The sequence below is a fragment of the Mesoplodon bidens genome (genome assembly GCF_964165515.1).
Source record: "Mesoplodon bidens genome assembly, chromosome: 6".
Lineage (NCBI taxonomy): Eukaryota > Metazoa > Chordata > Mammalia > Artiodactyla > Ziphiidae > Mesoplodon > Mesoplodon bidens.
This window is the reverse complement of record NC_138162.1, coordinates 117,816,810-117,948,140: the sequence shown is the minus strand read 5'-3', so window position 1 is coordinate 117,948,140 and position 131,331 is coordinate 117,816,810. Positions and strand designations below refer to the sequence as shown.

Sequence of the window (131,331 nt, the reverse complement as noted above, 5' to 3'; positions counted from 1 at the left end):
TCTACAACAGACCCACTTCAGACCCAGGGACACATACAGACTGAAAGTGAGGGGATGGAAAAAGATATTCCATGCAATTGGAAATCAAAAGAAAGCTGGAGTAGCAATACTCATATCAGATAAAATAGACTTTAAAATAAAGAATGTTACAAGAGACAAGGAAGGATACTATATAATGATCAAGAGATCAATCCAAGAAGAAGATATAACAATTATAAATATATATGCACCCAACATAGGAGCACAGCAATACATAAGGCAACTGCTAACAGCTATAAAAGGAAATCAGGGCTTCCCTGGTGGCGCAGTGGTTGAGATTCTGCCTGCTGATGCAGGGGACACAGGTTTGTGCCCCAGTCTGGGAAGATCCCACATGCCACGGAGCGGCTGGGCCCGTGAGCCATGGCCACTGAGCCTGCGCGTCCGGAGCCTGTGGTCCGCAACGGGAGGGTCCACGGCAGTGAGAGGCCCGTGTACTGCAAAAAAAAAAAAAAAAAAGAGGAAATCAACAGTAACACAATAATAGTGGCGGACTTTAACACCTCACTTACACCAATGGACAGATCACCCAAACTGAAAATAAATAAGGAAACACAAGCTTTAAATGACACAATAGACCAGATAGATTTCATTGACATTTATAGGACATTCTATGCAAAAACAGCAGATTAAACTTTCTTCTCAAGTGCGCACAGAACATTCTCCAGGATAGATCACATATTGGGTCACAAATCAAGCCACAGTAAATTTAAGAAAATTGAAATCATATCAAGCATCTTTTCTGACCACAGCGCTATGAGATTAGAAATGAATTACAGGGAAAAAAACGTAAAAAACACAAACATATGGAGGCTAAAATAGTAGTTGAAGACTTCAATACCCCGCTTTCAATAATGGATAGAACATCTAGACACAAAATCAGTAAGGAAAGAAATGACTTAACACCCTAAACCAACTAAACATAATAGATGTATTTCAAAGACCACACCTAGCAACAGCAGAAGATTACACTCCTCATAAGCGTATCAAACATTCTCCAGAAGAGACCATAAGTTAGGCTACAAAACAAGTTTCAATACATTTAAAATTACAGAAGTCACACAAAGTCTTTTCAGACACATTTCAGAGCACAGTGGAATGAAGCTAGAAATCATTAACAGAAGGAAAATAGGAAAATTGACAACTCTATGGAAAGTAAACAGCACACAGACAATGAGTCAAAGAAGAAATCACAGGTAAATTAGAAAACAAAGACAAATGACAGCCAAAGCAAAGCATACCAAAACTTATGGGATACATGAAGCTGCTCAGAAGGAAATTTATACCAGTTAATGCCCAAATTAAAAAAGATGGAAGATCTCACATCAGCAACCTAATTTTACACTTAAGGAACTAGAGAAAGAAGTGTGATCTAAAACCTAAGCTAGCAGAAGGAAGGAAATAATAAAGATTGGTGTGGTGGAAAATGAAATAAATAATAGAAAAATAGAATCAGTGAAACAAAAGTTGGATATCAGAAAGGATCAACAAAATTGACAGAATCTTTAGCTAGATTGACAAAGAAGAAAGAAGATGCAAATAAAATCAGAAATAAACATAGGGAAAGATGCTACAGAAATAAAAAGGATTATATGAGGTTATTATCAACAGATAACATTACAACAAAAAATTAGATAATCTAGGTTAAATGGATAAATTTCTAGAAATATACATATTACCAATACTGATTCAAAAAAATAGAAAATCTAATAAAGCCTATAGTAATTAAATAAACTGAGTCAGTTATCAAAACCCTCCTAACAAACGAAAATCCAGATCAGCTGGTAGTGAATTCTACCAAACACTTAAAGAAGAATTAACACCAATGTTTTTCAAACTGTTGCAGAAAAACAGAAGAGGAAGAAATGCTTCCTAACTCATTCTATGAGGCCCATTTTACCCTACTACCAAAACCAGACTAAGACATCACAGGAAAAGACCAACTTCTCTTATGAACACAGATGCAAAAATCCTCAGCAAAGTACCAACAAACTGAGTCCAAAAGTATATTTAAAAGATTACACACTATGACTCAGTAAGATTTACCCCAGGAATGCATGGATGATTCAACATGAGAAAACTAATCAGTGTAACACACCACATTAATAGAATAAAAGAAAAAAGCCACCAGATCACCTCAGTTAGTGCAGAATAAGCATTTGAAAAAAAGTCCTTTCATAAAAATACTCAGCAAACTAAGAATATAAGGGAACTCTCTCATCATGATAAAGAACATTTATGAAAAGCTCACAGCTAAGGTCAGATTCAATGATAGAAGACTGAAATATCCTCCCTAAGATCAGGAACAAAACAAGGATGTCTGCTTTCACCATTGCTAATCAACATTTTACTGGAAGTACTAGACAGAACCCTTACGTAAGAGGAAGAAAAGAAGGCATTCAAATTGGAAAGGAACAAGTAAAACTCCTTTTTTCACAGATGGCATGATCCCATATGTAGAAAATGCCGAAGAATCCACAAAATAACTATCAGAGCTAATAAACAAATTTGGCAAAGTCATAGAGTACAATATCAATACTCAAAAACCATTTGTGTTTCTACATGAAAGCGAGGTACTTTCTGAAAATAATATTAAGGAAAAAGTTCCAACTGCAATAGCATGCATAAGAATAAAATACCTAGGAATAAATTTAACAAAGGAGGTCAAAGACTTGTACACTGAAAGCTACAACATTGCAGAAAGAAATTAAGGACGACCTAAAAACGGAAAGATATCCTGTGTTTACGGATTGAAAGACTTAATATTGTTAAGATGTCAATAGTACTCAAAGTAATCTACAGATCATTGCAATCCTTATCCAAATTCCTACAGCCTTTTTTGCCTTTTTGGCAGAAGTGGAAAAGACATTCCTCAAATTCATATGGAATTACAAAGGACCTTGAATAGCCAAAACAGTACTGAACACAAAGAGAGTTGGAAGACCCACACATTTCACGGCTATAGTTATCAAAACAGGGTGGTACTGGCATGAACACAGACAGATAGACTAACAAAATAGAACTGAGAATTCAAAAATAAACCCACATATCTGTCAGCTGAGGTTTGACGAGTTACCAACCCATTCAGTGGAGAAAGAATTCAACAAATGGTTCTGGGGCAACTGTAAATCCATATGCAGATGAATGAAGTTGTAAACTTATCTCATACCATACACAAAAATCTATTCAGAATGGATCAACAATCTAAATATAAGAGCTCTTAGAAGAAAACATAGGGAGAAATCTTCATGACCTTGGATTTGGGAATGAATTCTTGGATATGACACCAAAAGGATGAGTAACAAAAGAAGAATTAGGTAGGTTGCATTTCCTCAAAATTAAAAATTTTGTGCATCAAAGGATATTATCAAGAAAATAAAAGATAACTTACAGAGTAGGAGAAAATATTTGCAAATCATATATCTGACAAGAGTCTAGTATTGGAATATCTAAAGAATTTCGACAACTCAACAACAAAAGATAAACAACGTAATTGTAGAGTTATGGAGGGCAAGGACTTGTAGAGTTATGGGCAAAGGACTTGAATAGAGATTTTCCCAAAGACTATATACATCTCTTTCATAACATAAAATTAAGCTCAAAATGCTTAGCATTGGGCTTCCCTGGTGGCGCCGTGGTTGAGAGTCCGCCTGCCGATCCAGGGGACGCAGGTTCATGCCCCGCTCCGGGAAGATCCCACATGCCGCGGAGCACCTAGGCCTGTGAGCCATGGTCCCTGAGCCTGCACGTCCGGAGCCTGTGCTCCACGACGGGAGAGGCCACAACAGTGAGAGGCCCGCGTACCACACAAAAAAAAAAAAAAAAAAAAAGAAAGTGATAGAAAGAAATTATCAAGATTAACATTTTAGTGACATGTAAAAAAGAAGAAAGGGTTGATAAAGCCAAAGCTAATTATTTGAAAATAATAAAATCAACAAAGTTTGTCATCATTTCTCAGGAGAAAAAAAAGAGATAACAAAAATAAATAATTTTAGGAATAAAAGGGGGATCGGAACTACAAAAATGGCAGCAATTTTACAAATTAGAAAAAGTACTATCAACAGGTATATCATAAGAAATTTGAATATTTAGATAAAATGGAAATTTTCATATGATATGCCAAGCTAAATAAGAAATAGGAAACTTTAGGGCTTCCCTGATGGTGCAGTGGTTAAGAATCCATCCACCTGCCAATGCAGGGGACAAGGGTTTGAGCCCTGGTCCAGTAAGATCCCACATGCCACGGAGCAACAAAGCCCGTGAGCCACAACTACTGAGCCTGCGCTCTAGAGCCTGTGCACCACAACTACTGAGCCCATGTGCCACAACTACTGAAGCCCACGCAACTACAGCTCATGCTCCACAACAAGAGAAGCCACTGCAATGAGAAGCCCATGTACCACAATGAAGAGTAGCCCCGACTCACCACAACTAGAGAAAGCCCATGCAGAGCAACAAAGACCCAATGCAGCCAAAATTAAATAGAATAAATAAATTTATTTAAAAAAAGAAAACTTTAATAGACCGATAAACAAACATTTAAAACTTACCGCAATCCTCTTCTCCAATTAAAAAAATAAAAAGCATCATTCAAGGAACATATTATTCCAACCCCATCAAACAGTTCATAAGTAGAAGATAAATAAAAAAGAAAGAATGCTCCCCAATTTATTTTGAGTCTAAAATAAACTTTTCAATCAAAAAAAATCAAACATAGGAAAGGAAATTTTCAGGTCTGTGTCATTAATTTATATAGAAATAAAAATCCTAAACAAAATATCTGAAAGAAAAATCCTAAACAAAATCCTAAATAAAATAATAGCAAACCTTATCCACCAAGGTATAAAGAAATAAAACATAGTTTATAAAACCCTTCCAAAATAAGTTCACATCTTTTATTGGCAATTTCCTAACTCTGTGAAGACCTCAAACGTCTCTAACCTGCTTCTTCAGCCCCAAAATTGGAATAATGTCTTTCTCTTTGCAAGAATTAAATAACAAAATAATACCCTGTATGTGAGTCAGTGTTTTATAATCAAAGGAAAAAGAGATTTGGAGCCAGACAGATCTAGGTTCACACCACAGCTTGTGAGTTCTTCTGAGCCTCAGTTTTCTCATCTTTAAAACAAAGCTGATAAGCATAACTACTTTTCAGGGCTTCCCTGGTGGCGCAGTGGTTGAGAATCTGCCTGCCAATACAGGGGTCACAGGTTCCATCCCTGCTCCAGGAAGATCCCACATGCCGCGGAGCAACTAAGCCTGTGCATCACAACTACTGAGCCTGTGCTCTAGAGCCCTCAAGCCACAACTACTGAGCCTGCGCGCCTAGAGCCCGTGCTCCACAACAAGAGAAGCCACCACAATGAGAAGCTCACACACCACAACAAAGAGTAGCCCCCGCTCGCTGCAACTAGAGAAAGCCCGTGCACAGCAGCAAAGACCCAATGCAGCCAAAAATAACTAAATAAAATAAATTTAAAAAAAAATAACTACTTTTCAAAGTTGTTTATAGAATTAAAAAATAACTTATTAGAGACTAGAGTCCAGATCAGGATAGCAGAGTTGGAAGACCCTGAGCCCCACTCCCCCAACGGACACACCAAAACCACAAGTACCCATAGAACAACTCTCTGAGGACAACCTGAAAACAAGCAGGATGGGTTTTCTATGACTAAGGATATGAAGAAGGGCCACACGGAGACGGGTTGGAGGGGCAGAGATGCAGTCCAGTCAGAGCCCACAGCCCCACGTAAGTGACCCACAAGCAGGAAGGTATCACAACCGCAATGTTCCCCTGAGGAGCGATGGGTCTGACCAGCTCCAGGAGGACAAGCCCCCATAGCGTCTGGCTTGGAAAATCAGTAGGGCTTCTATCCGGGAAGGCTGGGGGGCTGTGGGGAACTGAGACTCCACTCTTGAAGGAGATTCATTGACTAATATTAGGGTGGATGCCAGGCAGGCAAGGACCTGGGGAAACTTTCTCCAAGGACAGAAGTACTGGTTGGAGACCTTTTTTCTTTTTTTTTTTACTCTCCTTCCAACTAGCAGGCCCGGTGCTGGTGGGGTCGTTTCTATCACTCTCAATCAACCTACCTAACACCATGCGCCCTGCCCTGGTGTTCCCCTAGGACCTGCCCCACCCAACCCACCTCTCCAAAGCAGATCCTACCCCACTCAACTGACAGGCAGCCCTGGCCAGCACCAATGCCCCCCCAAAGCAGATCCTACTAGAGAGGCCTGGCCCCACACACCCACAGCAGTCATGGTCGGGACAATCAGCCAGATGAGCTAGGGGCCAGCCCTGCCCACTGGTGCATCCACAACCACAATGGGAGAGCACACACAGCCCACAAAGAAGGTACCTCAGGAGCACCTGGCTCTGGGGACCAGGGGGCATTGAGCCAAAGGACCCCATAGGACACCTTCTATACAAGGCAACTCTCTCAGGAGTGAGAGATGTAGCTGATATGCCTAATCACTGAAACTAACACAGAGAGTTACGCAAAATGAGGAGACAAGGAATACCTTCCAAATGAGAGAACAAGACAAAACCCCAGGAAAATTACTAAATGAAATGGATATAAGCAATTTACCAGATGAAGAGTTCAAACTAATAGTCACAAAAATTGCTCACTGAACTTGGGAGAAAAATAAATAAAATCAGTAAGAAATTAAAGAGATAGAAAATATAAAAGAGAAAACAAGGAACTGAAGAATACAGTTACTGAAATGAATCAACAGTAGATTAGAGGATGCAGAAGAATATATCAGCAATCTGGAAGATACGGTAGTGAAATCACCTAATCAGAACGAAAAAAGAATCTTAAAAAATAAGGATAGTTTAAGGGACTTCTGGGACAACATCAAGCTTACTAACATTCACCTTATAGGGCTTTCAGAAGGAGAAGAGAGAAAGGGACAGAAAACCTATTTGAAGAAGTAACAACTGAAAATTTCGCCAGCCTAATGAAAGAAACAGACATCCAAGTCCAGGAAGCACAGAGTCCCAAACAAAAAGAACCCAAAGAGATCTACATCAAGACATATTGTAATTAAAATATCAAAAGTTAAAGCAAAGGAGAGAATATTAAAAGCAGCAAGAGAAAGACAACTTGTTACAAGGGAACCCCCATAAGGCTATCAACAGATTTTTCAGCTGATAAAAATCAGAAGCAAAAGAGAAGTTAGCAATACCACAGAAATACAAAGGATCACAAGTGATTACTGTGAACAATTATATGCCAATAAAATGGACAACCTAGAAGAAAAGAATAAATTCCTAGAAACATACAATCTCCCAAGACTGAATCAGGAAGAAGTAGAAAACATGAACAGACAGATTATCAGTTATGAAATTGAATTGGTAATAAAAATACTCCCAACAAACAAAAGTTCAGAACCAGATGGCTTCACAGGTGAATGCTACAAAACATCCAAAAATGTATTAACACCTATCATTCTCAAACTTTTCCAAAACAACTGAAGAGGAAGGAACACCTGAACACATTCCACAAAGCCACCACCATCCAGTTACCAAAACCAGACAAAGAAACCACAAGAAAAGAAAATTTCAGACCAATATCCTTGATGAACAGAGATAAAAAATCCTCAACAAAATGCTAGCAAACCAAATACATTCAATAAACGGACTGCACACCACGATCAAGTGGAATTTATCCCATGGATGCAAGGATGGTTCAATATCCACACAGCAATCAATGTGATAAACCAAATAACAAAACAAGGATAGAAATCATATGATCATCTCAAACAAAAGGAACTACATAATGCTCTGACTGAACAAATCAAACTGCCTATTTTCAAAGGGCATTTTACTTTCAAATTAAAGGTAAAGAGTTCCAGGCTAACTCAGTCTGCAGAATAGCACCAATATGATGAAAGATGCCCATTTTTAGCCAAGCTGTCAGCAGTGGTCAATGCTTTATATTAGTGAATTTTAACGGCAGTTGTGAGAGCTTGAAGAATGCAAAGGATTAAATATCACTCTAGATTGGGTTGCAGGAGGTGGAGAAATCATACAAATGTTAAAAAATGTTTGAAGCTGCAATGATTAAATAAAGGAACACATCAATTTGGAGCCACTGGGGGAAAAAATCATATGATCAGCTCAATAGATGCAGAAAAAGCATCTGGCAAAATTCAAAATCCATTGTGACATAAACTCCCACAAAGTGGGTATAAAGGGGATATACCACAAAATAATAAAGGCCATATATGACAAACCTACAGCTAACATCATAAGAGTGACAAGCTAAAAGCTTCTCCTCTAAGATCAGGAACAAGACAAAGAGGCTCACGCTTGTCACTTTTATTTAACACAGTCTAGGAGATAAAAGTCATCCAAATTGGAAGGTAACAAGTACAACTCACTAATTGCAGATGACATAATACTATATAGAAAACCCTAAAGACCCCACCAAAAACCATTACAACTAGTAAATGAATTCAGTAAAGTTGCAGGATACAAAATTAATATACAGAACCAAACCAAAGTCATTAGAACTAGTAAATGAATTCACTGAAGTTGCACGGTACAAAGTTAATATACAGAAATCTGTTGATTTTTATATACCAATAATGAATTTTCAGAAAACTAAACGAAGAAAACAATCCCATTTATAATTGCAAAAAGAATAAAATACATAGGAGTAAACTGAACCAAGGGTGTGAATGACTTGTATCCTGAAAACCATGACACTAATGAAAGAAACTGAAGACTACACAAATAAATAGAAAGATATAACATGCTCAAAGATTGGAAGAATTAATATTGTTAAAATGTCCATGCTATTGAAAGTAATCTAGAGATTAAATCTACAAAACAAAACAAAAAAATGTCAAAGGCATTTTTTTTTTTTTTTTTTTTTTTTTTTTTTTTTTTTTGCTGTACGCGGGCCTCTCACTGCTGTGGCCTCCCCCGTTGCGGAGCACAGGCTCCGGACACACAGGCTCCGCGGCCATGGGTCGCGGGCCCAGCCGCTCCGCGGCATGTGGGATCCTCCGGGACAGGGGCACGAACCCGTGTCCCCTGCATCGGCAGGCGGACTCTAAACCACTGCGCCACCAGGGAAGCCCCAAAGGCATTTTTAACAGAACTACAAGACAATTCTAAAATTTGTATGGAACCACAGAAGACCCCAAATAGCAAAAACAATCTAAATAAAGGAAAATTAAGCTTCAATTGGTCATGCTCACTGATTTCAAACTATACTACAAAGTTATAGTAACCAAAACTGTATGCTACAGGTGCAAAAGTATACACATAGATCAATGGCACAGAATGGAGAGCCCAGAAATAAACCCGTACTCATATGGTCAGTCTTAGACAAACAAACCAAGAATATGCAATGGGGAAAAGTCAATCTCTTCAATAAATGGTGTTGGGAAAACTGGACAGCTACATGCAAAAGAATGAAACTGGACTACTTTCTCACACTAAATACAAAAATACATTCAAAATGGATTAAAGATTTAAATGTAAGACTTGAAACCAGAAAACTCCTAGAAGAAAATATAGGTAGTACACTCTCTGACATCAGTGTTTGCAATATTTTCTTTGGGTCTCTCTCCTCAGGCAAGGGAAACAAAAGCAAAAGTAAACAAATGGGACTTCATCAAACTACAAGCTTTTGCACTGTGAAGGAAATCATCAACAAGACAGAAAACCCAGGCTACTGAATAGGAGAAGATACAAGTAGACCCTGTTTTATTGCACTTTGCTTTGTTGCACTTTGAAGACCTTGCATTTTTTACACATTTGTGGCAACCAGCAAGTCTATAGCCATTTTTCCTACATTTGCTCATTTTATGACTCTGTGTCACATTTTCCTAATTCTCAAAATATTTTAACTCTTCTACCAGCAGAAGGAGTATGACTCACTGAAGGCTCAGATCATGGCTAGAATTTTTTTAGCAATAAAGTATTTTTAACTGAGGTAATTACATTGTTATTTTAGACATAATGTTATTTCAAACTTAAGAGACTACAGCATAGTGTTAACATAACTTTTTACTCATTATGAAATCAAAAAATATGTGACTTGCTTTACTTTGATATTCACTTTATTGCATTGGTCTGGAACTGAACCTTCAATAGCTCAGAGGTATGCCTGTATTTGCAAATGATATATCCCATAAGGGATATGTAAAATACGTACATCCCAAAATACGTAAAAAAAAAAAAAACTCACACAACACAAAATTAAAAGAACAAACAATCTGATTTAAAAAGGGGACAGGGGATCTGAATAGACATTTTTCCAAAGAAGACATACAGATGGCCAACAGACACATGAAAAGATGCTCAACATCACTAATCATCAGGGAAATGCAAATCAAAACCACAATGAGATATCACCTCACACCTGTCAGAATGGCTACCATAAAAAGGCAAGAAATAACTTGGCAAAGATGTGGAGAAAAGGGAGGCGTTACACACTGTCTGTGGGAAAGTAAATCAGTGCAGACACTATGGAAAACAGTATTGCAAGACGTACTTTTGTGTTTTCCCCTTTCTAATAGGTCCAAAAAAGGAGAAGCTCATCTGGTGGGACGCTACACAGAGAAGTGCTATTTGACGTGGGCTTTAAAGCATAGCTAAGATATAGATAAAGAGGAGGGAAACTCAGAGCCAAATAATTGGTCTTAAAAAGAGGAAAATACAAACCTTATACTGGAGGACCTTCTGTGAACTCGTTTAGTTTGGCCAGATCATGAAAGATATGTTGACAAAGCGTAGACAATATGGCTCCAAAGATAGTTTGATGCCAGATTGTAGAGGAAGGAGATAAAAGCAGAGCTCTGATTAGCTCCACCTCAAACTGCCTTGTTCATGCCCACTGATGCCAGGTTGGGGGAGGCTGGATGCCCTGATGACACAGTGGGGAAGCACAGCAGTGATTTATTCTCAGCAACTTTCAAATACAGTTGATCCTTGAACAACATGGGTTTGAACTGCACAGGTCCACTTATACTTGGATTTTTTTTCAATAAATACACAGTCGGCCCTCTGAATTCTCAGGAGCTGTGTCCACAGGTTCAAACAACCATGGATCGTGTGCCATGATTACTATCCACACGTGGCTGAATCTGCAGATGCAGAGTCTGTGGATACAGAGGACCCACTATGGGACTTGAGCATCGAGGAGTTTGGTATCTGCAGAGGGTCCTGGAACCAGTCCTCCACAGATACCATGGGACAACTGTAGACAACACAGTATTATTACCTGTATTCACCATGCCATACATTACACCACATGACTTAATTTATAACTGAAAGTTTGTACTTTGGACCCCCTTCACCTGTTTTGCCCACTCATCACCTCCCACCTCTGGCAACTACCAATCTCTTCTCTACATCTATGAGTTCAGTTTTTTTGTTTTACTAGATTCCACATAAGAGATCATACAGTCTTTGTCTTTGTCTGATTTAGCTCATTCAGCATAATGCCCTCAAGGTCCATCTATGTTGTCATAAACGGCAAGGTTTCACTTTTTTTGGCTGAATTATATATATATATATATATTTATTTATACATATATATAATGTATATATATATAAATTTTTTAATCTATTCGGCCATCAATGTACACTAGTTGTTTTTATGTCTTGGCTATCGTCAATAATGCTTCATTGAAGATGGGGGTGCATACATCTTTGAGTTAGCATTTTCATGTCTTTCAGATAAACACTCATGAGTGGGATTGCTGGATCATATGGTAGTTGTAATTTTAATTTTTTGAGGAATCTCCATACTGTTTTCCATAGTGGCTGCACCAATTTCCAATCCCATTAACAACAGTGCATAAGGGTTCCCTTTTCTCCACATTCTTGCCAATACTTCTTATCTCTTGTCTTTTTGATGATGGCCATTCTGACAGGTGTGAGATGATATCCCATTGAGGTTTTGATTTAGATTTCCCTAATGATTAGGGATGTTAAGCATGCTTTCATGTGTTTTGTGGCTGTTTGTATGTCTTCTTTGCGAAAATGGCTATTCAGACTCTCTGCCCATTTTTCAATCAAGTACTTGGGGGGTTTTGTGAGTTCTTTACATATTTTTGATATTAACCTCTTATCAGATATATGATCTGCAAATATTTACTCCCATTCAGTAAGTTGCCTTTTCATTTTGTTGATGGCTGCCTTTGCTGTGCAGAAGCTTTTTAGTTTGACATAATCCCACTTGTTGATTTTACTTTTGTTGCTTTTGCTTTTAATGTCAGATTCAACATATCATTACCAAAACCTATGTCAAGGAGCTTACCCCAATGTTTCCTTCAAGGAGTTTTATGGTTTCATGATTTATGTTCAAGTCTTTAATCCATTTTAACTTTTACATGTAGTGCAGGATAGTGGTCCAGTTTTCCAAGCACCATTTATTGAAGAGACTGTCCTTTCATATTGCATATTCTTGCCTCCTCTGTTGTAAATTAGTTGACCATACGTGCATAGGTTTATTATTTCTTATAATACCATAAACATCTACAATTTTCTCAAAATAAAAAATTTTGATAAATGGCTCTTCCAGAAAACCCTTTATAGGCCCATTGCAAATATGATTTTCCCTCTCTTGGGAAAAAGATGGGAATAAATTATGGTGGGAATGATGATTTTCCAGCAATCTCATCAAGGTCTTTATACATGTTTCTCAGAAAAATTTCACATCGATACAACAAATGGAACATAAATCATTTTGTTTTCAGAGTTCCTATGTAAATTCATTCTTCATAAGTTGTTCCAAGCTACTCTTTAAAGTTGTTGCTAAAAATCAAAAAGGAAGCTGCCCATTAGACCCACCTGGAAGAGGTTAGGTGTAACTCCTTCTTGCAAGAGAATACCACGTTATAAGAAATAATTTTATTCTCCTCCTAAAAATTAGGAAGTCAGATTGGCTCAGTCATATGGAAAAAATCTTCATGTCTCCATCAGACTTACAAAACTACAAATAAGGGGTGGAAACCCATGTGACAATATAGTAATACTGTGTACCATTGTGTTTTAGTTTTGTTTTGCTTTTTTATTGGAATATAATCGCTTTACAGTGTTGTGTTAGTTTCTGCTGTACAATGAAGTGAATCAGCTATATGTATACCTATATCCCCTCCCTCTTGGACCTCACTCCCATCCTTACCCATCCCACCCATCTATGTCATAAGAGAACCGAGCTGAGCTCCCAGTGCTATACTGCAGGTTCCCACTGGCTACCTATTTTACACATGGTAGTGTATTTATGTCAAACCTAATCTCCCAATTCATCCCATCCTCCCCTTACCTCCGTGTCCACATGTCCATTCTCTACATCTACGTCTCTATTCCTGCCCTACAAATAGGTTCAGCTATACCATTTTTCTAGGTTCCACATATATGCACTAATATACAATATTTGTTTTTCTCTTTCTGGCTTACTTCACTCTGTATGACAGACTGTAGGGTCCATCCACATCTCTACAAATAACCCTATTTCGTTCCTTTTTATGGCTGAGTAATATTCCATTGTATATATATACCACATCTTCTTTACCCATTCATCTATTGTTGGACATTTAGGTTGTTTCCATATGCTGGTTATCGTAAGTAGTGCTGCAATGAACATTTACAATGTGCATATATCTTTTAGAATTATGATTTTCTCATGATATATGCCCAGTAGTGGGATTGCTGGGTCATATGGTAGTTCTATTTTTAGTTTTTTAAGGAACCTCCATACTGTTCTCCATAGTGGCTGCATCAATTTACATTCCCACCAACAGTATAATAGGGTTCCCTTTTCTCCAGACCTTGCGCAGCATCTATTGTTTGTACATTTTTTTGACGATGGCCATTCTGATGAGTGTGAGGTGATACCTCATTGTAGTTTTGATTTGCATTTCTCTAATTAGTGATGTTGAGCATCTTTTCATGTGCCTCTTGGAAAACTGTATGTCTTCTTTGGAGAAATGTCTATTTAGGTCCTTTGCCTATTTTTCAATTGGGTTGTTTTTTTTGATATTGAGCTCCATGAGCTGTTTGTATATTTTGGAGATTAACCCTTTGTCTGATGCTTCATTTGCAAATATTTTCTCCCATTCTGAGGATTGTCTTTTTGTCTTGTTTATGGTTTCCTTTGCTGTGCAAAAGCTTTTAAGTTTAATTTGGTCCCATTTGTTTATTTTTGTTTTTATTTTCATTATTCTAGGAGGTGGGTCAAAAAAGATCTTGCTGTGGTTTATGTCAAAGCGGGTTTTCCTCTAAGAGTTTTAGAGTATCCAGTATTAGGTCTTTAATCCACTTTGAGTCTATTTTTTGTGTATGGTGTTAGGTAGTGTTATAATTTCATTCTTTTACATGTAGCTGTCCAATTTTCCCAGCACCATTTATTGAAGAGGCTGTCTTTTCTCCATTGTATGTTTTTGCCTTCTTTGTCATAAATTAGGTGACCACAGGTGTGTGGGTTTATCTCTGGGCTTTCTACCTCATACCATTGATTTATATTTGTTTTTGTGTCGGTACCATACTGTCTTCATTATTGTAGCTTTGTAGTACAGTTTGAAGGTGGGGAGCCTGATTCCTCCAGCTCCGTTTTTCTTTCTCAAGATTGCTTTGGGTATTCAGGGTCTTTCGTGTTTCCATATAAATTGTAAAATTTTTTGCTCTAATTCTGTGAAGAATGCCATTGGTAGTTTGATAGGGATTGCACTGAATCTGTAGATTGCTTTGGGTAGTACAGTCATTTTTCACAATATTGATTCTTCCAAACCAAGAACATGGTATATTTCTCCATCTGTTTATGTCATCTTTGATTTCTTTCATCAGCATTTTATAGTTTCCTGAGTACAAGTCTTTTGCCTCCTTAGGTAGGTTTATTCCTAGTTATTTTATTCTTTTTGTTGTGGTGGTAGATGGGATTGTTTCCATAATTTCTCGTTCTGAATTTTCATTGTTACTGTATAGGAATGCCAGAGATTTCTGTGCATCAATTTTGTATCCTGCAAGCTTATCAAATTCATTGATTAGTTCTAGTAGTTTTCTGGTGGCATCTTTACGATTTTCTATGTATAGTATCATGTCATCTGCAAACAGTGGCAGTTTTACTTCTTCTTTTCCAATTTGTATTCCTTTTATTTCTTTTTCTTCTCTGATCGCCATGGCTAGAACTTGCAAAACTATATTGAATTAAGAGTGGCATGAGTGGGCAGCCTTGTCTTGTTCCTGATCTTACTGGAAATGCTTTCAGTTTTTCACCATTGAGAATGATGTTTGCTGTGGGTTTGTCACATCTGGCCTTTATTATGTTGAGGTAGGTTCCCTCTATGCCCATTTTCTGGAGAGTTTTCATAATAAATGGGTGTTGTATTTTGTCAAAAGTTCTTTTTGCATCTATTGAGATGATCATATGGTTTTTATTCCTTAATTTGTTAATATGGTGTATCACACTGATTGATTTGCATATATTGAAGAACCCTTGTATTCCTGGGATAAATCCCACTCAATCATGGTGTGTGATCCTTTTAATGTGTTGTTGGATTCTGTTTGGTAGAGATTAAGGGGCAGTAAAAACACTGCTTTGGTTTCTAAATGTCTGGTTGTTCAGAAATTGTTGTAGTGCGTGTTTTAAAATAATGAAAATCAGTTTCACCAAAGAAAGGAGGGACCCCTAACACGGCACATGCAAGGATGGGTCAGTTCCAGGGAAAAGAGTATTCTTCTATCTCCAGACAAAATGAACCACAGGGGTTTTCTAAGCCAATGTAGTCTGTGTATAAATAATGCCATACAAGGGCTCATCTTTCAGTAAGACATCTTGATAGTAGGAGAGAGCAAACCTTGCCCTGAGGAAAAAAATGCTCTGTTCAAGTTTAGGGTCTAAAATAGGTTCTAGAATGATAAACTGAGGTGAGGCTGGGGCAGGAAAGTGACCATATATGAACTATGTTCTATAAAATGCAAATGTGTATGCAAGAGGATGGAAAGACGTGAATTTAACACAAAGAGACCAACGGTAAATAGATTAAACCCATTTTATTTGTTTGTGGTTTTCAGTTTCTTATGTAGAATTAAAATCAAGCCAAATCATCAGGTATGTTTTTTTTTTTTTTGCGGTATGTGGGCCTCTCACTGCTGTGGCCTCTCCCGTTGCGGAGCACAGGCTCCAGACACGCAGGCTCAGCAGCCACGGCTCACAGGCCCAGCCGCTTCGCGGCATGTGGTATCTTCCCAGACCAGGGTACGAACCCACGTCCCCTGCATTGGCAGGCGGACTCTCAACCACTGCGCCACCAGGGAAGCCCCAGGTATGTTTTATTTAAAGCACCATGGAATTTATACCAAACTCCCATCATGTCTTATAAAAAGTAGTTTAAGTTCACTAAAAGGTACTCTTCCAACAGCCATATCTAAGTCATGGAATCACATTTAACTTAAATAGAGAGAATATATTTCAATGTCAGGATACTGTAATCATTTATTCTAGCCTTAATAGACTTTTTACAAATTATAACATTGAGGAGAAAATTGTTGAGAATGTAATATTTGTTTAGGCCTCACAGAGCAAACATTGTTCTTCAATCTCATACAAAATCCTTGCATTTCTCAATCAATCTACAAAGTAGCTGAGACATAACCATTGTTACTAAACGATACAAAGAAGCCAAGGTTTAGAGATACTAAGTGATTCATCCAAGGATGCTCACAGGAGAGCAGGGCAAGTTTGATCAGAACCCTGACTCCAAACTGCTTCCCTTTCTACTTCATCATCTATGTATTCCCAACAAAAAGCATGAGAATCATAAAATATGACTTTAAAAATGCCCAAGGCAATCTTTTAATTAGTTTGGATAGACTTCATTTTCAAATGTTCTTAAATTTTTCAAAAAAGGTTTTACTCAGTTGTTCAAATGCTAAGACCACGTTGTCCTCTTCATTTTCACATAGTTCACGCAAAGAAACACTGTAAATGGAAATAGAGATACACATAAAACTCACCCATTCTAATGAGCGTCAGTATCATAAGGGCTTTCCCCAGGGAGGTAGAGCTAAGTAAATCCCACTAGATGATGAAATGTGAGCAAAATGAGGAAAAGAAATATAAGGAACATATTTATCTCAAAAACAAAAAACAAAAAACACCTTGTCAATGAATCAATCAATCAAGACAATCACCATGCAGCTCCTCTCCCTGTATTTTACCAAGAGGATTTTTTTTTTTTTTTTTTTTTTTTGCAGTACGCGGGCCTCTCACCGCTGTGGCCCCTCCCGTTGCGGAGCACAGGCTCCCGACGCACAGGCTCAGCGGCCATGGCTCACAGGCCCAGCTGCTCTGCGGCATGTGGGATCTTCCCGGACTGGGGCACAAACCCATGTCCCCTGCATCGGCAGGGGGACTCTCAACCACTGCGCCACCAGGGAAGCCCCCAAGAGGATTTTAATGGCCACCAAGTCCCATGTAACCAGATCCCTCCTCCCTTCAATAATAGCAACACAAATCCCCTTCTTTTTCCCCACATTTTTTTTTATGGAGTCATTTTGTGGGGTTTTTTTTTTTCAGTATGTACTTAAACCCACAGGCAACTACCTCTACAAAAAGCAAAGCAATCCTGTTTACCTAGATGTATGAGAAAATTAAGAAAACATGGTATGATAAACAAAATAATGGCCCACAAAGATATCCATGTCCTAATCCCTAGAAATTTATAAATCCTTAGGTTACATGGCAAAGGAGAATTAAGGCTGTAAATGGAATTGAAGTTGCTAATTGGCTGACCTTGAGGTGGGGAAATTAACCTGGATTATCTGGGTGGCCCACTGTTGTCACAAAGGTCATTCTAAGTAGAAGACAGGGGGCAGGAGAGAGTGAATGTCAGAGTGACCTGATATAAGAATCTGCCCCCCAATGCTGGCTTTGAAGACAGAAGGGGCCAAATCAAAGCATCTAGAAGCTGGAAAAGACAATCAAATAGATTGTCCCAGAGGCTCCAGAAAGGAATGCAGCCTGACAACACCTTGATTTCAGCCCAGTGAGACCCATTTTGGACCTCTGACCTCCAGAACTGTAAGACACTAAAGTTGTGTTGGTTTAAACACTATGTTTGTGGTCATTTGTTACAGCAGCAATAAGGAACTGATACCCAGGTGACGAGAATGGAGAGAGGAAATCCAAGGATGGACAGTGCAGCTGGGCTCATCAAGGACTTGGAACAGTCAGGACCTGACCTTTCATCAGCCTTTTGTAACCTGTACCTGCCTTGATTCCACTAGAGGTCCAGTTTTTCCCTGGTGTCTTCATTGACCTACTGCAAAGAATGACCAGCTCTGTACCCACAATACTGAATTTCCTCCTAGTTACAGACTCACAATTGTGACTCCTGGACATTTGCTCCTGAACAATATTCAAGAGATATAATGTGACACATACCATCTAACTCACTGGTTTTTGTTCTCAGTCCTCAGATCTCATCCTCGCGCCTACGTTTTTACGTATCATTAACTAAAATGGAAAACTTGGTTGTGGAAACTGAGAACGTGAGGGTCTAGGGATTCTTGAAGCTTTGGGATACTGCTGCCTGTTGGTCTAAAGTGCCTGGGCTGAGGCTCTGGTCTAGGTGAAAGTTCATGGATTTTGGAATTAGTTCTATTATAGAAACAATGCAACAGAGAGTTGAGGAGAAGGTCTACAAAGTCTCTGGGGAGCTGAAATGCTTGGCACCTAAGAGGCTCAGGGGCACCTTTAAGTATGAGCTCAACAGTTTTCAAATTACCATTAAATTATTAGAAAATCTGAAATCAATATTTAAAATGTATATCATACCTGATAGATTGAATGGTGAGGCAAAAATCTTTCAACAACTGATAAGCAGCTCCTTCATTCATCCTAAACAAAACAACATTTTGAAAATTAATAGTATAAAGACATTAAAGAATTTATTTCATATTGAAATGTTGGATTGGTCATTAATGTATTACTTTTGTCTGTCAAGAAGTATTTACTAAAATCATTTCTGCCACAGACTCCCCAGATGATTTAATCTGTGAGAATGACAATCATGAACTCCAGTCACAAGTTCACAACCAGAGATACGCAATGAACATGGGAGGCTGACCTTCTAGGAGAAACCCAAGTCGGAAAGTCAAGAACAGGAGCGTGGATGGGGCCAGAGAGTCAAAGAGAAGAACCAAGTGAATTACTCACTGGTGTCACAACTACTTTATTCACAATAATGAGTCCTACTGTCAAAAATGATGTGTTTCTCAAGAGGGTCAGAAGTTTTAAATACTTGAATTCACTAAAGATTGTTCAAAAGGTATTTAAAATGCACACTGAATTCCCGATGGTGTGACAGAATTCCCCTCCCCCAACACACCCACACACATGTCCATGTGCTCAGTGACTGGGCCAATTTCTCCATTCCCAGTAAATCCCCGCACACTGTTTTGAAAATGGTTTCCCTGCCAAAGAGTTAAAACAACTGTCATAGTCTCAGTCCTCAGATGTGTGAATTATATTCTTTTCATATACTTCTCTCAGACAATGCAGAGCATGGCATTATTTGTTATTGTTATCCATTTTTTAAATATATAATAATAAATAGTACTAAATAAAAAACATATCTGTGAACATGTGCAAATATTGATAACTGTAGTGTAAATCTTTACACTAAGTCAGCCTAAGTCTCAAGATTTTGCTGGTCAAACACGAATAACAATACCACCAAATGTATTTTCTCTTGCCCTTAGTCTGTAAGAAAAAATTTCAGTACATTTAGCATGATTAACCTATACTTGAAATTATAAGAAGGTGTTTGCCTAATATTCATTACATTCATTTATTAGATGTAAAGATGCAGATGAAGATGGATATAGAAATAGAACTGGAGGTAGAGGCAGAGGTGGAAATGACAGAGAGAGGTAGAGGTGAAAAGGATAGAGAGAGGTAGAGGTAGAGATGGGGATGCTGGGGATGACGGAGATGCTGAGGATGACGGGGATGCTGGGGATGACGGGGATGCTGGGGATGATGGGGATGACAGGGATGCTGGGGATGACGGGGATGACGGAGATGCTGGGGATGACGGGGATGCTGGGGATGACGGGGATGCTGGGGATGATGGGGATGCTGGGGACGACGGGGATGCTGGGGATGACGGGGATGCTGGGGATGACGGGGATGCTGGGGACGGGGATGCTGGGGATGACGGGGATGCTGGGGATGACGGAGATGATGGAGATGCTGGGGATGACAGGGATGACGAGGATGCTGGGGATGACGGGGATGCTGGGGATGACGGGGATGCTGGGGATGATGGGGATGCTGGGGACGACGGGGATGCTGGGGACGACGGGGATGCTGGGGATGACGGGGATGCTGGGGACGGGGATGCTGGGGATGACGGGGATGACAGAGATGCTGGGGATGACGGGGATGCTGGGGATGACGGAGATGATGGAGATGCTGGGGATGACAGGGATGACGAGGATGACAGGGATGCTGGGGATGACGGGGATGCTGAGGATGATGGGGATGACAGGGATGCTGGGGATGACGAGGATGCTGGGGACGACGAGGATGCTGGGGATGACGGAGATGCTGGGGATGACGGAGATGCTGGGGATGATGTGGATGCTGGGGATGACGGGGATGGCTGGGGATGGCTGGGGAGGGAGATGGAGATGGAGACAGATAAAACACACCTGTTGTCCTGGACCAATCCTGTCAAGGAACCGTGTTTATAGAAATCGAGTGCATAAGCATTGAGCTGCATTCTTCTTCCTTGGTGATCAAATTCCTGTGGTCTCAGCACAGGAGCCTGAGTGCTATCAATGCCAATGGTGCGCAGAATGACCTGAAGAAATAGAGCTCTCCTTAATTTATTATTTATGTGTAAAGAAAATTTATGATTTCTTACATTGTGCTTCATAGTTCCTTCCTAGAATCAACATGTTTAAAGCACACTCTTCACAGTGAAGGAAGAGGGTGTCCCTCATACACACTGAGGTAGTGCTGTCCCAAGTAGGACAGTAGGACGGCTTGGCTCCACCGATGAACATCACTACCTCACAATGTACAATAAAAATGTTAGCTACCTGGCCACTAGAATATAGCAAGACTCGCTAGGAAAGAAAAGCTAATTTAAAATTTTATCAGTATGCTAATTGGTGCAGGAAATACCTTTGTACACAGAGTGTCAGGGAGCTGGTGCCTTGCATGTCTGGAAAGAAGGCTTAAACTGAGGAACTCTGACAATCTTTGGATCCCAATTACTGGAACAAAAGGGAAAGGGAGGAAGATGGAGGGGAAAGGAAAAGGAAAATAAGAAAAGGAAGAAAGCACATCAGTAGTTTTCCATGTCTGCTCATTTTCTGAAAACTCTATGGGGTCAACAGGAACTCTAGTGCAGGGCCAGTGAGAGTGCACACTGGTACAGCTACTTTCTAAAATGACTGGGGAGTAGCTCAGAAAGTTATTATTATTAAAAGTCCTTAGAATATTCTTATTCCATTATGATCCAGAAAATTGTTTTGACCCCGAAAATCTGGAAGATTTGCAATCAAGGGGAATTGGTGGATAAGTAAGGTAAAATTATGTGGGGGAATGCAGAATCTAAACACAAGAGGAAAAGAACTATATCAAAATTTAAATCATTAAAAATTTTATTCTTGACTGTTTTTGACAGTTATGGGTGTTAAAACACTTTAGTATTTATATTCCATTTTATACATTTAAAAGGATGATGCAATGGTTCTATTTTAACATATCAACATTTATCTGAAAATGTAATCTGTATCATTAGAAACTATTTAAATATATGATAAAAATATATGTGTCTATTTAAAATGCACAAGGGTCTATACAGTTTTTTCAAAATTCTCTGAAAACTGTGGAGGTTTCTCAAAAAACTAAAAATATAGGTACCATATGATCCACTGATCCCACTCCTGGGCATATATCCAGAAAAGACAAAAACCATGATTGGAAAAGATACATGTACCCCAGTGTTCACAGCAGCACTATTTACAATAGCGAAGGCATGGAAGCAACTTCAATGTCCATCAACAGATGACTGGATAAAGCAAATGTAGTACATATATACAATGGAATATTACTCAGCCATAAAAAAAGAATAAAATAATGTAATTTGCAGCTACACAGATGGACCTAGAGATTATCATATTAAGCAAAGTCAGAAAGAGAAAGACAAATACCAGATGATATCACTTACATGTGGAATCTAAAATATGACACAAATGAACCTCTCTATGAAACAGAAACACACAGTCATAGAGAACAGACTTGTTGCCAAAGGGGAGGACGGGGTAGAGGAGGGATGGTTTGGGAGTTTGGGATTAGCAGATGCAAACTAGTATATATAGAATGGATAAACAACAAGGTCCTACTGTATGGCACAGGGAACTATATTCAGTATTCTGTGAGAAACCATAATGGAAAAGAATATGAAAAAGCATATATATATATGTGTGTGTGTGTGTGCATATATATATACCTGAATCACTTTGTTGTACACAAGAAATTAACACATTGTAAATCAACTACACTTAAATTTCCACAGGTTTATTCCAACATTCAAATGGGTTATCCAGCATATTTGAAATGTATCTAGTTCTTTATACTTCATTTTTGACGTCACTGATCCAGAATATATGGGATTTACAGCGTCTACAGCAATACTGGGAAAGCCTGAAGATAGTCTTATGTGCTCTTTTCACAGGAAACCTCTGTCAATCTCCAGAAAAGTGGTGGGGATTTCTGTATAATGGAACAGGGTTCCTCAGGCCAGGGTGAGAAGCTGGCCTCAAGAGCACCTTTTCCTGGATATTTCTGTTGATACGTGTGAAATGCTTTTCAATTTGGGGAAGTCGAAGTCCTTGCTAAGCTGCCTAGAAGTATAAATCCAATTCTTTCTTAAAGACGTTTTATTTATAAGCCTCATTTTCCACTTACATGGTCTGAAGTTTCTAGATGAAGCAAATTGCCATCAGAGTTCCCAGACAGACAGGCAAACGGAGAAATGGCTATTCTTCCTTCCTTGCAGCTCATCAAGTGAGACACAAGTTGCGAGTCTTCACACTCTTTACCTGAGAAATCTGGCCATAAGAGGTTGGCACAAATCAGCTTTGAAGATGAAGCCAGATTGCCAAGCTTTACACACCTGCTCTAGACCAGGCGGCAAAGGGGAGCCATTCAACTTTCAAGGACCAACACTGTAATGAAGACTGAATGAGACAGATCACCTGCAGTAGCAGCACATCCTGGCGTAGAACGCATTCAATAAATGTTAGTTATTAACACTATTACCAACAGTGTAAGATTCTGTATTATATTTTAGTTGCTCAGATCAACAGGTCATAAAAGACTAAATTTAAATTGTATCCTCTTTTAGCCCAGAATTGTTGTTATTACCTTGGTCCTTTTTCCCACCGAACTCAGACTTGGCTGCAGAATCCTTCTAGACAGGCTGATTGATTCAAGCAGCCACCATCCGCAGGTTTGGAAATGGCGTATGAGAAGCAGTGTGTTTTCCATTCCTCCCTTTGTAAAGCGCCAGAGGGCGCGTTCAGAGTGGGCTCTCATCTGTGACTGAGGCCGAACCTTCCCGCTCCTTTTCTTCCTCCTCTGGATGCTCGCCACACCCACTGCCACTGTCTGCTTCCTGCTTTTACGCTGTCCAGGAAGCTACACGGTCCTCCTCCCTGACTTCTTCCAGCTGAGGATGTTAGGAAACCAGGAAATGGCTACCCAGAGCTCACCCCTTTCCCTGTATCCCTGTCACCGTTTCCAGTTTAGTTTCTCCCGGAAGATTTCCAACCAATAGCTCATGAAAAGTAAGAGCAAAGATTAGGAGTGTAGACTACGTGCTACGTGCTGTTTGGAGATAGTTACAGACATTGGCTTAACTATTTAAAGCTCACCCTAGGTGGACAGTGTTATCCTCCTCACTTATCTGTTGAGAAAATCGAGGCAGGAATATGGAGTACCCTGCTCGAAGTCCCACTATTAACAAGTAGCAGAGCCAGAGCTTGGACTCAGGTCATATGCAGAGAGTTTATGCTCATGACCACCATGCACAGCTCCTCTCAAGGAAAAAGTGACAGAATCACTTCTTGTTTCTCCTCATCTCATAGGTGTCCTTACTCCATTTTCCAGGCGTGTCCCAAATCCAACCTTTAATCAAGATGGTTTATAAATGACTCTATTCAATGTCATTCTCCACTGTCCTTTACTTCTTCTTTTTTTTTTTTTTTTTTTTTTTTTGCGGTACGCGGGCCTCTCACTGTCGTGGCCTCTCCCGTTGCGGAGCACAGGCTCCGGACATGCAGGCCCAGCGGCCATGGCTCACGGGCCCAGCCGCTCCACGGCATGTGGGATCCTCCCGGACCGGGGCACGAACCCGTGTCCCCTGCATCGGCAGGCGGACTCACAACAACTGCGCCACCAGGGAAGCCCTGTCCTTTACTTAATTCTAATAATCATACCTTCTTCCTTGAGAGAGCAGAAAGGACCCCCTTATTCTAAGGCAGACTGATCTTTCCAGGGCTCTATTCTTTTTATGGGATAAAATATTCTTAGGCAAGATTATTTATTTTTTAAACTGTTCCACAATGGAGCTAAGATACACTTACCTATTTTTGACAATGGGAGCTGATGTTCTTGTCTCATATCAGCCAGTTTGGAAACAATCAGTAGGAAAGAGGCAAAGTCCTTTGTCACGTTTGTGTTATACTCATCTAGAGCAGCCTTGAAGTCCTCAGGGAGATCCTCCAGAAACACCTAAATCATCAAGGAGGTCATCCAAAAAAAAAAAGCAAAAAGAAAAAACTGGAGGCCAAATATTTTTCAGAGAGATCTATGTACCATCCTTGAAAACTGAAAGTTTAGAAGAACTGCAAAGAACAATGTAATATAATTCTATAGTTATCTATCTATTCAGTAATGTAACTGTTCCATTCTTTCATCTATGAAACTCAGGTGAAATTCATTTTTTATTCCTGTTTGTATTATAAAAACCAATACCTTTACTCTTAAAAATTTGTTTTCATGCTATTTAATCAAAACTCTTTTAAATAGAAGTATGCCCTCAAATGACATTAGACTTGTGAATATTTCAAAGAATCTAGTGGCATGTTTGGAAAGCAAGCAACAATATAAAGTCCCCTTTGTGCCTGGAATAAACCTCACTTAATTGTGAGGGTCTTTAAAACACCACTGGATTAGTTCTTCTAATATTTTGTTAATTATTCTTCCATCTATATTTTCATAAAAGAGATGCATCTCTAATTTTTTATAATGTCCCTGTCAAGTTTTGATATTAAGTTTAAGTTTTGTTCCCTCTTTTTATATTCTCTAGAAGAGTCTGTGAAAATTTGCTGTTATTCTTTAAATGTTTAAAAAAGTTCACCACTGAAGCCATCTGAACCTGGGTTTTTTTAAATGGGAAATTAAAAAAATATGGTTACATTTCTTTAATAGTTATCAGATATGAAATTATTCATATAGTCCTTGGTTAGTTTTAGAAAGTTGCATTTTCTAGGAATTTGCCCATTTTGTCCAAATAGTCAAATGTTTTTTCCATTTGATGTACTACATAAGATCTGTAATTATGTCTCATTTTCTTTCCTGATAATTGTAATTTGTGCTTTCTCTCCCTTCTTTGTCAATGAGTCTTGCTGTGTATTCATCACTTTTATTATAAATCTTAACAAAGAAGCAACTCAGGCCTTGCTGATTTCCCTTTTTTTACAATTGTTCTCAATTTACTTTATTTCTGCTCTCATTTTATTATTCTTTTTCTTGTATTTCCCTTAGGTTAGATATTCTGTTTTATTTATTTTGCTTTGTTTTGTTTTCTCCTAACTCCTTAAGCTGAAAAGTCAAATCACTTGATTTTTTTTCAGCCTGTCTTCTTTTCTAAGATGTGGTTATAAAGGCTATAAATGTCCCTCTAACCATTGCATAAATCACATCTTATATTTGTATGTATTCTTCATTATCATTTAACTAAAATATTTGATAATTTCCATTTTATTTATTTTTTGTCTTATGTGTATTTAGAAATGAAACGAGTTTGTTCAATTTTAAGGCAATTAAGGTGTTTCTGGTCCAGAAACAAATTTCACATATATATTACCAGCATATATTTGACAAAGGTACCAATAACACACAATAGAGAAAGGATAGTCTTTTCAAAAATGGTATTGGCAAAATGACATATACATGTAAAAGATTGAAATTGGACCCCTACCATATGCGGTACATAAAAATAAACTCAAAACGGATTAAAGACTTAAATGTAAGACCTAAAACTGTAAAATTAATAAAAGAAAATATAGCGACATTGGCTTTGGCCATGATTTTTTAATGTAACATCAAAAGTATAGGCAACACAAGTGAAAATAAACAAGTGAGACTACATCAAACTAAAAACCTTCTGCACAGCAAAAGAAATAATCAACAGAGTGAAAAGGCATTTCTGGAATGGGAGAAAATATTTCTAAACCAACCATCTGATAAGGTGTAATATCCAAAATACGTAAGAATCTAGTACAACTCAATAGCAAAGCAAACAAACAAAAACACAAAAAACAAAAGCAAAAGAAAAACAGGCAAAGGACTTGAAAAGACATTTCTTCAAAGAAGGCATACAAATTGCCATCGTGTATATTAAAAGTTGCTCAGCATCACTAATCATCAGTGAAATGCAGATCAAAACCACAATGAGATAGCCCCTCATACCTGTTAGAATGGCTATCATCAAAAAAAACAAGATTATAAGGGGTGAAGAAAAATTTTAAATGTAGAAAAATTCGAACCCTATACACTGTTGGTGGGGATGTAAATTGGTGCAGCCACTATGAAAAACATACAAAGTTTTCTTTAAAATATTAAAAATAGAACTATCATATGATCCAGCAATTCCACATCTGGGTATATATCCAAAAGGGTTGCAATCAGGATGTTGAAGAGATACCTGTACATCCATGTTCACTGAAACATTATTCACAACAGGCAAGACATACAGACAACCCAAGTGTGTATCAACAAGATGAATCGATAAGAAAGTGTGCTGTATACATACAGTGGAATATTATTCATTCTTTAAAAAGGAGATCAACATGGATGTACCTAGAGGACATTATGTTAAGTAAAATAAGCCTCACAAGAAGGACAAATACTGCATGATTCCACTTACATGGGGGACCTAAAATAGTCATACTCATAAAAGCAGAGACTATTGTCAGGGGCTGGGTGGAGGTGGAAATGGGGAATTGTTTTTCATTGAATATAAATTATTGTTATGCAGGCTAAATAATTTCTGTAGATCTTCTCTACAACATAGTACCTATGTTAACAATACAGTACTGTGTACTTTAAACTACATTAAGAGGATAAATCTCATGGTAAGTATTCCTAAATAAATAAATAAATAAAACCAGAAGGGGCTTCCCTGGTGGCGCAGTGGTTGAGAGTCCGCCTGCCGATGCAGGGGACACGGGTTCGTGCCCCGGTCTGGGAAGATCCCACATGCCGCAGAGCGGCTAGGCCCGTGAGCCATGGCTGCTGAGCCTGCGCATCCGGAGCCTGTGCTCTGCAAGGGGAGAGGCCACAACAGTGAGAGGCCCGCCTACCGCAAAAAAAAAAAAAAAAAAAAAAAAAAAAAAAAAAAAAAAAAAAAAAAAAAAATAAAACCAGAAGAAAAATTTTGGACATGGTGGATATGTTTAGTGCCTTTGTTGTGGCAATGATATCACAGGTGTATGCATATGTCCAAACGCATTAACATGTATACATTAAACGTATGCAATTTTTATATATCAATTATACCTCAAAAAACTTTTTTTTTTAGTATGTATGATGCTCTCATTAAAAAAAAACTTTAAAAATAAGGTATGCATATCCTCTTGATATGTCATGAAACCAATCACAATATATTTACCGTTTTAACTTATGTTTAAAACATACGCTAAGTATCTGTACACATTCATGCACAAAAATAAACAGAGTGGAGTGAAAATTATATTCCCATTTTCTTCTGCCTTCCATTATTTTGGTCAGAAAGTCAGCTATCAATCTTATTATTGCTTTTTTCAAGGAAATGTTTATTTTGGCTCTAGCTGATTTGTGTTTTTCTCTTTGTTTTTGATTTTCAGTAGTTTTAATGTTTCTTTATCCTTCTTGAAGTTGACTAATCTTTTGAAACTATGGAGTGCTGTCTTTCATCAGCTCGGGAAAATTCCCAGCTATTATTTTTGAATACCCTCCTGCCATTCTTCTCCCTCCTCTTCTTCTGGGATTGCCATTATATTACATTAAACTTTTTGAATGTGATCTACATTCTCATATGCTATTGCTTTTATTTTCTTTTTTTTCTCCCTGTGCTACAATTCAGATACCTTTTATTGAGCTATCAGTCAACTCACTGATTTTGACTTCTGGTATGTATATTCTGATCAGACATCACATTTTTCAATTCTGGACTGTCCAATTAATTACCTGGTGAAATTCTCTATTCTTTCATCAATTTTGTAATTATCTAGTGAAATTCTCCATCCTTTCATGAGTTCTATCTCTTCACCCATTTTCTTGAGCAGTCCTTATATTCTAACTTCAATATCTGAATCATCTTCGTGTTGATTATTAGTGCCTCTTTCATTCCTGCTAATTGGTCATATGTTCTTGCTTACTCACTTTTTTAGGTTTTTTCTTTTCTTTCACCAGAAGTGTTTGTAAAAGGACCTGATAGACTTCAAACAATGTTATCTTCCACTGGAGTGAGCTCCCCAATTTTGTGTTTGGCCAAGTGAGTGAAGATGTGATCACCTCAGTCTAAGTAGAGATTGAAGTGGATTGATACTGTTTTCCAGTTTTAGTAAGTCTCAGTCTACATCTGGTGCATCTCTGCTCCTAGGCCCTCTTGGGTTTTGAGTATGAGGCTGGTGGGTCTCAGTCTTCTCAGCCCTAAAAGATTCCCAAAGATCCACTTCATTCCTGTAGAGCTTCATAACCTACATTTACACCTTCCAGCCCTAGATGGCTTTAAAAATGCCTTGAGGGTAATATAAGCCTATGAATAAATTCAAACTCTTCCCTCTAGTGGGTTTTTATTTAATAAATGCTACAAGACTGCAAGAAATTTGGTGTAACACCCCCAACGTTTCATGCAGATATGACCCAGTGAATGTCCTGAGTTAACACTCTCTCAAGTGTCTATTCTGTCACTCCAGCCCCATGGAATCACTAAAAGCTTTATTGTTTTGTTTTGTTTTTTTATCTCATAGGAGAGGCTCTCTGGATATGTTAAGTACAACTTTCAACCTCGTCCAGAATCAACAAGTTCTTTGAGAGAAAAATCATGGTTGGAGAGTCCAATCACACCTTGGATAAGTTCTTGCCATTTTATAATTTTAGCCAATATAATCCTCATCCCTTCCACAGCTCTCTGTTGCAACAGGAGTGATGGCCACCTAGCATGTCCCACCTGGAAGTGCTCAAATTTCTAATAATCTTTAAAGGAAAAAAGAGAGAGAAATAGGAGGCCTCCACTCAAAACCTTTTTTTATTGTACTTTTTTCTATCATAACCATCTGTGTAAGAATAGAGATACTGACTTGTCTTTTATAAGAAAAATAAGTTTACTTAACCAAAACAAATAATAGTCCAAGAATGTACATGTGATGAAAAAGATATGAAGATGAAAAGTCAATGACTAAAATTGTGTTCACTGGTCTAGAGAACATTCTGTGAGGGCTAAGAATGGTAACTTAACATTGTGATGTTAGACAACATAGATGAACTCTTCTCTTTTTGTTCTTCTTTGTCACCTTTTATCAAGGTTATCTGGTATAACCAGCCCTTCCCACTTTCTCAGATTCTAGTGAAATACATTAGTAATAATATTTGATGCTGATTTAATGACAGGGAATTATGATCAAAGAAGTCATTGCAAATAAAATCGGACAACAGTCTGTGTGTCAAGGGATGATTCTTAGATGACTATTCTATTTTTTCAGTGAGAACATTATAGTTTACAGCATACACTTCCTGTCCATAGACGTACTGCAAGGTAAAAAGATGCTAAAAGACCTAGAGATTCAATGATGGGAACTATTAGTTCATTTAATGTATAATTACGCACATTTTTTTTCTTTAGCCACTGATTGCTACACGTTTATACAATCCAATGGAAAACATGAGCAAAACTTTTTATCCCATTTTTCCTCAAGGCATTTAATCTTTTGATAGATATATAGAGGAGACATGTGAATTAAAGATTAAATATAACACTGATTACAGAAGAACAAATTATTTCTATAAAACAAATGAACTCTATATTAATAAAATTCTACTGCTGTGGAATCATTTATGGTAGGATCTATTAAATTATCTTAATTATTTAATGTTATCAGAATCATAAATTTTACCTTGGATTGATAAAACTTGAGTGTAGTATCTTGGAACTTTGCTGGAAGATACTGCCTTCCAAACAGATTTGCCAATACTAACACTAGCTTTTCCATAACATCTTGAGAAAATTGTTTTGAGCCTATACAAAATAAAATATCTTGTCATAAACATAAAAAGTGCATTAATCCCATTTTTAATGTTTAAATTGAACAATATAAATTGAATGTTATATTGCATGTTATTTCATGGAGACTAGAAATTTGTAACAAGTATAGCGACTAGGGAATGACTATCTCTGCTGGCAGTTTTACACCTGTGCCTTCTTTCTCCTTCTTGCTGCTCCCCCTCTACTTCAGACTCTTGTAACTCCAACCAAAGATCCTTGTCCCCTTACCTGGGACCTTCCTCTTTAGTCTATGATTGGTTTTCTTAAGCATTTAATGATCATGATCTCACCTCCTAAAAAGCCTCTGACTGCATCTCAATGCCTCATAAACAAAATCCAATCTCCTCAGCCAAGCACGTAAGGGTTTCCAAAACTAACCCACAAATGACCCCCCATCCCCCTCCCCTCCCCTCCCTGCCACTCATGTTAATATACTATCAACCCCTAACACAACATGGTAAAGGAACTATACTCCAATAATATATATATATATATATATATATATATATATATATATATATATCCCATCAACCTGACTCACTCCCATCCTCCACAGCACGTGACTGTTACATGGTCATGTTAACAAGTGCCACCTTTAATAACTTGCCCATATTTGAATCTTGGCTCAAGACTTACAATATTTAGGTTTTGTGACCATGGCAATTTGTTTAACTTCTCTGTTTCTTCATGTACAAAATAGCAACGTCCATATTATCTGCCTCATAAAGCTTCTGTCTCCATATTTATAACTGCACACACCTCCCTACATACACACACACAGCAATAACACAACTGCACTTCTTGTTGCCTGAAATTATTTCTCCTCTTACAGAGCTTTTGGGAGACAGAACTTCCTGAGTATCCTTGTTTCACAGAACAATGCACATTCAGAGCCTACTGACATTGTGTAAAACAGAGTGTTCCTGCCAGTCAACGACGGAAGATAAAGCAAAGTTATGCTGTGAAAGGCAAGGAAATCAATAGGCATCAGGAACTACAATGAACTTAAGCACAAAGACAGAAACATTTCTTTTAGGGTCATAGTTTAAAGATTTATGGTTTAGTTATAAAAATCAAAGGCTTTTATAAAAACTGCATTAAATGAAATATTAGATGGGCTTTACAAATGGAATTCACAAAAAATGTACACAATTTGACAAAAGCAAATCTGGGGGAAAACAAGTTTCTAGATCATGCAACTAATATGATATCAGCTATTTAAATACACTATAGAATTATATTCAAAGAAAATATGATTGGAGGAAAATATTCACAAATACCAACAGTGAATATTTTTTAACATGATGGTTTCCTATACCCTTTTTCTATGAGTATATATTACATTTAATTAGAAAAATATTTATCAAAAAATCATATATTAATATTTCTGAATCCTGGAATCAAGGAATCTCTCAAGTTAATAAGAAGTTGTTATTTTTAAATAGTTGCCACAAAATATGGCTTTCTCCTAGGTAATCTATATTAGTAGGTATATAAAACTTTATTTTATCTAATTTGGTATCTCCAAATTATCTAAATATTAACTTGTATTTTCTTTGTAGAAAAAAAAAATTTCCTGAAGTGTTAGCTTCACTATAGCATCTTTGCTGTTTTTAGACCATACGTATGAAATGTCAAGCTTACCTTTCCTGGTTGGCTGACAGAGATTATGGAAAAGGCCTCTTACAAGAAAACTGACGAAAACAAGATTAGAAGGCTCGTGATAATGCAAATGTGACACAAGTCCAGCAAAGCCTGTAGGATTACCTTCTTGATCTAAATAGCCCTAAAGAACAGACATAATTTATTAGTTTGACTCAACTCAACCACATACCTTAATTAATAGACAACTTATTAAATGCCAGTTTAAAGTAGTACTTAATACTGAGAACTAAAACATTGCCGGCCATATCAGTAAACAAAGGATGTTGCAGCCATCAAGCCATCACATTACAGCCGCCCCGAAGGTGAGCCCTGAGGGAACTCAGGATGGAGACAGAATGCCGGCCATCAAGCCCTCAGCCACGGCAGCTACTCCCCACCTCCCTCTACCCGCCTTCCCGATGGTGCACCCCGAGGGGACTCAGGATGAGGAAGCACAGGACGCTGGCCCCAGAGAGCTGAGGTGCAGATCAGAGGAACGATTCCAGTGAGTCCAGGCTTTGCATCTTCCCATACACAGAAAAGCCCTAAACTCCTTAACTGGAGGTGTCTGGTTTTCTTTAATGAACAGTCATCTTTTGAAGTTCTGACTACCTGGTCTTTATTGCAAAAACCCCTACAGATCCTAGCTCCTCCCTTGCCTCTTGGGAGAAGCCCCTCAAGTGTTATTTGAGATGCTATGTCCTGGGCTTGAAGTCCTAAGAATGTCCACTGAATAAAACATAATTCTCAACTTTCAGGTTGTGCTTTTATTTTTTCAGTCCATAATACCAACATAAGAGAGATTAGTACTCATTACCTTGCCCACTTTGATCATTAAATCAACTGTAAGTAGTAGGAATCCTTAGCTATCACCTTGGAAAGACTGGAATTAGTTCAAGATGATGAGAAACAGAGATGGTACGGATCCTATCTCACAAAAAGGCAAACACGGTCCTACCTCCTTGACCAGGAGTTGCAGGGAGAACAGAAAGTACAGTTTCAGCATCTCCAGCGCCCGGGGCTGCTTGAAGGACAGCAGTGAGTGCTTGAGCACGGACAGCACCTGAGGAGAGGAGCCTGTTAATTCACACTGCGCTCCTACTGAGAAACACACTCCTGGATGACAAGAGACGTGCATTGGAATTTAACATTTTTTCCTGCATATTATGATGTTTTGACATCTTAAAAACCTTGCTGGCTGGGCAGAGACTGATATTCCCAGGGCTACTTCCTAAAGATAACAATAACTTGACAAAGCTTGCTTTTCCTCTACAAACCAACCAATCCCAACTTTACGCCCCACCTGCTGCCTTACCTGAATCTCACACACCAAGCCAATATTCCCCTGTCCTAAAGCACCCCAGGTGCCAGGCAAATAGACACCACTGCAGCTCCCAAAGCCCACCCAAATTATTCCAACTAGCCGGTCCCAAACTATTTACTCTGAGATGCCTTGCCTTTCCCATGGATCCCCTCCCTCCACTCGTGTCTCTTGCCTCCCGACCATCCTGGGGTCTCATGAAGCCCTGCATGGTGCACCCTGCCTGCATTTCTAGGACCTCTGAGTTTCTACTTTGTTCCCCTGAGCCTCTTGTCTGTCTCCTCTTGTGGCCACATCCAACTGACCAGCTCATAAAAGAATATAAAACAATCAAATATATATTACTAATATCCATTTTACCCCACAGATACCAGACCCACCTAAGATTCAGTGGGATTTCACATGACTTGTTTTACCATATTCTTACATGGCACACCCTTTCCCTAACAAAACGGAACATATAAAACAGAATCATTGGAAATGAAACATGTTGCCAAATAATCTGGTAATATATGTGAATCCAGTTTAAGAGCTTACAATCTTGGGTTGTTCTGGAAGAAAATACGATATTATTGATACATTATCCCATGTCCTGCAGTATCGTTGCAGAAACGATGGAATTAGGTTGATTAAGGTCAAAGTAATAAAAATATTGAGATAGTAAAACAGCATCGAGGTAACAGTTCAGATATCTTTCAACTGCCCACTACAACGTTTATGAGGTTCAAGTAAAAGGAGAATTTCCCAACATCACCGAAATTAAACGTGGCTGCCTTTAGGCCTGGGAGTTCACAGTACCCAGGAAGAATCTCTAGTCAATGTAAGGCCAGTGGACTAGGAGGAAGGAAGGAAGGAAGGAAGGAAGGGAGGGGGTGTACCATCCATCACCTCTCCTTTGGGGTGACACGTTCTCAGGGAGCCATGAATGCCCTTTCCTGCAACTTCTCTCTCTTGCTCTACATTTAGAGCAACAGCCAGGAAACAGCAGAGTAGTAAGAGGGTGAGTGACTTCTGGTGGTTCACTGTAACTCTGGAAATGCAGACCACGTCACTAAAGTCTTATTACGACAGTAAGAGTTCTGACTGCAGTGCCTACTGCAGTTCGTGGTGACGAATGGCCTCCACAGGACCAATCTGTGGACCAATCTGTCAGTGACATTGGCAGAAGATGAACTTTCAGTCCAGAAAGGTACATAACTTGAAAATATGCTAAATGTTGAGGTTTGGGCCAAAAGCTATTCATCTAGCTTCACATTTAAAAGGGTATTTAAACAGCACTGAGGTGAGCAGAGAGTGAAACCAAAAGAAAAATCATGCATGCTTCTTTCTTGGCAAACCACCAGATCTGAAGGGATGTACTTTCCTTCAAAAGTGAGAAAACAGAAAAACCCACAAGAGATCAGTTCTTTTAAGAAAACAGACCAACTTCCTAAAATTATTCAGTCATGCTACAACTATTTATTGGGTGTCTGTACCAAGAATTAAGACAAACAAACACCTTTGGCCTAGGGTGCTTACATTCCAGTGGGAAATATAGAGAAACTAAACAAAAACATGGTAGAGATGGTAGATATAGACAGAGACAGAGATTTGCAGCTGGGTAAGGCATGGTGTGTGCTACGTATAAATGAGCAGGGGTCACAGTCGGCACAGCAGACGGGGGTCTGTCGACAGCACAGGAGGAGTGGTGGCAGCAGGCTAAGAGCAGAGCAAGAAACTGAACAAGATGGAAGAGTGAGACTGTGCACACATCTGGGGGAAGGTTCTGGAAGCAGCAGAAACAGCAAAGCCATGCCCCTCGGACTGTTACATGCCTACTGTCGGTGGAGCAGGTAGTGGGCTCATGTAGGAGAGGAGGACGTGGTGAGTCCAACAAGGGAGCCTGGGACCAGGCTCTGTAGAAACTTACAGACCATCACAAGAACACTTGCTTCTACCCAAAAGTAATCTGACCTATGAAAATGGGTTTTATTAGAAAAACGTATTTTGGAAGAATTCTTTGGCATCCTCAATGGAGGCCAAAAGATATGACCTCTTATGAAACAAGGCACAACTGCATAAGGTAAATGGACAATATAAATTGACATTTTAAAAATATTATTATGATATGAAAGGGTGACACAGGAAGTAGTGCACAATCTCAGGGAAACAAGTCCAGCAGCAGAATGAACATCCAATTGGTATCCCCTAAGGAGTAGATCTGAAACTTTAGAGGGTGCATCAGAGACACAGGAGATAAACTCAAGTGTCCTCTCATAATGAAGAAAAACAACAGTGGAGAACAGGAAAACGACTTTTGATTTAAAAAGTTGTAACTTTTCCTGGAAACTGAACAAATCAAAACGGAAGCAAATATCTAAGATCTAACTTAAGAAATCTTTTCTTAGCTCCAGAATGACCTGAGCCCTGCACAATGCAAAGGTTCTTAACATTACCGAATTGTACACTTCAAACCGGTTAAGATGGCAAATTTAATGTTACATGTATTTTACCACGATAAAACCTTCTGAGCATGAAGACTGAAAGTTTTCATCATGTAATAACCAAAACATCAATAAAACATAAAAGGAAAGACACACAAAATAGAAAATTCTGGGGAAAAGAATTTAAATATACAGACTTTTAAAATACTCATATAATTACATAGGCAGAAAGAAATAAACTATAAGAAAACAGGAATTAGCACAGTTCCTCTAGAGGAGATTTCAAGAGTCTGTTCCTCTATGACTGTAAATGCCAGAGGGCAGTGAAGCGATTCTAGTTTGATGTGATAAGTAAAAAGAATATTCCAAGAAATTTATGCCCACACTTGAGTCTTTTATGTGTGAAGGTTACAGAGAAAGCTCCTCATACAGGCCAAGGCAAAGAAGACCAACGACTCTGAAAACCTTTTTGAAAAAAATTAAAAAGTTTGCAAGAAGACGTTTGCTTCTCTCCTGTAGAGAGGTAAAAAATAAGAACTCAAACATGGGGACATTTTGGTCTAAAATGATATGCACCTGGCCTGTAGGAGCATCAACAACATAACAAGAGGCTACTCATCACAAAAGTCCTGGAAGAATCCTTACCTTGGCAAACAGGATCCAATTTAGAGGGCAGGCTAATCAATATACAAACACAGGGAGGAATGGGTCCCTTCACAATGCATCTTCATAAGGATGAAACCAAATATTAAATTATGAATTTTAAATTTCTCATTGTGGAATTAGACTCAAAATATTTATCTGAGCAGAAAATTTCACGGTAAGTTTATAACCATAGTCTTAAGTCCAACTAAATATAAATATATCTTTGCAAGGAACCAAATACACACGTATACTTAGAAATATGACTGAAAAAAATAGCAAAATGAGAATGTGACTTTTTGGAGAGCGAAACTAGGTGCAGGTGCTTTTTTTCTTCCTTCAACTTTCTGCATTATCCAAATATTCTTTGATGAACCTGGGTTACTTTTTTATGAAAAATAAATTCTTTTATTACAAAATCATAAACACAAATCTTTTTGTAACCCAGATCTTCTTAAATCCATAGCTAGCACCCTTCACTCCTATGGGGCAATGTTTATCATACATGAAAATAGTCATCTGGGGCAAATCCAAATGCCCATTGGCCATAAATTCTATGATTGACAGAGACAACAAAACTAATTGTTACTCTCCCCACCCGCCCCCAGTCCTCTACCAGCCAAGACACCACCAAGCATTAAAGACTGGTGACTCCAAGAAGCTATCACTACAGATGTAAAAAAGAGCCCGGCCAGTAGCAGAGACTCAGCCCCAGAAACCATCCCCACAGTACCTTTGCCTTAGCGTCCTCGGGGTCATCTCCCTTGGAAGCCAGGAGCATGAGTCTCAGGATCAGGGATATGCTGAGAGGAAACTGCCCTCTCAGCTCAGGGACATTGGATTTGATGAGCTTTTCGATTTTAGGGAGTGGAATATCAAAGAAATACACATCTCCCCCCAGGTCTTGACCTCGTCGTCCGGCCCGTCCAGACATCTGAAAAGAGATTAGAATCACAAAGTAAATCTTTCCTGAACAGTTTCTCCATCACAGTAAAAGAACTGAGCCTTTTATACTGCATTAGAGCAAGTAAACTGTGCAGATGTCCAACCATTACAGAACTGAGATGAAAATCCAACTGGGTACCAGGCAGGAAATTCACCGTGGCTGAGACAGAACTGAAAATGAGACATTTGTCATCCTGATGTGCTTATTTCATTCCCAAAACTGTGCTAGATATTCGTATAATGATATACAGAAGACAAAACAGCAAGAAGAAAAAAAGACGAGACCCTGGTTTCCAGTTCACTTACAGCTGATCTTACTAGTCCTCCTCTCTTCCTTCCCACCCCCCTCCTTTGTCCCTTTTCTCTCTCTCCACTACACACGTGTGCTGAGTGACAAATCACCATAAAAATTGTGCACAAACTGAGGAGATGCAGGAGTGAGATAAAATTCAGAAACGCTACTGGTACAAAGAAACTTAAGAACAAACTCTTTACACAAGTTATATTAGTTTTCCTTTAGTAAGTGCTCAGAATGTGCTAGGTCCTTTACCCCTTTTTTATAAAGACCCTACAATCACTACCCTGTGAGGTGAGTGTAATCATTGTCTGCATTTTACAGTAGAGTAACTGGGGCTTGGGAAATAAGAAACTCACTGTAGGCAAACACCAAGAAGTGAAAGACCCAGGACTCCAACCTTGGCATTTCCACTCCCAAGTTCACCATCCATAACGCCGGCCTCAGACCCCTAAATGAGAGATTCCCAAAGATGATATGGGGGGAGGATTCATGCCCAGAACAGCAGCAGAAGGAGAAATCAAAAGGACAGGGGTTGGTAAAATGGAGGAAAAACTAAGGATGTTGTATTGGGTAGGAACAAGGCCCATCAGGGAATAGAAAGGAAGTGTTCCATGAGGAAGTGGTGGGGGGGGCACTTGGATAAAACCTGTAATGTTGGCTGATAGATGTAGCAGAAATAGTCACCAAGTGATCCTGAGCAGGAAAACCATCTGCGTTCAGGACACAGTGGAGTCAGGAAACCTGAAAATTAGGAAAACTGTTTAATTACTACAAGCTAAAAATGTATGATGGAAGATGGCAGAAATGGAAATTGCAAGGCCAAAATCAAAACCACTGGAGGAGAATAACAAAGTCGGCTTGGTAGTACAGTGCACAGCAGGGGCAAAGACAAGAGAAGCATGAAAGAGAACCCCAGGCCGTAAACTCAGGGGCACAGGGACTGGATGAGGAGAGAGTCCTCAAGCACCTTGCACGTGTGTCTTCCCTACAAATCACTTCATTGAATTCTTGCAAATGCCATGGGACCGTCCTTATCATCCCTATTCTGGAGATAGCAAAGAAGGACCAGGCACGTTAGATATCTCACCCAAGGTCACGTAACAGCAAACCCGTGACCTGCCCACTTTACCACAGCTAATCGTGACTGTCAGGTTTGCAGGAAACTCCCTGTGAATTGCAGCACGTTTGCAAACCAAAGGCTCGCCTTTTTTACTCTTTTACTGCCCTATTTTAACAATGCAATAGGGAGTTTCTGCATATCACAATACCTGTCTGTAGTTTAAGGCATCCAGATAGACTGAGTTTTGAGCAAAAACCACAGATTTACAAGGCATGTTGATTCCTAAAGCAAGTGTCCCCGTAGCGGTCACCACCTAGAAAGAGAATAAAACAGTTACTTCATAAAATAGCGTTTCAGTGGAATGCCATGGAGTGACTGAAAGCCTTGAGCTACAGGCTCTAGCACGTTGGCGTTCTTGCTATGTCATATTTCACTGCTCAGGGCCTTGCCCCTCACTCTGCTCTGCCCAGAATATTCTTCTCCCACGTATCCATTTACCTGGTTTGTTCAGTCCTCCGCTCAAATGTCAAATAGAAAGTTCTGGACCACCACATCCAAAATGACGGCCCCGTCCTCATTATCCCTACTCGTGGCATCAATGACCACCTCAAGTGTACCATCTGTGTGTTTACTGTCCTGCCTCAGACTCCAAGCCCCTTTCACTATCGTGTACCCCACCCCCAAAAAGAGTACCAGGCACGTGACAGGTGCTCAGGAAATACTTTGTAATAAATGACTAGAAAGGGAACTTCCCACAACAGGGAATAATACTGTTACAGACCCACGTATGGGCAGTGGCCAGCCTCACCCACTATAACTTATCTGTGAAGATTATTTCTATGGAAATAAATTATCTAAGTAATAGAGCAAATCAAGTTTCACCTTTTTCCCTGAATTGCCATAATAATGGACCAGAAAAGGAGTAGGGCAAATTTTAGTTTCTTAAATAATCTATTTTTACTCATTTTTTCATATAATGCTGGGTATTTCTAATTGTTATTTCTATTTCTGTTGATTATCATGAAGTCATAGTTGAGGTTAATGGTGAAGTATATGGAATAATTTTCTTTAATTATTCTGAACCTGATATCGATACTCTGTCAAAATGAAACACACCATTTATTGTTTTTATAAAGTTCTTCAATAAGAACATGAATGGGAAAAGAAAGAACATTAAATTTAGACTATAACTAGAATAAATACCTTTTGAAACATGTGTTCTCAATAACAAAGCTAACTCTATTTCCATAGTACTTTTCCTAGAGGGATCTAGTTATCCATTTACTAAGCCACTGGTAATTGAGCAACTACTATTTAACAGATACTATTTTAGACCCAGGATATGCTGATCAAAATGGTTGTGCCTCCTTACCTCAATTCATAATTATGTAAAAAATTTTGTTTCTGGTTATTGACTTTTAAAATAAATAAATAACTTGTTATTAGTTAAGAAAAAAGCTAAACAAAGTTGTTAATGATACATTTGGGTTTTTTTTCCAGATTACAGAATTACCCTTAAATTAGGATGTCAGATTTTCCTCAAGATTTATTTATTAAGATTAAAAGACACTCCCTAGAGTAACAGAATCAATCTCTCCCCACCCCACCACACACAAATATAATGTACATAATTCAAAAAATTAATGTGGCAAATTAGAAAAAGTCAGGGTCTATTTTAAAAGATTACTCAAGGTCTAAATTAACTAGGAAATCACATAAACCCTCTTTGTGAATGTATCCAGAGTATCCCCTCACATCTTTATGGGACACACCAAATACAACATAACAAAGGCTGGGTGTCAAGTGATTCAGGGAACCTTCCTCCTGTCCGCCACCACGGACAGGACAGAGTATGAGGATGGTGCCGCTAAAGTCTGCCGAGCCGTGCAGCGGGCCCCAGGGAAGCAGTACATCCTTGTTCTTATTTCACCTATTACACCAGGAAAAGACCTGATTGAAATGCTACCCTGAATGTCCTCCACACCCATGAAAAGACGTCTACAGCCAAAATCACATGAACAGCTGACAAAATGCCGTTGACATTATAAATGAAAAGTGGGCATTTATTCCTAGATCGCCACAGGTATAATTCAAACATAGTTGGAAATAGTTGGAACAGTACTTGTTTAGGGGATACTTGAATCTCATGAAAAAGAGATAAACAATGAGAGATTTCAAACCCCCTCCCTCAACTAAATGAGATGGAAAATGCAGTGGTATCATGAGACGTTAAAAAAAAAAAGACATAATTAGATGGGAAAAAATGGTTATTTTCCACTCGTTATGGGTGCTCAGCTTCATATAGACAGAGTTTCAAGTTTTAAAATGAAGAAATTTACTTACCCTAATAAATCCTTTCCTAAAAAGAATCTCAACTAACTGCTTTTCTTTGGCGCTCAAAGAGCCGTGATGATATCCAATCCCCCGTGCTGCCAAAGCCTTCAGTTCGGCACCTTTCCTTGAGAATTTCACTCGGTCAAACACCCACTGCAAAGTCTGAAAGAAGAAAGGGTTTTAGGGATTTTGATCATCTCTTATCTAATTTTAATTTAAATCAGAATTTAAAACGGTGAAATGAAAATAACAGGCACACTGTATAATAATTTAGCTAAATGAGGCCAATTATTTGAAATTAACTCTACATATAAAAAATATTTTATGGGAACAACAGTAACTATCAGAAATGTTCCAAAGTCTTGGAGCAGAATGTCTCGCACTGTTTCACCCCATTTCAGGGGTGAGAAGTACTAACCAAGCAGTAGACAATCCCCAGAGGAGGTGTGAGTGTGGCTGCTCCAGCCTGAGGGAGGTCAGATCAGCCCTAGGTGGTCTCCCTGGGGAGAGCGATATCTCCAAGCAGAGCAGGTTCCTTACCTTACATGGTCTGGGAGGGCTTCCTTCGCACTGTAAATTGGTCACAGATAGCCTTAAAAATATCCCTGCCCTAAGGAGGAAATCCACTTGCATGCAGAGTTTTATGTGCTAAAATAAACACTGCTTATGAAAGAGAGAAGAAAAGAAAAAACCAAAAACCCTAAGAATCCAAAAGCAAAATACCCTCCACGTACAGTCAACTATACAAGGGGATATCAAGGACTCATGAAAATGATGATGGTTCTCGAAAAGGAGGAAACCATGAAATTTATAAAAGAATGTATACAATAGAATGCACATATACACACACAGGCATATGCCTGTATGTACCTATGTGTGTATGTATGTGTGTGTGCATGTATGTGTGTGTATGCGTGTGCATGTGTGTGCATGTGTGTGGTCACAAAGATATGAAAGGTTCATCCAGAAGGGCAGTGATTACTTCCGACGGTTGGCATATGGCTTTTATTGTTACTAATTTGTATTTTCAAATTCGTCTACCAAACGTATGCATTATTTGCACTATAAAACATTTTGAAGAAGAAACGGCATGCCAGATATTTCAATGTCTTTTTGTTTTGACTATAACACAGAAATCCTGAGCTTTAGAGAAACTGTGTATATATTATTTCAAGTGTATTGGACCACATGTACCGAAATATTCGGTTGAGGCGTGTGAGACCGGAGCGTAGAATTCAGGCTGTGAAAAACAGTATTGCAGGAAGAAATAACGGGAGGGCAGCCACCCCCAGGGGTTAACTATTAACAAGCAAGAGATCTATAAACCTAATCCTGTCTTCTTCAAACATGCTCTGCAGAGCCCTCAGGGTTAGGTACAGACAGAAGGCCACGCACAAGGATTTCTATTCTGGAAGCGACGGCACTGAGGCATCACACCCAGCAGCGTCTGGAGCTGCGCAGTAGTAGCAGGAGTGTGAAATGGTTTCCAGGAGCACTGCTCCATCCTGAGGGCTCACCTCAGCATCTATGGCCTTCTGATCAGCATATGTGCAGTCCTGAGGGATCTCCAAGTTCTTCTCAAGAACCTTGAGCAGATTATCATGCTCAGCCTCATGGATTAGGCTTTGATCCATTTTTCTGGGATTTTTCTGGCTTCTTTTATCTCTGTTTATAAAAACAAATTTTAAGTAATGAATGGCCACATTAGGCCACCATAGGAAGCCCGGGACATCCTTGAGCCCCTCATCACCCAGACATTCACTGCTACATACACCCGGACCACTCTGAACCAACCTTCTCCCTCGGAAGCCTCTGGAACTTGTGGTCCCTCATCAGAAAAGTCCCCTATTGTGTCTGAATATTTCCCTCCCTTCCTCCTACTCTAAGCAACCTTCTTGCCAAATCCAGTTCTCCCAATATGAGCCCCCTGTCCCTTGCTAAAGTGACGAGCATCTTCTCTTTCACAGGCTTGGAGGAGGTAGGTGCCCCCGGCTCCACATGGCCAAGTGCAGGCCAGCTCCTTCTCTCCTCCTCTCCTCCTGCTACAGCAGCTCTGAGTTTGGTTGCCAAGGGCTCTTGGCGACACCATCCCCTGCAGAATTGCCCTCTGCTGACAAGAGCTCCCAAGAAATGCCTGGAAGGTTACAACACCTCCTGGGACTGGGAATGTGGCCCCCAGCCAGTACCTGACTGATAAGAGGTACACGAAACAGCTCCCTCGACCCACGCTGGCACGATCCTGCAGTGCACCCAGGCCTCCCAGTTGGCCGGGGTCAGCAATATTCCAGCAACACCACACCCTTACGCCTCTTCCTCACTTCTCCTCTGTTGCTTCCTCGCTTTCTTGCAGGTCCCGCTCAGGCACACCCCTTCAACAGATCACTTCCACGAGGTCCCATCTCAGATCTCTGCGAGGAATCTGGCCTAAGACACTGCCCCACAAACACTGGCTTGGACTCGGTCACCAAAGCACATTATCCATCCCTCCTCACGGGAACCGCCTTTCACAGACACCCACATCTCTGGCCCTTTCTTGGTTTGTCTCTGGTGAAGGAGAAAAGCTGCTGCCGTATCAGTAAACAAAGGATGCTGCAGCCATCAAGCCACTACCGTCACCCCGACAGTGAGCCCTGAGGGAACTCAGGATGGAGACCCATGGGCTGCCCACCGCCAAGTCCGCAGCCTCTGCAGTCCCCCTCCATGGTGCACCCCGAGGGGACTCAGGATGGGACAGATAGGAAAGCACAGGACGCTGGCCCCAGAGAGCTGAGGTGCAGATCAGAGGAACGATTCCGGTGAGCCCAGGCTTTGCATCTTCCCACACACAGAAAAGCGCTCAACTCCTTAACTGGAGGTGTCTGGTGTTCTTTAATGAACAGTCATCTTTTGATGTTCCGACTACCTGGCCTTTGTTGCAAAAACGCCTCTACATCCTGGCTCCCCGCTTATCTCTTGGGAGCAGCCCCTCGGAGCTGTCTGAGAGGCTGCGTCCAGGGCTGAAGTCCTTAGAACGTCCAGCAAATAAAACCTAATTCTCAACTTTTAGGTTGTGCTTTTTTTTTTCAGGCGACACTCTCGCCTTTGCACATAAGACAGCTCCTAATATGAGAATATGTGCTAACCAGTGTCCCATCTAACTCCATTTCAGGGGTGAGAAATACAGACCAAGCAGTAGACGCACCACCAACTCACTTCCCGTGACATTCCCTTCACCTCCAGGGGCAATGCCGGGACCAGCACAGGCAGAGGGCTAACGGACGCCCCCTTACTGTTGTCTAAGGATTTCTAAGTTTTAAACTGAGGTACGAAACTTCCAGATAAAATACAGCCTCCTCCTACCCTGACAAATAGAGCTCCGTAACCACCTGGAATCTGAAGGGTGAGAGTGAGCTCCAGAGGGACGTCTCCTGAGCTGCACCAACTCCTAATTTTAAGGGAACGGCTGCAAATGGGGAGGCCGGCGTGGGGTTCTCTGAAGCACAGGGCCCAGGGCAAGGGTCCCAACACCCTCAGTGTAATGGTGCTGAACGAGGTAGGAAAATGCTGACTGAAAGAAAATGCACAACCTAAAAGTTGAGAAATATGTTCTGTTCGGTGGACATTCTTAGGACTTCAAGCCCCGGAGACAGCATCTCAGATAACTCCAAGAGACTGCTCCGAGGGGGTGAGGCGGGGCGGGGGGTGCAGGGAGCCAGAAAGCGCAAAAGATTTTGCAACGAAGATCAGGTGATCGGAACATCAAAGGATTACTGTTAATTAAAGAAAACCAGACACCTCCAGTTAAGGAGTTTAGGGCTTTTCTGTGTATGGGAAGATGCAAAGCCTGGGCTCACTGGAATCGTTCCTCTGATCTGCACCTCAGCTCTCTGGGGCCAGCGTCCTGTGCTTCCCCATCCTGAGTCCCCTCGGGGTGCACTGCCGGGGAAAGTGGTGGCTTGACGGCTGCAACAGCCTTTGTTTACCAATATGGCAGCAGCATTCTTAGTTCACGAGAACATTCGTCTTATGTTTAAAGCTTGACTCGCTGGTCACTAATGCAACTTGACGTCCTGACTGCCAGCGTCCTGAAGAAAAGCTGTCTAAGGACTAGTGATTGAGAAGGCTGAGACCTACCATCACTTCCAGGGAAACAGCACAAAAGGCAGAAGGAAGATGCACAGAAGTGTCAGCAGGAAATCCTGACTTGCTCCAGAATGTGAAAAATCTGAGCCCGAGAAGCTCTAAAAGCTGTTTCAACTCTCAGGGAAGTAACTACCAATCACTGCAAGATATTTATGGACCAGCTGTGACCTGCCAAGCAATGTGTTAAGACTGTGTAAGCAGCTCTTTACAGGAAACCGCCCTCAGCAGGAAGCCCCTTTCCTTGTCACTTTAGCAGAGCTGTATTGTGACTTTTCACCAGGCATCCCGTGCCTTACTCATCTCCAGCCCAAGCACAGCTTTCAAGTCTTTTGATCACGCAATACTTTGCCTAACTTATCGGTTCTTTCTGTAGATGGAAGAAGGAGGAGAGAAAAGTCAGTAATTAACAGGTAACCAGATCTCTTCCCAGGCTTCCCCTTCAGTAATCTCCCGAACAAACTGTGTGATCAAGAGAACTCCTAGAGGAAGATCACAAGTCCATGAGCCTGCACACAGTGGGGGACGGCGATGACCCTGACCCCCCATCTCAGTGATTAACTGAGATTACTCTCCTCCTTCCCTTTAAAACTTCCATGGCCGAACAGAATCTCAGAGGTGGTTTTGGGGGGACACTGAGTCCACCATCTCCCCACATTGCCAGCATCCTGATTAAAGGAACCTTTCCTTTCTGCCGACATCTGTGAGTATGTAATTGGGTCCAGCGAGAAGCAGGACCCAAGTCATTCGATAACAACTGGATATATTAATAAAAAGAGGAAAATGCACTGTCCCTGCTATGAGAGAGCTTAACAGTTTAGGAAAAAGACAGCAACACATCATAATCGACCTGCTAAATACTGCAGCGCAGCAAGAGCCCGGGAGAAAGGGCACTAAATCTAAGTGGGGCATGAGGGCAAGCTTCAGAGAGGGACAGCGAACTCACGAGCAGAAGCTCTGGGGGCGAGCGGGAAGGAGGGACCTCAAGGCAGAAGGGCCATGTCACGGGAAAGCTCAGGAGGACGTGTCACACAGGGAGAAGAGTAAATATTGAGTGTTGTCGGATGACAGTAGTAGGACGTGATCTGGAAAAGTGAGGGCAAAACTCCAAACGTGGCGGTCCACCAACAATGGCCCAGGAGAAGGAACAGGGAGTGTGGGTAAGTTCATCGATGAGAATGTCAGCAGAGCGGTGGCAGCTACACTGCAGGGTGGGGAGCCTTGAGCTCCCAAGTCCAAGAAGAAGACCGCTGTGATCGCCCGAGGAAGACGCGGGCCCGTCTAGACCAGGCTGCCACTGAGGATGGGAGGGTGGGAGGAAGGGAAGACGCATCTCAGACCCAGAGTCATCAGAATTAGACACCGAGAACAAGGCAGGAGCCAGGAGCACGCACAGTTCTCCGAAGCACAGAACTGGCCTGCAAATAAGGGACAGCTAGGATGTCTGTGTAGCCCAGTGTACATTCTTGTTGGGACTTGTGACGTATTTCAGCCTTCCAACCACCAGTGTGTTGAGTCACATACTCACATTGTCTTCTGTGCCTCAAGGGATTTTCTAACTTTTCGAAGCTTTTTCTCCATGTCATAGGCCTCCTTATCAGCCTTGAGGGGCCTTCTGCTCTGTTGCTTTATCTCTAGGAACCTTTTCACACTTCCAGCGCTTCCCTCTACAGCCCCTAACTTAAATCTGGAAACAAAGGAAAAGAATGCTTGCCTTGAGAGTAATGTGATAAATACAGTTCAGTCATCCAGCCATCCACTGCTGTCATCCTGACACACAGCTGTTGAGCTTTTAATCCCCACTTCTATGAGCTGCATCCTGAACAGGCACACGAGGTGTTCTGGGTCGGCAGACCCATCATTAACCGCCTTACAGGAAACAAGAAGTCCCCTCCTGGGGCAATGGCAAGCAGAGCCCCGAGAGATTTCTCCTGGAAGAGGGTCAGGCACACCACAGGCAAGGAACAGAAAACAGTGGATTTTCTCTATTTACAGAAGAGAGATGTACCTCCTCCCCCTCTTAAGAGGTGAGAAAAAATTTTTTTACTCCTTTTTATTTATTTTTATTGTTATTGTAGTTGTTCTTGTGTCTAATTCCACTGGTCTTTAGGTCTGTCTTGTAACAGAATCAAAGACGCTTAGTATTACGTAAATATATGTAAGTCCAGATATTTTTTTTTCCAAAGTATAGTTGATTTACAATATCATGTTACTTTCAGTTGTACAACATAGTAATTCAGTATTTTTGAACATTCTATTCCATTTAGGTTATTACAAGCCAGGGCTATCATTCCCGGTGCTGTACAGTAGGTCCTTGCTGCCCATCTAATATATGGTAGTTTGCATCTGTTAATCCCAAACCCCTAACTTGTCCCTCCCCACTTTTCCACTTCCCTTTGGTAACCGTAAGTTTGTTTTCTATGTCTGTGTGACTGTTTCTGTTTTACTTATACATTCATTTGTATTATTTTTTAGAGTCCACATATAAGTGATAGCATACAGTATTTGTCTTTCTCTGTCTGACTTATTTCACTAGAGAATATTATGGTTAGTGAAATAAGTCAGATTTCTTGATGGCCAAATCTTTTGTGAATTTTAGTGCCTCCTTTGCTTTTCTCTGTGTTATTTTGTTTTCAGTTTTATTGAGACATAATTGACATATAACACTGTATACGTTTAAGTTATACAAAACATGACAAGTTGATAAAGGTACACATAGCAAAATGATGACATAGTAAGGTTAGTTCACAAAACCACCACCTCCCAAAGTTACCTTTTTTTCCTTTTGTGGTGAGAACATTTAAAATCTACTCTTAGCCACTTTCAAGTATGCAGTACAGTATTGTTACCTGTCATCACCATGATGGAATTAGATCCTCAGGACTTATTCATTACATAGCTGGAAGTCTGTACCTTTGACCAGCATCTCTCCCTTTCTCTCACCCCCATGTCCCTGGCAACCACTAATCTACTCTCTGTTTCTATGAGTAAGGCTTTTTCAGATTCCACATACAAGTGAGATCGTACAGTAAAATTTTGCTCTTTTAGGCAGGATGGAGAGAATTGGGGGTTTTCATCCTAACTTCTTGGATTGTGACTATTTCCTTCTAGAGACCAGGTAAACCCAGGGGTTACTGACCTCTACAATCCAGAAATGTCTCCCGAGTCTGGGCTTTATACTTTTTGAAATGGAAATACCTAGGGACCAGGTCCAGATTTATACCTAGTTCCAGACTTCCTGGCATCTTGGGACTTAAACTAGCATATTATAAGGCTACTTTAATTTTATGTGGGGTAATTGTGTGCATAAACATTCGATCTCTTTTGTAAAAAACCTAGGTATTGACTGAAAATTAACAAGACCTAATTAAAAATACACTAGTTTATAGTAAAAGGAGAAGAAATGGAGAAGGAAAACCAAATAAAGAAGGTGATATGTAATAGCACAAGTAAAATTATTTTTGTAAGAACTAAACTACAAAGGTGTAGTTTTAAATATGCACTCTAATAACAAAAGGGCAACAAAAATCTTACTGAACACTATTTTACAAGAGTCAAGTTTGTGTAACTTCTCTCTACTTAAAAGAATGCATCTAATACAAATTACAACCAAAAACAAATTAAATGACTTACAAAAAAAACAGTGCAGGTAACTTCTCCATTTGCCATAGCTTTTCAACAAGACGTGGAAACATAACTGCCATGTTTTCTGAACTAACAACCGAAGGAGGACGAAGATTCCTCAGGACCATTCTGGCCTGTGGCAGTGAAAAGAAAATTATTGTAAGTTCTGCATAATTGAGACATGAATTCCTGCTTCTGGCTAAAACATTTTCATAGTTATCTAATCTATATTTCTGTGGTTCTTTAATAGACAATGTAACAAAAACAAAAATAATGAAACTATAAGATAAAAGATTGCAAAAGAACCATCAAAGAAATATATAAATCAATATTTATATATCATATACGAGAGAACAAAAAGATAAACAGTAATACCCACATGCATGCACGTGTGCAATTTAACATGCAATTTTTTAAGGCAACACAAATCAGTCAGGAAGAGGATTATTTGGTAAATGATGCTGGTTCCACTACATGGCAGGAGGTGGGATAAGTCAGTTTCTCTCTACATAATGTAACATATATATACATGATATAAGTTTCTATATCATGTATCACTTACAAATACATTTTATAGGTTTTTCTTGACAAAAGAAGTGGAATAAAATATAATTATATAGGAGCAGGAGGTAAGTTAAAATAGAATGGGAAAAACTCACCTGAGAAAACTCTATAATATATGTCACACCCCAAAAATCAGAAACCTTAATATGTGACAACAGAGCAAACTCCAAAATAAAAAGACCAGCAACTTACTTAAAACAAATATGCATAACTCATAGGACCCTGGACTAAGGTTGTAATACAAAAATCGTTCCTACAAATTAAAATAAAAATCATAAAAGGAAATAAAACTTTCCAGATGAAGAAGAGATAAAGGGACGAAAAGCTCTTCTCAGCTGCTGTCACTGTGATTCCATCCCGAGCACCATGACCAGGCAAGGGCCCCTCTGTCCTCAGCCGTCAGAACGTGGAGCGCACGTCAGGGGAGGGACGGAGGACAGGACACGGACACAGGTCCTTTCTCTCTCTCTAGTCTATCTCAGAATCACTGGACTTCATGCTCAACTGAAAATCCTACAGTGGAAGTTGAAGGTTAAAAAAAGCCAGAAAATAGTAATGACTGCACAGCACATCTCAAGGGAACAAGGACACAGAGGTGCTTCACCCAAAGCACGTGTGATAATTACCTCCTGGACGTGACCGCTCTTCACCCAGCCTGTCAGTTCTGCCTTTAAGCTCTCTCCATACTTTCTAGCGTCCATCTTTCGAATGACTATTTTATTCTTAAAATGAATGAATTCCTCCGGACACAGCTCCTTGAAAAGGGATACCACAAAATTCAATGAAATCATGCAAGAAAATCCAAAAGTGTTTCTCAGCAATATGTCTCATTAACAGAATTACAAGCGTCTTGAGAGTAGAGGTTGAACTATCTCCCCATCATTTCTGGTGTGTAAACATAATAGGATGGTGAACTCTTAAGGCAGAATGTGCAGCAAAACCGAACAGGAGATGAACAAAGATGGACAGAGAGAAGGGAGGGGCATGAGAGGAGAGAAAGGCAGGAACAGAAATTCAGGACCTGGCGCATAGGAGGGGAGATGAAAGGATTGTCCTATCACAGAAAGTGAAAGAGGAAAAGCATGCTCAGGAGTTCAGGGGCATTCCTCCCAGTTACAGGAGAACACAGACCGTCAGGAGGAAGGCTGTCAAGAGAAGGGGCAACCTTATTTTGGAAAGAGTCCACAGGTAACTTTCAAAGATCAGATGCAAGTGATCAGAAAGAGTGAGAGCTTGTCTTTGTGAACAGCAGTTGCCATCCACTTCAATCAATTCAAAATAATGGCAGAATTACTATTTACCTGAGCCCTGGGCCAACTTTCCCAGAATTCAAACATGGTATCATAAAGCTGGATCATTTCTCGAGGTGAAAGGGTAAGATCACAAGGGAATCCGAACTTTTCAATCTATGTATAAAATAAAATTGAAAAATTTAATATTCCTTCTATTCCATCTGACATTCCATCCTCTGCCTCAGCATCACTCATTATCATCAACCCAAAGACACTGAAAACAGCACTGATCTAACATGCTCAATAATGGCTCAGCACAAAGAAAATACTAACCAAGAGTGTCCCTGATTTACTAAGAAAGGAAAAAACTCAAAAGCCCACCAAAAGGTTTGTGTATTTCCTAAGACCTTTCAGCTGAGCCAATTCTCTTATGAGGGCTGGGAGGCTCAAAGATCTGTAGACTCAGTTTAGACAAGAACACACAGCCTCCACCCTGTAACTGGAAGTGGAACTCATTTAATTATGAATATGATTCCTGGCTTTTGAGCACCAAGCCAGGCTAAAATGGGCAAATCTGATTTTCTCAAGTCCTATGATAACTTGAAGGTCACCTTCACGACACTCAAGGAAACTTCTCCCCAGGTTACTGACTTGGTTCTGCTAAGCCTTCTGGATATCCACGTCATTATTTTTCCACAAATATTTTAAAATATAAATTAAAAATTCCTGTTCTCCAAAAGCCTGTACTGCAGTAAATGCTACTGGATTCAACCACTGTTGCTAAGAATCCACTGCCTGTGAAACTATGATCCCTGAGATGCTGGCAGGTTTTCTTCAAAAGAAAAGCTGGGACAGGGGGGATTTATTCTAGGAATAGTCTTCCTCAAGGGTTCTCACTGGAAACATTAAATCTCCAAGAAGGGGCTACAGTATCCAGATTTCTCCAAAATTATTTGACAATAGGGAACTTGTTTTAGTAAACAGCTGCTAAGTTATGAAACTCAGGTTTGGAAGTTCTGGGCTAAAAAAAGCCACCCCAAACAATACAGCTGAAAAAACTTGTTTGGTACGATGGAATGTGCAATCAAGTTTGAATCAGAAGATCTAGTTCTAATTCTACCTCTAAATGCTAGTTCCTCATCTAAAATAAAGGATCAAAATATCTGTCCTGCCACCTTACAGACTGTGCTAAAAGCAAACAAGATAAATACATCAGTACAGGTTTTTTTAAACTTTTTAAACTCGTAGAGAAATAAGTCTTGAAGAGCTAATGCCCAGTATGGTAATTACAGAAAACGAAGCTGTATTATGAACACCAAACAGGCTAAGAGACTAGATCTTAATTGTCCCACCACAAAAAAGGGATGAGGGGCTTCCCTGGTGGCTCAGTGGTTAAGAAGATGCCTGCCACTGCAGGGGCCATGGGTTCTATCCCTGGTCTGAGAAGATGACACATACCACGGAGCAACTAAGCCCATGCGCCACAACTACTGAGTCTGCGCTCTAGAGCCTGCGAGCCACAACTACTGAGCCCGTGCACCACAATTACTGAGCCTACACGCCTAGAGCCCGTGCTCCGGAACAAGAGAAGCCACCGCAATGAAAAGCCTGCACACCGCAACGAACAGTAGCCCACGCTCGCCATGACTAGAGAAAGCCTGCGTGCAGCAACGAAGACTCAACGTAGCCAAAAATAAATAAATAAAATTTAAAAAATAATAAAAAGTAAAAGATGTTAAAGAAAAAAAAAGAAGGGATGAGGACTCAGACTTGACACAGGTGGCAGACACACTGCAAAATAAATGTATCAAATCAACATGCTGCACCCCTTCAACTTATACAAGGTTTTATGTCAAACGTATTTCAATTAAAATAATCAACCAGGCTTTGAATGAGGCTTGTAAAAATCTATAGGATGCAGGTGATTTCCTGGAATCACTGTTTAGCATCTCAGTCTGAGTAGTGAACTAACTGAACAGAAAAAACTACATTTTGCCAAATAGTACATGAATATGTTATTTTGGAATGTTAGCATTTTCTTCTCTTATTATTACTACTTAAAAGTGGCAACTTATTTTGCCTAAATAAAATAAAATAAATCCAAGAACTATCATAATTTTTAAGACACAAATCTTCTGTTTTGGTCACTAAAATTCTTATGATTTCTTAGGCCTTTTAAGCTTTTAAAAAAGTCTGCATGTCCTTATTTCTACCATGGAGGGCAATTCTGCCTTTGCCGCGGATTTGTTGTCAGAATTAAATTACGTAATACATGGCATCGGCCTAGTAAACTGCCTGGCACGTGATCGATGCCTCAACTGTCGCTGTGACTGATGAATGACCAACCTACAGGTCTTAATGTTTTTAATCAATTTCACGACTTCGTGGCTAAAAGCTGGGCATTCCCTTCAGTTGATCTTCACTATATGATAACTTACGAGCTGGTAAAAAAACTGAGCCAGCCCAGGTGTAAAAGGAAGAGACATAAAAGGTCACAGATTCACACCCTCCTTCATTTATGTACACACAGCATTACCCACGATGTTGTTTGGGCAAATCACATCATCCCCAGCCTCGCAGGTGACGGAAGCATTGCTCCATGTGCAGGCGAAAAAGACCAGTGGCTCGGCTCTTCCCACACTTGCCGGGGCTGACACCGTCATCCCACCCCACCCCCGGCAGCCTGCAGCTGTCCCTGGGGGGCCGGATAACTCTCCACTCCGCCAGAAACGAGCGTCAGGTGAAGGTGGGCACTCCCTCAGCTCACTCATCCTGCCCCCCTCCCTTCTGGGGCCACCCATGTGACAAAGCTACAGAGCGGACGCCCAAGGGGGACGGCCCTTCTCTTTACGTTGACGCAGCTTGTTACGCTTGTCCACGCCGCCCACTCTCACACATCAATCTGAGGTCTGCTACACAAGATCAGGAAGCACCTCCTTGTTCAGAAAGGCCGACTTGCTTTTTATCACTGATGCTTTAGGAAACATCCCATACACACAGCTGCCAAGATACATATTTAACACTGTCCAAGCCCCATTCCTATTGCCAACATCTGGGAGCCTGAAGGAGACTCATGCAGCAGCGTGACGTTTGCAGAGGTCACATGGGGTTAGAGGAGCCGGAGCAGCTTCTCAGTTGTTCCAGTAATAGGTACTGAGATAGAGGAAAGGCACGTGGACCAAGATGCCCGCCTCGCCAGGTCCTCCCAACCACCGTGCTCACTGCTGTTTAAAGACTACCTGCCCTGAACCATCCAAACACAACAAATGACTGTGAAAATACTACGCTACTTAAAAACGCCAGGAAATAACATGGAAAGAGAAGAGAAAAGGAGAGAAAGACAGAGAAAGGAGTCTTGTTATCAATTTGTGGGTTATCATCACTATTCTAGTCTGGGGATGTGAGTTAGGTCACAGGAATTTTGCCCACATTTTAGTTTTCTTTAGAGTGTAGATAGAGCCACTGCCACACAAAAGAGAAAGTTCCATAATAAAATCCTGTTGGAAAATTACCATCGCTAGGATTCATTCCGTTGCTTTTAGAAGCTACTGCATCACAGCCCGAAGGCTATAAAGTGATTCTCACTCCCTCCCTCACCCAGGCATTTGTCCACCAGATTGTTCAGAATACAGTGATAAGACTGCAGGCTCTGGAAGCGGTCTATCTGAGACTGCATCCCAGCCCCACCCCTTCCTCAGGGGTACAAGTTCTCTCTGCCCCACCGTCCTCACTTGCCAAATGGGAATATCAGTACAGCATGTATCCTAAAATTGTTGTGATGGTTAAAAGAGACAAAATACATAAAATTCTTAGAACCCAAAGTAAGTGCTCCATTTGGGTTGGCTATATTTGTGTCATATACATCTTAATTTTATATACATAGCAGTTAGTTACAAACTACAAGGACATAAAATCTGTCTTCAAGGACTTAGTCTAGTAAGAAGACAAGCACATAAAGAACTTCAGCAGCAAGCTGACCATAACTGTTGTCATACAAGAAAAATATAGACAAGGTGCTATGGAGAGAAGATTCCATCGAGCTAAGGAAGTCACAGAGGATTCTGAAGAGGTTTCCCATTAGAAGAATCATCAAAGATGAACAGAGTCTGGACAATGGGCACTTTGCATCTGTGCTGAAACACTCTAGCTTATATATAAATCATGAGGGCTTCCAGGTAAAATCCATCAAGTGGATGAACAGAAAGGACTTGGGGCCAGTTCCTAGAAGACCTGGGAAGCCTAGCTAAGGAGCTGCGCCTTTTGCCGGTTCCAAAGAAAAGCCATTAGAGGCTCGGCAGGATCAGAATTATCCTTACTAATTATTTATCTGAATTAGCTTTCTGATCCAGATGATTATGTAGGCAGAACATCAAACTACTCCCTGTGACATCAAATATTTTAAACAAAGAAAACTCTATGTGGCTTAAAAATTGTCCATTTAGAAGGCTCAACTGACAACAGAATTCAGAGTATATTTAACTTATCCAGTCTTGGAAGGAAGGCAAACTATTGCTTAATTATCACTTTGAGAGGCAACCAGAGCTTTAATGGGCCATTCCTGAAAATAGAAGGAAAAAGGAAAAATAATATGCAAGAAAAATTAAGAAATCTTCCCCCACTCAAACCCCAGTGCACCAAGTGAGGTCCCCTTAAGACCTCCACCTCACTGATTCACTACCAAAAAGTCGTGTGATTGCTATGCTAGTGAAAAGCGTCTTTTCCTTGTTTGACCTAATTCACAGCAATCAGATTCTCACACGTACAAGGTACTGTCCACACACAGTTGTAGCTGCATTAAGAGAAGAGTTAGTGTCCTCGAAGGTGGACAGATGGGACACAGGTGCTGAGAAGAAGGAAAATGGGCAAAGAATAAAGAAAATCGACCCCAAAAAACTTCAGGTTAAGATGTCCAGTCATTCTTAAGCTTTGCAGATGGAGACAACACTGAGAAGCAGATGAAAACTATGCATTCTTGTTACTCTTAAAACTCAGGTTCAATATCTGTTACAGAGCATCGATTCTGTAATTCTGATGAGCGTCGCCCAGGCAGCTTTGCAATATGATACAAACCACCGATGTGGCTCAGAACAAACATGGCGAAATCATCACTCACATGGTCCGTGGTCAGCGCAGCACATGGGTGAAAATGGTCAAAGGAAATGTCATGATTGTTTACTGAACATATGTGCTTCTCTAAATCATTGTATCTCTCTGCATAGAGCACTGGAAATGAAGAGCAAGGATTTCCAAATGAATGAACACACAATGGTTGGAATAACTTGAAAAGATAAAATTCCTATGAATATGTCAAACATACCAAGTCTCACTTTATACGACTGCTTCATCAGTAAGTAGTCTTGGTGAGAACTGGCGCGGCAGCCAGCCTTTCTTGAAGAAGCAGTGTTTTTTTCCATCATACTGTCTGTTCGTTCCCAGTACTGTTTTACGGATCGTAGCCACCTTAAAAATTAAAATTACATATTATTTAGGCAGAACATGGAACCACTTCCTGTGAAATGATTTTAAAGTATTTTAAATAAAGAAAATTTTATGTGCCTTAAAAATTACTTAAGGGAATAGGCCCTGGAGCCAGATGACCTAAGATCGAATCCCAGCGTCCTTACCATGGGCTGAAGCTCTTGGTTGGATCACAAAATCTCTCTGGGCCTCATTTTCCACATTTAAAATGGAAATAATAATAGCAGTATGGAAAAGACTATCTAACAGTAGTAATGAAAATAATAAATCATAAGGGTTGTTGGCCATTTAAAATAAATTAACATATGCAAAGCACTTAGAACGGCACCTGGCAAATAGAAGTCTTTGCTATAATTGTTGTTAGTGGGCAAAAATCTAGCCCAGTGAATAAATAATAGGTGTTTTCAACTAATAAGGCTTCACTATCTTTCTAAACATCTACAAAGTGGGACAACATAAGAAATCTCAAGGTCCATGGCAGAGCATGTCATTATACCATTTTAATCTTATTTCTTGGTAAAGGACAAAGAAAAAGAAACATAAATCGATAACTTCTGGTGAACCTTTTTTGAGATATGGGGAAAATTTCCTAGTCAGCTGCAGATCCAGCTGGGAGAACCCTTGATTTTCCTTTATAGAGTGTGGCCTTGCTCAGCACCTGCCAGGAGGGGTGACTCTGTTCCTTGAATATCCAGAGATAAGGTAATAAATTCACCAGAAAGTTATGAAACTCTCCAGAACCCAGATAGAAAGCATGACATTCAGACATTCAAAATACATAAGCATTCTATCTGTACTAGAAGCTAATGCCTACTCGGTGAGATGCTCTGGGTTGCTGATGGTAGCAGAAAGGGCCAGGAAGGGGCAGCGGATCATGACAAGGAGGTGCTCCCAGACTTCTGCTCCAATTTCTCCACCAAGACAGTGGACCTATTAAAGACAAAAACTCTCCATTAAAAATGAGCAGAAGGTCTGAAAAGATATTTGTCCAAAGAAAACAAACAGATGGCCAACAGGCACATGAAAAGATGCTCAACATCACCAATCATCGAGAAATGAAAATCAAAACCACATGAGATATCACTCGCATCTGTCAGAATGGCCACCATCAAAAAGAACACAAATAACCAGTGTTGGCAAGAATGTGGAGAAAAGAGAACGCTTGTGCACTGTTGGTGGGAATGTAAATTGGTGCAGCCACTGTGGAAAACAGTATGGAGGTTCCTCAAAAAACTAAAAATAGAGTTACCATATGATCCAGCAATTCCACTTCAGGGTATTTATCCAAAGAATACAAAAAGATATAAGCATCCCCCATGTTAACTGCAGCACTATGTATAACAGCCAAGATATGAAGCAATCTAAGTGTCCACTGACGGATGAGTGGGTAAAGAAATTGTGGTATGTATATGCAGAATGGAATATTATTCAGCCATTAAAAAGGAATGAAATCTTCCCACTTGTGACAACGTGGAAGGACCTCAAGGGCATTATGCTAAGTGAAATAAATCAATAAATCAGACATAAAAAGACAAATAATGATCTCACATGTGAAATCTTAAAAAAAAACACACATACAAAAACAAGCTCAAAGACATAGAGAACAAATAGGTATTTGCAACAGGTGGGCATGGGAGAAACGGGTGAACTGCTTTTGTTTGTTTTAGTTTAGTTTAAATAAATTAAATAATTTTTCAGTTGATTTAAAATCAGCGAATGAAAATAAGACAGGGAGGGCTTCCCTGGTGGCGCAGTGGTTGGGGGTCCGCCTGCCAATGCAGGGGACACGGGTTCGTGCCCCAGTCTGGGGGGATCCCACATGCCATGGAGCGGCTGGGCCCATGAGCTATGGCCGCTGGGCCTGCGCGTATGGAGCCTGTGCTCCACAGCGGGAGAGGCCACAGCAGTGAGAGGCCCGCGTACCGCAAAAAAAAAAAAAAGAAAAGAAAAGAAGACAGGGAAACTTGAATCATCATACATGGTCTCCAATTACCTTTAATCAACCATGCCAAGTTTACACAAATATTGGCAAATTCAGGCAATAGAAAATCTTGACACAAATTCTTTTAATTCCCATAACCAATCCATCAATAATTCCTCTTTATCTTACTTTCCAAAATGTCTTTCAGATCTAAGCATTTTCTCCATGTCCACGGCCCCCAAGTCAACCATACCCTCCTGGCCACCCTCCTAGCTCCCCAGGCCATCCCCTGAATTCTTCACATCACAGCCAACAGGTACATCTCAAGGATGAATTCCAACAGGCCATGTCCACAATTAAATTTCTTCAGTATCTTCCCACTGCATGTGGAACAAAATATAAACTCCTGAACAGGGCGTATATGTTGTGCTGGGGGTAACCGCCCCCCACCTGCCTCTCCAGCTTCATTCAAGCCTCTCTCCCATCCTGCCCTCACTTTTCTCCAGACACACTGAACTTTGCTTTGTTCCTTGACCACAACTTTCCTACCCCGGAGCTTCCACATATATTGCTCCTTCTGCTCTTACCCCCTTTTGAACTTGCAGAGTTCGGCTCAATGTCGCCCCACTGGAAGACTTTCTGACCAGCCACCGCAGAGCCGTCCCCCTGCTGTCTCCCTGCCATCACCACAGTGGGGTCACACGGATCCATCTCGTCACCATACACACCGACGTGGGCTGCCACCGTCATGGGTAGGCGTAGCTGTCTACCCCCTTTTTTCCAATGATTCTGTGACTTACCCTGGGCATTCCCAGCACCAACAGTGCCTGGCATTGTGGAGACACTCCTTATATATTTGCTGAATTAATGAATGTCCTTTGACCAAATAAAGCAAATGGAACTAGATTTAGGGAAGATTCTCAAATGTGGTCTCCTTTAAACAGATTAAACTATGACACCTGGCAATCAACTGGAAAGAACTTATTATCAGAGCCAGACAATTTAAAAAAAGAAAAAACTTCCCCTGCCCATTTGGTTTTGCCCTAGTCAGATAATACACCAGTCCACTGAGTGGTGACCTTAGCCTTCGTACAGATAACACACTTCCTTGGTTCTGCCAGAATAGACATCAGTCTCCAAAGACCGTCAGCTTTACCCTGACATAAAATTGGGGAAACTGAGGTACCCCATGTCACAGCATTTCAAAGCTTTGAGACTAGAGTACAATTCAAGGTTCTCGATTGCAAAGACAAAGCTGTTGGATTTTTTTTTCAATATGAATATTCAAGGCCCTCAGGATGTAGCATATACAGAATGAGCAAAAAAAAACCACAGTAAGTCAGATTCAAACCAATCAAAAGCACAGCTTGCTTGGTAGCTTCAAGCTTACAACAGGAAAAATTAAGTGAAATACAGGTTTATCATCATTTTCCCCTTTAAACTGAAAACCCCTTGGAGCAAAAGAATTCTTTTATAATGCTTTAAGTCTCTTTGAATAAATATTCTTAATTCTGCTGTAAAAACTTTCTCAGTATCCTTCATTTGCTCTATAAATGTCCATCATTTTCCATCCTGCTCTCTCTGTCCAGGGAAACTGACCCACAGAGGCTACTTCAAAAGAGCTCCAATACTCTCTGGTTCCATTGGCTTTGGCCAAAGGAGAGCCTGGGCAAGAGACCTGAAGGGAATGAGGGTGAGGCCTTTGTGCCATTGGCAGCCTTCCTGGCAGGTTACGCTGAGCCAGGTGTGCTCCTCGGCTAAGGCAGCTGCCCCTCGCAAAGCGGCCAGCACGCTCAATCTCCCTGTGGGTCTCAGTGACCATATCTTTCCTTGTCCCTTTAGGCTGAGGGGTAACCTCCTGGCCCTGGGCTACTGCACTAACGGCACAGTTCCCCCACCCACACACCTTTGCAAAAAGCTCTTCTTGAATTCTTCCATTTCGCATGTGTCATCTGTTTCCTGCTGGGACCATGACTGACAAGATACTGTACCTAACTGACATCATTGTTATAGCCCCAAACTCTTCGCTTTGGAGATCAAAGATCAGATTTTTGGAATCTCTGTCCAGGAAAACTTATGCCCTGGTGGTGAGTTCTGCTCCGCTGAAACGGTGGTCACCAAAGACGGCTCCTCTGCCATCCAGAGGTCCGCAGACACAGATACCCTGTCCTGAGCCAGAACAGGAAAACGGAGCCCAAAGACTGGTGTGATTCACCGGGGAAAGCCAGTGTCCTCCACATCCGAAACTCCACGCAGACGATGAATGCCCCGAAGCAGCAAATGTCTTCAGTGTGGTGCTTATGCAACCAGGAACTCAACCCAGAGAAATAATACCAAACCTACCTCATCAAATATAACGTATCTGATCCTTTTCACCCACGCCTGGCGATGCGGAGCCAGCAGCAGAATTTCAAAGCAGGCAGGCACTGTGATAAGTACCTAAAAACAAGAACATTGTGCAAACAAACACTTTTGAGCACTTGCTACACCCAGATGTAGTTCTAAGAATATAAAAGAGAGAGTTAAAACTCCTGAATGGACCTGCTGATTAAGTAGAATATGATATATTCTTTAGAATCTTGTGAAACTACAATTTTTATAGGTCAAAATGGTAAGATATCAGATTTGAAGTTTAAATTCTGATTTATGAGCATTCACGGTAATTACAATAGGAAGAATTCATTGTCGCAGGTTTATTCCTTCAAAATCTGACCCTGAGGTTCAGTTTAGGTTGAAAACCGTTTACTAAAAATGAACAACTATGGAAGTTGGGAGAGGACGGGGCAGAGGAAGAAGGTGACTTCAGAACACACCTGGGGACGCTTTGGCCCACCTGGCTTGGACTCCAGAGCGCGTGGTAGCTGTCAGTGCTACTCCACACGCAGCCGAAATGGCCAATGTCTCTGCCCCAGCCCCGCTCAGTCCCAGGGTGCCGAAAGTGGGGCAGCACAGGGGCCGACAGCCAGCCTCTGTCGGACCTCACGCCCCGTCCCTGGGCAGCGGTGCTCTTACAAATGGCGATGTGGATGTCACATCTCACATCTACCGTGCAATGTGCTATAGTCACGTTTTCACTTTCTGTTCAGCTGTAACTGTTTTCAGTGAGTTTAGTAAGGAGGGAAACTGTCTGATTTACTTAACACCATGAAGTCCATCCATAAATACAACATTTTGAAATTATGATGAGTGTCCTTCCCATCAAGAAAGGTCAAGAAACAGTTATTCTGAATGGAAATCAGTTTGTCAGTTTTTATAACATGGGGTTCTTCAGATCATTTTCGATCCACTTATAAACCAAGATGATGCCATGAACTATAACTGAAATCTGCAATCAAAAGGTAAGTGTCCTTGAGCAAGATGAGCTCCATTTCTTACTCTCTGGAATATAACACTGTTAATTTTCTCTAAAGCCACTTCATCTTTTATAAATTCAAGAAAATTACTTCTACAAGCCCTTGTCAAGATATTGCATTTCTACTGAAAGAGACTTCTAAGTACTATCATATAATTCGATAACAAATGCATTAATTAGTGTAGGTCCTACCTGAGAGTTTAGAGCCTCATGACGATAGTCCCGTGTAAAAACACCACACAGATTTTCACCGCTTGGCAGATTTTTGTTAAAACGATTCTCAACAGTTGCTGCCACCTGATTGACAAGGGCCTGATTGACAGGGAAAAATATCCATTAATCACATAATAAAGTACAGGGGAAACCTCAGAGAGAGAACGACAGGCACTGTCTAAAAATACGTACTGCTGGGAGGGCAGGAAGCTTCATCACCCCTTTCTCCTACCATCTGCCTAATCCATGGGCTGTCTCTGAGCTCTGTGACTGCGCGTGAACTTCACTTATAACCTCAACCCAATGTAAAATGGGAAAAACCGGCTTCATCAGAGGGAAAAAGCAGGAAATGTTGCCCACACATGACAAACAGCTGATACCTGGGCGACCAAGGCTTAGAAAGAAACTGTGCGTCTATGTAGAATGGCCAAGGAGGGCAGCCGAGATGGACGTGTGGTTCTCGTATTTGGGGGCATCCCCAGACCTCTACCTGCGAGTGTACAGGGGACCCACACCACAGACTAGGCAGGTGGTGGCCAGCGGAATCTGAGCGTGTGCAAACCCATACATATCTCTGTATTTCACACTCTATGCCCAAAAAAAGTCTCACCTAGATTAAAATGTAAACTTTAAAACATAAGCATAAAGATACTGGAAAGTGGACATTTTCACATATTTTCATATATTTGAGCACACTCGGAAACACTAAACGGAAATATTGATAGATCTGACTACACAAAGATATTAACAAAATATCATTAATATAACTGCAATATAGCAAAAAGATAAAATGACAAAAGTATATTGGTTATACTTTACAGAGAAAAAGTAATATACTTATTATACAGACTTCTGGCCAATCAATAAAAAGGCAATCCCCTTCCACTACAAGAAAAAGAAAATGGGCAAATGTCATGAACAAGTAGTTCATGATTAGAGAAATATCGCTGCCCAGAAATCATATGGAAAGGCTCCCCAATCAGTGATCACAGAAATGCAGATTTATCATGAGATGGAAATTTCTACCTAGAAGTATGGCAAAAAATGTTTGAAGACCATAGGAATGTTGGAAAAAAATAAGAGGATATATATACTTCCATATACTGTCAGAGGGAATAAAAATGGATTTAAACTTTTAGAAGAGTAATTTGGCTTCTAAAACCTTTAGAAGAGGAATATGTATTGTGTTGAATTACCAATTCCACCTCCAGTAAGCTTAATTTTTCTTGATATATTTTATTAATTTCCTGCTATTTAATTTTTCTTGATATATTTTATTAATTTCCTGCTATGAACACTTACTGCTTTCGTAACCATGAAAAACGAAAAACTACAATCAAAACTAAAGTGCTAATTTCAACTAATCATGTTGATCAGTCTGGTACTGAGCCTGATCCCAAGTCACTCAACACCACATTTTCCTAGAAACTAAAATGGAGTGAGATCTCATTTTAATCTGTAGAATCAAAGTTATCCCAAGTAAATCTGCCTTTCTTAAGAGTAATCGCATTAAAAACAAGGGGTTGTAAATGAGGATATGCAAACTTATACTTCCTGTAAATCAGCCTTTCTCCTAAATGACAAAGATCATACTTTCTGTATTTAAGTTTGGCATTAGGTGGTTCCAGCCATAAAAGAAATATGGCAAAACCACCTGGCATGAGAAACACAAGGCACTGACGCCCAAGAGCAGACAGGATGCATCCCATCAAGGGCAGAGGCAACGCGGGCTTCCTAAAGACTCAACATTGCCCGACAAAGTCGGGATGCTTCTCTCAGTTCGAGCAAAAAGCTGAATGACAAGATCACAGGACCAGACCTCTGCCTCACAGTGCTCTAAGGGAAGTATTACTTTGGCCTCTCAGACTGGAAGGAGAAAATGCAGGTTAGAAAATAAAGTGAGACGCATGGAAACAGAACAGGCTGGTGGTTGGCTAGGGTGGGGCTAAGGGTGGGTAGAACGGGTGAAGGGGGTCAAAAGGTACAAACTTCCAGTTATAAGATAAATAAGTCTGGGGATGTAACAGTGACTATAGTTAGCAATACGGTATTGTGTACCTGACAGTTTCTAAGACAGTAGATCTTAAAAGTTCTCATCACAAGGAAAAAAAAATGTATAACTATATGAGGTGATTCATGATTCATGTTCACTAGAATTATGGGGGTGATCATTTAACAATACATACAAATATTGGCCATTATGTTGTACACACGAAACTAACAGGTTACATGTCCATTTCATCTCAATAAAAGTGGAAAGAAATAAATTGTGAAAAAAAAAATAAAGAGAGCTATATCTAGCACATGACTACGTGCATTAAACTAAAAGAGGAGGTTCGGGAGTGAAAGAGAAAATTCAAGTCACTTGAACGACCCCCCAGACCCCAGACCTACCTTGGTGGGGGCCACGTACACGACCACCCCATCGTCGCCCTCCCGCAGCACCTTCTCCATGCAGTAGTAGGAGGCGTAGGTCTTCCCTGAGGACGTGGGGGCCACTATGACCGCAGACTCATTGTTGTCCACGACGTCCAAGAGCTCTCGCTGCGGGGTTCAGAGCACCGTTGTGTCAGCACCACGAGAAGCATGTTAGCAAAACAAATACCTTAAGACACTTCCAGCATAATTCTCTGAGCCGCAAAGGAGCGGCTGTGAGTTGAAAACACACCAAAAGATACACGGGAACTTGTGAAGAACTCACAGCCTCTCTCAGAAGAGAGAACTGCAGTGCTTTTGAGCGTCTGGAGGTGGGTTTGTGTGGGAAAAACAAGAGAGTGGGTCTGAACAAAATATCTTGTCCTTGGGTAGATATTCTTTCTTATTACTTGTCGTTGACTAAGTGCACGACGGCTCTGAGAAATGAAGATCTAAGAGTATGTATTTTTGTAAGGGTGAAAAAGTAGCTAACAGAAAAAAAAAACCAATGATTAATCATTTTACTACTTATCTTGTACTTTCTAAATAGAAGAATGCCAGCCCCTACTTTGGAGGGCATGTGGGACCTTCATTAAAACAGACTCCCAGGGCTTCCCTGGTGGCGCAGTGGTTGAGAATCCGCCTGCCGATGTAGGGGACACGGGTTCGTGCCCTGGTCCGGGAGGATCCCACAAACCGCAGAGAGTCTGGGCCCGTGAGCCATGGCCGCAGGGCCTCCGCGTCCGGAGCCTGTGCTCCGCAACGGGAGAGGCCAGAGCGGTGAGAGGCCCGCGTACCACAAAAAAAAAAAAAAAAAAAAAAAAAAAACAGACTCTCATCCCTTTAGCCTATGCTTTTATTCATCAAAATGAGGACTAGTCAAAGGGTCATTAGCCTGTGTGATGGGCAGAAGATGGAAAAGCCCCCGCAAAGCCCCATCCTGCACACTCTCTGAATCCAGGTCCACTCTGGGCCACACCTCAGAGCAAAGGCGACATCAGAAGAAGTGCAGCGGAGGGGGGCGTAGATACCTGGAGGGCCCTTAGCTGCTTCGTGTTCTGCACTTCAGGAAGGAAGGACCTGGTCCCCTGCCCCTGGACAGCAGGCCGGGAGTTTCTGAGGCTCTCCAGCCTCATCGACACCGGAGGATAAAGTCAGCTTCTGATAAGACCACCTGTTAGACTGAGCCTCTGAAATGGCATTTTCAGAGCTAAACATGTGGAACTGATAAGGTTCGAGGCAATTTTATAAGGTTGAATCAACGCAGAAACGCACCCTTCTATTCCTAGTTTTCTAGCCATCAATATTAATTTTACACTTGTTTATAGAAAAGTAGCTACTATGGTCACGGGTACAGGCTGTAAATATCTAAACAACTGTCCCTACTGTTTAAACTCCTTGAATGTCTCTGTCACATTTCTATATTTACATAGGATATCCTGCAGACACAGGGAAGCCCTGGAGGATGCTCCACAATGATACAGTCGGATGAGAAAGACAGAACTTCAAATATATACGTGTGAATCCATCAGAGTACCTCCAAGAAAATGGTCTATTTATGAAAAATGGATGATACGAAAAATTCACTTTTTTTAAATGGGAAAAAGTCTACATTTGACATTTCCCATGACAATTTTAAATGAGATGACTCAACATTAAGAATTTCATGCCAGATGTGCTGTGTGGAATCATGAGAAGCTCCTGAGATCAGATTTCATAATAAAATACAAAAATGTTTCTTTCATCCAGTCATTACCTGCCAGGTGTCAGGAATAAAGTCCTGGACTCTGGGGTCTGGATCTTTCCTCTCTTCTCGTACCAAATAGTGGCCCATGTACTGCAGCTGAAACCGAGCTGGCCCAATGCCAACTGAGTATTTGTTCTTCTTCTTCTCCTTTATGTCATTTCCTGTGACCTATAGGAGTTTACAAGCCCATTTTGAAAGTGATTTTAAATGATAACATCCTTTAAATGATTAAAAACACTTTTTAAAATAAAATAACTGAAAACTAATTTTTATGAGAAAAGCATTTTACCATCTTTCAAATTTTGCAATATTTATTGAAGAAATCTCTTACCACCTAAATCATTATCTTAACTAAGAGTAAATAGCAGACATCAAGATCTTCAGATATCCATCGCGGCACTTGAGCTACAATCTGATATCAAGACAACTGAACAGTCGCAATATAGTTTTTAAATGTTTTACTAGAATTAAACACAGGATTAGTTTTAAGGGTCTGCAGAGACTATCTGGCATTTTTGTCTAGAGAAGCTTTTGTAAAATTTTCTAATTCTAGGTTACTTCAAGTTGGGGGAGCTGGATTACTAATAATGATTATGAACTTGGAGTAAATATTTTCAGTAAAAAAAAAAAAACCCAGGTAACTGTGATTACAAGACACTTGAGTTGCACCTAATAATTACTCTACTAGAATGGAGCTATTCTGAAAACATTACCTGCGCTGGATGCAAAGTACTTGCCAACTCCTCAAATCCTAAGTACCTAAGGCATCTGGCTATGAGTTGCCGATCTGCCTCTTGCAAAAGTTCTGGGTATTTTTCCATCACGGAGTAGATCCTTTTCATCATTTGAACAGCTATACTTAAATCTTTTGTGGTCTCACCTTGGTAAAGAATAAACAGCAAAACTGTTATAAAGGCCATCAAAAATAATAAATGTTTGATTGTCCAAGATTAGTCACTCAGGCTGTCAACCTGACCCAATTAAATTCATTGTCTTACTTAGCATTAATGGATGTTTTGGAATACAGAAAACTCAATCAAATGAAAGTGCAACTAAACACATTCCAACATCTCTGTGGATAACTGAGATGTAGCTCTGTAAGTGTTGGGAGAAAAAGGAAAATCTTGTAGCTCACGATAGAAATAAGATCACTAAAGCCCAAGTTGGTCTAAGTTCTAAGGAATACAAATCTTTCCCAACTATTATTTTCATGCCTTCTCTACTATGTTCAAAGAAAAATGTCCAGATGAGTTTAAATATCTGGTTAAAAACTTGGCAACATTTATTGAATCTTAGTGGTGACCAGAGATAAGTATCTGGTGTAATCACTGGAGCCTTTAAATTCAATCAGTCTGTTACACCAGATCCAAACTTTGCTAATCCCTGTCCATTTCTTTACAGTCACATACATCCTTTCTAGTCCTCCTCACGGCTGGTCTTTTCATACTTCACGTTATGGCAGTTTTGATTCGCCCTTTCTTCCAATCAACCTACATTTTATCTATTTAACAAATATTACCAAACACATACTGATGCTATAAAGGCTACAAAAGAAATTTAAGCCACTGTTAATCCTGATCTCTCTCAGGCCAACTGCAAATCCTGACACAACATCTTAATTAGAGAGACCCACAGAGGCCAAGTCTTATGCTTCTCACTGGGATGAAATCTTCAGGGAAGTCTGTCGTTGCAGGGGCAGATTGAAGTTTGCAGAATGACAGGGTGAGGGGGAGAAGAACCCCCAGGGACCCCGTGTTCAACGGATTCAAGTGTGGAGACGACCCAGACAGACAGGTCAATGAGGTGTACTCGGAAGTACTGTCAGTTGGAGGCATACTGGCCCCTCATCATTTCACCTGCCATCAACTTACACGTCTCTACCCAGCCACGTTTCTCCCTTACCTGCCTCTTCTTTTCTTTTCTACTATCTATTGTAGCAGTTGTAAAGTAGAGCACATGGAAACCACAGCAACTTCTGGAAGAACTCAGCATGCCAGGCAAACATGATCCGAGTTTTGCCCAGAAAGAAAATGCTCGCACTTCAGATCTCAGAGATGAATGACAGACAGACTCTCCCTGGGACCTCGCCATCTGTGGGTCCCCTTAACGATGCCCACAACTCTCTAAGTGGTTGTTTGTAAACTTTGGGAATTGACTTGAATTTTTTTATTGGAGTGTAGTTGACTTACATTGTTTTGTTAGTTTCTGCTGTACAGCAAAGTGATTCAGTTATACATACACATTCTTTTTCATATTCTTTTCCAATAGTTCCCTGTGCTCTACAGTAGGACCTTGTTGTTTATCCATCCTGTATATACTAGTTTGCATCTGCTAACCCCAAACTCCCACTCCATCCCTCCCCCTCTCCTTGGCAACCACAAGTCTGATCTCTATGTCTGCATGTCTGTTTCTGTTTCGTAGGTAAGTTCATTAGTGTCATATTTTAGATACCACATGTAAGTGAGAAGGAATTGATTTGAATTTGCTTATGAATGTGCTGTACCTTTGCTACTGGGGCCCCCTTTGAGACTTCATTGCTCATTGATAAAACAGAGGTAATAATACTTGGAGGACTTCTCCAAGGACAAAATCAGATAATGCAGCTAAGGCTTCCCTAAGCCTTCTAACACAGACTTCCAGTTGATAAATAACAGCTATCATCATTAGATTTTTATTCTTCTCCAATGTACTCAAACAAACAAATCAACAAGAACGCACAGCCACATACCTTCAGCACGGCAATGTTCTTTCCACGCCCTCAAGCAGGCAGTAATCCCCACCATTTCAACTCGAAATTTCACTGAGCTACTTTTACATGATTTCAAAAAATCTTCTAGGTTCTTTATTCCAGAGTTTAAATTCTCTTTCAGCTCCTCCTCAATAGAAAAGGACAGAACATTCCATCTTTTCTCTTCTTTTTGTTCTTCCTTGGCAAACAGCCTCTCCTTACTCTCTCTAGTAATTTTTTCAGCCTTGGTCTCCTGCCCAAAAAAAGAAGGAAACATGTCGTAAAACAAGTTGGAAATAGTCCAAGATGGCATTGCATGAATGAGACCATAATATTGATTATTTTGAACGTCATCCCGTTCTTGACAAGGCACAATTTTCATTTCAGTGTCTGTTTCTTAACATTGAAGCCTCTGTGAATTGAAATCTTTGGACAATCCAATTTAATGACTATAAAGCCTCTGTGCAGATAATTTTTCTAGATTTCTAAGTGGTGTAGGTGATAAACACCAGGACCCTGGTGTTTCTGTCTCCTGATCTCTCGGGAATTGGTTTTCCTCTTCCATCCCCCATGGTCACCTCCCTCCCCCAACTTGTGCTTCTAGATATTTCTTCCACAAAGCCTTGCTCAACTCTCCCAGCCTGAGTAAGGATCCCTCCCCTGCCCAGGCGTCTCTCTATCAAATGCCCATCACACGCAAAGCAGTTGGATTTTCCTTGTCATGAGACAGGAATGTGCCATAGTTGTTGGTGTGTCCCAAGCACAGCACAAGCTCATCCTCTTTTATGGGTGAACGAGGAAGGGGCAGGTGGGAAGGAACATCATAAATAAACCGGTTTGCTCTGTCTAGACAAGCATTTCCAACCAACTTACACACAATATAGACCCGCTTCTACTACACTTTTACCTACTTGACTTATTAATGTGCAAAGAAAATTAGAGAACTGTTGTATCCGTAAGAGAACACTGACACACCTTCCATTATTCTGCTTAGTCATGAAACTCATATCTAAACTTTGCCTTTAATGAAGTCAATTTTCACTGTCATCACTTTCTCAGTATTTAATTCGAATCAGTGGAGCTTCTCCAATGTTTCAACTTCCCAGATGTACTGTCCTGTCCTGGGATAACTCGGCATGGTTCGGTCTCAGTAGGACAAGAACAAGCCCTGGCTCTTTGCCAGGTACAATGTGTTTGTTTTAGCTTGAAGTGTTGCTGGAAGAGCACATTTACATGGTGCTGAGGTTGTTTAATCTCCACGAGATAAGTTATTTAATTTCCAATAATGTAGAAGATAAAAAAAACATGAAATTTTTTCAGTCTTTATACCTTACACTAGGTAATTAGAATTTTTGCCAACTTTCTATTTTATAACCTCTCTCTCGAAAAAAAAATAACTATATAAAAGAAGCTTTTCAGTAAATAAAAAAGGAATAGTTGTAATTGGATGGTCTCACTAAAGATAAAATTGGCTGTGAAAATAAAAAGGAGGTTGTTGCCACGAGGAGAAAAACAAAGATCACCAAGCTGGGCCTGGGGTGGCTGCTTGTTGACTATTAAAGCAAAAGTCCTCATGTCTGCTCAAATATTTTTTTAACTTTAGATATAATTGAAAAATTGTAGGATATTGAAAGTGTACATCATGGTGGCTTGATATACATGTACATTGTGGAAGGGTTCTCCCCACTGAGTTAATTAACGCACTCATCAACTCACATATGTATCTTTTGGGGGAGGAGGGGAGGTGAGAATATTTAAAATCTACTCTCTTCGCAAATTCAGTGATATGATGTAGGGTTATCCACTCGAGTCACCATGTTTCTCCTGTTTCTATGAGTTTGACCTTTTTTTTCTTTTGGATTCCACATGTAAGTTACACCACACAGTATCTGCCTTCTCTGTCTGACCTACATCACTTAGCACCTCTAGGTTCAACCACGCTGTCACAAATGGCAGAATTTCCTTCTTGTAACTGAATAATATTCCAATATATATACAGACCACATCTTCTTTATCCATTCATCCCTTGCTGGATGCTTACATTGTTTCCGTATCTTGGCTGCTGTGAATAATGCTGTAATGAACATGGGAATGCAGAGATCTCTTCTACATCCTGTTTTCTTTTCTGGGATAAATACCAGAAATGGGAATGCAGGACTATATAGTAGTTTTATTTTTAATATTTGGAGGAAATATACCATTTTCCATAGTGGCTGCACCAATTTACATTCCCACCAACAGTGCACAAGGGCTCCCTTTTCTCCACATCCTGGCCAACACTTGTTGTTTCTTGCCCTTTTGATGATGGCCGTTCTGACAGGTGTGAGTCGATATCTCATTGTGGTTTTGATTTGATTTCCCCTATGACTAGTGATGTTGAGCATCTTCTCATGTGCCTGTTAGCCATCTGCATGTCTTCTTTGGAAAAATATCCGTTTAGTTACTCTGCCCACTTTTTAATCAGATTGTTCTATTTTTTGCTATTGAGTTGTATGAGTTTTCTGTATATTTTAGATATTAACCCCTTATCAGATATATGATTTGCAAATATTTTCTCCCATTTTGTAGTTAGTTGCCTATTCATTTCTTTGATGGTTTCCTCTGCCGTGAAGAATCTTCTTAGTTTGATACAATCTCACTTGTCTATTTTTGCTTTTGTTACCTTTGCCATTGGTGTCATATCCAAAAAATCATCACCAAGACCAATGTTAAGGAGCTTACGGCTTATGCTTCCTTCTAGGACTTTTACAGTTTCAGGTCTTGAAGTCTTTGATCCATTTTGAGTCCATTCTTGTGTATAGTATAAGATAGGGTTCCAAGCCTCATTCTTTTGCATGTAGCTGTCCAGGTTTCCCAACACCATTTACTGAAGAGGCTGTCTTTTCTCCTTTGTACATTCTTACCTCCTTTGTCACAAATTAATTGACCATACATGCTTGAGTTTATTTCTGGGCTCTCTATTCTGTTCCATTGACCCATGTACCTGTTTTTATGCCAATACCATACTGTTTTGATTACTATAACTTTGTAATATAGCTTGAAATCAGGGAGTGTGATGCCTGTAGATTTGTTCTTTTTCCTGAAGATTGTTTTGGCTATTCAGGGTGTTTTATAGCTCCATACGAATTTTATGATTGTTTGTTCTATTTCTGTGGAAAATGCCATTGGAATTTTGATAGGGATTGCATTAAATCTATAGATTGCACTGGGCAGTAAGGACATTTTAACAATATTCTTTCTTCCAATCCATGAGCACAGAATATCTTTCCATTTATTTGTATCCTCTTCAATTTCTTTCATCACTGTCTTGTAGTTTTCAATATACTGTAACCTCCTTGGTTAAATTTATTCCTAGGTATTTTATTCTCTTTGATGCAATTGTAATTGGGATTGTTTTCTTAATTTCTGCTTCTGATAGTTCATCATTAGTGTATAGAAACACAACAGATTTTTGTATATTGATTTTGTATCCTGTGACTATACTGAATTCATTTATTAGTTCTAACAGTTTTTTGGTGGGGTTTTTATATAATATAATGTCATCTGCAAACAGGCAGTGTTACTTCTTCCTTTCCAATGTGGATGCCTTTTATTTCTTTTACTTGCCTAACTGCTCTGGCTAAAACTTCCAGTGCTACGTTGAATACAAGTGGTGAGACTGGGCATCCTTGTCTTGTTCCTGATCTTAGAGAAAAAGCTTTCAGGTTTTCAGCTTTATCATTATATAATGACCTTCTATCTCCCTTATTACAGTCTTTGTATTAAAGTCTATTTTGTATGGTATAAGTATAGCTACCCCTGCTTTCTTTTGGTTTCCATTTGCATGGAGTATCTTTCCCATCCCTTTACTTTTCTAAAAACGTAGCATGGGAAGCAACTATCAAAGGGACTGAACAAATAACAATAAAGGACAATGAAAAGTAAAAAAAATTTTGATAGAATGAATATAACCTACCTGTATCTTCTTGCTCTTGGGTTCACAGAAATTCTTCTTTGGCTTGATGTTGATAGCTTGAGGTACAACAAATTTTGAAGAGACTGATTCTAATGACTTCCCATAAAATCGTTGAAAACGATGATACATTTGCAAGGATCTAAGATGATAAGGATCTCTAGATTTTGCTGGAAAAGAAAAGGCTTAAAATGCAACACTACTACATATTTTCAACAGCGTTCTCACTAATCCTTCACACCATCCCACACACACGTGCACTTTTCTTTTTAGTTTGGAACAGTAACTTAGGCTGATGACTTTTGTTAAAGAAGGAATCTTAAATCACACTATCTCTTGTCCACAGAATGATCCCTTACTTTATTTAAAGGATGCAAGCAACAAAACACCCTTTCATTGTACACCTCTCAAAGCAAATATCACGATGCTACAAAGGATGACAAATTCTGGGCATTACTTCTGTTTTGTGCCCTGTGAATGAAGTTAAGAAGGGGGAAGGTAGGGCTTCCCTGGTGGCACAGTGGTTGAGAATCCACTGCCAATGCAGGGGACACGGGTTCAAGCACTGGTCTGGGAAGATCCCACATGCCACGGAGCAACTAAGCCCGTGCACCACAACTACTGAGCCTGCGTTCTAGAGCCCGCGAGCCACAAATACTGAGCCCACGTGCCACAGCTACTGAAGCCCACGCTCTGCAACAAGAGAAGCCACCGCAGTGAGAAGCCAGTGCACCACAACGAAGAGTAGCCCCCGCTCACCGCAAGTAGAGAAAGCCCGCGTGCAGCAACTAAGACCCAGTGCAGCCAAAAATATAAATAAATAGATAGATAGATAGATAGATAGAAGGGGGAAGGTCAAGGCCAAATCAGGAAGATGTCCATCTAGGGTATCATGGCTTCTTGTATCACTTGACAGAAAAATCCTTACTCCAGACCATGGCCATGGAGCCAAAGAACTTGGCAGCTCAGAAAGACTCACTGTAGAAAAATCCAATGACATAGGAAATCCCAACACTCAAGGTATGACTTACTCCCATCCCCAGAGAAAACTACAGCACTCACTTCAAGGGACTAGTTAAGCAGGCTGATTTTTCTAGATCTGTATCTACACATGTAAATCAAACAGCTCCGAAGGATGTTAATGATTGATCTAAAAACTCTCTTGCATTTTCAGGATATTAGTAGTTGTTTATAACAGCAGGCTGCGAAGTGTTTCGTGGGAACATGCTTACTAGGTCCACTCTTAGATTCTTCTGAAGGTAAGTTCTGTCCACTGGACGAAGGGTGGGGGTGAGCATGGGGTAGACAAAAGAAGACAAGGGATGAGCCGGGGAGAAGGGTCCCTAAGTCAGTCTCGGCTGACTTGCTCTCAGTGGTGCCACAGCCTCCATCCCGAGCGTGAAGGTGGGTAAACTGCTGCCCCTGTTATGGGTGACGTGAAAGCAGCTGCAGCTGCTTGAAAGCCTAGAGCCTCAATACTTCTGCCATCAAGGAGCAGACTGATGTCCTGAACTACAAACTGTCGTAGCTTAAAACAGCTTCTGACTCTTGTGGGACAAAGGCCATCTCTGTGCACTTGCTCCTGAGACAGCTGTGTGCCCATGTACACGTGACGGTCAGCGAAGTGGGGCTCTTTCCTCACCCTCTTTACTGACATATACCTACATATCTTGCACGTTATTGTTATTCAAGAAATAGAGTAATTTTTCCTTGTAACATAAAAGGCAGAGAGTGAAACAGATTTTAAGGTATTTCAACAGAATCGCAGAGCTCACCATCAAAGTGACCCTTTGTCCTGTCATAATCATCACTAATGGGTCTGTGGGAATGCCAGTGCACAAGCTCATCAAATTCTTTCTGCTTGACCAGTGAAGTGACAATAGGATCATCGCTATGAGAAGAAAAGAAATATAGGCACATTTTAAATTGCATGCCTCCAAATACAGCACAGCATAGGTCTCATTTTTTAATAATTAAAAAAAATCATAGCCACCTTTCCTCTTTCCGAGATATAATGTGGGTGACAGAATCCAAAGAGCAGTTTATTGGGGCTTCAGAACCCAGAACCCACCCCATATCTTGTGCCATCGACATCAACAAATATTCATCCACTCATTCATTAATTACACACAGCTGGAATGATTGTACTCTAAGGTTAAAATTATGTTGATTTTTAAGCTAGTTATGATCACAAGACACTGTTAAATTTGAAACTAAACTCATTATGTGTTACAAACACGTTACATCTAATATAACCTCTTTATAAATAATCTGTCGAACTCTGTAAAAGCTTTAGTGAGTAATTCATCCATTCCACCCAGTGGCCCCCATACCTCGTTAGGAAAGGCAAATCTTTCAAAATGTCCCCAGCAAACTTATCAACCACCTGACATGACACTGGAATAAAACCCAAATCAGCCATCTTTTCCTTGGAGGTATCTGTAAAAAAGTAGTAAGACAAGGTCAAATGCGAAACTTTAATACAGCAATGTTACACATCATTTTCTAAAATATCACATTTAAAAAAACATGTTTCATTGATCTTATTTATTTACATTAATCAATTCTAGCCCTTCCCATAAAGCTATTTTCCACATTAAAACATTCTGGAACATGGGAGAATATAAAGAAGTAGGCAGCATTTAGGCATGTAGGTAGGTAGATAGAAGGATAGATAGACAGACGGATGGATGGATGGACAGATATACACTGACAGACAGAAAAACACCTATGTTTCCTATTTCAAATGTTTGTTCCTTTTCTTATTTCCTATTATGAGACAAGGAATTTAAATATGGAAGTCTCACTCAGAAATCTCTTACATATATACTTTTTTTTTTTTTTTTTTTTTTTTTTTGTGGTATGCGGGCCTCTCACTGTTGTGGCCTCTCCCGTTGCGGAGCACAGGCTCCGGACGCGCAGGCTCAGCGGCCATGGCTCACGGGCCCAGCTGCTCCGCGGCATGTGGGATCTTCCTGGACCGGGGCACGAACCCATGTCCCCTGCATCGGCAGGCGGACTCTCAACCACTGCGCCACCAGGGAAGCCCTACATATATACTTTTATAAAAATAAACAAGTAGAGGGAAAATACAGATGTCAATGACATTATGGGATATCATTAGTCTTCCCTTACATCCTCCTTGAGCTCATGCCCATGTACACCTACACATGACAGATGGGTATCACACGTCACATATTGATCGCATATACAATAGCTGGCTAACAAATGCCCCTTTATCCAGTGTCTGGTTCATAATTCCAGGTGAGCTGCAGTTGCTCTGCTCGTCATTTCCTTGACGTTCACCGTTCCCGTGTTTGCCTGAAACCTTCCCATGAGTTCCCACAACTCTCCCCGAGCACTTTCTTCTTACAGCCTTGGGTGCAGCCAGAGTCCTAAGGGCTTCATGCCCCCCGAGACTTGACGAAAGTCACAAGGTAAATACCCCAGCTACCTTGCTCTTGGGGTAAGACATCTCCAAAGTGGTTTGCACACAGTTCTAGGATTCCCAGTAAAACTCACCTGTAGTTGCCCACGTGGAAACCTACGCATTAACACGGCCTGCACCGACTGTGTTTTCTTCCTGGTATTACCTAAGCACTCCCTTATTGGATCTTCCTGGGAACAATAAACTCCTTGTTCTCAAGCGTCTTTGTCTGGTGAAACTCATTCTGACATAATGAAAGGGGATATATATTCTTCCCCTTTACTCTGAAAAATACACTTGTATCGATACATATCCTTCCCCTGTACTCTGAAAAATACATTTGTATCGATACGTCCCCAACCCCCCTTAGCTTGTCACTTTCCATCCAGGGTCATTTTATTCTTCCTGAAATTCATGATATAGAAATGTCTCCAGTGATGACAGGATGATGGATAAATCAGCATTTGTATTTTGAAAAATGTCCAAGCTACTCATTTCTTAAAACTGTATTTTAAGAATAACATATGATTTCATTATGTTCTGACTTCTATCATGATATTTGGGAAAGTCTATTATTAGAGACTAATTTTTATTCCTTTGTAAGTAACTCTGGTCCTTTTAAGATATTTATTTTTACATTCTCTAATCCCACTGCATTGTGCCTAGTGTGTGTATTTGTGAGTGTGCATGTGCATACGGTTGCTTTGTCCCACTCAGGACTCATCATATGCCCTGAGTGTGCAAATCCCTGTCTTTCATCATCCAGGCAAACTCCAGCCACAGTCTCGTCAAATATGGCCCAATCTACACCGGCTTGGCCTCTCCTTCCAAATCTCCAAATGAATGAAAGGTTAGACAGCTTCATTCTGTCTTTCATGTCTTTTAACATGTATTTTATCATTTTTTTAATCTCTATTTCTTTTGTTTGTTTTTCGGTTCTTATAAAATTTCTCCAGCTTGAGATATAATTGACATATAACCCTGTGTAAATTTAAGGTATGTAATGTGTTCATCATTATTGTACCTGTAGTTCTTTTGATTTATTTCTAGCTCACAAATTCGCTCTTTAGCCAAATCCAATCAGCTTTTGAACCTAGCCACTGACAGTCTTTTCATTTCTACAACTTTGATTATTTTAAAATGTGAAGATGTTTTCTATCATTTTGTTATTTTTTCATGTTTCAAATTTCATATTTTATTTCTTCAAGCATTTTGAAACACACATATAGTATATTCTACTTTTGATAATTACAAAATCTGAAATACTTAAGAGTTCTCGTTTTGCAGCTTACTGTTTGTCTGGGGGCTTATTTCTCTGCTGTTTATAAATTTGCATGTGCACACTCGTATGTGGCAGAGAAGCCCTGTAAAACCAGGGTATGTGATGATGTTCCTCTACAGAGAACACACCAGATTCCTTTGATCGCTTTAAGGTTATTTTCCGGCTTAGAGTTGTCTTGACTCTGCTGACTGAGTGCACTGAAACCCAGATTCTTAGGAGGGCAGACCTACAATTAGAAATTCTCAGAGTGACCCAGAGATCAGTCTCTCCCTTCATGTTTGGCTCCTGGAATTTCCCTCCTATTGTTTCAAGCTTACTTACGATCTTGTAAAAAGATGTCTGGTGTCTCTTATCTAACATTTCCATCATTACGCACAAGAGATTTTTCACTTGATCTACACTTCAGATTGATAGAAGTGGAAGTCACATATATCTGGCTTTCTTAAAAATTGGCAACAACATTAGTTACAAGGAAAACATATCACTGTTCAACATTATACTCAAAGTATTATCACCCCAAGGATATAACAGTATAGGTCATTTTAAATGCATAGTACCCGAAAATTATTTATACTTGCAACATTTAGTTACTGGTGCTTTCAAAACATTTGCAGAGGAACGATGCTTTTATTTCAAATTAATTTAGAAATTTATTACCTCTGATTGGTGATGGATCCTTTTTAAGAAAGGGAAATTGTTTTGTTCTCAGAGGAAATGGCTTTCCAACATCAAACTTTGTGACCAACTTTGATACAGTATCCCAGAGATGTTCATAATCTTTCATAATGACATTTCCCAAATTCAGATGTAGCCCTACATGAGTTCAAAGTAGTAAACACTGAAAGTCATTCACACATACACAGAAGCACACATTTTGACTAAATTCACAGAGCTCTGAAATACTTGTCAAACAGTGAAATTTTCTGTGACTGCCACACTGAACCTACAGCCAAACGGTCCCTAGTGCTGACTGTGGGACTGGAGACTTTAAAGTTTATCCTGTTTCCCTATTTGATAACTATTAACTGTCTTAACGAACAATAACAGATGATGAATATCTAACTATTCTTCAAGGTAATAAAAAATGCTATGTCACACATAACTTCGTAATCAATAAAACAATAAAACTATGATTTTTCAAAAATGAGAAAGTTTGTAGAGGATTGCTAAATTTATTTGTAGCTAACTCATTCTAACACTTGTAATATGTAGGAACCAAATCTTAGAGGTCAAAGAAGCTTCAATAATGCTCAATCAGTTATAGTTCTCTTAAAATGTCTTTTATTTTTCTTTGACTACGAATAAACAGCAGAAGATTTCTTCTAATAAAATTATTCAAAGAAAGAAAAATTAATTATGTACAACAAATATACAAATCAGCTTTATCTTTGGAAAAACTTAAAATTCCCTAAATACCTAATAGTAGTACATGATTACATTAATTAGAGTAAATATTCTGAAAAATGTTCTGCATATATTTAACTGAAAAAATCACCTGTTAAAATTATCTAGAAACGCCAAGTCCCCAAAGATGTATGTTTTCCAAAAATACTTGTGGAGTAATATTAAGGTAAAAATATTTTAAAATACAACATTCACTCTGATTGCAACTAAGTAAAACTTATACACATGCATAAATAAATATCTGAAAGAAAATGACTGCTATATGCTGCAAGTGTAGAAAACAATTTTGAAGCTTTAAATCCTTTATAATGTTTATCTCTGGGTAAAGGCATAATTATTATAACATACTAGGGTGGTACCTTGAACACTTTCATTTTCATAGTAAAAGGCTATATTCTTCAATAAAAGCTCATCACTTAAGTCGGAAAGGTGAGTTAAATTCAGATTCCAAAATTCAAAAACGTCTATATTACTTAGGATGAAGTATTCACACCACTTTTTCTGAAATTGGAAATAAAAACCAAGTCAGTGACAATTTTTACATTAGCAAGAACCTAGAATACTTCAAACATCTCAATAATCCAACTGAAAGGCAGGTGGGCTGCGCTCTTCCCATTCTTACGGATGTGAGCCCTTCCAGGCTGCGTCATAATGAATGCGTCACACCTTGAAAGATTAAAGTTAAAATAAAATCAGGCTGACCAAGAATGATTCAGCATAGTCCTCATTCCCAGTCACAGAAATCCGTACTTGACTCTTACAACTTTTCTCCCACAGATACGGGACTAGAGAAATACTTCTGCTTTCAAATGTGCCTCTCTCTGTTCTTTCCTCAGGGTTTAATGCTTCCAGTGTTACTGTCAGGTCAAAACAGCATTTAAAAAAAGAGCATTTGATCGTTTAGGAGATCCTTCGCAAAGATCCCCATCCACCTACATTCCTGGGCAGCTGTGTTCCCGCCTGTCACAGGCAGAATGTCTTCAGCAGCAGCACTGAGCTCAGAGCAGGGCAGACACGACTCCAGCAACCGCAGCGCACAAGTCAGCGTTCGAGTTTGGGGAGTTGGGTTGAGAGGGAAAAATGGAGGCTTCTCTGCTCCACACACGGTAACACACCCAGGCTCTCCAAACGTGGATGTGGAACTTTAACAGTAGAAGTGTTCCACTAGAAGTGGAATGCAGGCAAGCTGCATACATTACCTTAAACTTTCATATGTTTCTTAAACTTCTTTCACATTAAAAAAAAAAAAAGCTGGGCTTCCCTGGTGGCGCAGTGGTTGAGAGTCCGCCTGCCGATGCAGAGAACGCGGGTTCGTGCCCCGGTCCGGGAAGATCCCACATGCCGCGGAGCGGCTGGGCCCGTGAGCCATGGCCACCGAGCCTGCGCGTCCAGAGCCTGTGCTCCGCAACGGGAGAGGCCACAACAGTGAGAGGCCCACGTACCACAAAAAAAAAAAAAAAAAGCTGAAATTCATTTTATTTTATTCAACCCAACATACCCAAAATATTGTCATTTCAATGTGTAATCAATATAAAAATATTCACAGGGCTTCCCTGGTGGCGCAGTGGTTGAGAGTCCACCTGCTGATGCAGGGGACATGGGTTCGTGCCCCGGTCCAGGAGGATCCCACATGCCGCGGAGCAGCTGGGCCCGTGAGCCAAGGCCACTGAGCCTGCGCATCCGGAGCCTGTGCTCCGCAACGGGAGAGGCCACAGCAATGAGAGGCCTGTGTACCGCAAAAAAAAAATAAAAAGAAAGAAATAGCCAGCGGCCACTACAAAATGAGCTAATCAAGAGTGTGGAAGAAAATAGAAAAATATGTGAAAAGAAAAAAATTATATTTATATATATATATATATGTATATATAATTCCAGTGTTAGAAACAATAACAAATAACAGAAAAAAAGGTCTATGCATTTAAAACAGAATAAACCAAAATATTAACAGTTATCAGAATTGACTTGAGTGGTGGGCCTCTGGGTAAGATTTGCTTTTGCTTTTGCTTTTTTAAAGTTTACAAATTTCCTCTAAATGTCCTCTAGAATGGATGAAGATAATCAACTATTACACTGATTTCTTCAATACGCTCAAGAACAGAACATGACAGAAGCCATCTCTTATAGTTGATGGCACAAAATCCTGATCTTAACACAGACCAGAAGGGGGGCTATGATACATCCCCTCAGGCTGAAGACACACCAAGCTGTTGGTTTTTACCCCCCAGAGTTATTGAAATTGGGAAGTGACTTATTTAGGCCTTTACACCTTTAAAGCCGCCAAAGGGCTGCCATTGTTCCCATACAAATCTGTTTTTGAAGGTCATTGTGGTTTTTCTACATCTAACAACTGAAACAAAAAAACAAACTAATCAAGGGTATACTTACCATTGTTAAGAAAGTCTGAACGTCCTCAATCCAGTGGGAAGTGATGAATCTGGTACATGCTCTTTGGGAAAGAGGTAAGTGGAGGAGAAATGCCACGCTGAGACAGTGCAGTCTACACCAATCTGTCACCCCCTCCAGGGTGAGGCAGCTCCTCTCCCCCTGCATCAAATAAAGAAGGTGGGTCAGGGGACCATGGGCAGGACACCGCCTGCTGCCTGGGCGCCTCGAGAAGGTGCAGCTGCGCCACGTGGGCAGGAACCACGCGCTCTTGCGCTGTTCACGCTGCATGTTTGCAGAAGTTCTTTTCTTCACATAACATATACGTTGGGTAAGAGGGACAGGGAAGCGCCAGCTTAGTAGCAGTTTACATAAAGCAACTTCCTGTGTTCTTAGTTGAGCCCAACTTCACATGAGCTGACCCAGCAGCGCATGAAGTCAGGAGCTCACAGGATCCTGCAGGGCGGGGTCACACGTGAAATGCTCCATATCTTCTCTCCCATGCGTCCTATTTTAAAGGTTATATTGAAAATTACCAGGGTGAGGAAACTGGTACAATCTGAAAACATACCCAAGTGGAAATAGGGTAAAGAAGTGGGCATATTTAACCTGATGAGACAATGTTTGCAGGGCTGTCACTGCAACCAGACTGAGGCTCATTCAGTGTGCCTCCACAGGGCCAGACGGGGTCCAACGATGAGAAGCCCCAGAGAGACAAGTGGTTTAGTATCACTTTTGTGATCATTTAAAACGGCATGCCTAGCCATCTACGTTATTTTGCAAAGACACTATTCAAGCAGACCTAAAGGACGCAGGAGAAAGATGATGAGCCCTGTTCAATTCTGAAACTATGAAAGAAAGAGACCAAACTGCGTTTCTCTTTCATAAGAATCTTCAACCAGGAGTTCCCCAGCACTCAGGGTGTAAACAACACAGTACGTGTACACGTGTGTGTCTGAGTGCACGTGTGCACATGTGCAGACACACAGGGATGGCTGGTTGGTTGGAGAACAAACCCACACCAGTCAACAGAGTCTCAATGGCCTCTGTCAGCCCTACAGAAGTTGTGGCTTTAGCATCTGTCCAGCCAGGACAGCAGGAAGGTCCTTGCACAAGGCAGCAGACAGAGGGGAGCTTGGATCAGACAGACAGACCTGGTTTCAATCCACACTGTATTTCATCCTTGGGTTTGACAAATGTTCCCTGGACTCTCTGAGCCTCAGAAAGAATCACAGCACCTCCCTTAAACTGCTGTCGTGAAGACTTAATGGCACAAGGCATGTAGGAACCCAGAACATCATAAGGGGGTAAACTCTCACCAAGGGCCACTTTCTTATCTTCCTCTGGAGGGTTGGACACATTTGACTAAAAATGTACTAAGGGAAACATCTGTGAGTAGAACACCAACCCATCTAACAGCACAATAGATGTTTCAATAAAATCAAATAAATAAAATTTCGCTGGTGTTTCACGGTAAACCTATCATACCTGTTGGATGTTAGCTTTCTGAGCATCAGTGGTCTTCGATCTGTTTTCTAAAAAGTGATGGTATAAACTCAAAGACAAGGAGCACGAAGTAACACAAAGAACTTGCCGAATGTCAGATCCTTCTGGCCACAGTTGCTTTAGCAGAGAAATAGTTTCACATGCCTGTCACAGAAGGAAATTGTAAAATGTCGTGATATTTAGAAAAATATTTTCAATCATAAGTGATCTTACTAGAAGAACTCATACAGAAGAGAAAAACAGATATGACTACACAGAACTATAAACATTTCTGTTTAAAGGAAGAAACAAAATTCAAAATGGGAAAATAATAAGTATTTCAATGAAATTATTACAAGTTTAAATATGTAAAGAGCTCCTATAAATCAATAAAACATCTAAGCCTTTAATAAGAGATGAGCAGACAATTCACAAAATACAAATATTAATAAAAGTGTTCAACCATTTTAGTAACAAAAAGGACAATTAGATAGCATATTTTTACTTTCAAATTAGCAAAGTATATTTTAAGGATAATAGCACTGGAAATCATGTGACGTGTCATTTCTCTTATATTTGCAAATCAGAATATACATAGGCACAGAGTTACTGCAAAGCTATTTGGCAATACATATGATTATCATTATGTATGCTGATACTTTCTGATTGACTATGCAAGTTCTAGGTACGTAGGTTAGGTAAGTTATACAAAATGTGTACCAAGATTTATGCTCCAAGATGTTCATCACAAAGTTATCTGTTAAAGCCAATTTTCAAACAATTTAAATGTTCAGCATTAGAGAAATATTAGGCATCCAGTAAAAATAAAATTTGTGAATAATTTTTCTGATAATCGGAAAAAGTGGTGTATTAAAGTCTGTTATTAATATGTTTGTCTGTTAATATTATTATAGTGATATTAATTTCCTAGTTTGACAAACGTACCTTGGTTACATCAGATGTTAACAATGGGGGAGGAAGCTGGGTGAGAGGTATATGAGAACTCTGAACTATGTTTGAATTTTTTTTAGTAATTAAACAATTCAATCGAATAAAAAGTTTTTTAAAAGTTTCAGTACCTCTTCCATCATATTTTTCCATTTTAAATTTCCAAAAAGACGTCCTAATGCTAAAACTCTACATTCCTCCAACTGCTTAATCAGGGTTTTATAAGCATTCTCAAAGTTCTTTTCATTCTGCAAAAGGAAGGCAAGTCACATAAATCGTCATGAATAATATATCACATTACTTTCCAACTAAAGAAAATCATAGGGCCTCCCTGGTGGCGCAGTGGTTGAGAGTCCGCCTGCCGATGCAGGGGATACGGGTTCGTGCCCCGGTCTGGGAGGATCCCATATGCCGCGGAGCGGCTGGGCCCGTGAGCCATGGCCGCTGGGCCTGCGCATCCGGAGCCTGTGCTCCGCAACGGGAGAGGCCACAACAGTGAGAGGCCCGCATACCGCAAAAAAAAAAAAAAAAAAAAGAAAATCATATATTGAAGATAATATTGTTATAATATATTTCTAAGTAAAAAGAAAAAAATACACTAATGTAATTACAGATCATCAACAATGCTTTTAAAGCCTGCCAAAGAGCACTATGCTGTCTTCGCCAAATTAATTTTTGTCTAGGTCCATTTTATTTTTTAACAACTTCATGAAGGTATAATTAACATGACACAAAATCCACTCACTTTAAGGGTACAATTCAATGGCTTTTGGTAAATTTACAGAGTTGTGCAACCATTGCCATAATCTAATTTTAGAACATTTTCAATATCTCAAAAAGAAACAATTTACCCATTTAATGCACTAGATTTTATTAGAAAAAAATTCAAATAGACACAGAGAGAATAGCATAACCGCCTCCCCCAGGTAATGATCATCCAGCAACAGCCATTATCAACATGCATGGCATTTTTATACACATTTCACATAGTCCTCAAGTTGATCAGTGAAATCACCTCTTTAAGGTGAGTGTTCAATAAGCTAGGAAATAAGTTATTTTACCAGAAATAAAATCCTCCATTAAAAAAAGTTTTTCTTGAGGAAAGACTGGTAAGGAAGTTTGTAGGGACTCTTCAAACACAGATTCAGAAATTGCTCTAAAAGAATTTAAAAAATGAAATGAACGGATTACAGGACCTCCTGTCACTATAAAAAATAATTTTTTAATTAAAAAAAAACACACGGACTTCCCTGGTGGCACAGTGGTTGAGAGTCCGCCTGCCAATGCAGGGGACACAGGTTCGTGCCCCGGTCCGGGAGGATCCCACATGCCGCGGAGCGGCTGGGCCCGTGAGCCATGCCCGCTGAGCCTGCGCGTCCGGAGCCTGTGCTCCGCAACGGGAGAGGCCACAGCGGTGCGAGGCCCGCATACCGCAACAACAACAACAACAACAAAAAAAACACACACACACACAAGGCTGTTTCTACTCACAGCAGGCAACCAGAGTTGGAAATAGTTTAATGACTGAAGTTCTAACGAAAGCAAAGTAAACTATCTTATTGGATTTTGTGATAACCATCCAGATATTGGCAGTGCCACGAGGGGTGTGACCCTAAACTCAAAAAACTGAAAATGTTAACTGACACAAAAATCATTTTGATGATATATAGAATTGTCTTCACATTCTAAATTCACTATAAGTAGTAAAAATTAGACAGAAACCAAATTTATTTCTAAAATTGGTGAGCATTTTTGAACTCCCAAACATTCAAGACAGTCATTACCAATTATACCAATACAGCAAAATAATAAGATCACAGGATTAAGATTCTAAATAGTTTAAAAATTCTATTAATGATTTAATGTTAAGAAATAATTTTATTTCAGGGACCTCCCTGGCGGTCCAGTGATTAAGACTCCATGCTTCTGATGCAGGGAGCACAGGCTGGATCCCAGGTAGGGGAGCCAAGATCCTATGCGTCATGCAGTACAGCCAAAATATTTTTTAAATTTTTTTAAAAATTGCATTTCATCAACTTTCTCCATTGTTTTCTCCTGAAAAGCTACCATATTCACCATCATTTCACTAGTATGTGGACACATGTCTGGCCTTCCTAAGTGGAGGTGGAACCCCATGCCACACTTAAGCACAGAAGGGCTGGGGTCAGGCTGCCTCTCTTAAAATCCAGGCTGTATTACTGGATTTGGAATTGACAATGGGCAGATTATTTGTTCAAGTATCTATTTCATCATCTGCAAAACACAGACAACACTAACACCTCCCTCACAGGGTCATTGTGAAGGTTAAATAAAATGACCCATAGGAAGTACCAAGCACTATTGTTATGACAACTGCCCAATAAATGACTGCATTTTTGTTTTATTATCATTTCTATTTTTCTATACCTCTCTGTTAAACCTATGATAATTTCCATAAAAGAGGTAGAAATAAAACTGAGTCAAGTAATGTAGAAAATTTCGTGAAATTCTAAAAGTTTGTCTTTTAGGTGCATACTACCTTCCGGAAAATCATCTGGTTTTTGTACTTGCTCGGCATAAAGTACGCATAAAGTCGAAGGACATCGGATGCTTGGCCCGAGAAGAGCACGGCATTGACGTTCATTGCCCAGGACTGAATGATTAAAAAGTTGAAAAGGTGTACTTGTAGATGGCTCAGGCTTTCATCGGCAACGATCAGAAAATATGGGTAACTGTCTTCCAAGAAAGTTTTCCACTCTTGTGAGAAGCACCCAGAAAAGTCTGTTCGAACATCAATATTGGTATTATGCTGAAGGTGGAGAATTAATGCCTTTCTCAGAGGAAGAAATTCAGGGATGTCGTTGTATGCATGCTCAGCATCCTGTGGGGTAGACAATTTTGAAATCATCATTTAGCTGTCTACTAGTTTTCTTGGTTAACACATACCATGAAAGTCATTAAAGGAATAGGCTCCAACACAGTTGTATTCTGTTTTATAGTCAGAACATAGACCCTTGATCCTTGACTGTCATTCTGCAAACACAGGCCACAAATAACAATTTGGGTTTAAATACATCACACTTTCCCTCCCCATTCTAATTCTTCTCCTCTCCGATCTCACTTCAAAAAGAAAAAGGAAGAAAAATATGGAAAAGCAAATGGTAGCTATAAATCATCCACAGGGAAAGCTGGGGTGGATCACTCTGCAGGGACAGTCCCAGGTCATCCGGAAGTAGCCCCAGTTTTTATCAAAAGCCCACAATTCATGCATTGCTTGCAGGCAGTCAGCAATGTTCAAATATCTAACGATAATACAGATCACAAAAGAACTGAACAGACATGCACCAAAACCTCCAAGAATAACACACTGGTTACCTTTAGGGATAGAATGAGGAGGAGGTGGTGGTATGATACACACATGTATTTGAAACTGCTAAAATTTCGTTAGTTATATGCACATTCAAAAAAAGGAAGACCAAGTATCTTCCCTTGGATGTATTTACTGCAGAGCAAATAAGAACGAAGCAACATTGGTGAGTCTGATCCACCTCTGGGCTCAAACAAACTATTTTGTTTTTTTTTTTTTTTAGATGTTGGGAGTAGGAGTTTATTAATTAATTAATTTATTTTTGCTGTGTTGTGTCTTCATTTCTGTGTGAGGGCTTTCTCTAGTTGTGGCAAGCGGGGGCCACTCTTCATTGCAGTGCGCGGGCCTCTCACTATCGCGGCCTCTCTTGTTGCGGAGCACAGGCTCCAGACGCGCAGGCTCAGTAGTTGTGGCTCACGGGCCTAGTTGCTCCGTGGCATGTGGGATCCTCCCAGACCAGGGCTCGAACCCACGTCCCCCACATTAGCAGGCAGACTCTCAACCACTGTGCCACCTGGGAAGCCCCCACAAACTGTTGAGTTTTGAAGACAGAGGTGGACCTACTTGGAGTTGGGAGATTAGAACCCGGAGATCAGCTCAGTCACTTCCGAGGACAGCCCTCCCCCTCCTCCAGGGTCCTGTGTGTCCTCACAGGAAAGCTCCATGAGGGCAAATAAAAAATAATCCTCTACAAATGACCCAATTTCATCCCTTTTTATGGCTGAGTAATATTCCATTGTATATATGTACCACATCTTCTTTCTCCATTCGTCTGTGACGGACATTTACGTTGACCTGGCTATTGTAAATAGTGCTGCAATGAACACTGGGGTGCATGTTTCTTTTTGAACTGGGTCATCTGTAGAGACGTGGATGGACGTAGAGACTGTCATACAGAGTGAAGTAAGTCAGAAAGAGAAAAACAAATATCGTATATTAACGCATATATGTGGAATCTAGAAAAATGGTACAGACGAACCGGTTTGCAAGACAGAAATAGAGACAAAGAAACAGAAACAAACGTATGGACACCAAGGGGGGAAAGGGGGGAGTGGGAAGAATTGGGAAATTGGCATTGATATATATACACTAGTATGTATATAATAGATAACTAATGAGAACCTGCTGTATAGCAGAGAGAACTCTACTTCACTTGGCTGTACAGCAGAAACTAACACAACATTGTAAAACAACTACACCCCAATAAAAAAATAATAATAATCCTCAACGTAGTCATTTCTGAATGCTGGGATTATGGGTCACTTTTTTTTTTCTGTTCTTCCCTTTAAATTTGCTGAATTTTTATAGATCTACTTCACTTTGAAATAAGAAAAAAAGAAACTACTTATAAAACAATGTCATTGTAGTCTTAGTTCTCAAATCATAGAAAAGAACCCAACTGTCAAGTTACCTTGAAGAAAACAACGGCAAACTGTCCTCCTTTACTAATTAGATCCACAAGGTAGCATTCAACCAGGTAGAAGAAGTGCAGGCCCTGTTCAGGCCGCAAGGATTTCTCACAGACGTGTGTCATCAGCAGTGAGTCTCCATCAATCAGAAAAAACTCAGATTCAACAAAATCATTGAAGAGACTGTCATAACTAAAATACAAACAGTGAAAATGAAAAATTACACGAAGATGAAATCAGGCCCAAAAGGCAGCAGCTTTATTATCATCATTATCTTCATCATCATTATCATCAAGAGCTTGATTTACTGAGTAATTCTTTCATGTTGGTCTCTACACTGCCTTGCCAAAGACACCCGCACGCATGAGTGTCCTTCACAGGAAGAATCAGCATCACCTCCGCTCAACAGGGAAGGAAACTGAGGCTCGAAAAAAGAGCACTTTATCTAAGGCCAAAATGTGGGCTGGACTCAGGGACTGAACACCTATATCTGAATATAGACCTTCCTGCTTCATCAATCTCATCCTTTCTAAAGAAGATGTGGCACATACATACAATAGATTATTACTCAGCCATAAAAAGAAACGAAATTGAGTTATTTGTAGTGAGGTGGATGCACCTAGAGTCTGTCATACAGAGTGAAGTAAGTCAGAGAAAAACAAATACCGTATGCTAACACATATATATGGAATCAAAAAAAAAAGTCATGAAGAACCTAGGGGAAAGACGGGAATAAAGACACAGACCTACTTGAGAATGGACTTGAGGATATGGGGAGGGGGAAGGGTAAGCTGTGACAAAGCGAGAGAGAGGCATGGACATATATACACTACCAAACGTAAGGTAGATAGATAGTGGGAAGCAGCCGATAGCACAGGGAGATCAGCTTGATGCTTTGTGACCGCCTGGAGGGGTGGGATAGGGAGGGTGGGAGGGAGGGAGACGCAAGAGGGAAGGGATATGGGAACAGATGTATATGTATGACTGATTCCCTTTGTTATAAAGCAGAAACTAAAAAAAAAAAAAAAAAGACACAGACCTACTAGAGAATGGACTTGAGAATACAGGGTGGGGGAAGGGTAAGCTGGGACAAAGTGAGAGAGTGGCGTGGACATATATACACTACCAAACTAAAATAGATAGCTAGTGGGAAGCAGCCACATAGCACAGGGAGATCAGCTAGGTTCTCTGTGACCACCTAGAGGGGTGGGAAAGGGAGGGTGGGAGGGAGGGAGATGCAAGAGGGAAGAGATGTGGGGACATATGTATATGTATAACTGATTCACTTTGTTATAAAGCAGAAACTAACACACCATTGTAAAGCAATTATACTCCAATAAAGATGTTTAAAAAAATAATACATGGAAATTGTACGCATGATTTCAAAAAGATTGAATAAGTGCTCTCAAATACGGGAAAAAAAAAATCCCATCCTTTCATAAAACAATGGGTTCATTGACAGCTATGGACAATAAAGCAAGAGAAGACTGTTTCCACTGACCATCAAACAGCTCTAAAAGTTCTGTGTTCAACAATCTCATATATATATATAAAATATTATAATACGTATAATAAGATAAATGATAAATAGATTAGAAATATGGATAGATGGAAGGATGAATGGATAGATAGATAATAGATAGACGGTAGATGATAGATAGATGAAAGATGGATAATCGCTTTAAGGCCAATCCGATACACAGGGAATAAGATGTAGAAATTTATATCTCTTGATTTATTACAACAACACTCACTCAGCTTTTGCCATTTGATCCAAAATCAACTGTGACATTTTCTCTAAAAGCCTCATGTACTTTTCTAAACCTAAAAAAAGAGAGAAAGAGAATGAATTATTTTCAATCAATTCTTTTTAAAAGAGCTATCATTTACAAATTATTTGAGAAAGAAAAAACAGTCATAAAGTTAATTCTATTAAATCTGGTAGCTTGCAGAATCAGTATTTTACGAATTTATAAATATTTTAAATTGAAAATTACCCATTCTTGCCACGTGCCTCCAACCTGATGGAAAATATGAAACACAGCAAATATCCTTTACTGTGGTACCTCTAAGTGGCAGATGCTAATGAAAACGGCAGACCTACAAAGAAAGAAAAATTAGAAATGAATTCTTCCATCAACAAACAGTACTGAATGACTACTGTGTGTTACACAAAACTTTAGGCACTGGGAATAGAAGGATGAACAAAAGTCAAAATGCTGCCGGCTCCCATGAGACTTCAAATTTACCAGGAAAGATAAATATCCATCAGAAGATCATACAAACAATGGAACATTGCAAATGCGACCAAGTCAAAAGGTCAGTGGAAACTTCCCTAAAGAAGCAATGCTTGAGCTGAGTTCTGAAGGATAAGACGAGAATTAATTAAACAAAGGGGTGGGGTGGGTAGCACTGCAGGCAGAGAGAACCCAGAACACCTGGTGCAAAAGCCTTGTGGCGGGAAAGTGTGTGGATGGTTCTAGGTTCTGAGAAGAGGCCAGCCGCGCTGGAGTGCAGAAGGCCGCAGAAACACAACGTCATGCAGAGCCTCTGATCGCATGTTTGTCATCCTAAAATCTACTGATGGATTTTAAGCAGCTAGTAATGTGATTGACTTTGCATCTTGGAAGATTACTCTGGCTCCAGTGCAGAGAATAGATGGGGTGAAGCAAAGACCCCGCTATTGAGGCGGAGAGAAAGCCACTGTTCTAGAACAATGGTAGTAGCTGCATGCAGTGCAGCTGGACAGTAGTTTGAGGCACATGTTCATCTTAGACACTCAGAAGGTGAGTTTGACATGATGAGGCAATGGATCAGCTACGGATAGAGAAGTGGAGCCCCTTAGGATTCTACCTGATGCAATCGGATGGAAGGCGAGGCTGCTCCCTGGGCTGGAAACCCTGGGATGCGGCCAACGTCAGGGAAAGATCCTAAGTTCATTTGTGGTCAGCCTGGGTTCGACTTACTGTGGGATATGTCCTGTAAGTAATTAAATGTACAGGTCTGGAGATAAGACACGAGGTCTGGGCTAGACCTCAATGTGAGAGCAGTTTCAGTATTATGGTTAAGTGAGGCCACTGGTGTGGATGAAGTCGCTTGGACAGAGAGACACAGCATCAGGAAAGACAGTATCAGATACACAAGATGAGATGGGTTAAATCACAACATCCCAGAGGTTTACGGTACCCTTAATGTCCCAGGACTTTTTTTTTTAAATCGTACTCCTAGGACAAAATGAATACCTAATAGTTCATGTAGTAAGCAGTGAGCTCCAAACAAATTAAGTCCTAACACCTTCATTTGAAAATACAATGCACATAAACTGAAAGAGATAATACAGGTTTTGAAATTAACTAACAATGACTAATGGGGCATGAGTGCATGCTGGACACTGGGCAGATTTTCAACCACAGCTATGTTGGCAGAATAAGGCCCCCTTCATCTGACAGGTAAGGGACTCCCGGCCTGTTCCCCCACCCTCACACATCCTACAGGAAGCTTTTTTCCATATTAAACTTTACCCCAAACTCGTTCTCACCTAAACATCACACAGAATCCACAATCATTATGCTCAGTTCTCTCTCATGTAAGGGAGAAACATGCTAAGGAAAATAAAACCAGCTACCTATCATAATAACCACGAGTGAATATGTACAAAAAATTAGAATCGCTCAACATTTAAGGGGGAAGAAAAGAAAAAATAAGAAGCCAGATGAACAAACATGATTCAAGGACAGAGTAGTCCTTTAAAAAAAAAAAAAACTCCAGGGCTTCCCTGGTGGCACAGTGGTTGAGAGTCTGCCTGCCGATGCAGGGGACACGGGTTCGTGCCCCAGTCTGGGAGGATCCCACATGCCGCGGAGCGGCTGGGCCCATAAGCCATGGCCACTGAGCCTGCGCTCCACACCGGGAGAGGCCACAACAGTGAGAGGCCCACGTACCACAAAAAAAAAAAAAAAAAACTCCAGTTAGATTTCTCAATAATGACAATGACATTAACTAATAAAATAATAACACGTTGCTACAGCAAAACAAAAAAGTAAATGCTCATAAAAGTTTTAAATACAACTTCAGAAAAATAATTTATGCACAGAACAATGGAATGGGCATGCTGAAATTTCAAGTTAGCGATCTAGGGGTTAAAATCCAGGAAATTTCTTAGAGGAGAGAAGAGAAAATCAAAGGGATGGAAAATAGAAAGATTACTAAAATATGGAGGAGAGATCAACAAGTTCTAAGTCCATTTCACAGTAATTCCAGTCACAGAGAAGTACGATTGCACAATGGGGTGGGGATAAATTAAAAGTAATCAAAGATATAATACTTAGCATAACATAACGATATTAGGCCAGAGTTAAAGAAAAATATACTTTTTTAGATTGAAATTTTTTTCCAAGAACTGAGCAGAAATAATGGCGAAAGAGAAAACCATGCTTAGAGACAGCTTGTGAAACCCGAAGAGCTCCAGGAATAGAGAAAGACGGAAGCACCACAAAGAGGTGTAAGGCAGACAGGCAGATGTGAGCAGAGAGAGCATGGGTGCTGCCAGCAGGACGCCGGGCTTCTCACCCCAGCTGTGAACATACTACAGTTGAGGTAAGTTACTTTCTCTGTCTCACTTCACTCATCCACTCGTCGGACAATCATATTACTCCCCCTGGCTGTGTTTTCAAGCCATTTAGAAGTATGAGCTGATGCATACAAACGGATTAAAATAGTACCTGGCACACAGATACAACTCATCAAAATGAGAGCATTACTGGATGTCTTGATAAAAGAAAAGAGTACTTTCAAAGTTCTGGGAGGAAAATATTTTGAACTAAGAATTCTGTATCCAAACAGTCATTCAATTCATCAGGAGGGGGAAAAGACAGTAATGCTAGACATTTAAGAAGTCAGGGGCTTCCCTGGTGGCGCAGTGGTTAAGAATCCGCCTGCCAAGGCAGGGGACACAGGTTCGAGCCGTGGTCGGGGAAGATCCCACATGCCGCGGAGCAGCAAAGCCCGTGCACCACAACAACTGAGCCTGCACGCCACAACTACTGAAGCCCACGTGCCTAGAGCCTGTGCTCCGCAACAAGAGAAGCCACCGCAATGAGAAGCATGCGCACTGCAACTAGAGAAAGCCCACGTGCAGCGACGAAGACCCAATGCAGTCAATTAAAAAAATTAATTAAAAAATTTTAAAAAGCAGTCAGAAACCTCACCAACTACTCATCTTAAATGAAAATTTATTTTAAAAGATAGTACAGAAAATTGAAGAAAAAAGATAAAGAGGACAATCGAGAAACGTTGAAACTATGTATGGTCCACAAAAATTAAAGGAAGCTAAAAAGAAAAATAAGAGGATGCATGACACTTTGAATTTTGAGAAGTATCCATTTCAAGCAGTGGTCTTAATGATATAGAACTATGTTTCCCAGCCAAAGACAAAGACTTCCTACAACTGTACATAATCATAATTTTGTAAGTGCTGCTAACTGGTTTTCCATTTTTGAGTCAACACAGAAACAAATCACAAGAATTAAAGTCATAAAATACTATAAATTATGACAAACACTGATAGTATGAAATTAATACAATTAGCCAAATTGGGAGGTTCATACATGGGGAGGCTTCATTTCTGTGAGGCCGGGGGTAACCCAGCTAACAAACAGAGACGAAAATGTAGAACTGGGTGGTTCCAGTTTACAGCTTCTAGTAAATTAATCGATCTCGGCATTTTTAGGTGATAACACAACAAAAATAGAGGCAAAGAGCTGTTTCCATACAGAACTACACCAGTGTGGAAATACTCCAGTGGGGGGGAGGGGAGGAATCTTAAACCTGAATTTGATCAAAACTCTGGTAGCAAGAACTGTCATTTAGAAATTTAGAAAACAGAAGAACATGTTAAATGTTAAAATATACCAAGAGGACTAGTAGAATCACTACAAGACAAGATTTAAAAAAACAACAACCGGGCTTCCCTGGTGGCACAGCGGTTAAGAATCTGCCTGCCAATGCAGGGTACACGGGTTCGAGCCCTGGTCCGGAGGGATCCCACATGCTGTGGAGCAACTAAGCCCGTGTGCCACAACTACGGAGCCTGCGCTCTAGAGCCCGTGAGCCACAACTACTGAGCCCACGTGCCACAACTACTGAAGCCCACGTGCCTAGAGCCCGTGCTCCGCAACAAGAGAAGCCACCACAATGAGAAGCCTGCGCACCACAAGGAAGAGTAGCCCCCGCTCGCAGCAACTAGAGAAAGCCCACGCGCAGCAACGAAGATGCAACGCAGCCAAATAAATAAATTAAAAACAAAAACAAAAAAACCCCACCACCAATATAAACTTTCAAACAAAACCCCCAGCTTATTAAGAAATAAATTGCAAGAGGATGAAAGAGATGGTAACAAACTTCCAAACACAGTAGTGTCAGAACCTTGTTTGGGTTCTGATTTTAAAATCTTAAATTGAAAGAAGGGGGAAAAAAAGAGGAATCGTGGACTACACGTTGGAGGACAGACAGCCAGAGCCAGAGAACACGGTCCAGGCGATGGTGGAGCACGCAAGGGGACCGCTCCTGAAACATGGCCTGGAGAGGAGCTGACCCGCAGTGGGCAGGATCTGAGGGTGGCCTCTGAGACCCCAGCCTCCTCGGTGTGCCCCTCCCCCATAACCTGTCCCCTGGGCGTAGGCAGGACCTGTGACTTTAGTGGGACAGCGTCTCCCCCCATGGGGGTACATCTGCGAGACTATCATACACACAGGAGAAAGGAGATTCTCCTGCTGGCTCTGCAGACCTAAAGCTGAGGCTAAGCCCCTCAGCGGGGTCTCTACAGGCCAGGAGGAGCCTCGGGCCAGCAAGAAACAGGGAACTCCAACCCCACAGCTGCAAGGAACTGGATCCTTCCAGCCAGCGGATTCGAGACGCAGGTCCGGGCTCAGCCCCCTGCCTGGACTTGCCATCCACCGAAACTCTTAACACGGTGAATTTCGACGGACTTCAGCCACTGAAGGGGTGATCATTTGTTGCACAGCAATAGAAAACGAATGCGTACCCCTTGACCGTGAATACTTCGTTAAAAAAATAAATTCTTACAGCGCTAAGCCACTGGAATGTAGGAATCACCTGGGACACCTTATGAAAATGCAGACTCTGATTCTGCAGGTTTGGTTTGGGTCCGAGGCTCCGAAGGGATGAGGAAGTTGCTTAGTGCTGCCCCGTCCAGGGCTCACCGGCCCTGCCCGCCTCTGACGCGCCTTGGTCTTCCCAGCAGCCCCATGCCCACCCTTTCTCCGAAGAGGACCCTTAGTGCCTGCGCGCCCGTCTCCCTCCTCAGACCTCAGACCTCAGCGCTCCACGGCCCCGCCCCCGCCAGCGCCCACCTCCCCCTCGCAACTCCCGAGCTCTGCGACGCACCGCCCCCGGCAGCATCCTGCATCCCTCGCCCCCGCCCTGCATTCCCGGAGCCCAGCGCCTGCGCCGGGCACCTCCCCGCGCCCATCAGGCCAAAGACCTCGAGCCCCTGCGAGTCCGCAGCGCCCCGGGACCCGCGACACGCCCTCACACCCTTTACCCAGGACCGAACCTGGAGCCGGACCCGCAGCGTCTGCAGGGCGGCTGAGCGCTCCGCAGAGAGGCAGGAGGACGCGGAGCGCAGGGCAGGTGTAGGGGGCGGGCGGGGCGGGGCGGGCCCCCGGTAGGCCAGAGGTCCGGGAGGCTTTCGGTTTCCTTTCTCGTCTCCAGCACTGCAGTTTCAAGTTTCGTTTCACCGCGCTTCACTGTGTGAGCTGGTGGGGGTGGGGGTGGGGGTGGGGGGGGCGCTGAGCATCCTTCCGCCACAATATCCAGCAAGAGGCGGCAGAGGACTTGGGGGTTTGGGCATGAAATAGAGGGAAAGGAGGCAGAGACGTCCGGGACATCCATCCCAACAAGACGAGGTCAAGAAGAGGCGGGATGAGAAATCGGGGAAATGGGTCCGCCTAAAACACGGTCACAACCTCGACGTTGCGGGTTACGTTTTACTCGGCAGGAAGGTTTAGGACTTCGAGCCCAGGGGTAGCATCTCAAGAAACCCTGAGAAACTGCTCTGGGGAGGTGAGGGGGGCGGAGCCAGATCACATCGCTTTTGCAAGAAAGGGCAGGTAGTCTGAACGCCGGAAGATGATTGTTAATGAAGGAAAACCAGACGTCTCAAGTTAAGGAACTTAGCGCTTTTCTATGTATGGGAAGATGCAAGGGTCTGGGCTCACTGGAATCATTCCTGTGATCTGCACGTCAGCTCTCTGGGGCCACGGTTTTCACATCCCGAGTTTCCGCGTGGCTCACCGCAGGGAGTGGCCGCAGTCTGATGGCTGCTGGATGGCAGGTATTCTTTTCCTTCCTGAGTTCCCTCAGGGCTCACCGGCTCACTTTGGAGGGCTGCAATCGCTGATGACTGTGACGTCCTTTGTTTAATGATGGGGCAGGAAATATTCCATTTCTCAAATGTAAGGTACTGTGGAATCTGAAATTCCACCTTTATGCAAAAAGAAAAAGAAAACCAGTTAAGAACGCGTGAACTTGGAGTTTCTGTGATGAGAAGCTGAGAATTACCGTTCTGTGTCAACTATATTTGGAGCTTTCATGGACCGAGAAACATCTTTCTGTAAAATCGAAAGTGCAACATTCTCACTGTTTTTTGCCGCACCACGTGGCTTGTGGGATCTTAGTTCCCCCACCAGGGGGCTGAAACCCAGGCAGTGAAAAGGCAGAGTCCTGACTGCTGGACGGCCAGGGAATTCCCTATTTCTCACTTTAATTGATGTTATTTTTACGTAATTTCTGCCTGTTGATGTTTGCAGTTGCTTAGTGTGCTCACCTGCTGAATTTCATGAACTTCCTGAGCGTTATAAATGTGCCAATACGCTGGAATTCCAGGAGGTGGTGGGTGGGGGAATCTTAGCAACAGTGGGAAGCCAGGAGCTGCTCTGTCCGCAAGAAGAGAGGTCCAGTCTCTCACTGCTCCACAGGGGAAAACAGACAGATGGCCATCGACTGGAGAAAAGGGCAGGGGATGAGAAGGTGGACACTTCTCCCAGCCATCAGGCTTTTATTTACTGATTATTTATTTTGCAAGTTTGTGATGCGTTTGTTGTGATGACAGTGACAAAGAAAACGAGAACTTGGAACTTGTCACCTGACTGGTCCAAAGTGACACTCCGTTTGTGTCCCTCCTTCTCTAAGCTCTCTAAGGCACTTGCCTGGGGCCAGCTGGGCAATGCCCCTCCCTCCTCCTGCCCAAAGGTCAGCGTCCTGACTCCTGACACACATGAGATCAGAGCAAAGGTATCGATACTTTGCAGGATGGACTGAAGTAAGGCTCTGGAGCTGAGGAAATGATTGGTACTTACGCAGGGGGCATGGAGGGTCCTTACCAGAGGGAGGTGGAAGCCACCTTCTTTTTGGCATGGTGGACTCTCGTGGTCTACACGCACTGTCTACACCTCTTCCCCTCCGCCGAGTCCTTGAGCCCCTTTATTCCAGATCTGCCTTGAAACAGCTCTGTCAGAGACCAGTGATGAGTCAGTGATTGAGAAATGAGAACAATGGTCCTCTGGTCCACGATTCACTGACTTCTCTCTCTGAAATTTTTGAAAGATTTTAGCCAATCTCTCTTTTCCTAAGAGCCTCTTCTCCCTCGGTTTCAGTGACAGTATTCTTTACATCTATTTATTTCCCTCCCATCTCTTGGGATTAATGGAGTGATCACGTAACAATTGCTCAAATTAGAGCCTGGGGGCTGTTGTTGAATCTTCACTCAAATCCCAGTGAACTTGAGCTCCTAACATGGATGGAATCTAGCAGCTCTGTGCGGCCATTTTCCACAGGCCAGTGCGGGCACCACCACTTCTCACCTGGATGGCTGAAACAGCTCTTCCCTGCTGGACTGCAGTCAGTCCCTCCATCCCATTTCCACCTGCTGCCAGGGTCACCAGTGAACATGGAAAACGGAGCCTGTCCGGTCCCTGTTGAACACACTCCAATGCTCCCTCATTGCTTCTGGATTAAAGCAACCTACTAGTCCTAACTCTTTGGGACCCTCCAACCATTGGATAGGTCTCCTTCCACCCGCCCTCGAGTCAGGGGCCACAGCCAAGCGCAGGACCCCTGTCCTGCACAGACGTGATTGACAGGTGGTTTGTTCCATGTACTCACAGTCCCGGAAGGAGCCAGCACCCCAGACAGGGCACACAGGCCAGGACCGGGGAGCAAAGTCACCAGGTGGGACTGCAGAAGGCAGACTTGGTCATAACCAGAGGGTGGGGTGACCCTGGTTCCCTTGGGAAGTCGTGATTGCTTGCTGAGATAATCGTGCTGGTGGTCAGGGAGTGACAACTCCTGGGTCAATGCAGCTGAGCTGGCGGACAGAGGAACTGGCCGGGGTTGGGGGTCGGGCATGGGGGTATATCTGCTCTCACCTGACAAGCCCCCCAGAGAGCAGATGTGCCCCTGGAGGAACTCAGGGATCCCTGGGAGGCTCAAAGACGTCGAGGATGTCAAGGCAGTGAAGCTTCCCCAAAATATGGCACCTCAGCACATGGAGCATCTCAGCTGGACGGCAAGCAGCAGGAAGGTCACTCCAACCTCCAACCACCACCTTTACATTCTTCCCTGAAATCAGGGGATACCCCTCACCCCCATCCCCCGGGACCAGGGAACACAGGGCCAAGGAGGCAGAAGGCTGTGTGAACTCACCTGGTCACTTCTAACTTCTACTACCCCAACCCAAAGCCCTCTGTCTTGCCGATTCTTCACATACTTATTGTTTCTTTGTCTAAAAAGTATAAAATCTTCCTGCTCTGCATGCACCCCTATGTTCATAGCAGCACTATTCACAACAGCCAAGACAAGGAAGCAACCTAAATGTCCAGCAACAGAGGAATGGATAAAGAAGGTGTGGTCCATATATACAATGGAATATTACTCAGCCATAAAAAAGAATGAAATATTGCCATTTGCAGCAATGTGGATGGACCTAGAGATTATCCTACTAAGTGACGTAAGTCAGACAGAGAAAGACAAATATCATATGATATCACTTATATGTGGAGTTCTAAAATATGACACAAATGAACTAATTTACAGAACAGAAACAGACTCACAGACATAGAAAACAAACATAGTTACCAGGGGAAAAAGGGAAGGGATAAATTGGGAGATTGGGATTGACATATACACGCTACTATATATAAAATAGGTAACTAATAAGGCCCTACTGTACAGCACAGGGAACTCTACTCAGTACTCTGTAATGACCTATATGGGAAAAGAATATTAAAAAGAGCAGATATATGCATATGTATAACTGATTCACTTTGCTTTATGTCTGAAACTAACCCAACATTGTAAATCAACTATATTCCAATAAAAATTTTTTTTAAATCTTTCTGCTCTAGTCACTTCTTTTGGACTTCATTCTCTTGTGAAGGGTCCCAAGTACATGGAAAAATTCAATAAAATGTGTATGCTTTTCTGCTGTTCATCTGTTTTATGTCAATTTAACACTTAGGCTCAGCCAGAGACCCTAAGAGGGCAGAGGAGATCTGTCCGCCTCTACAGCAACATATAGAATTTTAGGCCTTACGATACCTTGATATCCATTTAAACCTTGGTGACCCAGACTTTTAGGGAGCAGGACAAATGCCTCTCCCGGAAGCAAAGTGGACCCCTGACCAGGCAGGAGAGAGTCCGGTGGAGAGGCAGCCAATGGAAATGTGAACTTCAGAGGTGCCCGTCCTTGTGGGCACTAAAGGGAGTTGAGGGGTCTAAGTGGCAGGAGTGGGGGAAGTGCAATCCCCAGGGGCAGAAAGTTGGCTAATCAATGCCTGTGGCAATGGTGACACCCACCGGGGGGCCCATGTGCTACCTTGTAACTTAAATCAGAGCCTTTGAAGAGTCCCTTGGTCCTCTTAATTAAACAAATTAAATCAGCTGCCAGGGGCGTATAGGGAAGGTGGCAATGGCACTGAACTTCCTTCAAGGGCCCAGCACTGTCTTCTGAAACAGGAAATGAGTCCTCACCGTGGGTGACATCTAGGTAACATCTGCAACTCCTAAGGGGACAAGACATGTCCCAGTGAGGTCGTCTGGGGTTGAGCATGTGTAGAGATGTCTGTTGCCTTGCTTTATATGTGAGTATCTGCAAAGCAAAGATCCCCAGATTTCTTCACCCCAAAAGGAAGGATTTGCAGGCCACCAGCCAGACATACGTGAAAATGCACAGATGCGGACCGTCATCGGCCAGGCATCAGAGCTGGGACAGCTGCCTAAAGGGTGGCCGGCTGTGCCAACCTCGGCCCCCCTCCTCTGCCAGGACACCTGGTTTAAGAGACAGGAAAGCAGCCACGTGTCTCTGAGCTCCTTCACACACGGTGATGGTGACTCCATCTATAAACTCTGCAAACTCCCAATTCTGTTCACTCAGTTGATCCCAAGGGGTTCCCCAGGCAGCCGAGGGGTCTGGGAGCGGGGGACTCCTCCAGCTCCTCGGCATCTGGCCTGGACTGAGGGCAGGGGCCACGGAGGACGTGCCCTGCTCCACACTGGGACCTGCCGGAAGGTCCAGGTCCGGCTCCATCCTCTAGGGAGAGGCCTCGTCACAGATCCATGCTGTGGGGCACTGCTTTTATGACCCAAAGCAATGAGTCCAGAGAACAGAGGGTCATGGGCTCACGGTCTGTGAGAGCCTCTGCTTCCGGGAGATCCCGGCATGCACAGTGCAGAGCTGAGAAAGGGCAGCGTTTTCCATCAGAAGCCTGTGGGTACCACGGCCACCGTAGGTGGTTCAGACACTTCAGGGGTCTTGAAAGGAGACTGTTAATGCCTCGAGTGAAGGAGTCTCGGAGGACACTTACGGAGTGCACGCTGATCTCAGTGTGGACTGACGTTACATCGTTTTGTGCAGGGGGCCCACTTAACGTGGACTGACTTGCACGTTACACCTTCAATCAGATTAAATGAGTGAATGCGGATCACGTGTCTCCAGAACCCAAACAGAACTAAAAGCCGTCGGAGCTGCATCCACACTGTGGAGGCAGGTACTGGCTGTCGGCGATGCAGCAGCCCTCAGCTCACCAGACAGGTCTCAAGCATCTCTCCTGGTGTCCCACGCTCTCTGTGAGACAACGGCGTCCCCCCTGGGCCAGGCACTTTGTCAGAATCCGTGTGTCCGGGATGAGCATTTTAAGTGAACAAACGGATCTCCTCAGAAGACGATATTATCAGTGCCAGGTCACCTGTGTCCCTGGAGACAGATGGACACAGTTAAGACCTCACCTGCAAGGTGTGTGCAGCAGCAAGGCTGCTGTCCCCACGGGGAGCCTGGCAGAGGTACATCATGTCCTTCAGAGATGGGACCCTCAGACAGCAGAGAGGCTGTGGACACAGGCACAGAACAGAACAGCTGTGCCATCTCTATAAAAGCCAGTTATGCACCGGCTGCCAGCTGGATGGAGTGACGGGGGTGGGACCCTTCCCTGGGCCCACGGCGTGAAGGGGGTGGAACCCACTCTCAGGGTGAGAACACATCCAGGTGGTCTAGTGCCTGGCGAAGCAACGAGGATAACCACCCCTTCATTCATTAGGTCTATGGTTCAATTCATAAAAACTATTTGTCAAGGGTGTAGCAATCAAATACTACATTGTTTCATTTTTTACTTTTCTTCTGATTATGCTGTGATTATTGTTTCAGGAGCTTACATAACATGTGGCTTTGTAATGAATGCAAGACTTACTTTTTCGGATGTAATAGTTTTTTTTTTTTTTTTTGGCTACATCGGGTGGCGTGTGGGATCTTAAGTCCTCAACCAGGGATCGAACCCGCACCCCCTGCATCGGAAGCACAGAGTCTTAACCACTGGACTGCCAGGGAAGTCCCATAATAGAGGTTTTTTTACCACCAAGATAGTTGCATGCTTTCTTAAGATCATAATGCCAACACCTTTTATTACCAACACAGTTCTTCTCTACTAAATTTGCTTTGGTTTGAAGTGTATAATCATAACCTCAATATTAAATATACAAATCATAAATAAACAGTGGAATTAATAAATTTGTATGTATCCCTATGGAAAAGTGTCATCAAAAATTTACTTACCTCCTCATCATGAAGAAATACACAAAACATTCAAACAAAATCACAGGGTCCAGCATAAAATTAAGATGAGCCCCCGGGTCTGCGCCATTTCTGCCACAGGCTTCTGCAACACCTGCTCCTCCATCCGTCAGAAGTCTCGGGGCTGAAGGTACACCAGCTCGGAGCAAATTCCTTCCCAGAACGGCAAGCGCTGAGAAAGAGCGAGTCCAGCAGAAGCAGACGGAGCAGACCCGGGATTTCTGTGCCAGAGCAACTGTCCTCCACGTTGGCGTTTCTTCAGCATCTAACTCCTTCTTTGCTCCAACAGCTGGTTTCCCCCTTTGTCACATTCTTCCTTCCTTTCTGCTTTCCCGGGAGTGACGGCCGCATGGTCCAGGGCAGGCTCCTCGGGGGTGGCCCCTGAAGCTGGGGGCAGCTGTCCCCCTGTCCCCGCCTGTCCTGCAGCAAACGCCCCCTGTGCAAGGCTGATGCTCCCCCGCCCCGAGACTCCCTGAGGAAGAGAAAATGCCAACTTCAGGAGAAACAGGGGCTGTCCGTGGTGATTTACGTCAAAGAAATCTCGAAGCCACTTTTAAATATCAAATTACCCTGGTAGATCTGCCTTTCCCCTCTAATGGAGAAAACAAACAAACCGCCTCTTCCATCAAGGCTTTACTTCCTTTTTATCAACTCAACTGAAAGGAATACAATCTGCCACCATAAAGATGCTGCATTTTAAACAATGCATTCATACTGTAAATACAAATGATTATTACTTCTTTTCATTATCATTCTACAGTAAGTTTTTTCTATGTGATTATAAACATGTCATAAACATCACTTTCTACGACCACTTTAAAATCCATGAATTTACTTAACCATTCCATAAATTGGAGATTTAGGCTGTTACTGATTTTCTGCTGTTATAAATAATGTTGTACGGAACATGGCATCACCTATATCCTCAAGAAGAGTAGGAGAGAATGAGTGGGTCAAAGGATGTGAACTTTTTAAAGTGTGAACCTTTAAAGTGTGCAGACACTAATCTACTTATAAATGGATCTAAAGATTTGCGAATACACAGATGAGAGCTGGCCTGGACTAGAGGACACTTTGTTTCAAGGATTTAAACTCACTGAGGGTCACTGTAATGCTCTGCATAAACACATATGAGGTTTGAGGGTATTGCTCTAAGCCTCTAAATTTGGGAGTAGTTTGTCACACAGCAGTACATACTGATAGATATTTTGACTTAGGATTTTGGAAGTGGAGCATGAAAGTGTTGCTGCAGAATCAAGGGGTGGAAGATGCATAGAGGCAACGATCAGCAGGTGCAAGCAGGTAAAACCACAAATAGGAAGCAAGATGCCAGGGCATGGAATTGATAGACAAGTGTGCTGGCATTCCCCAGGATTATGGCAGGACTTGGGGTGAAGAAGAAAGTCAAGAGCCCAACTGGATCCAAAGTCTTGATTAAACAAGGTGGGTGAAGGACAGTCCATTCAAAGGACCAACACTTGAAAGAGCAGGACTTTTTATAAGAAGAAGCGATTGTTTGGAAGGTGAACTGGGACCCAAGGAAAGGCCACTGACCCCACCTCCCAACCTCAGATGCACATGGAAATGGGCTCTGGTGGTAAATGGGAAAGTGCATGGGACTCGTTTTCACCACATCACCTCGGGTGAGGCATGGCAAGGCCAGAAGCGGACCAAGAGCAGACACCAGAAAGAGCCTGACAGCTTTGTTATTCAAATTCTCAGGGAGGGGGGGAAGTACACCATGCTGGGCCACTCAGAGGAAGCATCAGAGTCAGTCAAGCGGCAGAGGAGAGGGAGAATTGTGGGCAGTGCCTTTACTGTGGTTTCCATGCAAAGGAATTGGTAAGCAGTTTAGGATTAGCTGATTTGAATAAATTCCACAGGCTCTGGGCACAGGGGCTATTCCTGGTTGTCTGGTACCTGGCCCGGGGGTGATTAGGGCAGGTGTATAGTGGCCTGGAGTGTGAGAGCCCTATATAGGAGGTGGCTGGGGTGTGGGCTTGAGGGACTGGCCAGGAAATGGAAATGAGCAGCTCCTAGTCAGGGTCTCAAACCTGGTCAAATCAATGTGTTAAAAACTACATCACACTCACCAAGGCCACAGATTCTGTGGCCAGGCCCCACAGTTGTTCCGGCAGCCAGACCCCTGCCCACCCGCATAGCCTGGGAGCAGCTGCAGCCTCACCACAACAGGAGATGCATGCAGCCCCTGGGTGCCTGGCTCTGGCGGCCGGGCGGGATTGTGCCTCTGAGCACAGAGGAAATCTTCTATATTCTCCACTCCTTCCAGACCAGGAGAGATAGCTGACTCACCAAATATGCAGAAACAGAGATTAGGCAAAATAAGGAGATATGTTCCTATCAAAAGAACAAAACAAAACCTCAGAAAAATAATTAAATGAAACAGATATAAGCAGCCTAACTGATAAAGAGTTCAAAGTAATAGTCACGAAAGCACTCACTGGACTCAGGAGAAGGCTGGACGAACACAGTGAGAACTTCAACAAACAGTACTGTTACTGAACTGAAAAACACACCAGAGAGGTTCAACAGCAGGTAGAAGACGAATCAGCAAGCTGGAAGACAAAGCAGAGGGACTCACCCAAACAGAGCAGCAAAGTGAAAAAAGAAAAGTTGTATAAAGTGAAGACATCTTAGGGGCCCTTCGGACAACATCGAGCAGAATAACGTCTGCATTATGGGGGACCCAGAAGGAGAACAGAGAGAGAGCACGAACCAGAAATAGTGTCTGACAACTTCCCTAATCTGAGGAAGGAAACACGCATCCAGGTCCGGGAATCCCAGAGAGTTCCTCATAAGATGAACCCCTAGAGGGGTGGGATAGGGAGGATGGGAGGGAGGGAGACGCAAGAGGGAGGAGATATGGGGATATATGTATATGTATAACTGATTCACTTTGTTATAAAGCAGAAACTAACACACCATTGTAAAGCAATTATACTCCAATAAAGATGTTAAAAAAAAGAAAGATGAACCCAAAGAGACCACATCAAGACACATGCCAATTAAAATGGTAAAAGGTAAGGATAAAGAGAGCATCCTGAATGCAGCGAGAATAACACAACTTGATACACACAAGAGAACTCCCATAAGGCTATCAGCAGATTTTTCAGCAGAAAACTTATAAGCAAGAAGGAATGGCATAACATATTCAAAGTGCTGGAGAAGAAAACCTCCAAAGCAAGAAATCTCTACCAGCAAGGTTATCACTTGGAATTAAAGGAGGGATCAAGATTTTCCCAGATGAGAAAAAGCTAAATGAGTTCACCACCACTGAACCAGCACTACAAGAAATATTAAATGGACTTATTTAAGCTGAAAAGGAATGACACTAATTAACAATAAGAAAACAAATGAATATAAAATCTCACTGGAAACTGTAAATATAGAAAAAAGGTAGTGTATCAATCACTTATAAAGAAAACACAAAGGTTAAAAAACAAAAGTAGGAAAATTAAAATTACAATGATTTTTAAGGGATACATAAAATAAAAAGATGTAAAACATGTCACCAAAAGTATAAAACTTGGTGGGGTAGTAAAACTATAAAGCTTTGGAATGTGTTCAGATTTAAGTTGCTACCAACTTAAAACAGGCTACTGTTTGCATAGGATATTACATGTAAACTCCATGGTAACAACAAAGGAAAAAAACAAAGTAAATAAATCAAAGAAAATGAGAAAGGAATCTAAACATGACACTAAGACACCACCAAAACACAAGGGAAGAGAGAAAGAGAAGGTCAAAGGAACAGAGTGAAACTACAAAAACAGACAGAAAACAAGTAACAAAACGGCCATAAGTACATATCTATCAGTAATTACTTTTGATGTAAATAGACTAAATTTGCTAATCAAAAGACACAGAGTGGCTTAAAAAAAACACTCTATGGTTAAAAAACAACATGGATAAAAAAACAAGACCATCTATATGCTGCCTACAAGAGACTCACTTCGGATCTAAAGACACACAGACTGAAAGTGAGGGAGTGGAAAAAGGTATTCCATACAAATGGAAATGTAAAGAATAACAGACAAAATAGACTTCAAACTAAATACTGTTACAAGAGACAAAGAAGGGCATAATATATATAGGCTCATCCACCAGAGGGCAAACAGCAGAAGCAAGAAGAACTACAGTCCTGCAGCCTGTGGAACAAAAACCACATTCACAGAAAGATAGACAAGATAAAAAGGCAGAGGGCTATGTACCAGATGAAGGAACAAGATAAAACCCCAGAAAAACAACTAAATGAGGTGGAGATAGGCAACCTTCCTGAAAAAGAATTCAGAATAATGATAGTGAAGATGATCCAGGACCTCGGAAAAAGAATGGAGGCAAAGATTGAGAAGATGAAAGAAATGTTTAACAAAGACCTAGAAGAATTAAAGAACAAACACCTAGAAGAATTAAAGAACAAACAAACAGAGATGAATACAATAACTGAAATAAAAAATACACTAGAAGGAATCAACAGAAGAATAACTGAGGCAGAAGAACGGATAAGTGACCTGGAAGACAGAAAGGTGGAATTCACTGCAGTGGAACGCAATAAAGAAGAAAGAATGAAAACAAATGAAGACAGCCTAAGAGACATCTGGGACAACATTAAACGCAACAACATTCACATTATGGGGTCCCAGAAGGAGAAGAGAGAAAAGACCGAAGAAAATATTTGAAGAGATTATAGTTGAAAACTTCCCTAACATGGGAAACAAAGTAGTCACCCGAGTCCAGGAAGCTCAGAGAGTCCCAGGCAGGATAAACCCAAGGAGAAACATGCCGAGACACATAGTAATCAAACTGACAAAAATTAAAGACAAAGAAAAATTATTGAAAGCAACAAGGGAAAAATGGCACATAACATACAAGGGAACTCCCATAAGGTTAACAGCTGATTTCTCAGCAGAAACTCTACAAGGCAGAAGGGAGTGGCATGACATACTTAAAGTGATGAAAGGAAAGAACCTACAACCAAGATTACTCTACCCACAAGGATCTCATTCAGATTTCATGGAGAAATCAAAAGCTTTACAGACAAGCAAAAGCTAAGAGAATTCAGCAACACCAAACCAGCTCTACCACAAATGCTAAAGGAACTCCTCTAAGTGGGAAACACAAGAGAAGGACCTACAAAAACAAACCCAAAACAATTAAGAAAATGGTAATACGAACAGACATATCGATAATTACCTTAAACGTGAATGGATTAAATGCTCCAACCAAAAGACACAGGCTCGCTGAATGGATACAAAAACAAGACCTATATACATATGCTGCCTACAAGAGACCCACTTCACACCTAGGGACACATACAGACTGAAAGTGAGGGGATGGAAAAAGATATTCCATGCAAATGGAAATCAAAAGAAAGCTGGAGTAGCAATACTCATATCAGATAAAATAGACTTTAAAATAAAGAATGTTACAAGAGACAAGGAAGGACACTACATAATGATCAAGGGATCAATCCAAGAGGAAGATATAACAATTATAAATATATAGGCACACAACATAGGAGCACCTCAATACATAAGGCAACTGCTAACAGCTATAAAAGAGGATATCGACAGTAAAACAATAATAGTGGGGGACTTTAACACCTCACTTACACCAATGGACAGATCATCCAAACAGAAAATTAATAAGGAATCACAAGCTTTAAATGACACAATAGACCAGATAGATTTAATTGATATTTATAGGACATTCCAATGGTGTGATGAACTGGGAGCTTGGGATTGACATATATACACCAATATGTATAAAATGGATAATGAGAACCTGTTGTATAAAAAATAAATAAAATAAAATTCAAAAAAATAGAGAAGGGCATAATATGAATGACCAAGGGATCAATCCAAGAGGAAGATATAACAATTGTAAGTATATACGCATCTAACATAGGAGCACCTAAATACATAAATCCATATTCATGGATTTAAAGTGAGAAACTGAGAGCAAACCAATCATCGTAGGGGACTTTAACACCCCACCTACTTCAGTGGACAGATAAGCCAGATAGGAAATCATTATGAAAACAGTGGACTTAACAACACATTAGACCAAATGGACTTAATAGACCCATGTAGAACATGCCATCCAAAAACAGCAGAACACACATTCTTTTTGAACGCACATGGAACATTCTCCAGGATTGATAGACCACATATTAGGTCACAAAACGAGTCACAATAAATTCAGGAAGATTGTAATTGTATCAAATCTCTTCAACCTTAATGGCCAGGATTATTTTATTCTTACCCTAAGGTAGAATTCGTCACCAAACATTCCTGAGCAGAAAAATCCTATGAAGTAGAACAACTACACTGCCTGTCATTTGCAGGACAGAATGGAGTGGGAGGAGAGAAGACCCGTGGACAGGGTTACAATCATCCAGGGAGAGGGTTCAGGGTGCAGGGTGGATGCACACTGGCTGCAAGGACTCTGAGACAGACGTCTGAGAGGCCCCCCGGATGGTCTTTGTACACAGGGAAAATCAAGGGCAAAGGAGAGACAGCATGGAAGGGAACTCCAGAGCAGGAGAGTGTGCCAGGGAATGCACGTGCACCCTCCAGGTATCTCTTTCCAGCTTCATCTAATCCTTACAAATGCTGTGGGTGGTGATTATCACCCCACTGGATTATCACCCAAACCCAGCAGTTTGGGGCCCTCACCATGTGTCACATATCTGGTTAGCAATAATCACACAACTCCAAGTTCACGTGCATTCCATGATAACGGTTCTGTGATAACCACAGCTGCAGACTGCAGGCTGGCAGGGACAGACGCAGAGTGTGCCCACTGCAGAGAAGACAAGACAGCCCCACAGCTTTGGAGCATCCTGGGTCATCCTAATGACACAGGCTACCAAGGATACAAATCCCCGCACAGAATTCATCAGAATAAGTAACAGAAACAGTGAAAGAACCAGGGCGATCCCAGTTCCCTAAAGGAGGGATTATCAAGGAAGATTGTTTTTTTTAAAAAAAGGAGAGTTGATTGTTGAAGAGGGGCTAGGATTCCAACAAGGGGAGAGAAGGAAGATTCCCCAAGAAGAAGAAGATGGACAAAAGTGCAGATCAACAGGCCCAGCAGAGACTGGAGGTTGATGACCAAAAGCGTGTGCCAGAGGCTCCACACTAAGGAAGAACCTGAGAAAAATCTAAAACACACACGGTGGTGGTCAGGATGCAAAGGTCTCTGCTAGTGACAGCTGGCATTTATCGAGCACGGATCATGTGTGGGGCACAGTCTGAGTGCTGGACAGTTTCTGTTAGTTCTCAAAACCTCATTGTTGTTTGACAATTGACAATTGACAATCAAATTACTATTGTCATTGTGAAAGAAAAATGTTGCTGCCGTATCAGTAAACAAAGGATGTTGCAGCCATCAAGCCATCACATTACAGCCGTCCAGACGGTGAGCCCTGAGGACACTCAGGATGGAGACAGATGGGCTGCCCACTGCCCAGCCCACCTAGCAGTCAACTGCTGCAGGACCCACAACTATGCACCTGAGAGACTCAGGATGGGAAGCACAGGACGCTGGCCCCAGAGAGCTGAGGTGCACATCAAAGGAATGATTCCGGTGAGTCCAGACTTTGCATCTTCCCATACACAGAAAAGCGCTAAGTTCCTTCACTGGAGGTGTCTGGTGTTCTTTAATGAACAGTCATCTTTCAATTCTGACCACCTGGTCTTTGTTGCAAAACCTCCTGTAGATCCTCGCTCCTCCCTGACCTCTTGGGGCCAGACCCTCAGAGCTGTCTGAGATGCTGCAACCTGGGCTGAAGTCCTCAGTTTTGTCCACTGGATAAAATATAACTCCGAACTTTTAGGTTGCTCTTTTTTTTTTCAGTCAGGTTTAAGTGATGACTCAAACAGCTCCAATAAATAAATAAATAAATAAAAATAAAACAACTCTGGGGCTTCCCTGGTGGTGCAGTGGTTGAGGGTCTGCCTGCCAATACAGGGGACGCGGGTTCGTGCCCCGGTCCAGGAGGATCCCACATGCCGTGGAGCGGCTGGGCCCATGAGCCATGGCCGCTGAGCCTGCGCGTCCGGAGCCTGTGCTCCGCAACAGGAGAGGCCACAACAGTGAGAGGCCCGCATACCTCAAAAAAAAAAAACCCACAAAAAACAAAATAAATAAATAAATAAAAATAAAACAACTCCATACTTAAAAGATTTTTTTTTGATGTGGACCATTTTTAGAGTCTTTATTGAATTTGTTACAATATTGCTTCTTTTTATACTTTTTTCTTTGTCTTTTGGCCACGAGGCACGTGGGATCTTAACTCCCCAACCAGGGATCGAACCCGCACCCCCTGCATTGGAACGTGAAGTCTTAACCACTGGATCACCAGGGAAGCCCTAAACAGCCACAGACTTAAGTGATAACTAAAACATCCCAAAATTTGTGCCAAAAAATGAGACTTCGGGGAACATGGGAGGTGGTGAGTGTGTTTTTGTTTGAGGAAAGTGAACTGGGGAAGGGTATTCACAACTTTTTATCCCCCCCTCCCCTGGAATGTTGGGGAAGAGTCGTTTCTTACAGAGAAAGTGAAGGTAATGGGGATCCCCTTTGTTCTACAAGCAAAAATGCCTGTATTATGTAACAACCTAAATGGAAAAAGAAGTTGAAATAGATACATGTATATGTATTCATGTATAACTGAATCACTTTGCTGTACAACTGAAACTAACACAGCATTGTTAATCACCTACACTCCAATATAAAATAAAAAATTTTTGAAACAAAAAAACGCCTACAGGACTTGAGGGAGGTGAGAAAATGCCTAGGAGCCAATCCTGACCACGTGAGATGCACGATAAGCGTCACTGTATAAATGAGTCCATAATTTTTTTAAAGACAGAAAATAAAAAAGACCGAAAGGAGAAAGTGGCATGCTAAAGAGAGAATCTACGAACCTTTTTTCTATAAATACAGTAAAATACGAGGGTGTGGCCGGGATGGCCAGGTCGGAAGACCCCAGCTCATCTCCCAGGGCCCCCAAACCACCACTGTTTGCAGAGCAACTATGGATGAGACAGCGTGGACTCTAGCAGAAAAGACCTTCTAAAACTCAAGAGAGAAAGGAGGAGCCACAATTACGGGGGAAGAGGGCGGGTGGAGATGTAGTCAAGGCCCCCAGCCCGGGGCGACCCACAAACACGAGGATGATCACAACGGCGAAGGGTCTCCCACAGCAGGGAGAGGTTCGGGCTCCACCTGGGGCTCCCCAACCCCGGGGGTCCTGCCCGGGGAAGACCAGCCCCCAGAACACACGGCTCTGAAGGCGGCAGGGCTGACTTTCAGGGCGCAGAGACGCCGCTCCCACGGGGCACAGACCCTCCCCCACTGGGGACCCGGGACCTCAGGCAGAAGCGGTGACTTGAGAGGAGCCTGGGTCAGACCCAGCTGCTGGTCTGCCCACCTCCAGAGGGACAGGACAGGCCCTGGGCCCCGCCGGACGTGGAAATCCCAGTGGCCACTCTGGGAGCTCATGGTAGCGTGCGCCCACAGCGCCAGGGCACATGCTCGCACCCTCCTTCTAGACGGTTCCCCACGCACACCCGCCAGGGGCCTCAGGCCGAGCAGCCCGGCTGGAGGCCAGCTCCGCGATGCCGCAAGATGCCTGTGGACCACGTGCCGGAGATGCGGCTAAGTAGGCACGAGAGCCGGGGAAACGCCCAGGAGCACGCGGGATGCTCAGGCCCGCCCACTGCTGCCCGGCCTCTCCTGGCCGGCCAGTCTGGAAGCGCCCGGTCCACTCTGGCCCCGAGCCACAGCTCCCGGCCGGAAACCCCTCTTCCCCTGTCCTGTCCAGAGTGACCGAGGGGCTGAGATGGACCGCGTTAGCGAGCTAAGCACTTACTCCGCCGTCGTTGCAGGGGCGCTGGCCAAGGCAGGACACTCCTGGGACAGACGAAGGGCTTTGTCACCCGGCTTGGCCAGCGGCAGGAGCATCGCGGGGTCGGTCCCCTGGTCCCAGGGAGCAGCAGGACGCGCAGTGCATTGTGTCCCCACTAAGCATCCTGAACTTGAAAAACCCAAATCTTCTGTTAATGGGCTCAGGCAAACCTGCCCCTTTGCCCCAAGAGAGACGTTTTCTTTATTACCCTGCAGAGAAAAAAAAAAAAAAAAAACGTGGCCTTTTCTCTAGAAGGCGACACTATCTGGTAACTAAAGCAGCCCCAGGTTTAAGTGATAATTAAAACAGCTCCAATAAATAAATAAATAAATATAAAACAGCTCCATACTTAACAGATTTTTTTTTTTTTGATGTGGACCATTTTTAGAGCACCCACAAGGCTGCTCACTTTGCAAACATCCTCGAAAACAGTCTGGGAAAAAAGCAAGGCCCCTGGCAAATCCCCTCCAGTGGCAAGGTCCAGGCCCCCGTGGGGTGGCTTCCCTTCTCTGAGGGCCCTTCCCGCTGCGGGGCCTCAGCCTGCCTGCTGGGCCTCTTAATTCCATCCACCTGTTTGGAAGAGTCATTTATTACTCTGTACCTTACACTAGAAAGTCACATACCTTCAGGAGGGCAATGTTCTTCCCATGCTTTTAAGCCAGCAATTAACCCGATCATTTCTATTCGAAATTTCACTGCATTAGGATTTTTAAAAACCTTCCAGGCTTTTTATTCCAGAGTTTAAAATCTCTTTCATTTTCTTTTCAATAGAAAATAACGTTACCTCTTTCAAATGTTTTTTTAATTCCGGAGGTCTATGTTTGTGCCCAAGTATATAGCGCAGGGCAGAGGGCAGATCATTTCCTCCGAGGAAAGAAATAGGTTTGCAGGAGCCCCTCCCTCTCAGGAGGAAAGCTGCTCTCACCTTCAGCCCAAACAGAAGTCCCCAGGAGATGAACTGCATGAATAATTTATAAACGTTTAGACAGTTTTCAAAATTCAGACAAAATAACAAAGCAGATGAGTATGTTAGACCTGTTTTGAGCAACCACCTGTAAAAAGATTTTCATTCTAATAAACTAATAAATAAATGTTTCTGTTAACTTAAAGTGGGCAATTCTAAATCCAGGCTTTGAATGCTTTCATGCCTTAGATTCTTTATAAGTCTACCTTTTATAACAGAAAGAGGATAAGATGTAATCTTATTGGAATTTATAACAGCAAATAAGTAAAATAATAACTCATTTGTAAACAAACATAAGAAAGAAAAAGCATGGGGAAAAAAATCTCCAGAGACAAACATCAGTTTAAGGAAAGGAAACAATGTAAAAAAAAAAAAATGAGGTAAAATATGTGGAATGTACCTGTGATATTTCACAATCCTCCTTTGACTGGGTAGTTCAGTTATAATGACTTGAAGAGACTGATTCTAATCATTTCCCATAAAATTGCTCATTAGTCTGATTCTTTTCACTGACATCAAGAACCCTTGGATCTCTAGATTTTTCTGAAATAAAAAGACTTAAAATGTAAAAATGCATTTAGAAGCACAGCTCCGCAGTGATACAGTGTCCTCACTACTTCTCTGCACCTTCTCACCCACACATTGTTTTTAACTCCAAAACAGTCATTTAGTCTGATAACCTTTGCTAATGAAGTCAGATTAGGACATGCAACAAAAATAATTCCTTATCTGAGCAAAGAGCTCTGCTAAGGCCCTCTCCAGGGGTACTTGCACGCTGCCCGGGATGGGGCAGGGGAGGAGAGGCAGGTAGGGGCTCATTCAGAACAGAGGTCAGCAAAGTAAGACCCACGAGGGCAAGTCGGACCAGCACCTGTTTGGGGAAGATTTTACTGATTTTGTTTGGTTGTTTGTTTTGATTTTCAAGCTAAGCATGTTCTTTACATTTAAATGGCTATACAAGTACCTACATCAGAGCCTCAATTTTGTCTCCTGGCTTCCAAAGCCTAAAATATCAACTACCTGGCCCTTTAAGAAAGTTTGTGGATCCCTGATCTAGAATATTCCTGAAAAGGAAAACCACTAGTCTGGCCACAGCCCAAGGTTCAGGAGCTTACAGCTGAGCAAAACTCCTACCCATTATCCTTCACCTTGAAAAATTCAAACGACACAGAAAATTCCAGCAGACAAGGTAAGACTCATTCTCAATCTGATGAACACTCTTTGCAAACATAAAAGCCACAGATGAGCTGATGTTTTGCTGGATTTTTTTTTCTGTGTCTCTATTTATATGCGACCACAAATCAAACCATTCTAGAGGTACCTCATGCAGAATCTTGGTAGCTAGTTATACAAATAGCCTTCTTTATATATGCAATTGTGAGCTTACTTTACGTATTTCTAGATTCTTCTGAAAAGAAGTCTTGTCAGTCCTAAGAAAGGTGGAAAGGAACACGGGGCAGGAGGAAGACGCACTAAAGGTAGAGAACGAACCAAGAAGAAAAAGATCCCCCACGGACCCAGTTTTCATGGTTTCACAGGCTCGCTTCACTGCAGGCTCAGCCCCTCCTTGGTACTGACTTTCTGTGGGCACATTATGCCGGTATTTACAGCACATAAACACTGGAAAATGTGTGCGTGCAGAGAGCGGAAATTTCTAGGAAGGCTAGGGTTATATCAGCATAGTTACTTCTAGGAACAGACAGATTCCTAAGAGCATCAAGTATCTTTCCCACTTGTAACAGCATCCGGTATTTTTAGTGACAATGCCGTGTATGTGTACTTCCTGTAAGACGAATAAGTCTCTATTTGAAGTAACAGCTACATCTGCGGGCATCTACACATGCACGCCAGGCAACAGAACGTTTTTTCTTTTTTTCCAGAGAGTTTACCTCCTAAGGTGCTTCCCCAGTTATGCATGTACTAATCTCATCCAAAATATAATTTTTCTTTCTAATATAATACTTCTTCACTGTTCAATGATGAGCAGAAAAGGCCTTTGTATGTAAGCTCCGTCTTATCAAAGTCATAGAGCTCACCATCAAAGTGAAAGTGAAAAAAAATAAAAAAGACAAAGTGAAACTGACACCTGGTCTCGTCAGGGCCACTGCCCAGGGGTCTGCGAGCCGGGCCAGTGCCAAAGTTCATCCCATCCCTTTTGTTTACCTAGTGAAGTAACGGCTGGATCATCACTGTAAAATATATTTTACATACATTTATATTTTATCATAGGTATAAATAAATTTAGGCCCTTCTAATGCAGCTTAACAAATTCAGCCTATAACAATATAGAAGATAAATGTCAGCCCATAACAACGTAGAGATCCTACAACCCCTTTTTCTATTTCTATCCTATGACGTCAGTTGTGAAATCTCAGTGGTTTTTAAGGGACACAGAACTGTGAATCTCTACCATTCCTTCAATAGCATCATTGTCATCAACCACTATTTATTAAGCCTTAAAAAGCTGCAGTAATCTTACCGTAAGTTCAAAACTATATAGATTTTTATCTAGTAATGCTCAAATCACACTGATATATTAGATATTATACTCACGCCAATATATTTATGTTACAGTCACAGTAGTACATCTGATTTACTGGATTCAATGGATCTGACACCTGGACACTCATTCCACAGTGATTTAGAGTCTATTGCAGGCAGTCTGTTAACGCTGTACCTCTTCAGAATATGGCAAATCCTTCATCATACCTCTGACAAACGTGTCAAATACAGCAGAACTTACACCTCCTCCCTCTGACTAATTTATATGTATTAAATACCAAAAGAGGGAGAAATTAGAGTGCTTATAAGAAAATATTGTTACATAATTTAATGTTTTTCTTAGAAAACAATGCACAGAAATCTGATGTTCCACTTAGTACTTATTTGTCTAATTTTTCTAATCAGCAGAGAACATGAGGAAGAAGGGAAAATGAAATAAATCTGGGGGAGAAGCCGCTGTGCACCTGTGTTCCAGGCTCTTTCTGTGCTTGAAGTTATTTAATCTTCCAGCAACTTCTCGGGGTAGGTGTTACAACCCTCTTTGCCCATTTACATCGTGGCGACTGAGACTTTGGTAATGTAACTAAAGTCATCTGGATTCTATCAGGACAGCTGGCCTCCAAGCTTGTGATGGTTCCACTTTATTAAACTGACTTTTTTTTAAAGAATATTTCTGTTATTGTGTTTTCATGTCACCCAGGCCGAAGAAATCCTGAATTTTAAAACTCCTTTTTGGTTCATAGGGTCCTTTAAGAATCTGCTGATGAACATGGATTTTCTAATAAAATACGCCTCCCTTCCTGAATGATCACACACACACACACACACACACACACACACACACACACACACACACATTCAGAGGAAACCTTGTATGCAGTCTCAGTCTTGATACTGGTGTATTCCAGGCTAAAAAATCCAGTTCAAAAAAAAGTGCACAAAGCTCAAGGATTTAGTATTCTAGGGAGGGGGCTGTCTTTTTTTTTTTTTTTTTTGGCTGTGTTGGGTCCTCGTTATTGTGTGCGGGCTTTCTCTAGTTGCGGTGAGAGGGGGCTACTCTGTTGCAGTGGGCGGGCTTCTCATTGCAGTGGCTTCTCTTGTTGCGGAGCACGGGCTCTAGGCGTGTGGGCTCAGTAGTTGTGGCACTCAGGCTCAGTAGTTGTGGCTCGCGGGCTCTAGAGCGCAGGCTCAGTAGTTGTGGCGCACGGGCTTAGCTGCTCTGCAGCATGCAGGATCTTCCCGGACCAGGGCTCGAACCCGTGTCCCCTGAATTGGCAGATGGATTCTTAACCACTGCGCCACCAGGGAAGTCCTGAGGGTTGTCAGTTTTTAAAATCTATCAGCATGTTTTCATGAGGCATTTCCTTTGCTCTTGGTGACATGATACACAGTTTGGGGACAGAGAAGACATAGACACAATGTCCACCCAATTGACAGCACACACCTCAGGAGGCAGTGTTCGTGTCTCTGAAATTAGTAGGAGAACTCCAGACACATATCCGATTGCCTACCAATATTTCCACTTGGATGTGTAGTGGGAATCTCAAATTTAAGACGCCTGGAACTAAAGGCCTCAAACTTGGGGCTTCCTGGTTCTCCCCAGTCCCAGGAAAGGGCAGCAGCATCCTTCTAACTGCTCAAGGAAGCAAGCAAGGACGCAAACACATGCAAAAGCTGGGGCACCGTGGACAGTGGAGAAGAAGAGAAATTCAGCGAGTTCTTTGTGCTTCTCCCTTCTTGATTCTTCCCTTTGTTTAGATTTGACTGAGTTGCAGTTTCATCATTTTGCTGACTGAAAATGAATATTTATTCATCGAATCAGCTAATGTATATTGAATGTCTAATGTCTAGCGTGTGCTCACAAACAGCTTTCAGTACACAGAGCTGGGATAGTATGAAGAAATAGCTCATAACAGATCACATTTATCAAGGGCTTACGATATGCTGAGCAGAGTCTAGCTACATTACAGCGATGATCACATTTAGTTTTTACAAAAACCTGTGAGGAAGCACATGGTTGCTCTCCCGGTTTTTACATGTAAGAGAACTGACTCTTCAAATGTCTTAGCTGAAGTTACGCAGTAACAAAGGGAAACCTAGATATGCAGCCAGTCTTATTTCCAGAGCCCCGATTCTGAATTATCAATATTATGCAACAGGCTTTTTAAATGAGGAAACAGAGCATTGCAATATTTGTAATTAGTGTGTGATATCTAGTACAGATCTTAGCTACGTAGAGTTCTCTAAAATTACGGTTTTGAATAGTTCCGTTTTCCAACTACAAAAAAATGAGGTATTTAACTTCTGTATGTGTTACAATGTATACTAAGTAAAGTCACCTCCATGTGTCTTTGGGACAATATTGTTTAAGCTCTGACAAAGATGCATATTTCCTCTTTGCCAAATTAATCTTTATTTAAAAATACAATGGATTGCTTTGATTATGAAGTTTTCAAAAATATAGAAAATAGCATGACCTCCGTCCATATACCCATCACCCAGCCTCAATTATCAACATATAACACAATTATAATGTTCATCCATAGACTAACAGTCCAAAGGGTGATGAATAAAATACCTTCTTTTAGGGAAGTGGCTATAGTCAATGGATTAGGATATAATTTTATAGAAAATAAAACCCTCAGTTAAAAAAAATAGTTATTCTTAAAGAGAGACCAAACAAGGTACTAATACTGCATTTTTAAGAGTCCGAGTCTGGTATTTCTCAGACAAAATAAAGATTTACTGATGGCTGTACCTTCTCCCAGCACAAAGATGAATTCTAAAGTTTTTTAAAAACCTGAGAAATTTTTTAATGACAGAGATAACACTAAAGCAAATAACGAATCTAAAAGCAGGACATTATGCATGTCACCAATTTTCATGAAGGATGTCTCGCAAAACACAGTGAATTTTCATTGATTCTTATTACTGTATTGTACATTTAGAAGGTGGCTTTCAAACTGAAACAAAAAACAGTGTGGGGCTGGGAATGTAAATTGGTGCAGCCACTATGGAAAACAGTATGAGGTTCCTCAAAAAAGTAAAAATAGAGTTACCAGCAATCCCACTCCTGGGTATATATCCAGACAAAACTATAATTCAAAAAGACACATGCACCCTAATGTCCACTGCAGCCCTATTTACAATAGCCAAGACATGGAAGCAAACTAAATGTCTACTGATAGATTAATGGATAAAGAAGATGTGGTACACATATACAATGGAGTGCTACTCAGCCATAAAAAAGAAATGGTGCCATTTTCAGCAGCATTGATGGACCTAGAGATTATCATACTATGCAAAGTAAATCAGAAAGAGAAAGACAAATACCATATGATATCACTTGTATGTGGAATCTAAAATATGATACAAATGAACTTATTTACAAAACAGAAATAGACTCAGGCACACAGAGAACAGACTTGTGATTACCAAGGGGAAGGGGGTAGAGGAGGGATGGTTTGGGAGTTTGGGATTAGCAGATGCAAACTAGTATCTATAGGATGGATAAACAACGAGGTCTTACTGTATAGCACAGGGAACTATATTCAATATCCAGGGATAAACCATAATGGAAAAGAATATGAATAATAATATATATATACATATATACATAACTGAACCACTCTGCTGTACAGCAGAAATTAACACAACATTGTAAATCAACTAGACTTCAATAAAATAAATTTTTAAAAAATGTGGGGTCACAATTCCACAAAGGCAGAGATTTGCTGCAATTAAGTAAAAACTATGAATTATATTAAAAGATAACTTTTGATGAAATATTGACTGTCCTCTATATCAAAATTTACTTTAAAATGTGAAATTTAAAGAAAACTAGATTGACTCATAAGACCGTGAATACATTTTTTTAGTTACCTTTAATTACCATTGTTGTAGGACCATGAGTCACCTGTTGGCACTTTATCAAAAAAAGAAGTAGCCTCACCAGTGAGCTCTGTTCTTAGAAGTCCTGGAGCAGTTCTGTGTGCTCAGTGTCCCTGCCACTCTTCCAGTTTTCTGACTCCTCATTCTATTTAAAAAGAGAAAGACAGGTTAAAAATAAATAAAAGCCAAACAAAAAAAATAAATGACTCAATATGATGGGAGTAGGTCATATTTTCTTTTCATTTTATATTAGATTTTTTTTTCTCCTTTAACTAGAAAAGGTAATGAAGTTTTTTGCTTGGTTTTTCTCGGAATGTTTTTTTTTTTTTTTGCGGTACGTGGGCCTCTCACTGCTGTGGCCTCTCCTGTTGTGGAGCACAGGCTCCGGACGCGCAGGCTCAGCGGCCATGGCTCACGGGCCCAGCCGCTCCATGGCATGTGGGATCTTCCCGGACTGGGGCACGAACCCGTGTCCCCTGCACTGGCAGGTGGACTCTCGACCACTGCTCCACTAAGGGAGCCCCGGAGAAGTCTTTTTAAGTGTAATTGGCTTGGGACTTCCCTGGTGGTCCAGTGGTTAAGAATTTGCCTTCCAATGCAGGGGTCGCGTGTTCGATCCCTGGTCGGAGGACTAAGATCCTGCATGCCGCGGGGCAACTAAGCCCACATGCCACGAGAGCCCGCGTGCCGCAACTAGAGAGCCCACATGCCAGAATGAAAGATCCCATGTGCTGCAACTCGAGAGAAGCCTGCACACCGCAATGAAAGATCCCGCATGCCGTCATGAAGATCCAGCGAGCTGCAACTAAGACCGGACGCTGCCAAATGAATAAATAAATATTTCAAAAAAAAGTATAGTTGGCTCACAATATCATGTTAGTTTTGCATATACAACATAGTGACTCAATATTTTTATGCATTACAAAATGATGACCACCTGTCTAGTTACCATCTGTCACCAAAGTTATTACAGTATTATTGACTATACTCCCTAGGCTCTACATTACACCCCTGTGACATATATCTTATAACTGGAAGTTTGTACCTCTTAATAGGCTTCACCTATTTCACTGATTCCCCTTCCCCTTTCCCCTCTGGCAACCACCAGTTTGTTCTCTGTATCTATGAGTCTGTTTCTGTTTTGTTTTGTTTGTATGTTTGTTTTGTTTTTAAGGTTACACGTATAAGTGAAATAATAAGGTATTTTCCTTTCTCTGTCTGACTTATTTCACTTAGTATAATACCATCTAGGTACGCGCATGTTGTTCCAAATGGCAAGCTTTCATTTTTTATGACTAATATTCCATTATATTAGTATATATAATATATAATACTCAGCCATACACACACACATCTTCTTTATCCATTTATTTATAGACTCTTATGTTGCTTCCATATCTTGGCTATGGTAAATAATACAATCAGCATGCATATATCTTTTCAAATTAGTGTTTTTGTTTTCTTCAGACAAATAACCAGAAGTGGAATTGCTGGACCTTATACTGTTCTACTTTTAATTTTTTGAGGCATATCCATACTGTTTTCCACAGTGGCTGCACCAATTTATTGATGGTGCACAAGTGTTTCCTTTTAGCCACACCCTCACCAGCTCTTGTTATCTCTGGTCTTTCTGATGAAATCCATTCTGACAGGTGTGAGGTGATATCTCATTGTGGTTTTGATTTGCATTTTCCTGATGATTAGTAATGTTCAGCATCTTTTCATATGCCTTTTTGCCATCTGTGTGTCTTCTTTTGGAAAATGTCTATTTAGTTACTCTACTCATTTTTAATTGGATTGTTTGTTTTTTTGATATTGAGTTGTATGAGTTCTTCATGTATTTTGGATATAACCCCTAATCAGACACATCATTGCAAATATCTTCTCTCATTCAGCAGGTTGCCTTTTTGTTTTCTTTATGATTTCCTTCAGTGTGTAAAAGCCTTTTAGTGTGAAGTAGTCCCATTTGTTTATTTCTGCTTTTGTTTCCCTTGCCTGAGGAGACATATCCAAAAAAATACTGCTAAGACCAATGTCAAAGAATGTGCCACTAAGTCCTGGCATGACTTCCTGTGTGGCCCAGGATGGGCCTGAGGCTGGTGCTGGCCTGCTGGTGGGTGGGACCTGGTCCCCAGAGGGCTGGCTGCTGGTCCCTGGGGGTCTTGGGGTGGTGCTTGCCTTCTGGTAAGCAGGTAAGCCCCCAGTGCTAACAGGCTAGAAGAAAGACTCCAATATGGTGCTTCCAAAAATGACTGCTGTTAGCATCTCTTTTCCCAGTGGGAGTCCCCGTTCCATCCTGCCTCTCCAGGAGGCTCCCCAAGATCAGCAGGTGGGTTTGACCCAGGCTCTTTTCACATATTTATTTATTTATGATTTTTATTTTTGGCTGTGTCGGGTCTTAGTTGTGGCATACAGGATCTTTCGTTGTGGTGCGTGGCCTCTGTAGCTGTGGCATGCAGGATCTCTAGTTGTGACGTGTGGTCTTAGTTGCCCTGCAGCGTGTGGGATCGAACCCATGTCCCCTGCATTGAAGGCAAGTTCTTAACCACTGGACCACCGGGGAAGTCCCATGACTCAGACTCTTTTCAAATTACTGTGTCTGTGTTGGGACTCAGAGCATGTGAGATTTTGTGTGCACCCTTTAAGAGCTAAGTCTTTGTTCTCTACAGCCTTCCAGCTCTCCCATATGCAACCCCTTACTGGTCTTCAAAGCCAGACTTTCTGGGGGCTCATCTGCCCAGTGCAGGACTCCCGGGCTGGGGAGCCCCATGTGGGGCTCAGACTCCCTGCTCCTTGGTGAGAACCTCTACAATTGTGATTGTCCTTCCATTTGTGGGTCACCTACCATCCTGTGGGTCTTGACTCTACTGTGTGTCCACCCCTCCTACCTGTCTCATTATGGTTCCTTCTTTCTATCTTTAGTTGTGGAAGATATTTTCTGCTGGTCTTCTGGACAATCTTATAGGTAGTTGCTCTGTAAATAATTATAATTTTGGTTTGCTCATGGGAGGAGGTGAGCTCAGAGCCTTCTGACTCCACTCTCTTGGTTATACCCATCTATTAGTGCATTTTTAACTCCAAAGTGTTATACAGTAATTGCTGTATAAACCTATAGAAGATATATCAAAATAACAAAGATATCATGGAATCATAATTTGAAAATTCTGCAGACTTGATGACAATGTTAAGAAATGAAATCATCTCATCACTTCCTTCTTCGTCAACCTTTTCATTTCTTTCTCATTAAAGGCCCTCCATGCTCACCATCATTTTAATGCCTGTCTTAAATACATGAACCTCTAAACCCATGGACCTCCAGTTGACTTGCTAGCTTTCCACTGTCTGGGAGGCAGGGTACCCAGGTGGCTAAATGTACAGAGGTTGGAGTCGCACTTCTCTGCTGAAACGCTCTGTCAAGAACAGATACACGTGTATGTGTGACTGAGTCCCTTAGCTGTGCACCTGAAACTAACACAACATTGTCAATCAGCTACACTCCAATATAAAGTAAAAGTTAAAAAAGAAAAAAATCCAGGGCTTTCCTGGTGACTCAGTGGTTGAGAGTCCACCTGCCAATGCAGGGGACACGGGTTTGAGCCCTGGTCCAGGAAGATCCCACATGCCATGGAGCAACTAAGCCCATGCGCCACAACTACTGAGCCTGTGCTCTAGAACCTGCAAGCCACAACTACTGAGCCCACGTGCCACAACTACTGAAGCCCACGCACCTAGAGCCCATGCTCTGCAACAAGAGAAGCCACCGCAATGAGAAGCCTGCAAACCGCAACCAAGAGTAGCCCCCACTCTCCGCAACTAGAGAAAGCCCACGCACAGCAACGAAGACCCAACACAGCCAAAAATGAAATAAATAAATTAAAAAAAAATTTTTAATCCATTGTCCACCTTTCATTAGGTATTTAACTTGAGAAAATTATTTCCATACTCCAAGTACTCTTTTACAGGTGATGCGATAATACTATAAACAGATATATGTTTATATAGATATGATACATATCATATAGATTAAATAGATATGATAATATCATGTAGCTCATAGGACTATTCTGAGAATTAAAAGAGATTATTCACGGAAAGGAACTATCATAAATAATTGTTACTATTACTGAATTTATTACCTCTTCTGAGACTATCTATGGTAAGTCTCATTAAAAAGATGGAAGGAGTATTGAGTTAAGTCATTGTGAGAAATAAAATAAAAAATCAGGACAAAACAATGAGACTCGTTCATGTACATTACCTCTTAAAAACTTTTTGTTTCTTTATGTGCTTTGCATAATATATGCATAATGTCTAAGGCTATCAGTTTCTTGCCCTGGTGAAAACACAACATTGACCCCCAGGAGAGTATGATTAAGAAGTTAAAAAGGGGTGTTTGAGGTCATCCAGGCTTCCTTTGAAACTATCAGAAAATATGGGCAATGCTGTTCCAAGAATAATTTCTGCTCTCATGAGAGGCATCCAGAAAACCCCGTTTGAACACCAGTGTTAGCACTATATTGAAGACAGAGAATTAAAGCAGTCCTCAGTGAAAGAAGTTCAAGAAATCAAAATATAAACATTCAGCTTCTTTCAGTGAGGAAAAAAAGTACATGATTTTGAAGTCTTCAGTTCGTGGCTGTTAATTTTATTAGTTAGTGAACAAAGGTTTATAGGATCAGAATCAGTGTGGCCCAATTGCTTTGCTCTGAAATATAGCCAAAGATATAATTAATCCTCAACTGTCATTTAACAAGTGTATGCCATAGGTCAAAATGCGGATTAAATAGATTTGTCTTCTATATTTAAGCAGGCATACACTACTTAGAGCACCTATCAATTTCACTTCTCAACTTCCAATTCTTTTATGCTCCAAGTTCAAACAGGGGTCAAAGTAGCAAGTGGATGGATATGTTTGATCTGAATTGGGAAGCTGATGTGGGTCACTATTGGTAGATAAAACGTAGTATTTCAGGTAATGTATCTCCTGCTTAAAAAACGCAAGTCTTTAATCAGCAGATCAAAATTTCCATTTTTAAGTGAAGTAGTCTAGATTGTCAGAACCCTGACTTTTCTGTACATATCAAAAAGAATACCACTTACACCTTTAGGAATGTTAAAACAAACCAATCCAAACAAGAGAACACGTAAATAAAGTTTGAACAGATATATAGCAGAATGCTTATGAGTAAAGCAATAATTGCTTCTGGTGAGTAGGATAGGAGAAATTCTGTATTTGGATTGAGATTTGTTAAAATTGAAACCCATTCAGTTTGTAATTTTTAAAAGCCAGAAAATTACTTTGTTGGGGTTATTTAATATAAAGAAAATAATGAGAAGCATAGTGTCTCTGTTGAAGGTGCCATTCTACTGTTTTGTAAATAAAATTCCTGCTGAGTTTTGAAGTCTAAAGTGCTTCCTAGAATTTAAAGATGGGCATCTAGACAGGAAAAAGTCTGATGATGAAATTTCTTCTCCTTCCTCATGTTTCTGGGTGTCCTTAAAATAGAGATCCATCAACCTAAATAAAAATGAATTTTAGCTCTCAGCCACTTTGACCTAATGACATTTCCAGAACACTATATTCAAAAACTGCAGAAGATATATTTTCTTCTAGAACACATGGTACATTCACCCAAACAGGCCATATGTTGGGTCAGAAAACAAACCCCAACATCTTAAAAAAAACTTAAATTATACAGAAATGACTTTTCTGACCACAATGGAATTACATTACATATCAATAACATATCTAGAAAAAAACAAGTATTTATAAATTAAAATAGCACACTTCTAACTAATCCATTGTCAAAGAGGAATTACAAGATATTTTACAAAATATGTCCAATTAAATGGAAAAGAAAAAACCAATAGATGTGAATTTGTGATGTATAGCTAAAGCAGTGATTAAAAAGAAAGTTTAAATGTTCAAAATCATAAAAAAGAAAGGTCTTGAATTAAGGCTCCAATTTAAGAGGCTAGTGGGGGGAATGTAAAGAAACTCCAAGAGAAAGAAAGAACAGTTAAGAGTACAAATTAGTTAATTTTTTAAAAAACAGACAGACTCTTGGGAAAATAATAAAGCCAAAGCTGGGTCTTTGAAAACATCAACAAAATTAATAAACCACTAGATAGATTAATCAATAAGATATGAGAGAAGACACAAATTAGCAATATAAAGAATGAAAAAGGAAACCTTATTACAAATCTTCAAACATTAAAAGGAATATATGAAAATATTATAAACAATTTTATGCCAAAATATTAGACAATTTAGATAAGATGAACAAATTCTTTGACATACACAATTCACAAGGTAAAAAAGAATGTTTAAAAGCCCCTATATCTATTAAAGAAATTGAATTTGTTATCAAAAATATTCACACAAAAAAAATTCCAGACCCACATGGTTTTAAAGGAAACATCAAATTTTATCAAATTCATCTAAGGAGAAAGTAATACCAATGTTACAAAGACTTAGAAAATAGAGGAGGAGAAATGAATTTCCAATGCATTTTACTAGGTCAGCCTAATACTGATACCAAAAGAACCAGACAGATATTATAAAAAAAGAAAATTACAGATGAATGTCCCTCACGAATGAATAAATGAATACACACACACACACACACACACAAAATATTAGGAAATCAAATCCACTTATGTATTTTTTAAAAAATATGGCCAAGTAGAATTTTCCCAGAAATAAAAGGTTGAATTAATACTCCAAAATCAGTCAGTGTAATACACCAAAATAAAAAAAAAAAGAGGAAAAGTATATAACAATTTCATACATGTAGAAAAAGCATTTGAAAAAATTTAACACCTATTTGTGATAAAAGCTCTCAGGAAACCAGTAATAAAGGGGATTTCCTCAATCTGATAAAGTTATCTACAAAATAACTACGGATAACACAATATCAAATGGTAAAATAATGAACACTTTCCCTTTAGGATCAAGAACAGAGTAAAGATGCTCACCCATTCTACTTCAATCTTTATTGAAGGTACCAACCAGTGTAATAAGGCAAGTAAAAAAGGCATAAAATTGAAGAAGAAGAAATAAGAATACATTTATTCATTAAAGACATATAGAAAATCCTAAAGAATATACAAATGAGTAATTAAAATTAATAAGTTAGTTTAGCAAGAATGCAGGATACTAGGTCAATATGCAAAAATCAATTATATTTCTGTACACTAGCAGCAAAAACTGAAAAAAATTAAAAATTTAATCGATAATTTTTTAAATGAAATATAAATATATTTAAGAAAAGATGTGCAAGACTTTCACACTTAAAACTACAAACAATTGGTGACAGAAACTAGAGAAGGTCTAAGTAAATGGAGATGTATACCATATTCATTAACTGAAAGACTCTACAGATTTAATGAATATCAATTATAATTCCATCAAGCTTTTTTTAAAATAAAAATTGAGAAGCTGACTGCAAAATTCATGTGGAAGTACATAGCACCTAGAATAGCCAAGGCTGAACAAAGAACAAAGTTGATTTCAAGACTTACGATAAAGTTATGTTGATTAGGACATTGTGGTACTGGCAAAAAATAACATTAAATCCTTTGATGAAATAGAGTAGAGAGCCCAGAAGTAAACTCACATATTCAGTCAATTCATTTTTCACCAAACCAACAACAAAGTAATCCACCAAAGGCAGAAAAATCTTCTCAACAGTTGATGCTGGAATAACTGGGACTCATAACTCAAACCACATACACAGAAAATTGAAAATATATCACAGGGACTTCCCTGGTGGCACACTGGTTAGGAATCCACCTGCCAGTGCAGGGGACATGGGTTCAAGCCTTGGTCCGGGAAGACCCAACATGCCACAGAGCAACTAAGCCCGTGTGCCACAACTACTGAGCCGGCTCTCTAGAGCCCGTGCACCACAACTACTGAGCCCACGTGCCACAACTACTGAAGCCTGAGCACCTAGAGTCCACGCTCTGCAACAAGAGAAGCCACCACAATGAAAAGCCCGTGCTCCGCAGTGAAGAGTAGCCCCCGCTCGCCTCAACTAGAGAAAGCCCGCGTAGCAACAAAGACCCAACTCAGCCAAATTAATAAATAATTAAATTTATTAAAAAAGAATCATAGACTCAAGTTCAAAAGCTGAAACTATATGCTTCTAGAACTAAATATAGGAGACTAACTTGATGATTAAGAGGCTTTATTTTTTAAACTGGTACAGGAACAATAACTATTAAAGTATTGATATGATGAATTAGATTTCATCACAATAAAGATGTCGGTTCATCTGAAGAGAGCATTAAGAAAATTAAGTGGCAAACCACAGACTGGAAGAACATATTTGCAATAACATAAAGGCATGCCTCGCTTTATTGCACTTCACTTTATTGTGTTTCACAGATCTTGCACTTTTTACAAACTGAAGGTTTTTGGCCACCTTGCATCAAGCAAGTCTATCAGTACCGTTTTTCCAACAAAATTTGCTCACTCTGTATCTCTGTGTCACATTTTGGAAATTCTCAGAATATTTCAAACTTTTTCATCAGTATTATATTTATTATGGTGATCTCTAATCAATGATCTTTGATGTTGCTACTGCAGTTGCTTTGGGGGAGCCATGAACTGCACCCACATAAGACTGTGAACTTAACCAACAAATGCATGAGCTGACTGCTCCACCTGATGGAGATGTACAACAAGATTCATGCTGTTTTCATGCCTGTTAACACAACACCCATTCTGCAGCCCATGGATCAAGGAGACATTTCGACTTTCAAGTCTTATATTTTAAGAAATACATTTAGTAAGGCTATAGCTGCCATAGATAGTGATTCCTCTGATGCATCTGGGAAAAGTAAATTGAAAACTTTCTGGAAAGGATTCCCCATTCTAGATGCCATTAAGAACACTTGTGACTTGGGGGAAGAGGTCAAGATATCAACATTAACAGGAGTTTGGAAGAAGTTGATTCCAATCCTCATGGATGACTTTGAGGGGTTCAGGACTTCAATGGGGGAAGGAACTGCAGGTGTGGTGGAAATAGCCAGGGAACGAGAATTAAAGTGGAGCCTGACGATGTGACTGCTGCAATCTCAGGATAAAACTTTAACAGATGAGGAGTTGCATTTTATGGGTGAGCAAAGAAAGCGGTCTCTTTTTTTTACAAATTTATTTTTTATATTTATTTATTTTATTTATTCTTTTTGGCTGCATCGGGTCTTAGTTACGGCACGCGAGCTCTTTCGTTGCAGTGTGCGGGCTCTTTGTTGTGGCACGCAGGCTTCTCTCCAGTTGTGGCGGGCGGGTTTTCTCTCTCTAGTTGTGGTGCACTGTCTCCACAGTGCGTGGGCTCTGTAGTTTGTGGCGCTTGGGCTTAGTTGCCCCGCAGCATGTGGGATTTTAGTTCCCCAACCAGGGATCGAACCTGCGTTCCCTGCATTGGAAGGCGGATTCTTTAACACTGGACCACCAGGGAAGTCCCGAAAGTGGTTTCTTGAGATGGAATTTACTCTTGGTGAAGATGCTGTGAAGGTTATTGCAATGGCAACAAAGCATTTAGAATATTACATAAACCTAGTTGATAAAACAGAGGCAGGGTTTTAGAGGATTGACTCCAATTTTGAAAGAAGTTCTCCTGTAAGATACTATCAAACAGCATCTCATGCTACAGAGAAATTGTTCATGAAAGGAAGAGTCAATTCGATGCTGCAAACTTCCTTGTTGTCTTATTTTAAGAAATTGCTGCAGTCACCCCAGCCTTCTGCAACCATCACCCTGATCAGTCAGCAGGCACCAACATTGAGGCAAGACCCTCTGCCAGCAAAAAGGTTATGACTCTCTAAAGGCTAAAATGATGGCTAGCATTTTTAATCAATAAAGTATTTTTAATTAAGGTATGAATATTGTTTTTGTAGGCATAATGCTATTACACAATTAATAGACTACAGTATAGTGTGAGCGTAACTTTTGTGTGCACTGAGAAACCAAGACATTCTCACACTCATTTATTGTGATATTCACTTATTGCAATGATCTGGAAATGAACCCCCAATTTCTTCGAGGTATGCCTATCTGTGACTAGGGATTGTATCCAGAATATATTAAGAACTCCTACAACTCAATAATAGAAATATAAAGAATCCAAATAAAAATGGTCAAAAGATTTGAGCAGATGCTTCACAAGTGAAGATATACGGATGGACAACAAGCACTTGGAAAAAGCAAACAACATCAACAGCCATTAGGTAAATGCAAACTAAAACCACAACAACATAACACTGCACACCCACCAGAATGGCTAGACTGAAAATACAAGCATTTTCAAGTATGTAGAACTCTCATTCATTGTTAGATGGAGGGCAAAGTGGCACAGCCAATTTGGGGAAAGTTTTGACAGTGTTTTTTTTTTTAAATAAAACTAAATATACATCTGATCTGTGACATAGCAATTACAAACTCAGACACGTGAACATGGAAAATGAAAATGTATGCCCCAAATCTTGAATGTAAGTATGCATAGTAGCTTTATTCATAATAGGCAAAATATAGAAAGAACCCAAGTATCCTTCCACAGCAGAATGGATAAAGAAACTGTAGTACATGTGTACAAGAGAACACTGCTCAGCACTGATTAAAAGAACAAAGTACTGATACATGTGACAAAATTAATGAGTCTCAAAAATATTATGCTGAGTGAAGGAAGCTTTACACAAAGAGCTGTAAAGATCCACTTATTAAAAGTTCTAAAAGAACAGGCAAAACTAACATGTGGCAACCGTTTCTGGGGGTAAGTGAGAAGAGAAAGAGCAGGGGCTTAATAGAACATGCTCCTGGGATGGTGGTGTTCTACAGCTTGATACGAGCTTGGGCTACACGGGCGTTCATCGGTCAAGACTCATCGACTGGTATAGTTAAGGTTTGAACCTTTCATGTCATGTAAAGTGTACCTCAAAGAAAAAAACCCCTAGAAATATTGAACTCTAGTGAACGATACATGGTGAAATGTTTAAAAGTAAAATGTAGTATCTGCAACTTACTTTGAAAACTGTCCCTCTCCACCCTCTTAAAAAAATGACTTTTGGTCTTCTTTATGGTTTCCTTTGCTGTACAGAAGCTTTTAAGTTTCATTAGGTCCCATTTGTTTATTTTTGTTTTTAGTTCCATTTCTCTAGGAGGTGGGTCAAAAAGGATCTTGCTGTGATTTATGTCATAGGGTGTTCTGGCTATGTATTCCTCTAAGAGTTTGACAGTTTCTGGCCTTACATTTAGGTCTTTAATCCATTTGGAGCTTACTTTTGTGTATGGTGTTAGGGAGTGTTCTAATCTCATACTTTTACATGTCCCTGTCCAGTTTTCCCAGAACCACTTATTGAAGAGACTGTCCTTTCTCCACTGTACATTCCTGCCTCCTTTATCAAAGATAAGGTGACCATATGTGCGTGGGTTTATCTCTGGGCTTTCTATCCTGTTCCATTGATCTATATTTCTGTTTTTGTGCCAGTACCATACTGTCTTGATTACTGTAGCTTTGTAGTATAGTCTGAAGTCAGGGAGCCTGATTCCTCCAGCTCCATTTTTCGTTCTCAAGATTGC

General features: G+C 41.0%; 1 protein-coding gene across 1 annotated transcript; it reads right to left on the bottom strand.

Moving 5' to 3' along the window:
* Positions 1-16,054: 16,054 nt before the first annotated feature.
* LOC308618899 (putative ATP-dependent RNA helicase DDX60) lies at positions 16,055-96,056 on the bottom strand. Its single transcript, XM_081237239.1, has 38 exons — positions 95,887-96,056; positions 90,311-90,413; positions 90,068-90,137; positions 88,316-88,505; positions 86,077-86,418; positions 83,690-83,806; positions 82,614-82,775; positions 81,129-81,287; positions 79,103-79,244; positions 77,997-78,152; positions 74,964-75,069; positions 74,406-74,521; positions 72,634-72,800; positions 68,679-68,931; positions 66,664-66,830; positions 65,960-66,118; positions 64,183-64,332; positions 61,768-61,887; positions 60,567-60,662; positions 57,117-57,232; positions 56,142-56,284; positions 55,938-56,047; positions 50,894-50,998; positions 50,219-50,347; positions 49,038-49,162; positions 46,933-47,091; positions 42,803-42,950; positions 41,295-41,447; positions 39,160-39,264; positions 37,382-37,582; positions 33,221-33,325; positions 32,263-32,404; positions 30,470-30,591; positions 24,674-24,821; positions 22,995-23,137; positions 20,726-20,877; positions 18,846-18,908; positions 16,055-16,988 (listed from the first exon to the last, which is right to left on the bottom strand). The coding sequence occupies exons 2-38, from the start codon at positions 90,312-90,314 to the stop codon at positions 16,889-16,891; spliced, it is 5,145 nt and encodes a 1,714-aa protein (XP_081093365.1). The 5' UTR covers positions 90,315-90,413; positions 95,887-96,056; the 3' UTR covers positions 16,055-16,888.
* Positions 96,057-131,331: the final 35,275 nt, after the last annotated feature.

Excerpts from the sequence above, each read along its gene's own strand:
- LOC308618899 (XM_081237239.1), bottom strand. Across the intron at positions 42,951-46,932 it reads CTTGAGGCACAGAAGACAAT|AGATAAAAGAAGCCAGAAAA; the intron begins GTGAGTATGTGA and ends TTTTATAAACAG. Across the intron at positions 32,405-33,220 it reads TGCAACTCCTGGTCAAGGAG|GGCTATTTAGATCAAGAAGG; the intron begins GTAGGACCGTGT and ends TCTGTTCTTTAG.